The 144,179-nt window shown below is 39.4% G+C and overlaps 3 protein-coding genes and 2 long non-coding RNA genes across 11 annotated transcripts; all 5 read right to left on the reverse strand.

Moving 5' to 3' along the window:
• Window positions 1-8,897: 8,897 nt before the first annotated feature.
• Window positions 8,898-20,382, reverse strand: LOC123327139. 3 transcript variants are annotated; one of them, XM_044922706.1, is made up of 2 exons: window positions 17,726-20,382; window positions 8,898-17,649 (listed from the first exon to the last, which is right to left on the reverse strand). In XM_044922706.1, exon 2 carries the CDS (start codon window positions 11,574-11,576, stop codon window positions 10,671-10,673), a length of 906 nt encoding a protein of 301 aa, XP_044778641.1. In that variant the 5' UTR covers window positions 11,577-17,649; window positions 17,726-20,382; the 3' UTR covers window positions 8,898-10,670. The 3 variants fall into 3 exon arrangements, with proteins under 3 accessions (XP_044778641.1, XP_044778642.1, XP_044778640.1); XM_044922707.1 differs by having other exon boundaries at window positions 8,898-17,424; window positions 17,497-20,382; XM_044922705.1 differs by having other exon boundaries at window positions 8,898-16,792; window positions 16,862-20,382.
• Window positions 20,383-22,811: 2,429 nt separating this feature from the next.
• LOC27209144 (unextended protein) lies at window positions 22,812-75,500 on the reverse strand. Of its 5 annotated transcripts, XM_039292779.2 has the most exons (9): window positions 75,112-75,496; window positions 74,835-75,057; window positions 64,842-65,175; window positions 51,638-51,826; window positions 51,374-51,589; window positions 33,237-33,410; window positions 32,527-33,172; window positions 32,203-32,469; window positions 22,812-23,973 (listed from the first exon to the last, which is right to left on the reverse strand). In XM_039292779.2, exons 1-9 carry the CDS (start codon window positions 75,155-75,157, stop codon window positions 23,435-23,437), a joined length of 2,634 nt encoding a protein of 877 aa, XP_039148713.1. In that variant the 5' UTR covers window positions 75,158-75,496; the 3' UTR covers window positions 22,812-23,434. The 5 variants fall into 5 exon arrangements, with proteins under 5 accessions (XP_039148713.1, XP_039148712.1, XP_039148714.1 ...); XM_039292778.2 differs by having other exon boundaries at window positions 74,835-75,496; XM_039292780.2 differs by lacking the exons at window positions 64,842-65,175; window positions 74,835-75,057; window positions 75,112-75,496 and having other exon boundaries at window positions 51,520-51,589; window positions 51,638-51,696.
• LOC120284473 lies at window positions 70,577-74,272 on the reverse strand. Its single transcript, XR_005543748.2, has 2 exons — window positions 72,194-74,272; window positions 70,577-71,437 (listed from the first exon to the last, which is right to left on the reverse strand). It is a non-coding gene; the product is annotated as an uncharacterized LOC120284473 (long non-coding RNA).
• Window positions 75,501-78,140: 2,640 nt separating the features above from the next.
• LOC123327140 lies at window positions 78,141-79,062 on the reverse strand. The gene is made up of 2 exons (XR_006541634.1): window positions 78,887-79,062; window positions 78,141-78,795 (listed from the first exon to the last, which is right to left on the reverse strand). It is a non-coding gene; the product is annotated as an uncharacterized LOC123327140 (long non-coding RNA).
• Window positions 79,063-120,257: 41,195 nt separating this feature from the next.
• Window positions 120,258-120,742, reverse strand: LOC27206808 (60S ribosomal protein L38). The gene is made up of 2 exons (XM_016182608.3): window positions 120,585-120,742; window positions 120,258-120,526 (listed from the first exon to the last, which is right to left on the reverse strand). Exon 2 carries the CDS (start codon window positions 120,524-120,526, stop codon window positions 120,314-120,316), a length of 213 nt encoding a protein of 70 aa, XP_016025960.1. The 5' UTR covers window positions 120,585-120,742; the 3' UTR covers window positions 120,258-120,313.
• Window positions 120,743-144,179: the final 23,437 nt, after the last annotated feature.

Genomic DNA, 144,179 nt, shown 5'->3' on the forward strand with positions numbered 1-144,179 from the left:
CACAAAGTAACAGAAAACGGTCGTTATACTTGAAATGAAAAATAAATCTGCGACAAGTATATTGGGATAACCCTTGACTCCAAACATAGCTTCAAAACTCTTGTCGATAACGCTATTGATAAGTGCACCAGAGCACTTTTCACGTGTACAAACATTGCCGGTAAGTCGTGTGGAACCTCACCACGCATAATAATCTGTCGCTTCTGCTGCATGGAGGAGGAGAACTCTTCACATATTATATGTGATTGCATGGCGCTTGCCATCAAGAGGAACAGACTCCTGGGCATGTATGTAGTCCCACGGGAAACAATTGCAACCCTGAACCCCAATAAAATTCTGGCATTTAGACAGGGGGATCTTTGAGTCATGAAGGGGTAGTACAATAGATCCGATTGGGTCGCAGTACACATACAAACCCACTTAATAATAATAATAATTGTTACGCAGCAAAACTCGCCACTTAATCAGTTTTTCCGACAAAGGTATTATTTTAAAATTGCTCAAAGAAGTCGTGAACCCCGACGTCGTAAATGCGATACACTGCAACCTACCCACTCTGACAAGCTTCCAGCATGACCTAACTGCGCATTTCCCGGCTACTCAGTTTCGATATTGCAAAAAGCTTGTAACGGACGTTACTAATAAAAACGAACAGTTAGAAATTATCACGGCAGTTCACAATCGTGCACACAGAGTGGCTCAGGAAAAAACCAAGCCAGTCCTCCACGATTATTACTTTCCCAAAATGAGCAGCAAAAGAAGTGGTTGCAAATTGCAGACAATGCACCAAAGCCATATATGACAAGTTACACCGGCGAAATGTTGCACATTGACATCTTCTCAACCGATAGGAAGCAATTCCTAAGTTCTCGAAGTTTGCGGTGGTGCAACCAGTGCAGTACAGAACATAGTGGACATCACAGGGCCCTTGCTTCAACTCGTGAGTTTATTCCCTAAAGTCAAGACAATATATTCCGATAATGAGGCCGCCTTAAATTCTGAAACCATCACCTCCTTACTGAAAAACAGCTACCACATCGACATGGTCAGGTCAGGTGGAACGGTTCCACAGCACGTTGACGGAAATCGCCAGGTGTCTTAAGCTTGACAAAATAATCAACGATACTGTAGAACTAATCTTGAGGGAAACTTTAGAATATAACACTCGGTCACTCATGAGAAACCGGTCTAGATTCTTCACACGGGAACCGATGATCGCTGCCGAGACATTAAAGACAGGTTGATAAAAGCCCAGCAGAACAACATTGAAAGATGCAACACAGCTAGGAGAAACCGTGTCTTTGAGGTAGGAAAAGTGGTATTTGTCAAAAACAATGGAGGGTTAGGGAACAAGCTGACCCCATTATGTACGGAACAAAAAGTGCAGGCAGAACTGCGATCGTCTTTTCTCATTAAGGGGAGGGTGGTCCATAAGGACAGCCACAAGTAGGCCCCCTCACTTATAATTTGCAAGTAAGCCATATTTTTTAATAGTAAGCCAGATTTAAGTTAAAATATCCTGGCCTCACTCTACGTTTGGAGTGCAGGTTCGCCCTCACAACGCTCATCACCCTAGCAGTGACAAATGCACGGATCACTGACTTTTCTCACGCCAAATACATCTCAGTCGTAGACGGAGATGTACTTTTGTTTGCATTACTTAAGGCACGTGAGCAACCTTTTCGAATTCACTAGTATGGTAGATGGGACAGTAAAAGTGTCAGAGTCCGTTCCCAGTCGCATATTTGCAAGTTACTAGATGTCGATACAGATCATTTGAAAACCTTTTTTGTCCGTCCCTAAAATACACCATAGAATTGCAAGAAGATTAGATTTCTTGGGGACTGCCCTTAAAGTGGTTGCGGGAACTCTGAGGCCTCGGATTACAGGCATATTACCATAAATTCAGAAACCAAAAAACAGATAAACAAATTAAACCAAATCTGAAGTCACTCATTGAACAATATATTTCAATAGTTAGTTTATTAGAAGCCGCTAGAATTAAGGTCCTCTAATCCGATGACATAATCCAAATACTAATAGCTCCTAGAGTCAAAGTCATGTGTAAGAAGGTCTTCGTCTACCCGGTATCACACTATCAAGTAATCCTAAGGCTTGATGAGGACACTTTGGCGGAATGTGAAGAAGACACCTTTGCGGTCACCAAGTGCACGGAAACCACGCACGACATCTTCTGCGAGCGGTCTCGTCGCGAAACCTGTGCTTGTTAGCTCCATGCGGGAAACACGGCGCAATATTTTACTCAACCCAGCCACCTGAGGGCAATAATGCCCGTAGATGACATCGTCGATATCATCAACGTGGCGACAGCCCGCATCAACACCGACAGCGGCCCAGAGGTGCTCGTCAAAAAAACGGACCTGGTAACCTTCGAACGCTCAGCCCCCATCAATGGAACGGAGTTCGTAAATCTGCGAAAAACATTGGACAAGCAGCCTGTCATAGTACGATCACCGCTACTAAACATTGTCGGCCGTACCCAGTGCTGAGCATACCCTTGCTACACCGCATGAGCATCCACAATCTACGCTTTATCAAAGGTTTCAAGGACGAGCTTGACGCCGCGGGCTCCCCCAAACTTTGGTTCGTGTCCGGAGTGATCCTGAACATCGGTCTGATTGGTTCATTTATCCCTGTTTTGGCATTAAGGAGAAAACGTGCCTCCATCAAGATACAGCGATAATGAGAAGTTCAATACAACCGAGTACGGTCTTAAATCTGTGGAGGGGGGTAGTTAACAACTGAAAAGAACACTTGATACATCTGATTCGACAAATAAGTTGTTTTACATAAATAATACCCTAGCAACTAAGTAGATTGACACAAATAATGCTGACGCGCTCAAGATGAGTTCAGCACCCCGATATCCGGACAGCCGAATTGCAATACATGAAATGCTGAGTCGGCGTGCCGACCATGATTTTATGGCGTCCACTAGCCACTAGGCCGGTGATTAGAGAGGAAGTAAACTCTTCAACCTAATCTTCAACCTAATCTTCAACAGAAGACTGGCCCCCACAACTGCAGTACTACTGCAGAATTCATAGATAGCAGCTAACGTCGCTGGACTACACTTCAACCTGCCACGCCTCCTAAATCGACGCGGGACAGGATTAGATATTTTGTATGCGGTGTACTTGTAGTTGCAGTGCAACCAAATACCAAATCTGGATTCCTATTTATATTTGTTGGGAAAGAATTTATACTTCGTTTAGGATCGGTGAAAAGGTTCGTGTCTAACAATACGCACCTGACAAAGTGGATTAAGTGAAATTAGTTTTCGCGGTATTAAACTTATGGACAAGTCCAGAATACTGGCACACATAGCAAATAGTGACCCCCCATGTCACTAGCAGTGAAATAATAGTGAAACGAAAACATTTTCATTCAAAAATACAAAGTTAAGTTACTCGAACTGGGGCTCCGCTGCCCAGCTGCCACGCGATCGCACAAACAGCTGTTTGCGAGCTTAAAGCTTTCTATCCCAGGGTTTTGGCTAGAACCCTGGTTATTTGGTGCACACTTCAATATGAACTCTTTAAATGAAACCGCCGCGGCTAATGAATCGTTGGATACTGCGTTTCTCTCGAGCCCCCAATGTGCTGCCCCGCAGCGCTTTCAAAAAATAAAGCGAAAGTCTCGTGCTTCTCCGAAGACTAAAAGGAAAAAACCCAAATCAACCATCGGCAAACAAGGGGAAAACCCTTCGGCTACAGAACCTAGATATGGCGGCAATTCAAACCGATTTGGTTTACTTGCGCATCTCACAGCCGACAAACAAGTAGGCAATGAAATTGGCGATCTGTATGACCAGCCCAGTACCAGTCATCAAGCTGCAATTGCTGCCGCTAAGCGGGATGCAGCCTCCGCTGGTACCACTAGCTCAGTCAAAAAGGCGCAGTCCAAACCACCTCCTATAGTAATGGAGGAGTGGACGACGTATGCCTGATGATGCAGAGCATCGAAAATATAGTGGACCTAGAAAAGGTTGAGGCTAGGGCGTCAATGAGCGGTGTCCTAAGGCTTTACGCGGCTGACGCTAATACATTTCGCACCATAGAGAACTGGCTCGAGATCGAAGAGTATGAGTTCCACTGCTACCAGCTTAAAGAGGACAGGCCTTACAGGGTATGCGTGAAAGGCCTGCACCACAGTACGCTACATCACCAAATCAAGGATGAGCTGGAAAAGATCGGGCACAAGGTTCTCGATATTCAGACACCGCTTAGGCGAAACGAACCGGGTACCTCAAAAGCGTCGCCAGTCAATATGTTCTTCCTAAATATTGCTGCTGCGGCAAACAATAAGGAGATCCTGGCGGTAAAGGCACTATGTCATATGAGAGTAGTTATTGAGCCTCTCCGCAAGCGTAACGCTATTGTCCAGTGCCATCGTTGCCAGCAGTTTGGCCACACAGCCAAATACTGCCGTAAGGCCCACATTTGTGTGAAATGTGCCGGCGAACACCCAGCCAAGGACTGTACCAGGCCACGCATCGAGCTGTGCACTTGCTACAACTGTGGCGGTCAGCATCCTGCAAACTATAAAGGTTGCAGCAAGCTACAAGCGTTCCTGCAGCGATCCAGACCCAGAAGTGGAGTGGCTGGAAGAACAGAAGTAAGCGAGCGACCAACTCCACGGGGCTTAGCTGGAGGTAAGGAGATCCCCTCTTCTCGAGGCGGAATATCTTATGCAGATGTGGCTAGAGGGTCCATTCACCACAAGCAACCACTGAGCCTGACGCACCAACAACAGAAGCAACCGCAACAGTCCTATGATGGTAGCCCCAGTCGTCAAAGGAGCCGCAGCCGGACAAGGGCGTCTAGGGGTACACTTCAGAGCTCGACGGATGCTAGCAGCAGCATTGAAGCCATCCTGCAGGCGCTTAATGAAAACATTAATTCTTTGCGCTCGATTCAAGAGAAGCAAATGGAATTAATGATGATGATGATGAAGCAACAGCAACAACAATCACATCAGCAGGGGCAGATTATCAATCTGCTCACTGCTCTCCAAGCGCGTCAAGCGCCATAATGATGCCGCTGCGCATCCTAGTGTGGAACGCCGACGGCGTATCCACGAAGTTGCCTGCAGTATAGTGCTTCCTGCGTCGTCACGAAATCGATGTATTACTGCTCAGCGAGACACACTGCAAGGGGGCAGAGAAGCCTAAGCTATTCGGATTTGTAGCCTACACTGCCAATGATCTGAGTGGTGGCAACGCCAAAGGCGGAGCAGCTATCTTAATCAAAAATAGCCTTGCCCACTTTCCGCTAACACCAATAGCCACTGCCAAGGTGCAACTTGCGCCGGCGGTTATTGAAACGGCACTTTGTCCTATAAGCTTTGGAGCGGTCTACTGCCCACCGAGATTTGCATGGACTACGGACGAGTTTAAGGACATTTTGGAAGAGTTCCAGACGAAGTTCATTGTTGCAGGCGATTGGAACGCGTCCCACTGGCTCTGGGGTGCGGGAAGGAGCAACCAAAGAGGCATTGCATTAGCGAATCTCGTCCTAAATTCGGAGGTGGACTCGCTAGCAACAGGAGGACCAACAAGATACCCGTACGGCAGTAGAGGCTCACCAGGGTACATCGATTTTGCACTGACAAAGGGTGTGCTGGGCATCCACGCTAACATAAGTGCGGTTGTTGAGCTTAGCTCCGACCACCTGCCTCTGGTAATTACGCTGGATGCGGGGGCAATATCCTACCCTAAGATGGAGCGGCTTATCACTAGGCGTACTAACCTGGAGGTATTCCAATCGCAACTGGAGTCCACACTGCCCCTCAACACTGCCTTAAACTCTGGACAGGACGTTGATGATGCTATCGAACTGCTCACCAACAATATCAAGTCAGCAGCTAGACTGGCAACTCGCAGAATATCTCGGCAGCCCGCGGCAGATCGAATCCCAATACCCCGGGCAGATCTTGCTGCTTATAGCTGAGAAGAGACGCTTACGCACTAGGTGGATGAGGTCTCGGCACCCGTTGGACAAAACGGAATGGAATCGAGCGCTGAGCAGGCTCCGATGCGCGTTGGTGCTGCACAAAGCCGCATGGTTCGACGAAAGGCTTGCCAACACTGGAGTCGAAAGCGAAGCGACGCATTCGCTGTGGAAGGCCACGCGCGCAATCAAAAGGCGTTGCACGAGGAAGGCGCCTCTAGTAGATAGCAACGGGACATGGTGTCTGACCGACTTGGGACAAGCGGAGGTATTCGCTGCGCACCTCGCCGAGCGATTTCAACCATTCAAGCTTGCCAGCCTGCAACAGGTTGAAGAAACTCAGGACCAGCTGAACCAAGCGCTTCAAATGGGTATGCCAATCACGCCGTTTGAACCCTGCGAGGTAGCCGAAGTCATTGTGCGCCAGAGCAACAACAAAGCACCTGGACATGACGTCATCTGCAACGCCACATTGAAGGCCCTGCCCAGACAAGCGATCCTCTACATAACGTTGGTTTTCAACGCTATTGTGAGGTTGCAATACTTCCCTTATCAGTGGAAGCTCGGGATAATCTCCATGATCCACAAACCTGGAAAGCCGGAAAGGGAGCCCGCCTCCTACCGGCCGATCAGTCTCCTCCCTTCAATTTCGAAGGTGTTTGAGAGACTGATTGCTGTCCGGATTGTAAGGATTATGGAAGCCCAGGGGATTACCCCTGAGCATCAGTTCGGTTTCCGTGCTGGCCACTGTACTGTCGAGCAGCTCCATCGAGTCGTCGAGCAAATTCTGACTGCCTACGACAGTAAGGAATATTGTAACAGTCTCTTCTTGGACATTCGAGAAGAGTTTGATCGAGTGTGGCACATTGGACTCCAACTGAAAATCAAGCAGACGCTGCCTGCTCCATATTTTGGGTTGCTAAAATCGTACCTGGAAGGAAGGAGGTTCGCTGTGCGCTTTCATTCAGCAATTTCTACCGAGCACAACGTGGCAGCTGGTGTTCCACAAGGAAGTGTCCTCGGCCCCCTGCTCTACTGCCTGTATAGCCACGACATGCCGCAGCCAGATGTAAGCCTTTACGAGAAATCTATGTTGGCCACATTTGCCGATGACGTGTGCGTCACCTACAGGTCCCGATGCGAGCACGACGCAGCCGATGGTATCCAGGACTTTGCATACCGGTTCTCGGAATGGGCAAGACGTTGGAACATTGGCATCAATAGCAGTAAATCCAACAACGTCTGCTGCACTTTAAAGCGGAGAACGCCACCGCCCGTCTACATCGAGGAAGCCCCCGTACCACAGCCGAACGCAGCAAAGTACCTTGGAGTGCTTCTGGATCGTAGACTCACATTTTCCAAGCATGTGACCGACATCAGAACGCGCCTACGTGCTAAGGTGGCGAAGCACTACTGGCTACTTTCTTCGCGCAGTAAATTGTCGCTATCCAACAAGCTGACAATTTACAAACAGATCTTAGCACCAAACTGGAAGTATGGGTGCCAAATCTGGGGCTTAGCATACGACAGCCACATCAAAAGGATCCAGGCTATTCAAAATAAGGTAGCAAGACTCATCACCGGCTGCGAGTGGTTTGTTCGAAACACCACCCTGCACAGAGACCTGAAACTCGCAACGGTATTTGACGAAATAAACCAGCACTCGAGCAGATACCATGACAGGCTGGCGCGCCACAGAAATCGGCTGGCCAGCGCTCTAAACAGATCTCGCCCACCAAGGAGGCTCAATAGAAGGCATCCGAGGGATCTCATTACCCGATCTCCTTGGTACCTTGGTACATTCCTTGGTACCTATCAGTGCCTTATTCGGCACAAAAACGATGGAGACTTGTAGTTGATTATCGCCAAATAAACAAGAAATTGCTGGCAGATAAATTCCATCTTCCAAGAATGGAAGATATCAACTAGAACGAGAAATACAGTTCTGGTGCCTAGACCTGATGTCGGGATTGGATCAAATCAAATTGAAGAAAGGTCAATATAATAACAATCTCAACTGCAACAAGTGCATATCGCAAATTCCTTCCCAAGAATTATATATGGATGGTTAAGAAGTAATCAGTTGTTCTGAAAAGCATATGCTAAAGAACTTAACCGATGTATTCAAATTATGCAGACAGCATAACCTAAAACTACATCCAGAAAAATTTACTTTCTTTATGAAAGAGTTTACATATTTAGGTTACAAGTTAGAGATACTTCCTGATGATTCTTAATACGATGTAATCAAAAACTATTCCAAGAAAGTATATGAAGACCAAGCTAGACGATTCGTTGCATTTTGTAATTATTATAGAAGATCCATTCAAAATTTTTCTGAAAAATCATGCCACATAAGAGGCTTCGTAAAAAGAACATACCATTTGAATGGACGGACGAACGCGAAGAATCACTCGAGTATTTTAAAGGGAATGAATGAAACCTACACTTCTTGAGTACGAAGATTTCAGCAAAGAATTTTGCATAAGCACAGATGCTAGTAAACATGCATGTAGAGTGGAACTATCGCAAGACCATAACGGTCAACAGATACCTGTGGCATACGCTTCAAAATCCTTTACAAAGGGTGAAAGTAATAAGTCGACAACAGAGCAAGAACTAATAAATCATATCATATTCATATCATATTCATATCATATTCATATCATATTCATATCATATTCATACCATATATATATATATATATATATATATATATATATATATATGGTAGGAATTTTTTAGTTCAAAGTGACCACAGGCCTTTAACATACCTATTTTCAATGAGAAACAGAAGTTCCAAACTCAAGCGAATGCGATTGGACTTGGATAATATGAACTGCACATCATCACCCGACAGTTGGAGTATTTGAAAGAATCAATAGAACTATTAATTAATATATACGATCCTATCTATCTAAATGCATACATTTAGTATTTAATGTGCCCGAGTGCCCTCAATCGATGACAAATTACTTAACTACTTATCGATAGCCAACTTATCCGTTCCGCGACATCCCCTCCCCCGCGAAGGAACAGCATTCACCACATCCAGAACGGCTTAATTCGAAGCGGGACGCAGCACTAATTTGGCTCGGTCGCTAGTCCTCACCGAAGCCCGCCGTGGCACTCCATCTTTCCCGGTGAACACCTCTTCAACGACGCCTCTTTTCCACTCCCTGCGTGGTATGGCCGGATCGCAGATGTATACCAGGTCTCCTCGACGCATGGGCTCAACATGCTGGCACCATTTCTCTCTGCGAACAAGTGTGGGCAAGTACTCGTGCACCCATCGTTTCCAGAACCGATCTCTCATCATCTGAGAGATACGCCACTGTTTCCTTATTGTGCATCTCTCAGATGCCAATTCATCATCTCCAGGAATATTTGGCACGTCGGGCATTCCTTTCAACAGGTCGTTCGGTGTCAGTGGAGCCTCCTGGTCCACTGTGATCGGCAAATGCGTGAGCCGGTGGGAATTCACTATGTTCTCCGCCTCGATCAGTAAGTTCTCCAGCACGTGCTCCTTGGGTGCAAGTTCCTTCATCGTATGCGCCAAAACCTTCTTCACGCACTGGACCATCCTTTCCCAGACACCTCCCTCAGCTGGATTTGATGGGCAGTTGAAGATTCATTCGATTCCTTTAGATGACAACTCGCCCTGTATCTTCACTGGGTCAAATTCATCGCTGAATCGTCTGGCCTCTTTATCGGCTCCCACGAAGTTCTTGCCATTGTCGCTCCTTATACTAACCACCGGTCCACGGCGGCACATGAAGTTTCTCATAGCGATGATGCATGAATCCGTTGACAAATCATGAGCCATCTCCAAGTGGACGGCTCTCGTAGTTAGGCAGGTGAATAGCGCCACCCACCTCTTCTCTTTTCGGCGACCAATCGACACAAGCAATGGTCCGAAATAGTCCAGGCCAGTGAACTTAAATGGCCATCCATTTGCCTCAATCCGATCCTCCGGCAATGGGCCCATCTCCGGTTGTGTCGGTCGTGCCTTCCGCAACTTGCATACGTTACAGTTAGCCACCACCTTCCGTAGTAGCCTCCTCACGTTTGTTATCCAAAAGTTATGACGTAGTTATGACGAATCTCGCCGATGGTGGCCTCCGTAGCCGGCTGCCAGTACATTCCCAATACTTTTTTCTCAGATTCGCTCCATATAACTTTCGTGTGGGATCTTTGAGGGTTCAGAGCTTTGACCACATCTGCCGAACTGGAGGAAAACCTACAGGTTTACCATACCTTGCCGCCGTTGGTGTGGGTTATCCCCTACGGCTCTAGTCGTCGTGCATATCCCTTCTTGATGTAATCATCCATAATTCCTTTGTATGCCCGCGCGAAGACCTCGTCGCGCTTCATTTTGAACGAGTCTCTTGAGTGCCATGTTGTAGCTGTCTGGCAGTCTCACCTCGTCGTCTTTCCATAGCAGACCAGTCTGGTATCGTCGGCCTACACGGTTCGTCGTGTCCTCCAAAATTCTTAAGGCTCGCACATCGTCACCAGCTGCGACCGGCGGTGCGGTCTTTACTCCGAAATTCTCAGTTTCGAAGTAATCGATGACCATCTTCTCTAGAAGATTATCGTGTGACACGGCTAAAGGCATGATCTCGATACCGGTGGACTTGTACTCCCTTTTACCGGTCCGTACACCACACATCCAAGTTTGGTGGCGGCTGCAAATGGTCATCCTGCTCCAAAGCTTCTGGCCCTCAGTGGAATACCCAAATGTGCGTGATCTAAGCCGATCAAGATCCTTGGCGTTGCATCGAAGTATGATTTAACGGGTAGGCGTGCATTTTCCTTTCTTGCCTTAACATCCTCCCGACGCAAGCTTTGCATCGAAAGATTTAGATTCGATACAGCGAACACATTTCGTAGGTCATGGCGCATGGATTTGCCCGTGCCACTTATCTGCAGGCTAACTACCGTTGTGTGCTCTCTGGCGGATTTGCCACCAAACCGCTGCACGTTGAGCTGTCGACTCCCTCCCTTTACGTTCAGGCTCTGGATGATGTCGTCGTCAATAAGCGTTACGGACGATCCTTCATCGAGCAGCGCGTATTTGTCCACGGGCAAAATCCGCAATAGCAGGTGATCTCCATCCGGGTCAACGCAGCTAAGGTTTCGGTGTGGCGATTCCTGGCCATCCTTAGCTTGTCCCGCTTCTAGCGTTGCAGCCGTTGACGTAAAAGGATTACGTCGGCGATGGCTGGTGTCCCTTTGCAGCTCCTGATCTCGAGTGCTCCTATGCTCCTTCAAGCGGCCGCCGTTCGACTGTGGTAGCCTGGAATTCCCGATTCTATCGTGCAGCAGGTAGTGATGCCTTCTTTGGCACCCGTTGACACTGCATTTGGTGCCCTTCTTGCAGAACCGGGCCATGTGTCCACTCTCCAAGCACGCGAAGCAGATCCTATGCTTCCTTGCTAACTCGATTCTCGCTGTCGGAAGTGCGTGATTAAATTCCTCGCAGTACTTGATCCCATGCTGCCCCTCACATATTGGACAACATTTGTGAGTCAGTATCCTTTTCATCCTGATGACTTGTGCTTGCGTGCAATAGCCTTCGCTTCGGATCTTTACTTTCAGCATCCGTGACAATGCATATCAATTTAGCGGGCTCGTGTAGCCATTCGCTAAGATGCACCACTGCTGGATATGGTTCTATCATAGCCGCAAGCTTCGCCCAGTCCAACCTCTTGCTTATAGGCAACTTAGCTATCAGCTCCTGCATAAGGGTAGGATTTCCTAAATGCTGAATGCCGTTCTTCGTTGACTTCAAAAACGCAGCAAGGTTGCTCACCCTTATGGCAAACGGCACAATCCAATTGGCAGCACATCTCGCACACTCTCCAGTCGACTTCGAATCAGTTGCTCCGGTCGTCCATATCGAAATCGAAGCTGCTCCATAACTTCTTGCACATTGTTCGGGTGGATGAGCAACGCCTTTATTGCCACTCGTGCCTCACCCTTCAAAGCCATCACTAGCCTTTGATTGTTCCCAAGGCTGTACTTTAATATGCCTCCGTCGTCTCCGTAAACGCGTACTGGAATATTGGCCATTACTCGGGCTGGCCTCCGAACTCTGGAAGATCCGGCAATCTACCAGGCGTCCATACATTTGGTATACTCGCCGGTGCTGTCTCGTAGGACCCAGGCACAGTAACCACTAAGCTGCGTTGTGGCTCCCGTAGTGCATTAACATACCCTAGTTGGCTGCACCGTGACCGTATCGTAGCAAGGCGGAGATAGGCTCACTGTTGTACAGTTATTATTCCGTGTGACTTGTTGCCCACTAGTTCCACTCAATTGTGGCTGCAAATTTGAACTCAATTGTGCGAGCAACGGTTTATTCAAAGATGGCGTCACAAATTGTTCCCGTTGCAGATTTTCACTCAACATCTGCGTCGTCGCTTCACCCATAGCTGACGACGTTTCACTCATACTTAGCGGTGTATTCGCCGCACCGTTACCGTTACCGCTCAACCCGATTCCAACGGGATTCCTTGCGGTTTCTATTTGCCCTTCATTTGCCTTTGCCTTGGATAGTTCCTGACCGAAGTAATTCACTTTCTTTGGAACTTTGAGGCTGCTGTGTATCACTAGCCACACTCATAGATCTGGTCGGGGTGCCAGTTTGTGTGGTTGTGATCGTCGTGAACTGATCTAGTCTGGGCCTTCGCCTCAGCGCCGGCATGTTGAAAATCACAGGGTGCGAATTCTTTATTTTTATGCGAATAAAAGAAATGTCGAGCCGCCGACAATATCCAGGGAATGCCTTAAACGCTCATTGGCTTAGACAAATGAAGATCGTTTTATTCTATAGGAAAATAATACAGTTTGAAAGGCATTACAAATTTAACCTTATATCTATTCTGAATTTTACGTACCCCAGTTTCTCTTCCCTCACTCTTGGTATCGTCAGACGAACTGATCTGACGCGCCAAGTAGCTTAATTCTTATTTAAATCGATGTGACCACTTACATTAGCTATAAAAATGTATACATTTAGTATTTAATGTGCTCGAGTGCCCTCAATCGGTGACAAATTACTTAACTACTTATCGATAGCCAACTTATCCGGTCCGCGACACTATCAGTTGATTAAATTGATTGGGGCATTTAGCTTCAATACTTTGTATACTGCTTTAACGCTTCTACGACATTTAATTATTGGCCATACGAAGTAGTATTTGGTAGAACTAACAATTTACCAAAACATTTCCGTACAACCCTTAAATAGAACCATTTCATATTATTGATGAAAGAAACTAAATTCAGATTAGAAATTGCATATAAAAGATCAATGCAAAAGCTTGAAGATCATAAAATATAATAAGAAAAACCATGACTTGAAAACAAAAAATATAGAAATAACAATAGAAGATAAAGTTTTATTAAGTAATGAAGTAGCTCATAAATCATATGCAAAATATACGGGTCTCTATAAGATTGAAAGTATAAAGGACAGAAATAATATAATTATATCAGGTAAAACTCATATTCCTAGCTTCAAAGCGAACGGTCGTGTTTTTGTTTGCGCTCCAAATTATATTTCGTATTTGTAAAACCAGTCGAGGTTTTTAATAATTTTCTTTTACTATCATATATTGTAAACATAATTATTAAAGATCCGTTCGCGGGCGATTCCTTGTGCAGTAGCTTAAACAAATAAACTAACTCATTTGCATTTTTCGTCTTTGTGTTTTGTTTACTTTCCCTTTCGTGCGTTGTTCGCAGTGCTGTTTGGTGTTGTTTTTGTATGCACATAAACTGCACTGTGCACCTATTCTCTTGCTCTCACTCTTTTGCTCTCCCAAACAAAATCTAATGCCAATGATCTTTTTTCCGCGCTAAATTCACAGTTTAATGGCCCTAAGGTTTAAGAGAAATCTTCAAAGCGCAAAAAAGCCGCTGGTGGTAGGCTGCCTAAGGCGAACGCCCCGCAACCACGGGCAAATGATCAACAGGACTCCACAACTGATCAGCTATCAATCGCAGCAAATCCGCAAGTGTTGCTAAGATCGGAAGCTAAAAAAAAAGAGTCGGAGCAACCCTGGGATTGCTAAAGATTCCGAATAGTGTGCACTGGTTTCTCAACCAGTGATTCCACCTGTCCCGATTAGTTTAGCACCACAAGGAAACATTGAGCCCGGACTACCGGCACAAGTAGGCACTTCAGAAATGCAATATGCTGGGCCAAAATATATAGGTATGACCATCGTCGTCTTAATTGCGGTTAAATCTACCCTCGCGTCGGAGGAGTTTTGACGAGTCCCGTAGCTCAGAATTCAAATGCGTAAAGCTGTCATTTTCCGACACATCAGTTTATATTACGTGCTCGTATATTCCGCCATCTTCTGAATTCCCAGAATATCTGAATCATCTGTCCGCTATCCAATCCATCTCAAATAAACTGTCTGACAGGGACCAATTGGTAGTTCTAGGTGATTTTAATATACCTGGCAACGTCGCCCCAGAATCAAATCTCCTTCTCCCTTTAGCACAACATGACTTTATTGACGGCTTGCTCGACTTATCGTTGTCGAAACTATCTTGTTCGATTATTAGATGTATGTATTGTAATAATTCCTGAAAAAGTGTTTCTGTCCAGAGTAGCACCTCTTACTCAATTTGAAGATCCAGACTTCTTTCGAATTCATTGTTTTCACAAGGCAAAGTTTCTGATACTAAATAATTTTATAACTGGATTTAATTGGTCCCATCTTTACTCCTGCAACATAATGGCAGATGACATAAATATTTTTTATACCGCAATTAAATCATTTTTTAGCTTTAGTGTGGGAGTTGACACACCTAAAATATGTTAAGTCCAGGCTTTATACAAAATTTAAAAATACCGGTACTCAGTCTATCCTTTCTAAATATTTAAGTGCTCGTTTAAATTGCACGGTAATGCACAAGCTCTATTTAAGCCGTTGTGATTCCAGTTCGCACAGGATCCGAAATAGTTTTTAATTTCGTTAACACTCAGCGTAAAACAATTTCCTACCCTTTCTAGCTATTTTTTGAAAATAATACTATTGTACTACTATAACATCGGATCAGGCAACCGACCTATTTGCCAAGCTTTTTCAAACAACATACACAACTTCGTTTCCTCATTCCGAACCTGCTGTACGATCTTCAGCCTGTTAAGCCTGTCTATTCGCCAGGTCCCGACGGAATCGCTGGCTGCGACGGAATCATATTCTGTGCGGAAGCATTGTGCGAGCCTCTACTGAAACTGCATTAATGATTTGGTAAGGATTTTGGTAAGGAAATTTGAGGTATCAGGTTTCCCGATTGATCTTTTAAATTGAATTTTAAGTTATTTAAATGACGCAACGGGTTTTCTTTAAAAATTATCTTTCTTGTTTTCACCGAGTCATATCCGGCGCCCCACGAAAAATCCACTTTGTTCAGCTTCTGTGTAATGACCTTCCGTTAGTAATAAAACATTCGCGTGAGTTATCGGTGACGGCACAAGCATGCCTTCACCTCCCCCGAAGCACCAACGAGCAGTGACCCAGATATAAAAGACTCAACCCGGACACAGAGCAACAAGCTAGTGACGTCATAAACAAGCACCAGACCGACCAGCAGAGTCAGGATTGCGGAGTACTGCAGGGGATATCCGGGCAAAAGTGCCGACGCAGGGGTTTCGCAGCAGCCATAAATTGTACACTAAGTTAAGCTGAAAGATTTTGAGAAATTAAAAGTCGATCTGATTCAGTCAACCCATAAATTCCTCATTGACCTTATTCAGGAATAAAACTAAAAATGACAATGAATGTAAGCAGCCGGCCAATAGATTTGAGTGCAAGTGCTAGAAAAAATTCCAATCAAAATCAAATTAATAATCCGAAATATTAATTTCGTGCTGAAAAAATGGAATTCAGCCCGAAACTACAAATATACAAGTATACAAGAAAAACATAAAAAACTACGAAAAAAACGTCCTAACGGGGGACCAGGAACACTTGGACAGTTGATGTACTTAAGATTTGCACCACGCTCATCAATCATGCATTTATCAAAAGGGATGAACGTGTTTTGTGCACGTTCGGCCATTGATGCAATGGCCGCCACTTCTAGAGACCAGAGATTAAGGTATATTTCAGGAGTTCTTGGGGTCCATGAGGACGGCGGATTTGCAAACTTGGCAGCGTTGGGCGTCTCCTTGGTTGGATTTTCGATTAAATTGTCTATGTCGCTGAGTGTTGTGAGAAGAGGGTCAGGGGTTCAGGCAGAAAAGTATCCAGAACGTGAACTTAGAGGCATCCGTTTGTTTTCCGGTAAGTCTTCTTTGAGGGGTTTTTCAGAGAACCCGGATGTTGAGGAATAGGTTGACTACACACTGATCGGACAGAGAAGTAAATCTTTGCTTGACTAGTTTTTTTTTGAAACGGCGAAGTCCAGGATATCAGTTGGCTTGGGTGGATCTGTTGGCCAATGAGTGGGCTCGCCTGTAGAGTGGCAGTCCAGTGCGCTGCAGGAATCCATGGAGAGCTCTTCCTTTGGGGTTGTTAGTAGTGTTGGGTAATCCTAGTTCAATTTAAAGAATAAGTTCCTGCGTTCGTATAAAATCAATGAACTAGGTCGTTCATTTAGTTCAATCGTTAATTTTTTAAACTTACTTAAAGGTGCTTAAAAAAAAATGGTATCAATTGATTTCATACAATGCTGTCATTGAAAATTAATATTATTTATTCAATTTATGTAAAAAAAAACACATAATAATAATAAGAAATACTAAAGAGCTTACAAACAGATAATATAGTAATTTTAATGCTTAAATTTGATTTCTGAAAAGAGAATAGAGTAGTTTATTAGGGAACATTTTCAATAACATATGAAAAAAAATATGTTTATACCTGTGATCCATCTACATGTTGCTATGAAGGAATGAAGGAATGCTATGAAGGATGAAGGAACATTAGATTTTCCACATTATTAGGTTAGTAGCATCCGTCTTTATCGGATGATTTTCCCAGCACTTGAAAATAGGCGTTCGCAACGAACTGACCAAACGAACAAACCAAAGGGTCAGCAGTCCTCGGTATAAATTCCTCTCCTAGGTATTTTTCGATCTCATTCTCGGCAGAACCGGAAGTGTTTGCAGCCTTAGTCGTGTTCTTGAAATCACTGTCCAAATCACACCAAACCGAACTCTGATTGGCTGAATTAGTTTCAAACGCAGGTGATTCGAATTCATAATTTTTGCTGTTGAGACGACATGGAGTTACTTTTCTCTTAAGATTGCAAACAGCTTTTTCGTATTCTTCTTTTGACCTTTAAATCGAGGATCTAAAATGTTACTCTCTGCGTAGAGTTCGTTACTTTCCAGCTTGCAAAATAGTCGATTCATCTCAGCTATTAGAACTGCAACAAGTGCTTCAACGCATTTATCCTTAGGCGTTTTGTTATTCAAACAGTTCTGTAGCAAAATAGCAAGAACTATAATCTTTGAAAGGGTTACATTCTTTTCTGCTGATATTTCTTCTGTTACCTCCATGAATGGTTTTCAGGCTCCTCTACAATTCGCAATGCACGATGACCTTTTGCATCATACGAACTAGTTGCCTATCAATTTTTTCAGCTTTCCTGGCAGCCGGTGGTCGTTGAATGAGCAAGTTATTACTTGCTGTTGGGGTCCAATTATCTGAGTTGTTTATGTTAAAAGAAATCAAGAATTTAGTAAGCCAACTTAAATGAATAAATCAAAATATTATGTTTACATTTGTTTCCTGTCGGCTTTTATTGGTTTGGCGCTTTGTTTCCTCCAAAGCTGATGGGTGCTTATTTTTAAGGTGACGCGATAAGTTTCCTTGCGATCCACCAGCCACACTAAGCACAGTTTTGCAGTATTTGCATTTAGCACTCTTCTCATCCACTGAATCAAAGAAATTCCAAGCTTTGCTATGCTTTTGTTTTGAAGCCATAGATACGCACAAACTTGTAAACCGCAGTTTTAAATGTATTCGAAAATTAATCAGCTTATTCGATAAGCGAACTTTCGAACTAAATGAACTAAGACCAACCTATCGAACTAAGTGAACTCAGACCGACCTATCGAACGAACGATCAGGGTAAGAGATCAAAATGAACGACGTGAACTAAGTGAACTATATTGAACTAAATGAACTATATTAAACTAAGTGAACTAAATTAAACAAACGAACTATATTGAACTATAAAAAAAGACCTAGTTCGTTCGTTCAGTTTGGTAAATAGTTCAATTTAGTTCGTTCGTTCACGAACGACACAACACTAGTTGTTAGTGCGAGGACCCCATCAAGAGTGTTTAGCATTAAAGTCCCCTGCTGCTATGAACGGGCTTCAAAGGGATTAAAAGAACTCCCGTAAGTTCCTTTCTGATATTGAATGGGAGGGAGGTTGACTGATCCAATCGTTATATCTCCCTGCAGGCTGGAGACCCTGACTTTGGCACATTCCTCCTGGAACGCTGGAAGCTCCGTGTTTTGAATTCCGCACCCATTGCCTGATGGGTGGTTCGCTTTGATGAGGTCGTATCCGCTGGTGTTAAATTGGGATTTGGGGCAGAAGTGGGTTTCCGAGGAGAGAAATATGTCGACTTTATTCGTCTTGATGTGGTGCTCCACTTCGGCCTAACTCCTTCGCAGGCTGTTTGCATGCCATATGACAATTTGGAGCAGTATTTGCATAGCTTACTATTTAGGATGGCTACCAGATGTGTTACTTGAGAGAACATTTTCTATTTGAATAGGGGTTTGTTGGGAGGGTATGGGATAAGTCTTCAACTCCTGAGTTGCTTTTAGTTCGTCCCGTTGGTGTCGGTTGAGAATAGGATCGACGACAGTTTGTTGTTGCTCACAACAGGACTGGCTTTGGGAGCAGCTTGTCCCTTGGTCATAATAAAGACAGTGCATCCTCTGTATTACGGAGGGTGATCTTGGCAGTAAAGGCACCACGTTTTCTCATCACTCTTTGCGCACTCCTTCGAGTCCTGAACGCCTCCACATTTCACGAAAACCTCCTTGTTGTTGCTGACTGGTTCAAGGCTAGCAAAGATTTCCACGGGTTCCTTGGTTATTCTGCTTATGGGATTATGCAGGTCTCTCACAGTATAGCCTTGGGAATTGCATTTCAGTCTGCTGGTGGAGTCCCTTAATGACTATCCTGTAAGATTTCTCGTCCTTGGGTTGAAGAGTACGGTGCATTTTGTTCTGCGCCACTAGCTGATTACGTAGTGCTGAGTAAGACTCCTTATCGGCATCATAACTCGAACGTTGTTGCAGGGAGACGCTAGTGCTGGGTGTGCTGCCAGACTTCCTAATTTCTGCTTTGCGCGCGACTTTTACGATTGACCCAGTCTGGTTCAGAACCCGGATCGGAACTGCAGCTGTCGCTTCCACTCCTGCTGTCACTTGCATTTCCCTTCTTCACCTTAAGGGACTTCTTTCTTGATGTGCTGGCCAGCTTGGATGGCACGCGAGGGGCTTCTTCTTTTGGGTGGGGCAGTGGCTGCTGACTTGTACAAGAAATGCTTCAGCAAGAGCACGGTACAGATTAAACTGATAAAGCTGGTCGAATATATACTTTTCTCGGGACTGATTCCACTATTGTGTTGGCATGGTTGAACAAGCCATTATGTCAATGGACAATCTTCGGAGCAAATCGAGTGAGTAAAATTGCTCTGAGTAAAGATTCCAGCCATTAGTCTCATGTGCGTTCCGAGTACAATCCGGCGGATCTAGCCATGGCCTTGCGTGGCTAATTCAGTCACAAGTCTTCTCCTGCGTCTTACGAAGCGGTTTCGGACCTTGATCTCGAAAAATGATTTGTGCGATGACATTATGGAACCTCCTGGGACGGTCTTCCAATTTCAGTCGCATGCTGTGAGTTATGGCCTTTGTGGAGGAATTATCTTACTGACATGAGAAGTAAAAGTAATGTCAAGAGCTACTTAGGTCGCGCCAGTCGAGTTACCAAAAGATACGTGTGCGTCTTCGTGTGGTTAAGTTCGAAGGCCATTAATTTAGAGGTCACCTCTAAACCACGGAGAAATTTCTCGGAGCATTCTCAAGGCTCGCGGCCGTCTCTATTCCGCCAAAGGAAGGACCTTTGTGGGCGAGAAAAGGTCCCGAGACTTCCTCGCTACAATTGAGGCACATGTTACCTCATCGTTTATCCATCAAGGCCTATCCTGGCATTTCAACCTCCAAACGCTCCCGTTATGGAAGGTCTGTGGGAAGCAGGAGTCAAAAGTTTCAAGACTTACTTCTGCAAGACTACGGGTAACTTAAAATATAGCGTTAAATAGTTATTCACTCTACTGTGTCGTATAGAGGCATTTTTCAATTCCATTTTTCATTTTACGCGATGTCAGAGGATCCATCTGATCACCGCTCCTGTATTATTACACAAACACGGTTACGGCCTCGGTGTCATAATGGACTACAAGAGTCCCAACTAGGCGATGATTCCCTGAGGCAGCTTTGAGAGTTACGATGAAGTTGGCTAGGAACAGCTTTCCTTTGCCGACTGCTTCAAGCAATCGTCGATTATTTCTTTGATAGTAACAAGCAGCATGGCGTCCTTTCAGAAGGCGGGGAATGCATCCGTCTTCCAGCTTCAGCAACTCCTTATCCTGCCAAACCATTGCGTTGTCAGTAATCAGGCAACCGCCCAGTACTGCGTAAGTCTCACTTGTGGTGTTGCAGCATTACCTGTTTCCCTTCGTGGATTGTAGGATATTGCTGCATAAACCGATACGGTTTCTCCTCTAGCTTGGGCAACGTTTGTATATAAAATAGTAAGGTCCCATTCGTCATAATCGAGAGGCGGGAGAATTGTTTAGGATCTCCATCGATGACATTCACACTTGTGACAGTCTCGTTTATTCTCATAAGAAGTCTGGAGTTGATTCTCAGTTGTTGGTCGCTATTCTTTCAGGCCACCTCCTAGGTCGCATTTTAGTCAGATATGTCTGGAGAACCTACTCCCCTATTTTTTGTATTTCGTTTTATTTTTGTATCTTCTCCTTAGGTTTAATCTGCTTGCTGGCCTCGTAAACTTTCACGCCTGGATTGTAGATAAATTCAAATTCTTATTTGTTTAATTCTGCCTGCGTTCTATAAACCCTCTAACGTCCTATAACGTTTGCATTCCTAAGCCAACCAATTCCTGGTAGTTTACCCTACTAGATCTGTCGAAGAATATGCTGGCTATATCTAGAGTTCGCAAGTCCCTTTCGTTGTCCGAGGGGAGAAAAAAACATTGATGAATTTGCCTGTACAGCTTCAGTACACCTTTTTCTCCATCGTGAAAATATCAATGTGAAGTATTTTACATGGATATGTTAGGACAGGTATGAATTGTAACTCCGGTTTGTTTGGATGTCTGTAATATTTTAAGAGTTTGCAATATTCGCAAGAGGATTGTGTACGTCATCCTCGGAAAGTAGAACCTCTCGAGGAATTAAACGACATGATATTCCTTTTTATTTGCATAGCAGATTTTTTCGTCACCGAAAGAGTCTGCGTTAATCGTATTTTATATAACGTAAAATTCTGTAAGCAAGGATTTGCAAAGAAAAACCTGCAAATACAAATACTTCTGGGATTTTAACTTCATTGATGACTGCGGGTCTTTTAAATTTCAGCAAGGCGGACACACTATTGTTTCACTATTTATTTTTCGATGGTGGCATAATCCTCCGTAGCGCTTAATGACCGTAAAATATAGGCGATGGGACGCTTTCTCCCTTGATCAACTTGATAATGAACCGTGCCTAGTCCAGAATTCGAAGCATCTGTAGTTAAATGCAAAATTTTACAAAAATGAGTATCAGCCCACTGTAGTAGGCCTGTTCGGGCGCCAGTTAAGGCATTGCAATGCATTGGATGATACTACCGTGTAATAACTACCTGTACTAGGTATTGATGAAAAATGAATACTTCGACTTGCTAAAATTCCCACTTTGCTTTATTTCTATAATCAAGTACTGGCTTTTAATTTGATAATTAGTTCAGCTCAGGTGTCAAAATTCGACTGACTGGCTGGCGTTTTGCAGACCGCTTGTAAACTCAGCAAATCCTCACCAAATCCCTTTAAACGATAGCATGTTAACGTTAACATGTTAAAGATTTTTAGGGATAGAATTAATATGGAGAAACCTATGGTATGGTATAAAAAAATGGTAAGTGCGCAAATATTTGTTGAGTGTAAGTAATTGGTTTTAGGTGTTTTATACATGAAATTATGTTCTATTATTTTAATAACGGCACGTATATAAATGTGTCCTGCACTTTGTGTTTTGGGCCTACTTTTTTGATACATGTTATAAGATGTAAAGGTAACTATTTAATAATAGGGCTGTGTCAATTATACTGCTTCTTGCATATGGGCACATGCATGCATATGGATACGGTTTCCTCTATCTGTGACCTATTTTTTCCCTTTATTTCCTTTTACTCTAAAGGGTATAATATTACTTAAAGAATATTTACAAGTTTTAATTTTGAAGTGCCAATTTAATTCCAATTAATAAAATTAAAAAAAAAAAGTGCCAAATGTATTAATTACATAATTAAGATGATTATTTCATATACAAATTGGGAATGTTAAAATTTGAATCGAAGTGTAACATGTTCTAATATCTTGAACCTTTCTTTTAATCTGACTAATACAGATAATCACGCAATACAAGTTTTGTTCTCGTTATTATCTCTGAGTTTTGTTATTATAGTATGTTCCTACGTATGTATGATTATTTTTTCGCGCGTTTTTTTTTTTTTTGCGCGATGGTTCAACTAATCAATAAATTATACAACTGAAGAGTATTTTTTTATTTTTTTTATTTAATTCTCGACATGAAAACAAAATACACCAGATTGGCTGCGTTCACAAACACATTTAAGTTTAGTAATGAATATAGTTAAACAGGCAACATATTTCTTTAACATCGAGTTTAGCCCTTCCAAAACCTGTTCTAAGGAAGATTAACTAAAGAAAAGAAATAATTTAAGTACGTTGTTTACGAGGCAACATTAAAGGTACATGTATTTATGAATATAAGGCAATAAATTATATATTTATATATACGTATATATATATATATATATATATATATATATATATATATTTATAAGTACGTATATATATATATATATATAAATTCATACGCAGTTTTGGAAAAGCTATTCGTAGCCATCAATTCCCTTTAAACGATAGCATGTTAACGCATTGTCTCCAAACATTATAGGTACATTTTTCTACACGTTTTAAGATGTTAAGGAAAAAATTAATATGCGGAAACCTATGGTATATTATAATAAATGGTAAGTGTGCAAATATTTGTTGAACGTAATTAATTGGTTATAGCTTATTTATACATCAAATTATGTTTTATTATTTTATTAAGTGCACGGATATAAATGTAGCCTGCATTTTGTGTTTAGAGCTTACTTTGCCTGCTTTTTATCATCTAGCTTTGGCAAAAGGGGCATGGAAGCAGCTGTCGTATCTTGTTCTCCACTAGGAAGGTCCTCTAATTCAGGAGCAACTAAACTTATACTTGTTGACACATTGTCCGCAAGCTTTATTTTTTTTAATTTTGTGTCGTCTTGAATGGCTTCGTCGACACTGTTATATACCAAATCGGGAGACCTATTCATATTTGTTGGCGAGGAATTTATACTTCGGTTAGGTATAGATAGACGTCTAGTACTTTGATTTGACGTAAAACAAGAAGGCTTTTCGTTTTCTGTTATAGAGTGTAATAGACGTTCCACTTCGTCATCAAATGTTTCACTGGAAAATGTTCCAGATTTTCGACTTTTTTCCAACAATGTAGCTTTTTTTGCAGTAAGGTACAGAACCCTTTTAATTGTAATATAAATCACATCCGATATAGCACGAACTGAGTAATCAGGTACAAAGGATTGTCGTATTTTTGAGTCCATATTTAAGGACTGCAAAGAACCCATTTGTGTGGGAGAGTCTGAAAAGAAGTTAAAGATTAATAAGAATTGGCCTCTAATTTGTTATTAATAAAATAAGACATCGCTAAAGTCGAGTTTCACCACTCTTCCCGTTACTTTGCTAATCAAAGTACGAGAGCGTTGGGTTTATTAACACAAAATACGAATGCTTTAGCATGCAATCGGCTTACGGGCAATTATATAAATTATATTTTACTAAGCATTAATAAGCTTGACCAAATATTTGTTTAAAAACTGTAGATTTTTTAAGGGCGCCAGGCAGACCTTAAAGTTCAAGTCATTTGATTCGCTCAGTCAGTAATGATACTTTCGCGCAAAACAGAATTGGCTAAATGAATGCAGGTCGTATTTTGATTCAGCCCATTTGTAGCCTGTAATTCTTCCTAGAACGTGACACTTTTAAAAACAAACGACAAAACATGAATTTCGGATTTCCCGTAAAAATATCTATATTACGGAATATTTTTAATATTATTATACCCGTTACTCGTAGAGTAAAAGGTATACCGGATTCGTTGAAATGTATATAACAGGTAGAAGGAAGCATTATCGACCATATAAAGCATATATATTCTTATTCAAGATCAATAGCCGAGTCGAACAGGCCATGTCCGTCTATCCGTATGAACGCCTCGATCTCAGGAAATATAAAATCTAGAATGAGATTAAGCATGCAGCTTCCAGACACATAGAGGCACGAAAGTATGTTGACCCATAATGCCACGCCCACTTAAAAGCCCACAAACCGCACAAAACTGCCACGCCCACACTTTTGAAAAATATTTTGATATTATTTTATATTTTTATTAGTCTTGTAAATTTCTATCGATTTGGTCAAAAAAAAATTCCACGCCCACTCTAACGCCCTAAAAATTTTTTTCATAATTTTATTAGTCTTGTAAATTTCTATCGATTTCCAAAAAAACTTTTTGCTACGCCCTTTCTAACGCCCTACAACCGCCTAAAACTGCCACTCCTACATTCCTGAACCATTTTTCGATATTTTTTCAAAATTTTATTAGTCTTGTAAATTTCTATCGAATTGAAAATCACCTACCACGCCCACTTCAACGCCCACATGCCGATAAAACATGTTGTTTGAAGCAGATCACCAGCGGCTAGGCATGCGCGCATAGGTGTACCACTGAACATGCAGCGCTCTTCGAGTCTCTCTGTCTGCATCTCCGAATAAAACAGAGCACACACATATATTAATATTACTTATTTTTGCGTTCTTATTAATTATAATGGCATATTAGTCTTCCCCCGACTTGATCTCAGTTTTTATCGGAATATGCACTTCGGTTTTGTTATTGTTTAAAATCGTTTAAACAAAAAGCATCGCTGTCGCTTGCGCGCATTCGGTACCAAACACAAGAACATACATAAATATGTATGCAAACGCATACATTAGTGTGCAGCCGGCAGTTAAATTGTTCGTGCATTTCGCGCTGTGAAAACCCAAAACTGTCTTGTGCAAAACATTATTAGCATATATTTTACATTTAAGTAAACACATTCAACCAGCAGCAAAGAGAGGCCAATGCAAGCCCTGAAGCTCTCACGATAAGAGTCGAGCTTTTGGCTTGGGCTTAAGAAAGAAGGGCAGAGCAAATTGGATCATCGAACGCGTCGGTCGTCGCCACGCAGACATTGATTATTATTCAATAAACTTACAAGCTCAAATATAATCTAAATATAATTCGTAGGCCATAGCCACGACATCCATAAAACACAAATCTATTAACTTATACATATAATAAAGCATCTACGGTAATTTATTAAGAAAATAAACAATCTTTATTGAAATAAAATTACAAGTGTGAAAGCGGAGACAATTCACGTCTTATTTGTAGAACGAAAGTATTAAATCTGATTGTAAGTTGCAAAGCAAACGCTTAGCAAACCCTTGGCTGAGACTTATTTACTTCTTTATGTTGATAGTAAAGAGGCTCTCTTTTGTATTTATATGAATTGGGCGCTCTCTTGAGTGGATCGCGCATGGATACTGATCAGTCGAAAATTTGAGCTGCGTAAGCGGTTTTAGAAAGTCGCGAATGCGGCTACGGCTGTTTTCGTCTGCTTAGCAGTTTTGACCCTTTGGTGGGAATAACGAATTCAACAGAGGATGTTAATGTTTACATTAGGGCAAGCTGGATTTTTTATTGTCACCAAAATTGGGGTTCTTATGAAATACTTGAATTTATGATTCATTCTATAATTTGGTGTATGGCTGTTGCTATGTGGTGATGTATGTTTTTTTTAATTCCTTTATTAGACATTAAAAAACAAAATTAAAGAGAATAACAATGTAATAATATGGAGGGCAAATCCAGAACTCAGAAACCCCCGCGGTATGGCCGTGAAGCATTGGTTCGCAAGGACGATCAAGATTTGCTCACTCGTGGACCCTCCTGGCTCTCTCAGCTCTCCTGAGCTCTGTAGTTATCGCTGCGGCGAAGCTGTTGACCGCTTGCCATTCCACCCCCCCTGCAGAATGAATGGGACTAGATTACCCGCATTCAGCTGCTGCCAAGTTCCGTTTCCAGAGATCTCCGTTCGCTTGCATATTTTTCGCACGAGAAGAGAACGTGCTCTGGGGTTTCGCTCCGACCACTTCCGCACCATGGTCAATCATCCGCCTCCTCATGTCCAAAGCGTTTCAGATAGCTGCAAAGGCAACCCGCTGATCAGCTGCGTTAGATGGAACGTTATTCCGCCATGCGGGGACCACTTTGTTTTCCTGCGCTAATAGGTCTAGAGTTTGTCCACAACGGGACGGCAAATAGCGTAGTCGCGCGGGTGACGCTCGTCAGCAGCCGTCTCCTTGCCTGTTTTGGGCCTCGGGTGTTCAATATTATGGTTAATAACGCCCAATTTACTACTGCTGCTTTCGAGCTAGTGAAGGCTAGGTGTTCACGGAACGAAGCCTCCTGTCTATTATGACCCCCAGGTACACCGAGGTACTGCCAACTTCGACTCTCCACTGCCTTCGTGTAGCTAATCAGGACAGCCTTCGTCTGCTCCGGCGCCAGCACTAGCCCCATTGAGCTGAGGCATGATGTTTTTGTTACACGTTTCCTCAGCCGTGCCGGGATGCTCTACGATCTAGCTCCTCCCAACCAGCTGTAGGCGAAGTATCCCGTCATACATGGCGTTCCACAGAAGCGGGCCAAGAACCGAACCTTGCGGGACTCTACCGGTGACCTGGTTCCTTAAAACTCCTTCCGACGAGTCGCAGAGTAGGACCCGTCCCGAGAAGTAGCTGCGAACAATACGGTCTAATAGGCTGGCACCCCGAAGCCAATTAATGCTTCTAGGATCCGGTCCCACCTCGCTGTGTTGAAGGCGTTTGGCTGGAGGTAGAGAGCTATCCGAAGCGCCCTGTTGGGAATGACGTCCGGCCCGGGGCCTTGCCATCCTTCAGTAGCTTTGCTAACTCCGGGATCTCTTCGCTGATGACTAAACCTGCACGCTGATTAATATGCCTTATTGACCACAACTTTGTAGGCACTTCTCCATGAGTCGCTGTCAGGAACATCGCATAAGTCGAGGAAGGATTTCCGTTGGCTCTCCCGTATGGCTAGCTTGAGTGTTTTCCTGCGGGCTCGGCTCCTCGGCAATAACTGTAGAGCGTTGATAGCGACGTCCAGCGGAGAGGCATTCTCTCTCCAGTCTCTATCTCCTGGTTCCACCAGTAGACAGGGGCCCTTTGTCGGCTATGGATCTTGCTCGTTTGCATGCAGGCGTCGCACACGGCCTTCAGCTGCCTCATCAGCGCCACTGCCGTCAGCTCAGCTCCTTCCCTGCTCACCGTGGGAAAGATCTACTTTCGGAATAACTGCGTGTCCAGGGTGTCCGTCTTGTATTTCCTCCTGGCTCCAGGCAGGGCATCCCAAGTCGCAAATGTATGCCAAGTGGTCACTGCCAGTGTATTCCTCGCTGATTCTCCACCTCGCGAGCCTGAACGACGAGCCGTTAGTGAAGGCAAGGTCCACCACAGAGCCCACTCCGGCATGCCTGAATGTGTGTCGGTTTCCTTGGTTTAGTAGAGTTAGGTCTAACGTCGCGAATGCCTCAAGCACCATCCTGCCTCTCGCGTTTGTGGTTGAACTGCCCCAGCTCTCTGACCATGAATTGGATTCGCCAACTATGAGAACCTGGTGCGGCCTCTGGCATCCGCTGCCAGTCTATCCAATGCCCGACTGAATGCGATTAAGGTCGAGCTAGGAGCTAGGTATACGCTGTACACCCACCATATGCCCACCTTTGCCCTAACAAGCCCGATGTCCGAAAAAACATTGGTTAATTTTTGGGCTTCGCTGCTGCACCTCCAGATCGCTGCTTTCTTAGTGCGGTCGAAAGCCCAATCTGGGCTAGCCGCCGACCGGTAGGGCTCGGTAAGTAACGCAAGCTCCACTCTGCGTTCACGCACCGTCTGCACTGCGATTCAGGTTTAGGTAAATCAAACGCTTCATTGTGGTGCCTTTGGTGCTCCTTTGCCCGCCAATGGGCACTACCCGGTGTCTGCTTGGTGGTTGGTCGCTTGGCTTCCTCTGCTTGCGCACAGAAAGCACATAGCCTCGTTGGGGCACTCAGCGGCCTTGTGTCCCGGGAACCCGCATCTGAAGCAGCACTGGCTTCTGTCTACGGTGCTTTTACAGTGGGGCGCTATGTGGCCTTCCTCCAGACATTTGAAGCATCTTTGGCGTGGCTCCAGTTCCTTGATCAGACATTTGAACCATCCTACCCTCAGCTTGATCAGTGGATCCGCCAGATTGGCTGGAACTGCTATTACAGCAGTCTTCCCTCCATACTGCGTTTTTCGGAGGCTCTTGATTGCTACCACTACTCATGGGATCTCTGCCTGGGACTCCAGGGACCTCCTCAGCTCGTCTTCAGTAGGAAGCACGTCAAGGTCGCGAATCAAAAAAACTTTTGATTGTGTTACCGCGCGAAGGCTGGAGCGGTCTCCTAGCACCGCTCCCATGTCCACCTTGAGCTTCTGCGTCAAGTCTTGGGCAGAGGCACGTAGCAGTTCACCTTTGGCCGTCTTCTTTACCCTCGTGTCGTTTTCTCCTGAGCTTGGCGTCCTGGCCTCTTATGACTAGCGACAGCACTTCGCTGTACGGGAAGGCAGCTGATGGGGTGATAACTAGAACGTCAGGCCTCTCCCTCGGCGGTCTCTTCCTGCGCGGTCCGGGCGGTCGTTGCTGCAGTCTGGTTTGTGGCTTACTTCCCGCTATAGTGGCGTGGGGCGGAGCCGTACGTAAGCGCTGTGGTCACGCTGCCTTCTGGTGGTCGGATCGCTGGACTTTCTTCGCGGACAGCTCCGTCCGATCCTTTGGTATGGGACTATCCTTGCCCTTACTCGGTTCTTCGCAGCTGGAGGGGCGTTTGGGGGTGCTCGGTTCTTGCTGTGCGTACGACATGCGAGTTGTCCGCCTCCGGCAGCCTTGTGCGCAGCTTCATGGATCTCCTTCAATCTAACGAATGAGTTTTTTATTGCTAGGTTGATGCTCCTCACACCGTTGTAGGGTGAGCAGGGGAAAAGTTGCGACGGTGGGAGATATACCGCTGCAGCTCGGTCGCCAGAGCCCCGGATTTAAAGTGCGCCGCATACGCGGGGGGTTGGCTATTGGTCTGCTCCTTGTATGCTACGACCGGAGAACCGATCATTTGGCGATTTCTGTAGCTTTTAGCTCTTGTCAGTGAGTGTATCCACCGAGAAAAAAAGCGCCACCTGTGCTGTTGGACTCATGCATCCGACCAGCGCTGCGAGACCGGGGAGCTCTAGCCGTTTACCAGCACTGCTATCCCAGCTGGCGTGGCCGGCAAGTTTACATGGTGGCAGCCACGACACCAAGATAAAACAACAAAGAGACAGAAGAAAAAGTTTGTTGCTAAGTTCTGTCACCCTGACCTGCCCCATGACTCTGAGGATCGGCGCCGGCGGACACTTGGAGCTATGCTGCCTTCTGCTGGTGAGTACACGGAACAACACTGTGTCTTAGAGACAGCCGCTCCTGTCTCCATCAAGCCGCCGCGACCCGGAAATTTTTGAGATTTTCCAAGAGCGCCACTTGGAACTTTTCACCTCGTGTAGCAAGTGTGTGTGTTGTTTGTGTGTGTAAGTATATGTAGTCTGTGTTATACTGTGGTACATATGCTTATATACTGTGAGGAGCCTTAAAACTCCTAAAAATCCGGTCGCACGACCGGATATATAGATAAATATAGATATATAGATATATAGATATATAGATATATAGATATATAGATATATAGATATATAGATATATAGATATATAGATATATAGATATATAGATATATAGATATATAGATATATAGATATATAGATATATAGATATATAAAATAAATATATAGATATATAGATATATAATATATAGATAATAAAAAAAAAAAAAAAAAAAAAAAAAAAAAATATAGATATATAGATATATAGATATATAGATATATAGATATATAGATATATAGATATATAGATATATAGATATATAGATATATAGATATATAGATATATAGATATATAGATATATAGAAAAAATATAATATATAGATATATAGATATATAAAAAATAATAGATATATAGATATATAGATATATAGATATATAGATATATAAAAAAAAAAAAAAAAAAAAAAAAAAAAAAAAAAAAAAAAAAAAAAAAAAAAAAAAAAAAAAAAAAAAAAAATATAGATATATAGATATATAGATATATAGATATAAATAATAGATATATAGATATATAGATATATAGATATATAGATATATAGATATATAGATATATAGATATATAGATATATAGATATATAGAATAAATAATAGATATATAGATATATAGATATATAGATATATAGATATATAGATATATAGATATATAGATATATAGATATATAGATATATAGATATATAGATATATAGATATATAGATATATAGATATATAGATATATAGATATATAAAAAAAAAAAAAAAAAAAAAAAAAAAAAAAATAGATATATAGATATATAGATATATAGATATATAGATATATAGATATATAGATATATAGATATATAGATATATAGATATATAGATATATAGATATATAGATATATATAGATATATAGATATATAGATATATAGATATATAGATATATAGATATATAGATATATAGATATATAGATATATAGATATATAGATATATAGATATAAAAAAAAAAAAAAAAAAATAATATATAGATATATAGATAAAATATAAGATATATAGATATATAGATATATAAATAAAATATAGATATATAGATATATAGATATATAGATATATAGATATATAGATATATAGATATATAGATATATAGATATATAGATATATAGATATATAGATATATAGATATATAGATATATAGATATATAGATATATAGATATATAGATATATAGATATATAGATATATAGATATATAGATATATAGATATATAGATATATAGATATATAGATATATAGATATATAGATATATAGATATATAGATATATAGATATATAGATATATAGATATATAGATATATAGATATATAGATATATAGATATATAGATATATAATAATAGATATATAGATATATAGATATATAGATATATAGATATATAGATATATAGATATATAGATGTATACATGATACGGATCAGTAGACGAGTCGAACTGGCCATGTCCGTCTGAACGAGATCTCAGAAGGTTGAGATTAGGCATGCAGATTCTAGAGACTAAGACGCATCGCAAGATTGTTGATCCACTAGCCACGCACCCTCTAATGCCCTAAAAAAGTATTTTCATAATTTTATTAGGCTTGTAAATTTCTATAAATTTCCCAAAAAACTTTTCGCAAAGCCCACTCTCACTTTAACGCCCTTAAAAAGTATTTTCATAATTTTATTAGGTTTGTAAATTTCTATCGATTTCAGAAAAAAAATTTTGCCACGCTCACTCTAACGCCCTACATCCGCCGAACCGATCTAACGATATATTTGAAAACTTTAAATTTCGCGTTCGCATTCACACTAGCTGAATAACAGGTATCAGATAGTCGAGAAACTCGACTACAGCATTCTCTCTTGTGTTTTTCTCTTATTTTTCTCATATCTATCGATATCCCCAGAAAATTGTAAAATTAGACACTTGGATATAAGGAAAAATACAATTTTTATAAGTAACAATGTTTTTCTTACCGACAACTACATTGGGGACCAGCGCCTGGGTTCCAAAATAAGTAAAGGGCCCGCTTTCAAACATAAGCGCTTCCTTACCAATTGTGACTTCCACACGACCCTCCAATATAAGTACAAAAAAGTCGACAGCTTTTCCTTGAGTGAAAATATAAAGACTTGGATCATCTTTACTCTTTCCTTTTGTTTTGATGTTGTGAAACACATCTTGATTAAGTAACCTCCGTAAAATGAGTTCAGAAATAACATCTTTTTTAAATGCATCGACAGCTAAAAGATTCGTTGTTAAGTGAAATTATTATAGGATAAATTTAAAATATGCATTACCAGTGCTAAGGTACTGGAAAGTAGCCAGTGTTAATTGAGGGGATATCCGAACAGTTTGCACTTCACGACGTTCAGCGAATGCTGAAAAATCAGCTTTTTTGTATCTGTTTCTTCTCGTTTTTGTGCGGTTGTCAACAAAAACATCGGTTTCGTCAACAATTTCAGCTTGAATCAGTTCCTCAATTACATCTTCCAGAGTAACTAACCCGACCGTTTCATAAAAAGGATCACCATCTCCTTCATTATTCACGCGGTGCACAAAAGCAATGTGACCAATTGTTCCTTCTTTAAATTGATTAAACATAATATCCAAGGTATAATCTTCAAATACGAAATGAACAGGATTTTGGTAAAATTCACAAAGCGTTTTCAAAGGCGTGTTATCATCAGTATCAACAAAAGCCAAATCTTTAATATAAAGTAAAGTCACAATATTTTTTCTATCACCATCGTATACTGGAATACGAGAATAACCAGAATTCATAATTTCTGACACAGTTTCAAAATCAAGTAGGGCATCCAATGAAAGCATAAAGGCATCATTTATATGCGTCATAACGTCCGCAACAGTTTTCTTACGCAATTCTAGAGCTCCGGATATTATGTTTACTTCATTTTTGTCAAGATCATTTACATCGTTTGTTACCTACATTTCAAATAATTATAAATAATTAAAAAATATCGACAACTAAAACTAAATTTTTACTCACACGAACAAGTTCTTTTAAACGTTCTCGATTGTAAACATTACCAATTTCTTCGCCTAACAATTTATCGAGAATACGCGAAACTGGATAAGATAATGGTGCTGTTATAGCCATTACGGTTTTTGTTACTAAAATGGTTTTGGCTCCAATTGCCAATCCATGTCTTGAACACACTGCCTGTAATTAAAAAAAAAATAAATTTAGTAAATAAACTAAAGTTCTCCGACTATCAGATACCCGTCAGGCAGATAGTAAAAATACGAACGTGAAATTTACAAATTTATCTGGCACATAGATAGAAATTGTGTGAAAAAAAATTAAAAATAAAATTTTAATTTTTTCAAAGATGATAATACTTTTGAGCGGTTTGTGACCGTTAGAGTGACAGAAACAATACTAATAAGAAAATCAAAGAGTAACAAAACATTTTTCAATAGTGTAGGCGTTCAGATGGTTTGTTGGATGGAGCGTTGGAATTGGCGGCAACATTTGGAAGTAAACTTGCGATGCGTCATGTTTCTAGAACCATGATTACTAACTTTTTCATTCCTGAATTAATGCGTGATGTTTAGGAGTGGGAGTTCCAACAAGACGGCGCAACATGTCACTCAGCTCGTGCCGTAATCGATTTATTAAAAGACATTTAATTTATTAAAAGACAGTCGCCTTTTACACCATGCAACAGCGTACTGTCAAAGACACTAGAATAACAAGATGCGTAACGGCCATAACATTGGTTTTGCAGCCACTTTGAAAAGACGAATTGTATGTAATGATTTCAAAGGATATGTTTTTATTGGTTTTAGATGCAAAAGGTTATTGGTTGAAGATCTGCGTTTTATAAAACCGTGGTTGACATGGTGATATAATTGAACTCCAAAGGTGCTGCAAATGAGGAGTGATAATATTTTCAAAAAGCTTAGGGATAGCCGACCATTAAGAGATTCCTCTGTAAGAGGAATCACAAAGGTCTCCTTCCATATATGAGGGAACTGTGAAGATTCCCGGGATAAGGTAAACAGTTTCAGTAGAGTCTTGCACAAGGCTTCCGCACAGAATCTGAGCACACAGACAGGGATTCCGTCGGGACTTGCCGACGCAGGGGTTTCGCAGCAGCCACAAATTGTACACTAGGCTAAGCTGAAAGATTTAGAGAAAATAAAACTCGATCTGATTCAGTCAACCCATAAATTCCTCATCGACTTTATTCAAGAATAAAACTTAAAAGAATAATGCAAGTAAGCAGCCGGCCTAGAGATTTCAGTGCAAATGCTAGAAAAAATTAATAAACAAAATCAAAATAATAATACGAAATATTAATTTCGAGCGGAAAAAATGGAATTCAGTCCGAAACCACAAATACACAAGTATACAAGAAAAGCATAAAAACGACTAATAAAACGGTGTGTGGAAACAAATGGCAGTGGCATTGTGAACCCGAAATTATAGCTACAATTTGTAGGCTACAGATATATATATTTAAGCTCCAAATACCCCAATGAAAAACTGCCAAATACCACAATGACAAATTGCATATTACACAAAAAATTTAAATATGCTAACAGCCACCGACTATCTCTCTTCAAGCTCTTTTCCTTAATCGCGTACGCATACCAGTGGCATACTCCTCAGTGAACGAAGTCGTTACTATGACCCCTGGGCCCCCCAAGTTTGCGGACACCGCTATGCAAGCCTCAGCGTCAGCCCCAAAACCAAGAACAAACGTCCATACATTAGGTTTCCGGAGGAGTTCCCTGAACTCCCCGAAACCTACCAACAAAACCCGAGATTCTTAATTATTGCCTCCAAAAACTCAGTAAAGTCTATTACTGATTTTTCTTGCTTTGCAGTGCACCGTGTTCTGAAGACCGTTAGTAATGAGATAATCTCTATTTCGACTCTTCGCGAAGGCAAGTTACTATTGTTGGTTAAAACCAAAAAAGACGCTGAGAAATTTCTAAAGAAGAGTTATACTGATCACCTTCGATCTTTATAGTTTACCCAGAAAATTGGACGTTTCATGGCATCACGTCAAGGTAAGGTAATACATTCCCAACTCAATAATGTGCAAAACATGCCAACTGTTAGGGCACACAACAAAACATTGCATGTGTTGCCATGCAGTCGTACTTTCTGCGAAAATTGTAACGGCGATCATCCGGCCTCCTCTTCTCAATGTCCACAATACCTCTTAACCAGAAGGACCTCCTCGGAATAAGAACTACGGAGAAATCCAGTATGTGAGAAGCCCGCATAATACAAAAACAACAACCCAAAACTCCTATTAAATCCCCAACCTCTTATGCTGCTACAGCAGCAACAAACTCAAAAACAAACATGAACAGCGATACCAGATAGCCTCTCAAGTGCACGCCGATTCGGTCGGTGTTTCGCGCGGCAATTCTGCCAGCTCGATCTACCTAATACGAAAGAGCAATCACCGAAAGAACTCGTGCTGTCATATCAGAAAGAATTTCTACAATCTACCCTAGAACCAAACAACTTCCTTTACGACCCCAAATCATCACTACGTAACACAACCGACTACTCGGATACCTCAATGAATAAGCTTGACTCATAGTCGGATTCTTTACCATTGATAACCTCTTGCAATCTATAAAACAAATCCCTTTATACTTATAATGTCCATTAAAATTTTGCAATCATATTAACGAGTTTACTCTTTTTATCAAAGGCCCCTCGCCAGATGTGCTATGTCTTCAAGAAAATCACTTACATCACAGTTTTAAGAACTTTTTCATACACTGGCTACTTCTACAACCTGCCTCAAAACACGGCCAAGCAAGGCACCAGTGTGCTCATAGAACGTCACATCCCCCATAGCCACAATATTATTAACTCGAACATTCTCTGTTCCGCCTTACAGTTTTGTCTTGGTAGTATAGTTACCATTGTAAACACATACATTCCTTCATTATTAGGGAAATTATTGATATCCTCAACCAGATCCATGACCCCATTATAATGGTAGGGGACTTCAACTCATGCAGCCCGCTCTGGGGATCTCCCCACTCAAATTCTCGTGGTATTATCATGGAACACGCCATCGCGGAAAGAAGCATGCTACTACTCAACTACTCAACTCATGTCATTTCTACATCTCAACAGTATCCGCACAAATAGCCCACAACTGTAGCTGGGCTACATTAGATATTAGATTAATCTTAATGGGGGTGACTACTTCCCTATATCAATGTGCCTCTCTATGATTTAAAGCCCAGATTACAATCCTCCTCTACCAAAGTACGAGACTTCTAAAGCTAATTGGGATATTTTCAAACGGGAATTCGTGTATCTAGTTTCCCGGGTGACTAAATGCATACGTGCAGCCGCCAACTGTAGCATTCCTTAGACAAAAAGGATCGCACACAAAGCTAAAGTTCCGTGGAAGAACCACACCCTTCATCAGCATAGAAATGAAAAACAACGCCTCTTTCATGCAAACAAAACATACACTTAGTATCTGCGAATATAGCGCGTAAAGGAGATCATCAGTTTGATAGAAACTATCTTTAGCGACGCCAAAACCGCTGATCAGTGATTTCAAGCCAACTTTGGGTTGGCACCAGCGTCCTTAATGGTTTTTTTTTATTTAGTCTTTATGAATGCATACGAGGTAGCTGAAACCCCCTTTGTCACCTCGGTCGTTAATAATTCAGGCGCGCAGGCTAAAAAAAGTTAGCTGTAATTAAACAATAATACAAATATAACAATTAACAATATAACAAATTTGAGATCATCATCATCTCCTGGCTCTCGTCAAGGGGGACCGTATGATGAGGTCCTTCGGCTGTCTTCTGTAGAGCCTTCTTGGTGGGCGAGGTCTGGACAGTGCCTTGGCTAGGCGATTTCTGTGCCGCTCTAGCCTATCGTTGTACCGGCCGGAGAGCATGTTTATTGCATCGAAGACAGTGGCTAGCTTGAGGTCTTTATGCAGGGTTGTGCTCCTTACGTACCATTCGCAGCCGGTAATCATCGTGGCGATTTTGTTTTGGGCAGCCTGAATGCGACGAATTTGGCTGTCACAAGCCAAGCCCCAAATCTGACAACCATACCTCCATATTGGCGCTATAATTAGCACCATGTTGGAGAGTGACAATTTACTTCGCGAATTACTCCGGCTGCCACATTATGCTCATTTGACAGAGCCTAGTGGAGTCGTACTGCAAATCTTCTCTTTTCGAGATACGACCTCAGGAGGCAGAAGTATTGTGCAGGCAGCGTATTCTTAATTTTAAGCAGGATAACGGAGTGCCACACCCGATCGAACGCCTCACGTACATCCATGATGAGCGCGTTGCAGTTCTCCTTGTTTTCGAAAGCCGATAGGATTTGCTCGACCACTCGGCGTAGTTGTTCTACCGTACAGTGTCCAGCACGAAAACCAAACTGATGCTCGGGCAGGATACTTCGCTTCGCTTCCATAATCCTGACCATCCGGGCAGCAATCAGTCTCTCAAACACCTTCGAGATCGAAGGGAGGAGACTGATTGGCCGGTAGGACCCAGGGTTCTTTTCAGGCATTCCAGGTTTATGAATCATGGAGATAATACCGAGCTTCCACTGTGGAGGGATGTATTGCAGCCAACCAAAGCGTTGAATAACAACGTAATGTAGAGGATCGCACATCTCGGTAGTGCCTTTAGGGTGGAGTTGCAGATAGTATCATGCCCAGGAGCTTTTTTGGGGTTTTGTTTGGCGTTGACGTCAGCAATCTCGCTGGGGGTGATCGGTTGCATCGGCAGGTTCATTTGGAGCACTTGGGACAGCTGGTCGTAAGTCGCGTCAACATCCTGGGGACTGGCGATGTGGCTGGAATCGCTCCGCGAGGAGAACTGCATACATTTTGGCTTGCTCTAAATCAGTCCGGCCCCTTGCACCACTATTATCAGCCAATGCCGATTTCCTTGCACAACGCCTTTTGATAGCGCGCGGAGCATTCCATAGCGCGTGCGTTGCATCACATTCGATACCAGTGATTGCAAGCCTGGCATCGAACCAAGCTGATTTATGTTCGACCAGGGCGCAATGTAAAACACACTTTGATCTGTTCCTATCCGCTTTGCGGGTGGTGAGACCTCATCCATCTTTTGTGTAAACGCCTCTCAGCTATAAGGAGCAGAATTTCTGATCGGGATTTTAGCTGCTGTGGGCCTCTGCACCGTGCTAGGAGTTGCCAGTCTGGCTGCAGCCTTGATGTTATGGGTGAGAGTGTCAACAGCTTCTTCTAGGTCCCTTTTTGAGTTTATCGTCGTACTCAGGTTCATAGCGGACTCAAGATGCTCATGGAATCGTTTCAGGTCAGTGTGCCTACCGATTAGTCGCTCCATCTTGGGATAAGCTGTAGCTGTTGCATCTAGTGTGATTATAACTGTAGGTGGTCGGAGCTGAGCTCACCAACGGACCGTATCTCAGCATGCATGTCCAGTATGCCCCTGCTGACAGCAAAATCTATTAACCTGGGGTCAGTTGCTATTGGTGTAAGAGTTAAGTGGACTAAGCTGGATTTGACTAACATCGCTGCGCCCCCTTTGGCGTTGGCGTTGCTTGCTTGAAGATTGATGATCAGCCCCTGCTGCTGTGTCTGTTGTTTCATCATCAACATCATTAATCCCATCTGCTTCTCTTGAGCAAAGAATTAATATTTTCATTTAGAGTCTACAGAATGTCTTCATTGCTGCTGCTAGCATCCTTCGATTGCTTATGTGTATCCCTAGACGACCTTAGCCGGCTGCGGGTCCTTTGACGACTGAGGCTTCTGTTCTTGGACTGTTGCTGTTGATTATTTTATTGGTGCACCAGGCTCAGTGGTTGGTTGATTATGTCGAACGATCCCTTTAGCAAAATCTCGAGAAGAGGGTGAGCCCAGATAAGCCCTGTGTAGTTGGTCGCTCATTTACCCCCGTTCTTCCAGCCACTCCACTTCTGGGTCTAGATCGCTCCATGAACGCTAGTTGTTTTGTGCAGCCTTGATAATTTGCAGGATGCTGCCCACCACAGTTATAGCAAGTGCACAGTTCGATGCGTGGCCTAGTATGGCCTCACATTAGCGGCGTATGTATGTCGAGCACCTTGTGACGATTTGGCGAAGTCATTTTTGGCTGCTTAGGTTTTGTAACAAGGCGGCAATTTTTAGAAAGCAGACAACATTTGTATCCATATTTTTTTTTAATTCGGACCACTGTACAATAACACAAAATCAAAACTTGCAAGCGAGCTGTTAAAAGTTCCGTAAAAGAACAGTCTGTGCGCTTATAACTTTAGATTTTGTGTGGGTGAGCGAGAGAGCGGGTGCATAGTGTAGTTTATGTGCATACAAAAACAACACCAAACAGCACTGCGGACAACGCACAAAGAGAAAGTAAGCAAAACACGAAGACGGAAAAACAAAGGATTTAGTTAGTTTGTTTAAGCTAGTTCACAAATCAAATGAGATTCACTCGCGAAGCGAATGGAGTTTTGATAATTATGTTTACAAAATAAAATTATAATAGAAATTATTGAAAAATCTCTGCTGGTTGTACAAACACAACAGTAAAATCGGAGCGCAGAAAAAAAACACGACCGTTCGCTTAGAAGCTTGTCTTGTAAACTTCTATCGATCTGCCAACAAACTTTCTGCTGAGTCCACTCTTAAGCCCACAAACTGCTCAAAACTGCCACGCCCACACTTTTGCAAAATGTTTTAATAATTTTTCATATTTTTATTACCAGCCACGTGTTGGTTTATTTAGAGAATAATACACCTTAGCAATGTTGAACTGTGAACGTTTAATGATGAACTGAACTCCGTAAGAGTACATACATAAGAATATGAAGCGAAGCATATGAGAATACAATGTTGCCAGTTCGTTGGTATGAAGTTTACAAACAGAAGATATCCGATATTAAACTTTTTCTCTTAAACTACATACATTTAATTTAAATTAATCCAAGCATTTTAATTGATTCATAATGCTATTGCTTTCCTAATCCTTTTGTTAAGATATCAGTAACATTTTCATTAGTTGATACATATTTTAATTCTATTTCTTTACTTTCCACTTTCTCTCTTAAGAAGAGATACTTAATATCTATGTGTTTAATGCGCTTGTGATGTACAGGGTTTTTAGCGATATGCTGCGCACTAATATTGTCACCTAATAAGACAATTTTATCTTGATCTAAAGAGCAAACTTCTTTTAGCAGTCTGCGAAGATAAACGGCTTCTTTGGTAGCAGTTAACAAGGCGATATACCCAGCATCAGTGCGTTTTTGGATTCTATGCACTTCTTACAGGTTACAGGTCACCAACTCGCTAAACTTCCATTCAAAAAAAAAGTATTTTAGGGGCCCGCTATCATCTGTCTCGAACTTGTCAGCAATCTTCCTTTTGATTTTATTGATGTCTCTCTCCGTAGGACAAATGATAATTAAGTCGTCTACGTAGAGAGCAAGTACTTCCGCTCTGTCAACAAAGTGCTTCGGTTGCTTCATATAAACCGTTTCTTCCAAAGTACTGTTTAAGTATGCATTAGAGATGTCCAATTGATGCATACAAGCTCGTTCTCTGCGGCGATAGAGAATGTTTGGAGAGAGAATGTTTTCCAGTAATTGACTCCAAACTGCTGACCGCATCAATTGGCAAGTAGTCTAGACTTGAATCGTTCGATTTTGCCGTCTTTGTTTCGCTTTATACGAAAACCCCATTTTGATGCAATGGCCTTTTGCTTGGGAGGTCGGTCCACCAAGACCGATGTCTCGTTCTTTCTTAGAGCGTTTAATTCCGTTTGCATCGAATCTTGCCACTTACGAACATACTGACTGCTCAACGCTTCTGCAACGGATTTCGGTGTTTCAATGTCATCCCTACTATCCAGGTAACTTAGTAAATCGTACTGCTTTCGGGGCCTGCCGCGTTCGCCTGTCCGTACAATTCTTGGTCTTCCTGTTTTAATGGCTCTTCATCGTTGGCGCTGACAAGCTCTTCCCCTTCTTCGTCTAAGTCACAGTGCTTCGTGTGCTGCACCTCTTGATTTACTGGCTCCGGCTGTAATATTTCTACAGGAGGCTCGAGACAAATAATGTTTGTCGTAAAATCAATTGAGTTCTGTGCAGCTGACTTAAATAAAATAAGTCACGGCGTACCATTACTGACCGTTTTTCGGGATCGTAGAGACGATACGCTTTTGTATCAGGTGAACATCCAACGAACACATACTCACTTCCTTTTGCCTGAAACTTCCCCTTCTTCGGTTTATCCAGTGTAAAAACACGTGATCCAAAGGTGCGAAGATGCTTAACAAAGTTGCCTACGCCTATGCCCTTTCCATAACTCAAAGGGAATCCCTCCATTGAGAACTTTAGTTGGACATCTATTACGCAAATAAGCGGTTTGCACAGCTTCAGCACACAGAAATTCCAGTAAATTTGCGTGAATTAGGAAACTTTTTTGGCATTTCTATTAGTGTGCGATTTGCTCGCTCAGCAATACCATTTTACTGCGGCGTGTGAGTAGCCGTCAATTGCCTTTTAATTCCGAACTTTTTCAAAAAATCGTCAAATTGTTTTAACGAACTGATTCTTTCTTTTTGCTAGCTACGAATTGCAACGGCTAGCTCAGAGAGTTTGTGCGTTCGTCCCATCAAATTTATGATTTGTGTGATTGCCCGACAAGGAAAAGCGGAGGGTTCTTATTATATTCGATTTATTCTGCTGTTTTATGGCTGACTCCTCCGGTGATCTAGCTGCTCCTGTGGCGTTTCTCCTGCACGCCTTGCCTTCGTTGTCCTGGGTACTCCTTGACGGACGACGTGTCGGCCCGGCCGGGATAATGATGTTATGGGGCAGGGTTTATCGTCCACGGGCGAGGCAACGCTCGGCCTGGGACCACCTTTGCCGACCACTGACTCCACAGTCCCTTTTGGAGCACGCCAAGATGGCCTTAGCCCATTCCATAACTAAAAGGGAGTCCCTCCATTGAGATCTTTAGTTAGACATCTATTACGCAAATAATCGGTTTGCACAGCTTCAGCCCACAGAAATTCCGGTATATTTTCGTGAATTATGAGGCTTTATGCCATTTCTATTAATGTGCGATTTGCTCGCTCAGCAATACCATTTTGAGGCGGCGTGTAGGGAGCCGTCAATTGTCTTTTAATTCCGCACTTTTTCAAAAAATCGTTAAATTGTTTGTTTTTATTCTCGGTGCCGTTTTCCCTACGTAATACCTTTATTTTCTTATTTGTGTGACATTCAAAATTACTTTTGAATAGCATGAATTTTTCAAACACTTCACTCTTTGTGCACATTAAGTAAAAAAAGTTATTTCCTGTGTAATCGTCATATATCAATTTCCGGCGATTGAATTGACAATTATAGGCCCGCATATATCGCTATGAACTAGTTCAAGAACACTTTTTGTTATTCGTTCCGCCTTTTTTGGAAATGGCAAACTAAATATTTTTGCCTTATTGCAAGGTCACACTTTCTTTTGCATCTCGTCGCGTGTTTCTGTTCTATTGCAACTACAACACTTTCCCAAGAATCAGACAAACTAGACGAAAACATGATGACCTTCAACTCGTCTTCCAAATTTATGGCGAGCTCTGCCAATTTATCAGTTATGTTTACAAACGAATTAACGTACTGAGTTTTTGATACAACAGAGTTTTTCTAAGTGGCCCCGCCGGCATATGAATTCTGTACAATTTTTTCCATGCTTCTGCCGATGTTTTGCACGGCTTTATGTGCTTAACATTCAATATCAAACTAACTAAAGCATTTTGATCAATTGTTTCCCATTTTACTGGCTGCGTTGCTTCCTCGGGTTAGATTTGTTTTTCAAAAATCCGATGTAATTAATAAACTTCGCATGGACAACCGCCATTTGTCATAATTTCCGTCATCAAGTTTTTCTATTAGAATTGACATCCTCGTTACGAATTCTTTTCCAAACGTTTTTTTTTTCAGAATTCACGAGGGATCTGGGCCCATAACCTTTGTTTGTTTATTTAGAGAATAAAACACCCGCGTAATGTTGAACTGTAAACGTTTAATGAAAAACCAAACTCAGTAAGAGTACATACATAAGTATATGAAGCGAAGCATACGAGAAAGCAATGTTTCAGATCGTTGGTATGAAGTTTACAAACAAGAGATATTCGATGATCAAATTAATTTGTATTCAACACAACGGCCACTCTTACGCCCACAACCAGCCCAAAACTGCAACGGCCACACTTTTGAATAATTTTTAATTTTTTTCTAATTTTATTCACCAATAGCTATTGACATCCCAGTAAAATTTGAAATTCCGCATTCGTATTTCCACTAGCTGAGTAACGGGTATCTGATAGCCAGAAGTAAACTATATCATTCTCTCTTATTTTACTGTAGTATCAGATAATGAAATAGGTTTATGATGTCCCACAGTCCTTCAATATTTACGAACTCTAGGAATTAAACTTTACCATACACTAGAATCAGAAAAGCGACGTCAACAGTCAGGCTGAAAACTTCCATTGTACCTTCATGAAAATATAAAGCTCTACCGTGGAAGCGAGTATCACACCTTCCACATACGGGACGTGTAGATACATACACCTACTCTGTCCATTCGGCGAGAAACCTGTGGATATATCTTTGGTAATTAAACTAACCTAAACAGCAATCTACCACGGATTATTAAGCTTTAAACAGCAAAATCTAGAAGACATTCGAGGCAATATCGAGCATTAACAAACAACCACTAACGAAAAACTTAATAAAAATAGAAGCGAACATTTTCACTACAGGCAGGACATCAGCTTACATGTTACCAACAAACCAATACAAATCTAAGGGATCTTAAAGGATCTCCGCATAACTCTAACTCTAACACACCCAAACTCATTGGCGAGTGGTCTCGCCAGTTCTCTTCACATCCGACGTCTTAAGTGGAGTCACCCACTGGTCTCCCTACCCGTAATATTTCTTAACCGTTTAAATATTCCTAAACTACGTTTATATGTAATCTAGTTAAGGCTCTTTGTTCCATACATTAACTTTGTCCGGTTATGTTCAATAGGAAGAAAAATAAACAACGACGGTACTTCATAAGGCAAAAATTATATCCGACCAAGTCATCGAGATCATGCGGGCTGCCGACGAATTCATAATGAATTCGACATGATTCTGTGAGAAATTGACGTGGAATTATCTAATCCAACAATACTATCAAGCCGGACCGCCCTTCTGTATATCCTAGCAGACAGGTGACCTTTTTCAAGCGACTTGCTCTACTTACAACTTAGACGCCAGCAACGGCCTCAGGACAATCTCTTGACATGTGTCCTTTCTTGTTGGAACTGAAGGAACGGCAGACTTGCAATCCTTGCGGAAATGGTCTAATGATCTGCAATTGAAGCAGTGACTCTTCCTGTTGCTGAACACGGGCTGCTTCTTTAGGTTCGATGTCCACACTCCATCGTTCGGCTTGAACGGCCACGCGGTCGAACACCTCATTCTATCGAAATAAAACTAAAACAAAATACAAAATGAAACATCCTAAGATTGCCGCACCACAACTCGTAACAATGAAACAACCTATGTGAGCTGTGGAACGAAACCTAGATGGACAAGTAATAAGGTTATTGGGACTACCACTCATCGATGACTGGTACACCATGAGGTCAAGGTTAATTGTTGAATATAAACCCCAAACGCCAAATTACAAACTTCTGGAAAATTTCCGAGAGACACCATGCAAAGGAAATTTACGAACATTCTGCGAGGAAGCTGAAAGTCGGCATCAATTCAAAATATCTAAACTACATCTAGAAGGTAATAATGCTGACCTTATAATTTATTTGCAAGCAATTAGGGTTCCTATTCAGGCACTTATTCGAAAATTACCAACTAATTTGTTTTGTAAGAACTGATTTAAGAACCATAATTTACATAGCACAAAATGACGGGATTTATGAAGAACACGCAAATGCAAATGTTCAACAGACCACCCATGAGACCTGCAAAGACCGACAAAATCAATTCGGTGCAAATAGATTTGCAAACCCACAACTTAATTTTAATAGCAATCCATTTCGACAAACGCAACAAACTATAACTAACAACTCCAATTACAACATTAAACAAACTATAAACGTCCTAGACCAGTTGACAGCGATCAATTAAGAATCAATTAAGACTAACTTAGACTACAAGATGCACAAGAATATGGACCAACTGATCCAAACTGTAATCAACACTTTTATGAACAACCCAGGTAGACAGTAATCAACAAAATGAAAATATTTCTCAATTTAACGAGAATTTTCGGTTACCAGCCTCAGACAACACCAATACATCGAAATTAAACACAAAGATCATAAATACAAATGACTCATTAACACAGAATCGACCATTAACATGATGAGAGAAAATAACTTTGGTCTCCCAATTCAAAACACTGAATGCGAAGTTCTTACATCTTACGGTGCCAGTAACAATATTTTTAACAGGTGTGAACAATTTTATCTACATGATTTCTCAGAAGAATATGATTTATTAATTGGAAAAATTGCTCAGTGATGGACAGCCCATTATAAATTATAAAAATTCCACAGTTTCAATTTGTAATAAAGTATACCCATTAATTAATTCAGACCCAAAAAAAAATCATTCCTTCACATTCAAAAACAAAAAATAATAGTATCAGATGAGAAATTAATTCCGACTTTAAAAAAAAAAATAGATTTTAAATTGTTTCGACTAAATTATCTAAACGAGGACAAAAGTTCTATATTAAAAATATTTTTAAATAAATTCCAGAATCTTCAATATCAAAAGAATGAGATCCTTTAACATTCACTAAATAATAAAAAACGTTATAAACACAACACACATTCCTCTTATTTATTCAAAGCAAAATCGACTTGCCCATACGCATGAAATAGAAGTAGAAAAGCAGGTACAAGAAATGCTTAAGCAAGGATTAATTAGAGAAAGTAATTCACCACATAATAGCCCCACTTGGGGCTATACTTGGTAAACTAGGACAGTGTCAATATTTTCCAACAATAGATCTAGTGAAAGGCTTCCACCAAATAGAGATGGACCCATATTCAATAGCCTCAAGAAATAGAAATTGAACGAAGTCCGTTACGCCCCTTATTGTACCCAACAGCATCAGCTGACGCATAGGCTTCTCTTTAAGGGAAGGGAAGTAACGTAACTATGCCTTCATCATAATTCACTTATACAAAATATCGACCGCGGTGGTCCGCAGTATCGATTCCTCGTTAAATAAACAAACATTTCTCGAAATTGCGCATCCACTCAAGCTGTAACCAAAACCCAGCCACTAGGCAGGCATAGTACATAAGAATTATTTTTCCATATGTATGCAAATATGCATAAGCAAGAAGCGCTCTCGCGCAGATCAAGTAAACAACCCTCTAACCCAGTACATCTAAGATTTTCTCACACCAATTGTTTCAGCCGACATTCAATCTGCATGTTCCCACGTTCCAAGCCCAGACTCACAAGCTCGAAAACCGAAGATTTGAATCTCAATAAAAAAATCGTAAAAATCTAAGAACGCTTGTATACAAAATTTTGCGGGCTTGGATGAAGAAAAAGAAGATTTGATGGTATACATTATTAAAGGTCCAATTAAATTAAAGAAGATGATAAAATAAACTTTTTTGACGATATGTCCGTCCACATAAATTCTCCGATACCTATGATTTCCTGTTAGGCCGTAAATATCTCGAAGATACGAAAGCTAAGATAGATTATGAGAAGAAAACTGTAACTTTAGGTTCGCTAACCTTCAAGTTTTGATATAAAGAAAAGAAGGACGTGACCGTATCTATAAAATGCCTTGACCCAAAACAAATTTGCACCCATCGAGCAATACAACCAGAAACAGTAAGAGGTTAAGACCGCACTTGCAAAGTGTCTTCAACCAAAGTTTAAAGCAAAACTTAAACCAATGTCTAAACCAAATCAACAAAAGAGGAGACCTCAACAATAAAATGACCATGAAGATCCATTTCCTACAGAAAACCTTATAAATATCCCCAAAGCATTGATCAGGAGGTTAACAATCAAATTAAAGAAATTTTAGATCAAGGTATATTCGTAAATCGAAATCACCTTATTGTTCTCTTATTTGGGAAACAAAAATTTTGAATCGTAGTAGATTATAGGAATCTCAATTAAATAACAGTGAACGACAAGTTCCCCATTCTTAGAATGGAGGAAATATTGGATAAAATTGGACGATGCCAATATTTTACAATTGATTTAGGTTTTCACCAAATAAAAATTGAAGAGGATAAAAATTCCATTGCGAAAACAGCTTTTTAAACTAAACATGGGCATAGCGAATATACAAATTAAAATTGTTACTGTTTAACTTTTTTTTTAAATAATTTTTATTATATTATAATTTAATATTTTATTTTTTCACATATACTATTACAAGACACTTTTTTATTGCTTATCCTTGATTTGAAACTGTTCACGATCTCGTCCCGATCCAGACTGATCTGAATCTTAATCCTAATCCACTCAACCTCGGCCAGAAGCTTTTTTAGGATAAAAGCTTTATACTGAAATTATTTCACAACATTGTGAAATTCAAATTTGATGTCTGGTGTTTACTTTAAGTTTGGTTATTTATCGGGTGGCTAAGTGCTGGCGACAAAAACAAGGACAAAGGAAATTCTGCAGAGATTGGATTATGAAATTAGTTTATCAACTGGGTCAGAGTGCATATTTACGGGTTGGATAACTTACACGCATGCCTTTTGGTTTGAAAAATGCCCCTGCAACATTCCAAAGATCTATGAAAAATCTTTAATCTACAAAGATTAAATCTACAAAGAGTGACTAGTCTACTTAGACGAAATTATAATATACTCAACTTCGTTGGGGAACATATTCTGTCCCTTAGGAAGATCTTTACAAAACTCAGGGATTCTAATTTAAAGTCACAGCTAGACAAATGTGAGTTCGTCAAGAAGGAAACAGAATTCTTGGGATCCAAGACACCAGAACAAATAAAATCATTTTTGTGATTATGTGGGTTCTATCGCAAGTTCATTCCTAACTTTGCCAAGGTAGTTTAACCTATGACCCTTAAACTGAAGAAAGGCGCAAATGTAAAGCTTACGTTGAGTTGTTTGAAAGGGTAAAAGTTTTGATAACTTCGGATCCGATTTTGATCTATTCAGACTTCTCAAAACCATTCTCCTTGACAACTGGCCCAAGTAATTTAGATATTGGTGCTGTGTTATCTCAAAATCGTAAACCCGTCTGCCACTTGAGCAGAACGCTGAATGAACATGAGATAAATTATGCTAAAGAAAAGAATGAAAAAAGAATTGCTAACCATTGTCTGGGCTACGAAATATTTCAGGTCATACTTGTTTGGTAGACCATTTGAAATATTAAGTATCACAAACCTTTAGTATACCTAAATAATATTAAACTGCCAAATATGAAATTACAAAGGTGGAAAATCAAATTGAACGAATTTGATTATGAAATTAAATATCTTCCAAGCAAAATATACTATGTAGCGGATGCCCTTTCCCGCACAAAAATTTAAGAAGCCATGCTTGGTGAAATTACAGATGCAACAGTCCTTAGTGCGAGTGAAGATAATTTAAATGACGTACCAATAACCGAAAGACCACTCAATGCCTACTCTAGACAAATAGAGTTAAAAAAAGGATACATCCATTCAGCCAATGTGTGTCATTATTTTCAGAAGTTAAAAATCAAAATGACTTACAAAGAAATGGCAATTAAACTCGCTAAGAACATCATTAAGGAATACTTGTGCAAAAAGATTTTCCAGAGAGTCTATATTGAAGTCATAAGCCCTAAAAGTTTTACCAAATTATTAAGATGTACGGAAAAGTTAATCGATATTCTAACCAATGCCGAATTTAAGTATAGTACTAAAAAGCCATATAGATGATATACATATAGATAGATTTACATCCAGGAATAGAAAACACCATTAGCTGGTTTAAGGAAGACTACTATTTCCCAGACAGTCAAAAACTTATCCAGAATATCATTAATGAGTGTCAATTCTGTGATATAGCGGAAATTAAGAATTAGAAGATCAGTCTGAATCGGGACGATATCGTGAACAGCTTCAATCCAAATATAAGGTAGTAATAAAGTGTCTTGTAATAGTATAAGTGAAAAAGTCTATAACCGAATAAATATTAAATAATAAAAAAATTTTTTTTTTAATTAATTAATTAATTAAAATTAATTAAGTAGTAACAATTTTAATTTGCATAGCTTTGCAGAATTGGTTAGGGTTAGAAGGCGTAAACATATCTGTCACCACAAATAAAAACGGTGTGTCTGATGAAGAGAGATTCCAAAAGATTGTAATAAACGACTACATTAGTAGTAAACAAACTATAGAAAACAGATGTACAAGATTTGAAACAATCTTATATGGGTACAATCACAAAACAAAACATAACACAACCAAAAGATCTCTAGCGGATGTCTTGACATATGCAGGAAACCCAGACTTCAACGTTCAGCAAAACAAAATAGACAAAATCGACAAGCTTAATGAGAAACGAAATATAGGCAAACTCCACTTGTAAAGAGCAAAGTAACCAATCCATATAGGAAAACAGTAGAAATGGAACAGCTAGACGATAAGCACTTTGAAGAAACGAACCCCGGTAGAAAGATCATACACTATAAATCAAAATTTAAAAAACAAAAGTTTATAAGATTAAATATATATCTGCATGATTCCTCTTATCATAATATCATTATCATATCATATCATTATCATTATAAATCCACTCAGTGCAATGAACGGATACCTTATATTCCAAACAGGAACAATGGAAATTCCAAACTATGAATATCACTATTTAGATATAAATATGTTAACGTTTAAAAACCTAATAGAAGAAACGGAAGATTTACCCAGTGTACCTCAAATACAATTATAACAAATTATAACAAGAACTTAACGGTTTGAAAATTATCAGGCGATGTTAAAGAGATCTTGTAAACGAAGTAGGAAAAGTGTATAAGTATTATTTAATTGGCACTTTAGACCAAGACGATAAAAACGAACTGGAAGAAAAGATTAACACTATGTCAGAAAGTTCATGAAAAATCACGACTTAAACATGATTGTTGTTTTAGGTAATCAACAGTGGAATAGCTTAAAAACAAAAAAGATAGGAACCAACGAATGTCGATATTGATATTTAATTTGCAGTAAGTTACAGAATATATTGAAGATATTGAATTAGGTATGCAGTTAACTAGGCTAGGAATCTTTAATATAAAATTATTAAAACATTACTATTTAAAAAAACGTAAACTCAGATAAATTTTTAAAAATAAAATCGTCTACCTGTCTTAAAACAGATACGAATGAAATTTTAATTATTTCTCATGTTCCAAGCGTAGTCACTGCAGTTCAAAACTTTTAAGTAATTTCTTACCCAGGTAAACATAATTACATTATAACGGAGCAAATATTGGATAGGTTAGCGTAGCGCTGACAAAGTAGCATACGCTACGTGTGTGTGCACCGAAATGCCCTGACACCGTGAGAAAAACTTGTACTAGAAATAAAACCAACTAAAAGTTCGAAGCATTTTTTATATTCTAAAAACCTAAAGCATGCAGTAAGTTTTTCAAAGGTAGTATTATCGATTACCTTAACATATATTGATATAATATAATATGATATTTATATACATATATTTTATTACTCATTCATTATTAGTCATTCTGGCCATGTTAGTTTCTCCGCCTGGATCGTCTGATTTCAGATCTCAGGAACTATAAAAGCTAGAACATAAAAGCAGCGTAAGATTTGTTGACCCATGTTGACACGCACACTCTATCGCTCACAAACCACTGAAAACTGCAACGCCCTACTTTCAAAAATTTATTTCATTTAATTTTATTTTATTAATTTTTATGCCTATTTCTATCGATTTGAAAAACATATTGCGAATTTTGTAGTTCGAGATCCCATTTTCTGAGTAAAGGGTATCTGATAGTCGAAAAACTCGACTATAACGTTTTCTCGAGTTATATTTAAAATGACTTATTTTCCCGTTAGCATGTTTATAAAAACTTACCTGTGGAGTTATTTCACCGAAAAGTACGATTGCCAATGTGGAAAATATAACAGCAAAGAGTCCAGAAGTTAAACCATCCAGCAGAATGGTAAAAGTTGAGTTTACCAACACATTACCCAAGAGGATACTGCACAAAAGATAATTACCTTGATCTCGAACAGGTGCAATCTTTGACGCATATTTTTTTTCTTTTTCCGTACCAGTGTTCCGCAAGATCTAAAGTTTTCAAATATTAAAAGATTTAATTATATATTTTGATATTACCTTTAATTCTGTGCGGTCCATTGACATTAAACCCAAGTTAAGGCCTGAAAACAGAGCCGAAAAGCCCAGGCATGTTACGATGATGATTATGGCCAGCCACACAGGTATTAACGGTTCAAATGTTTTTATTTTTAAAAAATCGGAGTTTCCTTGATGTTCCAGAGGCGTCGTCGTTGCAGCTTTGCTGTGCTAAAAAATAAAAAGTTTTAATTCGGATTTTATTCTGTTTGCCAATACCAAACCGATGTGCAAAAATAGTTCGGTCACTCCCGCTACAACTCCCAAGAACGACTAATGCTTTCAGCAGTTCATGTGTACTAAACTCACACAAAAACTGTACAAAAAACTCATTATAATACAAATATTATAACTCTGTAAGCAATTACGTGGGGTTCGTGTTCACTCACGGAAACAGTTACGTTTCTCCCATCATTTCATTTAGAAGTGCGAGTATTTCTTGTTTATATATTGATTATTTCTAAATCAAGGATCTGTTTGTAAATGGCATAGTACATCATATTATTAAATTTATTTTATTTATTTTATTATTTATATACTATATTTGACATAATAAATTCTGTTTCCAAGACACATCGACGTCCTGCTAGGGAAGCGGAAGATCTTTCTGGCATCGCAACCTTTTTTTCTTTTTTCTTCCACTTTGAGAATATGAGAGTAAAGTGGAATTTTAACCTCAAAGCTATGTTTTCCGTTTTTTTCGTGTATTTATTTATCTATATCTATCGGAATACTAAAAGCATTTTGGGCACGACCAAAAACATCCCAACACTGTCACGCCAAAACTTCTAAAATATGGTTTGTTGGGTTTCTTTTTATAATTTTTATTGGAAATTTATATCCATTTGCAATACAACTTTTTTCTACGCCCACTCCAACGCCCACAAACCCCCCAAACTGCGACTAGCTGATCAACGGGTATCTGATAGCCAGACCAGTAGACTATAGCATTTTCTCTTATTTTACTGTAGTATCAGAAAATGAAAGAGGTTTATGATGTCCCACAGTCCTTCAATATTTACGAACTCTAGGAATTAAACTTTACCATACACTAGAATCAGAAAAGCGACGTCAACAGTCAGGCTAAAAACTTCCATTGTACCTTCATGAAAATATAAAGCTCTACCGTGGAAGCGAGTATCACACCTTCCACATACGGGACGTGTAGATACATACACCTACTCTGTCCATTCGGTGAGAAACCTGTGGATATATCTTTGGTAATTAAACTAACCTATACAGCAATCTACCACGGATTATTAAGCTTTAAACAGCAAAATCTAGAAGACATTCGAGGCAATATCGAGCATTAACAAACAACCACTAACGAAAAACTTAATAAAAATAGAAGCGAACATTTTCACTACAGGCAGGACATCAGCTTACATGTTACCAACAAACCAATACAAATCTAAGGGATCTTAAAGGATCTCCGCATAACTCTAACTCTAACACACCCAAACTCATTGGCGAGTGGTCTCGCCAGTTCTCTTCACATCCGACGTCTTAAGTGGAGTCACCCACTGGTCTCCCTACCCGTAATATTTCTTAACCGTTTAAATATTCCTAAACAACGTTTATATGTAATCTAGTTAAGGCTCTTTGTTCCATACATTAACTTTTCATCTTTGTCCGGTTATGTTCAATGTACTTCCTAAGGCAATAATTAATTATATCCGATCAAGTCATCGAGATCATGCGGGCTGCCAACTGGCAAAGACCGGCGAATTTATTGGATCGAAATGATTCTATGAGAAATTTACGTGGAATTTTCTAAGCCAACTGTTTGGTTATGCACCCAGCAGCAGCTTATCATAAATTTGAGTTATTTTATTTATCAGCTCTGTGCTGAAATATTTTTTTGATTTGGCATTCCCCTTTATGCTATGTTCCTCTCTCTCAATAGACAGCGAGCACAGCTGTCATAATCTTTATTCTGTGAAGCTTTCTCATTTGCCTTCTGCATAGCAAGTTTAGTTACAAATTAAGTGTTGATCGCACCGGTACTGCTGTGATACACTTTAACTCTTAATCCGTTCGGTACGGGCACTGCCACCGTTCGTGTTATACCCTACAGCACTGTGTGGCAAAATATATTGCAATAAAACTGAAATATTAATTTAAACCTTAACTTTACCGTGATTATAAATTGCCACACCATTTTTCAAAGTCAATAAAAAAGCTCATTGCCTAAACAGCAAGAATACTATTGTTGCAATAATAACAATACAATATTAAACCGGACCGCCCTTCTGAATATCCTAGCAGAAAGAAAAAACCGACTGATGTGCATTTACGCAACAATATCCGATGGAAAGCAAGTCGTACATAAATACAAGAAGCTGGCTATCGACAGAAATTTCTTATATTTGTCATAATTATACATAAAGTAAAAGATACTATCTGGCCGCCATGCCAGTAGGTATCACAAGGGGATCAACCACCGTGTGGTACTGTAATTGTGAAACACTACTGGAAGTGCAACTACACTATCCACGCGAGAGCGGCTGGAAACCGGCTCTTAGTTAGGTCATGCTAGGACATGTTAGGTCTCTGCTAAGAGTGCTGGCTAATCGTAGTTGGGCTGGAGCTGGTAACTCTCAAAAATTTCCACACCTCCGGGCCGGACTAAGGTGTCATTCGAACCGTGCCGAAAGTCTGCCAGGCTGGGGGCCAGTGTAATAACGTCCGCCTGGTCTAGTTAGCCTTACCCGGGTACTGCGGATCTCTGCCCGGGCGGACCTTTTATTTCTCTGCAACTCGTTGGTACTATGAGCAATAGACCACATCATTTTAAAATACCGCAGGCCTTGACTGCGGGAAATGTCGCAAGACATTACGAGGACCGTCTCCTTGACGGAGAGCGGCCTACTTCGGTGGTAACACCAAAAAATGTTCCTAAACGGAATGTGCCAACGGCACAAGTACGCCCAGCTGCGAGAGGTAAGAATCGGGCAGCCACACCGCGTCACTAGACTGTGGTCCAAGCCGGGCAAGCGGGACGGGCTAAAAACCCATTACCGCAACTTGGTCAGACTGCGGCCCGGGATGACCCTAACCGTAAGGGGCTGAGCGGGGCCAGAACGAAGTGGTATCTTCGTTACCTTCAGCAAGGCAAGTCACCAACGGAAGCTTTATCTCTGGCCAAGACACCGCAGCCGCTAGAGCAAAGGACCAACTCTGCTTCGAAGCGGTAAACGGCACCTTGACGCCTCCGACGGAAACGCCTAAGAGGCAGAAGGTGGAGAAGAGCAGGCCCCCGACTGCTCCTTTCGATGGCGCAAGCCATCATATGCGGCCGTAACTGGGACCATTAAAGTTGCGGTCGTACGAGACCCCAAGGTCGTCCTCAGTAGTGAGGACCTCTCACAGCCCGAGTACGCACTACTGGAGGAGATAAACCTGTCTGGTTGTGATTCTCCAATTAAGTTTGGAGGAATCCACTTCAGGGTGGGTCACCTGATAGTGGATTGCCGTAACGCAACCACTGCTGAGTGGCTGCAATTAGCAGTCCCCAGCCTCAGTAAGTGGAGCGGTGTCTCCCTGGAGGTAAAAATGGGTGACGACTTGTCATCGTCACACAACATTACCATCTTCTTCCCCAGGACAGGGGACAAAACAACAAAGTGGATCATGGAATTGATAAGGAAACAGAACGACTTGGACACTGAGATCTGGCGTCTCATTTTAAGGAAGAATGAGGGTGGTGGCTCGCTCCCCAGCCTTGGAATTGATGACAACTCATGTGCCAAGATTATTTATAGCGACCACAAGCTGAGCTTCAGGTTTGGAGACATCTCAGTTTGTAGTCTAAAGAAGGCCAAGGCGATCAAAGCCGGCACAAGACGGGTCGAGACTCCTCAAAATCCACTAGTCTCCGTGGAGAAGGAAAAGCCCAATAAGCTCTCCGGATCCAACAAGGATCTGGGTGCGACCGTCATCGAGATGGGGGATCAGACTCCGATATCCTCTCAGGAGCTAGGCATGGAACTAGACCTGTTGAGGGAGGAAGAAGCGGTACCGACGGATGGTGATCTGGGCATCTCCAGATCAGTAACGCCGATGATGGAGCCGATCATCTAATGGTCGGGAGTTAAGGGATAGCTTAGGTGAACATCCATCGCGCTAGCCCTGGTACAGAAACCCTGGTATAACCAGGGAATAAAAGGACTGTACGTGAAGAACGCCAAGGTAATTTGAATCAACGGGCTTCTAGCCCTAAAGCCTTTACCGTGAAATGTAGAAGTATTAATTATTATATACTTACAGAATTTCTCATGCCGGACTGTGTACCGATCGTGGTAAAATTTGTGGAACCATACCATAAGGAACCATATGTGCTTTCATAGACATACAGGGTGCTTTTAACAATACCTCCCATGAGGCTGTCAACGCATCCCTGGCAAGAAGATGCGACAACCAGCAGATGGATCAAGTCACTACTGGCATCTAGGCGTGCCATGGCCACTACAGGAGGACAGTCGTCCACAGTATCTACCATAAGGTAGATACATACACTATACATTTTATACTTTGCCAAGGCTATGCTGATGTAGAGGCAGAGGTAAATACTCTGCGATATCATTCAACTGCAAAACTGTTATTGTTCCTTTCACTAATAGGTACAAGCTACAGAGAATGAAGGCAATAACCCTGTCAGAATGTCACATAGAGGCCAGCAAAGAAGTTAGGTATCTTGGGATAACCCTTGACTCCAAACTTAGCTTCAAAACTCATGTCGATAACACAATTGATGAGTGCACCAGAGCACTTTTCACGTGTGGAAACATTGCTGGTAAGTCGTGGGGAACCTCACCACGCATAATAAGATGGCTGTACCTCATGGTAGTCAGACCCATACTAACCTATGGGGCAATAGCCTGGGGTGATAGATCACGCCATAGCACAACTAAGGCGAAACTCCATAAGCTGCAGAGAATGACCTGCGTATGCATGACAGGAGCAATGCGTACTGTCAGCAATGCGTACTGTACTGTCCCACTGCAGCCCTTGAAGTACTAATGGAGGTGACGCCGCTTCATATCGTCATTGAAATGAAACGGAAAGCCACCCTAATAAGAATTGAGGGAGTAGGAAATGACTGCAACCTCACAGTATGGATGCCGAAAGCCTAAAAAGGTATATACCTTTGCTAATGCAACCAAGGGATGAGATGCCAACTGAGCACAGGTTCGCTCAGAACTTCAGCACTCATCTCAGTAAAAAGAACAGTTGGACATCCCTGGGGAAAGTACACCCTATGAAACCACAAACCACACAGCCCTAGACAATCTAGGAGCTGTCAACAAACTCACAATAAGGTGGGTCCCGGGACACAACAACATCCCGGGAAATGAGATAGCGGACAACCTAGCCAGAAAACGGGCAGATAACCCACTAATTGGGCCCGAACCCTTCTGTGGTGTTAGTCACCACAGAATGCGGGGCTTACTGAAGTCACCAGAGGAAGAAAAGCGTGATCTTCTGGGAACACCTACCAGGACTTAGGCAGTCTAAGATTCTCCTCCGTGAATATAACCATAAAAGGCTCAAGACCTTAATGACACACTTGAAAAACACCGTGCACATTTTGACGGGGTATTGCCGACTTCACAGCCATTTGCACAAAATTGGCATTGCAGACAGTGAACTTTGTCACTTCTGCTGCATGGGAAGGAGAACTCTTCACATATTATATGTGATTGCATGGCGCTTGCTATCAAGAGGAACAGACTCCTGGGCATGTATGTAGTCCCACGGCACTGTGGTCCAGAATTCGATTTTTTCGGCATAAAGTCTAAAAATTGAAGTACAGACTTGAAACTTTGTACATTTTGTTGTTAAATCACAAATAGTTTGCGCACAAAATTTGGAGTCTGTGCGACCACGCCCTCTCTTGCCTCCCATATTAACTACTGGTATGACTCAGTCAACGAAATTTCATTGTTTTTTTTTTTTTTTAAGGTGTGTATATTGTTGTTTTAAAAATAATCGCCCTCTTCTTCTTTTAGTTCTACATTATAAATTTCCGAATCTGAACTCGAATCAGAATCAGAATGTGAATCCTATATTTTGTCTCATGGATCAGGTTTAAAATTAGACTGCATTTTCAAAAGACTTATACTGCCTTCGGAAGTGGTTTTTCCTATTTTTTCTCTCTCTTTTAAAAAAATTGTTGATAATAGTGGGTCCGAGGAATCAATCGCTCTGTGGAAAATATCACTCATCCTATTGATCCGACTATTTTTCCTTGCATGTGATAGTCGGTCCCTTTTGTAAAGTTTATTCCAGGCTTCACTCGCATTTTCAGTTTCCTTTTTAATCTTTCTCCTGCATTTTGGTAAGATAAGTATCGGCGTCCCATTTGCTGGGGTGTCTTGGAGTTTTCAAAATCACTAACAAGAATTGTTATCTTAGACGCCATCCACTTGGTATGTTTGGAAATAAATCGGTCTAGTTGTCTGTTACACTCGGGCAGTTTTTTTTTTAATAAATAATTCAAAATTTACTATTTTTTTTTTCAATCTCTTCTGTCCGTTTCGATTCCTGATTATTGTTGTTGATTGCTGAATAAACGTAATCTGAAACATAACTTATTTGCCTATTGTTACGCCTCCAAATGTCCAGGAGGTCGCTATGTCTGAACACGAACTTGCCTATATAAAATCAAATTTTTAAGAAAACGAGCAAAAATGGGCAAAAGATATTTCTTTACCGTCAAAGACAATAGTTAAAGGTACAAACTAAAATTGTCAGAAAATTAGTTATACTCCACGAAACACAGGGGACACGTTAGAATTTTCTGTTAAAATACACATAAATTGGATGTCACACAACATAAAAGCAGTACAACTACACATATATTACCTACATACGTTAAAAACATCATACCTTGGCATTTATTTTCCATATTTTACTATAATTTATGGATGCGCATTAACGATCGTACTACGTGCAAAAGTAAACAAATAATTTGGCGGGAATTGCATTCTCTCAATCAGCTGTTTAACACTTCACCTTTAAAAGCTCATAAAACGATTTAGTGAAGCTTTCGGTCAATTTTGTTTTTGGTTTTTTTTTTATATGATCAATTTTCTATTAGAAAATAATTGCTAAAGGACGATTTATTGCCATAAAAATTTAGACTTTATGCACGGCACTTTATGCAAAAAAAAAACGAATTCTGGACCATAGTGCACGGGAAACAATTGCAGCCCTGAACCCCAATAAAATTCTGGCATTTATACAGTGCATTGGACTTCAGGGGGATCTTTGAGTCATGAAGGGGTAGTACAATAGATCCGACTGGGTCGCAGTACACCTGCAATCCTACTTAATAATAACAATAAAAGATACTAGCTGCGCGCCTCGACTGCTGAAAGGGGAGCCAGGCCAAGTTGCTATAACTAATGAGAAGATAGTCGAACTCAACGAGGACGGTGTCATCTGACGAATTTTAACGGAACGGGTTAAACTAAAAAAAAAATCGCTTTCCGGAAGGTTCGTTATTTAAATAATAAGCAAATAATCTGTATCGGTGATGTGACAAGCATAGTCTTAACTTATACATATGTTAGATGTTATTATATATATCTATTTATATTATATAGTTTTATTATTATTAATATATATAATTAAAAATTTGCAATACGCATATGTGAAAAATATATAATTTTATTTCACTGAATGATTACAATATTTTTTAGTTGAGAAGAACACCGAGAATAATTAGCAGAGTTCAGTTTAAGACCGGTGTTAAACTGAACTCTGCTAATTATTCTGATTTGATTGATGTTCAAGCCTCGGTATCGAGCTTTTCTGATATGGACTTTAGACTTTAGGGTTCTGATCAAATGAAGACAGAATGCTTTTGAGTTGCTGACTTTAATTGTCTTTTCGTTTCTCTTGGATTCAAGTGCATTCGCTCTTGCATAAAAGTGCTCTTAGATTCTTTTATAATTTGTTTATTAAAATTGATTCTTTTGTTTTTCGGGATTGCGAGTTTTCCACTCAATCCTGTATTGAGGATCATATGACAATCTTATTCTTATCTGATATCTGTTAGGTACATCCGGAGTAGTGTATTTGGGTGTACATGTTGTATGTGTATTAGTGTGTAATCATGTGCTTAAGTCTTAGGGATTTATGGATATGTCACTACATATATATTTGGGTGGTCCAAACCGGCCACTTCAATTATTTCAAAGAAAACAGTAATGCACTTTAGTGATTTTCCATAATGTATCCCAGCTGCGCACCATCCGTTTCTAATAAAGAATTCTTTGGCAGCGGCACTCAGCCGTTCTTGTAAACATCCTAAAGCCTGACTTTTACTGCTCTCTTTAAACACTTCCTAATCTTAAGAACCCAATAGCGAGGCTCTTCCGAAATACAAATAATGTTCAAATACTGAGGCTTCTCCTCAATCCAATATGCATTTGCATTTTTACTCTTAAGCTGATATCTGAATAAAGAAGTTCAACAAAAACCTTCGTTAAATAATTCTTCTCGGCGTTGTCCTTAGTCAACTGACGGGACACTTATTCGACTCAAATAAATAATATTACAACCAATTTTACTATATATATTATATAGTTTTATTATTGATACCAACAGCGTTGAGCGTAGTTGCCGACCACGTAAAATAACTCAAAAAGAGGATGGTTATATTTTACGGAAGTTTAAGCAGCATGTTCTACAAACTCCCCGATCGGTTACCAAAGAACTAAAAAAAGGAGCAGAAATCGATATCAGTGAAAGAACAGTTCGCAGACGTCTTAAAGAAGCCGCTTTTGGAACATATGCTAGCAGAGTTATACCGCTAATAACTCTACGAAATAAGTTAAAGCAGCTCGACTTTGCAAAAAAAAAATGTTGGTCAGCCTGCATTATTCTTGTAAATTGTTTTGTGCAGCGATAAAAGCTTTTTTGAGTTTCACTGCACAAAAAAAAAAATTTTGTTTGATTACCGAAACAATATCGGAAAAAGTGGCAGCTGTATGTCAGAGAATAAGTCATTCAGGAGGGTCTGTTTTGTTTTGGGGATTCGTAGCCTTCACTGGCTTGGGAGATTTAGTTCCCGTTCATAGAACCATGAATCAAAGAAAATATTTGGATGTCCTTAATAATCATGCATTCCACATACCCCAGCAGGATAATGTCACCTCTCATAAGGCCAAACTGATTACGCAGGTTCTAAAAGATGTTGGCGTAAACGCCCCTGGTCATATATAAAAAAAAGGCATGCAAACTTATCTAGAAGTCGCGAATAAACGATTTTGAAAATTCAGGATATTTATTCAGGATAGATATTTCAATAGATTATATCCACAGCTTGGTACAGTCTGACGCTAGACGCTAAGGGAGGGTATATTTTTTATTAATTTGTTATAATTTTTTAGTTGACTTCTTTTTAAATTTATGACATTTAAATAATTTGTATGTGCGAGGGAAACTAATAGAATAGAATATGCCCGCAAAATGGACATTCCAACGGGATAATGATCCGAAACACACAACCAAATCGGCTAAGAATTGATTCACCCAAAATAGAATAGATGTAATGCCGTGGCCAGCACCATCTTCCGATTTAAGCCCGATTAAAAACCTTTGGGGGGACATTAAACATTATGTGTCGAAGAACTCCCCGACGTCTAAGGCTCAGATTTGGCAAGTTGTGCAGGATGCATGGTCAAAAATACCCACCAAACGTTGCCAGGACCTAGTGGACTCCATGCCGCGTGGGTGTAATTCTGTGCTGGGTAACAAAGCCTATTCAACCAAGTATTAGTCCCCAATTAACACATTAAAAAGAACAACTAAGATCGTTTTGAGTCAAGTTGAATTTTGTTACTCTTATTTCATATCACTGCTATTTTAGTGAACACCAGAATTTCTGCCTATTATGATGTTTTAATCTATATTTTCGAAACTATTGAAAAAATAAAATAAAAACATTGTTTGAAATGAAATTCCTAAAGATATTATAAAAAAAAATTGACCATTAAAACTGTAAATCATAGAAATTTTGTATCTTAAACTCGCAGGTCCCAAGCACTGCTATGAACACAGCTTTACTTATGGCACTGCTAATTTGTAAAAAAGTCATTTTCTTCTCATTTGTCTCTTCTTAAATCAACAATGAAGTTATCAATATGTTAATATTACTTAATTTAACTACGATAGTCTACCTATTTTTACTAAAATTATTAAACAATTTTCCTTTAAGTAAACAATAAGTTACAAACAAATATATTGAATATATTATATATACTTATGCCCACTTGTGGGCATAATGGCATAATGGCATAAGCATATGCATACATAACATGCCTTCCTTGGTACATCCAAAAAACCTATACAAAAGTAATATATACAACACAGCCGCTCTGCTGCTATCCTCAGCAGCAGCGCAGCCCTTTGAATTACAAAATATTGACAGTAAAACGCTATCTTTAAAATAAAGAAATAAAACAATAAACGATATATACAACCGTTAAAAATACACTTTTAGCACTAAACGCAGAAAATTGGAAAATAAATTCTAAGATTATAACGAAGGGAATGACGTACAAAAGAATACAAAATAGCCTTCAATGTTCTGGTATTTAATAACATTAAATAGAAATGGATTGTCCTGATTGGTATCTAACTCAAGCTACAGATATAGAGAGTAATCATTTTGCATCCTTTAAGAAGAAAATTTCAGCTGAACTTGGGAATCAAATTTTAAGTGAACAAGAACTTAAATCATATCATTGGACATATATATTTGAGGCTTTTAAAAACTACTAAAATTGGGCAGATTCAGTATGAAGTGAAATTATCTGCACTGATTGCTCAAACGTCACACGGCCGTTGACGACCGTTCAAGCATGTTGGCTTTAAAATCCTGGTATTAATGACCCATTAGTAAATATGTATGTAAATATACTTACTAATGCATTTCTGTCATAGTCTGAATGAAATGGACACTGGCCATCGCAACTAATCTAACGAAGACGAGGAGAAACTAACGACGCGGTAAGCCTGGAAAAACGAGAAGCGAGGACAACAAGGAAGGAAGACTTGCAAAAAAAGAGTTTTTAGTGGGATTGTGTGAACCTTTTTGAAGGCTTACCATACCTTATATATATGACATAGACTTATAATTCTCTTCTTTTTTGCTTTATATTGTCTTTTGATCTGTGCAGTGAGTCCCCTCTTTCTACCTTTTTCTTATTTTTCTTGGCGCGTGTTATTCTTGTATAACATAACATAACATATATCTACAACATATACTTTATATATTCTTTTACAGAGCAACAATAGAACATAGAAGAATGTCTTAGCACATAAGATAAACAATTATTAGAACCCCAGCGTACAGATTCTAGAGACAAACACGCAGCGCAAGTTTGTCGCCACGACCACAAACCGCACAAAACTGCTACGCCCATGCTTTTGAAGAATGTGTTAATATTTTTTTATATTTTTATTAGTCTCGTAAATTTCTTATCCATTTGAATAAGAAAAAATTTTCCACGCCCACTCGAACACCCTAAAACACCTAAAACTTGCCACGACCACATTTTTGAACGATATCGATATCTTTTCAAAATTTAATTAGTCTTGTAAATTTGTATCGATTTGTCAAAAAAATTTGGCTACTCTTGCGCCCTAAAGTCGCCAAACCGGTAACGCCCACACTTTTAAACAATTAAAAAATATTTTTTATTCACCAATATCTTTCGATATCCCACAAAAGTCGGAGAGCTCGACTATAGCCTTCTCTCTTGTTTTTATATTGTATTGTAGATCCTTTATGAAATTTTTACAGATCATGACCTAATTTGTGTTTGTCAGAAGCTCATCTCTAAAACAAGAATTTGTGGATTTAAAAAAAAAAAATGTCTTTCTCTATTTCTCCTTTTGTCTGTTCCTAATACAGTATTTGAGCATCCGGAAATTATTTTATTGGTTTATTGAAAAAGACAGATAAAACAATAGAAAGCAGATAGCACTTGAGCTCCCAGTTTAGTATAGCAATAGTTTTAATTGCTATATTGACTCGGATGCTGATACAATCCAGAATATTTATATCGTCCGTTACTACGTTTCAAAAATCTGATTACTCTCTATATTCCCTCTTTCCCTTTGGGTATTCTTCAAAGCTTAATTTACTTCGCCTATTGCTTCTTAGCCCTTGAAGTCAGAGATCTGCGCTTTAAAACATAGACCATTTATAGAAATTTCGGATAGCAAAGTATTCTTCACATAAAAAAAAAATATAAACTGAGTCTGAATTCCATTCAGTTAAGTCTTAAATTGCTTAAAATGGTCAAAAGAAACTACTCAAAACAAGAGAAAATGCTATAGTCGAGTTTTCCAAATATCAGATACCTGTACACAGCCGTAAGTGTGAACAAGAAATTTCAATATTTTTTGTATATTGGTAGAAACAAAATAAGCGTTTTTCCAAATCGATCTTTGGCTAATCTTATTTATTAGCTATTTTTGAGCAATAACGACAGAGAATGCTATAGTCGAGTTCCCCGACCATAAGCTAGTGGGAATGCGAACGTAAAATTTCATAATTTTTCGGGGATATCGATAAATTTTGGGGAGTATAACGAGAAAAAATTTAAAAATTGTTTAAAAGTGTTAGCGTTACCGTCGTATTGTAGTTGAATGGAGGGGCGTGGCCACAGTTTAGTTGACAAATAAAAATTTGCAAGACAAACAGTAAGACGAAGAAAAATGTAAACATTCTTCAAAAAGGTGGGCGTGGCAGCAAAGAAACGGTCAACAAACTTGAGCTGCGTCTACGTCTCTAGAATCTGTATGTTTAATCTCAACCTTATAGCTTTTATTGTTACTAAGATCGAGATGTTCATACGGACAGACGGATATGGCCAGATTGACTCTGCTTTTGATCCTGATCAAAGATATAAATATATTTATATGGTCGGAAAAGCTGATACATACTTTAAAAGGAATCTTGTATACCCTTTTCCTCCACAAGTAACGGTTATAATTAGTATATTTGAATTAATATGAAATCAAATCATAGTTTTCTTGTCTGGTTCTTTATCGGTATTTTTTATTGTTTTAATTTTTTAATAAAGCCGTGTGTTTAAGCAATAATTAATTATAAGGCAATAGGAGTTCAACACCACCTTATAGAAAAATAAACTTTAAAACTTACATTTGTCGTTTTCTCAGCTGTTTTGGCACAAATAAAAAATTCATTTATAAATGATGGAAACTTTACTGAGTAAAGTGCTGAAAATCCATCGCTGGATACTTCTATCGGTGTAAAAAGATCAGTAGCTGGCTTTAGACATGGACCGCCATAATCGTTTTTTTCATTTGTAAACGTTATAGCTGTATTTTGTTCTAATCCGCTACCAAACACTCGAAATTGTTGTTCCTTGTCTACTAACACAATTGGTATTCCGTCTTTAGTTTCTACTGTATCGTCTTCCAAACGAATTCCAACTATACGAAAAGAATTCTCACTGGTTCGCCGTGTCCGTGAACTGAAATAATAAATATATATATTTTGAGTTGTTAATGATTATGTGCTTACTAGTATTGTTAAAATTATTAGAATTATTACTCGTAGAGTATATACTCGTATACTATATTCGGTGAAAAGTTTGTAACAGGCAGAAGGAAGCGTTTCCGACTATATAAAGTATACAAGTAAACTAAAGTTAACGTCCACAGACGGCGAAATAAAATAAGCGACAGTAACGGAATTCTGCTAAGTAAGCATTATGCTAAACGTCGCTGCATAGGCGGCAAACACAGCATATTTGTAAGTGGGACTTTCTACTTAAACTGTGTTTTAAGTTTGCAATAATCTAAACATAACTAAAGATAATTGAACGCGTAGTTTTGCAAGAATCGCCAAAAAGAAAATATAAAAAGTTTATACAAGTATAGTGGCTTGAGAGCTAGGTTGACATAAGAGTGTTATTTGTTGACTACGCATTACGAGCGACGCATGAAATGCATGTGGGCATAACTTTTTTTCCGTTTGCCTTTGTTTCGTTCGTTTTGGACCATCTCTCAGTATAACACAATCCGTTCAATTTTGCAACATAGTTGCCTCGCCCTTCAAGAGGCTCGCTTGAAATTGCTTTGGCTACGTAGAAACCCATGTCTTCACCCTTCACTCCGATTGTGATAGTCGCATCCGTGTCCCAGCCCCAAGGCATACAAATTCGTCTCCCCCATCACCATCCGAACAACTGGTGCCGTTTGTACGGCTGTTACTGCTACCTTTGCAGAACAAGCCAAAGCATACCAGCACTTGGTTGACAAAGTCGAATTGCTATTACAGCGATTACACGCGTAACAAGCGATGCTGGGTGTAACGAGCCATTAGATGCCGTCAAGAGCTTACCTGAATTCGCAGGGGTACAAGAGAAATTGGCTTGATGGCAACGGGCAGCCCACATGGATTATCGCTTCTTCAGACCGCACTATGGCACCGCGCGCCATTACGAGGCTGTTATAATCATAAAAAGCAAGGTCACAGGGACCGCAGATGATGAACTAGCTTCATTTGACACAACGCCGATGCAATCATAAGTCGTCTCGATTTCCCTTACAGCCATAAGCGGCCGATTCACGTTATTGAACAAGAGTTGCCCACGCTCAGACAGAATGGCACACCTCTGCTGAAATATTATGATGAGGTGGGCAAGAAACAACCGCTGTTGACTAATAAAGTCAACATGTCATATGAGCCAGCCTTAGCAAAGGAACTTTGCGAAAAATTCGTGTCAGGTTTAAAGCGCAGCCTCACAGACGTTCTCATTGCAGCTAAACCGAGGGATCTGCCTCTGGCTCTGGCACTCGCTCAAGGGGTCGAATCGAAACATGACAGGTATGCTTTCGCGGCCAGCTTCGCGAAAGGCATGGAAGAGAGAGAGCAGAGGGCTAATGCCAATCAGCGAGCTAGACCAAATCAGCAGGCCGATCGCAATCAAGCGGGTCATAGAACCCGCACTTTAGCACTCAGCACAAACAGCAAGGCCAGCCCGGTCAGCGCAGTGCTGAGCAACAAAGTCGCGGTAGCGCACATCAATTTTTTAAGGGTGAATCCTTGCTACCCGTCATCAGACGAAGAGTAGCGGGGCAGGACATGAGTTTCCTTATCGACACCGGCGCGTCAAAAAATGTTATCAGGCCACATAACGTCTGGGCCTACGTGGCGTCCGTCCGGTTAGCACACCATTGAGGGTGCATTCGATACATGGCTCAACTAATGTCATCCAAAAGTGCTTTGTCGCGCTATTCAACGAAAAAGCAAGTTTTCTCGACTTGCTAGGCTGGGGCATCGATTTGCCGGCCTCCGGCCAGCTTAAATTGGGCACGGAAGTTGGGAAAATTTCCTTCCACACATGCGCCGACGTAAACTTCACGGACATAGACTGCCCACACTCGACCGCTTCGCTGCGGAGCACTTTTTTAAAAATGTTTAGAACCAGAAAGATGGCCTTTTAAGTCCCAACGGGGCACTCCCGTACAACACTTCAGTGGTTGCGAGAAGTGGTAAGCGAGAAGCTTATCTACGCCAAGCTTTACCCCTATCCCATGGGGGTAGCTGATTTCGTTAATAAGCAGATACATGATCTCCTTGAGATGGGATTAGAGATTTAAGATGGATTAGATATTTCGCTGCCATAGCAAGGCCCATCTCAGAAATACTGAAGGGCGGAAATGGAACGGTCAGCACGCATAGGTCGAGTAGCATCCAGGTGCGCTTTTCCGAAGCCTAGCATAAACTGCGTAACATTTTGTCGTCGATAGACTTTATGCTTTACATGACGCCATTTGATCTATCGTCAGTGGCTTCAACGTTCCGTATAGGAGCGGACCTATCTCAAGACAGGCCGCCCTAGCGATGATTTTAGAAACGTTAAAGGACAGCGAAGACAACTACGCAACTAACGAACGGGAGTTGCTGGCCATAGTATGGGGCCTAGCTAGGCTGCGGCATTGCTTGTATGGGGTCAAAGATATAAACATCTTTACTGACAATCAACCTCTAAACTTACCATCACACACAGGGGAAATGCTGGTATAGACATTTTCTCCACTGACAAAAAATTTTTCCTCACTGGCATCGACAAGTTTTCCAAATTTGCCGTCGTACAGCCAATTAGCTCGAGAACCATTGAGGACCTGAAACCAGCGCTGCTTCAGCACATGAACTTCTTTCCAAGGGTCAAGATGATTACTACGACAACGAACCATCGTTAAATTACACACAATTACATCTATGCTTTCCAACAACTATGGTGTTAGGATCGCGAATGCACCACCATTGCACAGCGCTTCCATAGCACACTACTGGAACACGCCAGGTGCATGAAAATAGACGACACGATAGAGTTAATCATGTTGGCCCAATACAATAAGTCGATTCACTCGGTTGTCTACCGACTGACATCGTCTAAGCGCACCCCGATGAGCCACAGGAGAAGGTGTTGGTCAAATCCAACCGAAGACTCGGCAACAAACTTACGCCTTTGTGCGAAGAAAGAGTTGTCGAAGCGGACATGGGGATCACAGTCCTCATTAAGGGGAGGGTGGTCCATAAGTACAACCTCAAGTGGCTCACCCATATTCAGTGCCACTCATAGTAATTAAGTAAGTTTTTGGTGGTGGGTTTCATCCGCATAAGATACAAAAATATCAATAAAATTTTCACACACAGGACCGGATTTATACTTCTCCTATCTATGTACCTGGTCTCGGCGCACATAACCGATTACACGCGCGCCAATTACATCCCCATTGTCGATGGACAGATCTTGGTATGGGAGGAGTTTGCCTACGTAAGGCACACCGCAAACCTGTCGGAATAGGCGCGCGTGGTGGAGGAAATGATTGCCTTAACGGAAAAATTCCCACAGTCACACATGAATGTGGATTGGGTGCACGTCCGTGATCTGTTCGATGCATTCGGCACAAAACCACGGGGTGGCCAGGAGCCTAGACTTTCTGGCAGATAGAAATCAACACTAAAGTTCAGAACCAGATTAATCAACTAACCTCCACAATCGACTTAATTCTCAAAACGACAAAAAGGGTCACAAATTGACACCAGCCATTTGTATGTGACGCTGTTAGCGAGAAACTGAATGCTCATGATGGAGCTGCAAAATTTAATGTTGGCTGTGACACTTGCAAAACTTAGCCCAAACATTCTCGACCATGCTGACTTAAAATCAGTTGGGCTTGAGGAGCCCACCAACACCCCCATAGGGGACCTTATGTCTGCGTCGTCTGTGAAAGTCCCACAGTCCAGTGGGATTGGGATCATTGCACTTCTTAATTACATTTCCTAAAATTAGTTTACTTGCAAAAAAGTTACTATCTTCCCCATTAGCCACCAAGGAGCCATGCCTCGAATCACCGACAACATTGTCGCAGAGTGTGATAACGAAGTCCACACTGTCAAGAATTGCACCGCATCTACCAGCACCGCCTTTTACGGATTGTCATCGAGTAGCTCATGTGCCAAAAATATCCACACTGGCGGCGTGGCGCACTGCGAAATGCAACCCAGGAGCCTAGACCAAAAAACCTACGTGGATGACAGGATTGTCATCCCCAACGACAAAGCCGCCAAGGTGCAAGTAGACAACATCACTGAGATCTGGGTACACGGGACGCACCTCATAACCTTCGCCCAGCACGCTACGATAAATGAGACCTCGTTCAGCAATCGAAATAGCGTTCAGACCCGAGTTCCGGGAGTAGAAAAATTCCCCCTGTCGAACGTTACCTCTAACCAGAATGTGCTAAGTCTCCCGTACCTTCATCGTCTTAATAAACGTAACCTGGAGACAATTCGGATGTTCAAGGAGGAAATTGACGCTGATCGCCGTCTTCGAGTAGTAGCCGTTTTGGTGTCAATATGTTGTCTGCTCATTTGTGTCGGCGTCGTGTATCCAGAAGATCTGCAAGGCAGTTGAATGTGGCCATTGCTGAAATCAGGGAGGCCTCCATCTTGAAGGGGGAGTAGTTAACTAAAGCTAACGTCCACGGACGGCCAAATAAAATAAGCGATAGTAACGGCATTCTGCTAAGTAAGCATTATGCTAAACGTCGCTGCATAGTCGGCAAACACAGCATATTTGCGTGGCCGCTACGATATGTGTAGCGGTTTCACTTGTAGCTTCAGTCTAAATTTGGCATTCGAAAGCTGCAGAACTCGCTCCTTAAATAAATAATAACAAAAATAATAACTCCGTCTTTTCATTGGGTCGTTAAACGTCAAGCATTATTACCTAATCATTATAGTTACTAGAGTGATTAACTAATTTACATATTCTTGATCAGGATCAATAACAAGTCGATCTAGCCATGTCCACCTGTCCGTTTGTCCGTATGAACGTAAACGTTTAAAGACAAAGACGCAGCGCAAGTTTGTTGACCCATGTTTTTAAAATACGTGTTGATATTCTTTCACATATGTTAATTATTATTATATATTGTTTTTCCTATTTTCGTAAATTAAATCTCTTTAATGCAGCCGGATATTTTGGCAGATAGTAGAATTCATCTTCCAACACTGGAAACTCTTAAAAAAGCACTTATCAAACAGCTTATGTATGGAAAGCAGATCGATAGAATTGGAGGTAGATTGACTAAGAGAATAAGAACAGTACATAGTGCAAATAAACAACGGTAAGTTACGTGACAGACAGCGAGTTATGAAATTTCTTGAACATTCCTTTTAGGTCCAGGGGGGTAGCTGTCCACCTCCCCCTGCCATACCCTGGCGACGCCCTTGGGTTATACCAAACAAAGATATTGTTTTCTCGAAATAAACTTTCTAAAGCTAAAAAAAATTGTATATCTTCAGTAATTTGCTCCGATCTCCACCTTGCCATAAAATAATAGATTCCATTCAAATGTGTTTTAATTTTTTGTGTTATGGTGTACTATTTTATTTATTGGTTTATTTTTAACAAAGCACTTTTAAGCATTGACTCACTTAATATTTGTGCAGTAGGTTTCGTCTTATTTGTATGGAGAAAAAAATCTAAAATTAAAGGTCTCATGGTCACAAATTGTTCGTTTTGGTGTAAAACTTAAATTTGTAAAATTTTAGCCCGATCGGATAATGCTTTCTTAACCAAAAGTTTGATATAGGCATTTTTTGGCTAAAATGCTGTATTTTTTGCTTAAAATTCTTTATTTAGTTTTATATTATAAAATATATTTAAAATATATAATGATTTATTATTAATTAATTGTTAAGCGATTTCTTACTGCTAAATGGGTACTTCTTTGTATACTCTTTGACAACTTGTAATAATTTTTAATATTCGAGCTCTTTAGTTGTTAATTTCTTGTTATAATCTTGCATTAGATCTTCGAAAGTGACAACAGTGATGTTTTGTCTGCTGTTAAAGAAGATGTGGACTAGTTCAGATTTAGAATTATCCTCTTAAAAAAGAGGCAGTAACATTCCGAGTTTTTTCATCGTTGGTCAAATGGCAGATTTGTCATAATTTTTAATATTCGAGCTCTTTAGTTGTTAATTTCTTGTTATAATCTTGCATTAGATCTTCGAAAGTGACAACAGTGATGTTTTGTCTGCTGTTAAAGAAGATGTGGACTAGTTCAGATTTAGAATTATCCTCTAAAAAAAGAGGCAGTAACATGCCGAGTTCTTTCATCGTTGGTCAAATGGCAGATTTCCAATAAGGCATTTATGTATTTGATTTCTGCGGTTGTTGATACGCATTCAATACCAGAACTTTGCAGCGGCTGCGAGAAGATAATAGGAAAAAAAATTGGTAATTACCTTGCAACTCTTTGAATGTTCACATAATTTTGGAAAAAGTTGAATTTGACAGTGGTACATTGAGATGGAAAAATGCTCCCAGAATTGACTGGTCGAGACAAAGTCGAAAGAATACCAATTATAATATCATATTCATATATATAGATGGTGAACAACTTTGGAAGTACCAAAACAAGTTGCATCCACTGGCGATGAAATATCTCGTGCAACCTTCAACATGCTAACAGAGTGGGGAATTTTGGAAAAAATCGTTGTTTTGATGTCTTGATACAACTGCATTCAATTCCGGAAGATTTAATGGTTCGGCAGTTTTGTTAGAACAGTTATTGGAACGCAGTTTGCTTTATCTTCCAAGCAGTCATCATATATGTGAATTATATTTACGAGCTGCTTTTGAATCAAGTGCTGGATCTTCATGCGTTAGTGTCCCTCTTTTTGAACGATTTCAAATAGCATGTGCCAAAATTGATCAAAAACTCTTTAAATTTGGTATACTAAATGATTATGTCGGCACACGTATAAACAAAGAAAAGAATCAGATTATTGATTTCTGTCGATGTCAATTGAAAAAAGATAATGCACGTAATGACTACCGCGAACTATTCGAGATAACAATTCTCTTTTTGGGAATAGTTCCGAAATGCCATAATTTCCGACCACCTGGCCCTATGCATCATGCTCGCTGGATGTCTAAGGCAATTTATACACTGAAGCTATACCTTTTTCGAGAAGTCTTCCGTTTAACTAAACACGAAGAAAAGTATTTGCGTGATGTGTCTGTTTTTATAGTGAAATTTTATATACAATTGTGGTTTGGATCCCCGTTGGCCGTTGAAGCTCCTAATAGAGACTTTCAATTTATTCGGGCTATGTACAACTACAGAGAAGTGGACGAGAGGATTTTAATGGAAGTGCTCAAAAAGACATGTAATTATTTATAGTACCTGGAAGACGAAAATATCACATTGGCCCTATTCGATGATAACGTTACTGTCGCAGAAAAACGAGAAATGGCACAGCTGAACATTCCGTTAAGAGCATTAATTTAAAAGTACGAGATTTGTAAATTTTTGTTTAAAAAAAATTATGATTTAAAATAAAAATGTTCTATAAGAAACTTATGCCCAACCTTTGAAAATAAACGTTAAAAACTAATTTTAAAGGATGGGCAACCGAAAAAAACTTATTTTAAAGGATGGACAAACGAGATTATTCGTCTTTAAGAGTGGGCAAACGAGATTATTCGTTTTTAAGAGTGGGCAAACGAAAAAAAATAATTTTAAAGGACGGGAAAACGTTTAAATCTAATTTTCTAATCTAATCTAAGGGTGGGCAAACGAAATTTTTTAGTATTAAGAGGTGGGCTAATGGAATTTGTTATTTTTAAAGTGTGGGCTAACAAAAAAAAAATTTTAAAGGTATTCTTAAGGGTGGGCAAACGATTAAAACTAATAATAATGGTTGGGCAAACATTGTTAATTGATAATATTTTGTTTTAATAGATGGTCAAACGCTTTATTCTCTCAGTAGACCGAGGTAAATTTGAATGTCTTATATTTTCTAAAGTATACATTTTTTCAAAATTCTAAAGGGTGGGCAAACAATGTTATTTCGATTTAAAAAAAAAAATTGAAAAAAGTGAAATTTACGATCTTCCAAAATTTTCGAACTTTTTCAAAAATTCATATCTCAAAAACTGGACGTGAGCAAAAAAAAACTAATTGGTGGGCAAACATTCCAGCTTTTAAATTTCAAAAATTCGATATTTCCAAACCCAGCTTCTTTGAGCTTGTGCTTGTGTTGAAATAAATTTAATGTAGGCATTATAAGAATGTATATTGTTCATCCTAATTTTCTATCTCTTATGGTAACCGAGTTCTTCATGTTCATACGGACGGACAGACATGGCTAGCTGCACTCGGGTAATGATCTGGATCAAAAATATATACTTAAGGTCAGAAACGCTATACCTTATTACGTACTTTTCAAAAATCTTGTATACCCTCGACGGGTATTCAGTGCCGCTCAACTAAATAGGTTTGACTTTTTTCAATTTTCGAAACGTATCTCCATTCAGGAACTTTAAGCGAAATAAATTTTATTGTATAAATAAAACAATCATTTTTGAAATAGCATAGCAAAATAAAAAACAAGAGAGAATGCTATAGTCGAGTCCTCAACTATTAGACTCCTAACTCAGCTAGTGCAAGCGCGAGCGCGAAATTTAATGTTTTTATTTGAATATCAATGGGGATTAAAATTATAAAAAAATTAAAAATTGTTCAATAGTGTGGGCGTGGCAGTTTTCTGCGGTTTCTCATGGTTAGATTGGGAAAAAGTATTTTGGCAAATAAATGACAACATTTCAAAACATTTTGCATAGTTGTGGGCGAGGCAGTTATGGGCAGTTTTTGTGCGTGGCCGTGGCAAAAAGTTTGTTGTCAAATTGATAAAAATTTTGTAAATTTCTAATAGAAGTATGAACAAATTTTAAAACATTTTGCATAACTGTGGAAGGGGCAGTTTTATCCGGTTTGTGTACGTGGCAACATTTGGAGGCAAGCTTGCGCTGCGTGATTGTGTCTCGAAGCTGCATGCTGAATCTCAACCTTCTAGCTTTTATTGTTCCTGAGATCGAGACAGAAGGACATGGCTAGATCGACTCGGCTATTGATCCTGATCAATGGTCGGAAACGCTTCCTTCTGCCAGTAATACACTTTTCAACAAATCTAGTATACCCTTATACTCTACGAGTAACGGTTATTATAATGGCTTTTGCAGATTACAGGCCTCTCTGTTATACCTGTTGCACGTACGTCTTTGCTTGTTTGTTTGCAGCGTCTTCCAAATTTCTATTGAAAATTATATATTACTGACAGTAAAGAAACCAATAAGTAATATACAACTTATGTAATCCATTTAGCATTTCAAGCAATTGTAGGCATGCCTAACTGGTCTAGAAATAAGCGGTTCACAACCAGATATATCTGGCTAGTTAAGAATACATAAATATGTATGTAGGTCTTCGCTTTTCTTTGCAGCCTTTTCCAAATTTGTATTGAAAATTATTTACAACTGACAGTGTAGCAAACGAAAAATATTAAACCACTTATGTAATCGATTTATAAAAACATTGGCGACTGTATGTATGCTTCTCAGGTTTAGGTAAAAGCAGTTTCCAACCAGATATAACTGGATAGTTATTAGAACATAATAAATGTATACATATGAAATCAATTGACTGCTTCTTGAAATATGTGATGTAGCAGTATATGTAATAAATATATTTTAATATTATTTTAAAGAAATTATATGATCTTATAATAGAATAAGTACATTTTTTTAATGCGAAAACTTGCCTTGATAAGTTTTGTGATAACGCAGGCGATATTAAGTTGAAGTCATTCGCTTTCTGCAGCAATAATTTATTACTTGTATCCACAGAAGTTCCATTTATACCGTTAGCGAAAATAATTATTGTAATAAATGATATCAAATATGTGTTCATTTTAAGCGAATAGAGCAATATATACACTCTGTCTATTATGTTTATATTATTCAACCGTGTTGGGCTGTAATCTTCTAGGATTAAGAAAACAATAAGTCTTAAACACTTTTTAAGGAAACTAATTTTACCGGTGTGTTTTAAGAGTTCAGCCCATTTAGTCTGTATTTTACACATGTGTATGCACTGTTTACGATTTTGTATACTTCTCTCTTGGGAGTATTTTATTGGAATATGTCACTACCACTTTTATGTTCACTGGAAATATTGTCTATTTGAATGAGAGATATGTTGTTTTTAATAAATATTGTTAGAAGACAGATTCCAAGAACAATTAATTAATTGCATTTTGAAAGTTCCTTAAATATCTTCTATCCACTCGCTTATAATACTCTGTAACCTTTTCCGTTTCTCTTAAGTGTACTAGTTGCTGGTATCTTAAAAGTTCTGCATATTCATCGACTCTACTATCGATTGTACTTTTATGAAGAACTATCGTGCAGAGCGAGCCTGCAATGAAGGTATAAGGTCGACTACCAACGAATACAGAACTATTAAGATATATTTTATTTATCGGCCCTGTTCCAAATGTCAATTTCAAATGATTCCCACCGTTTTCTTCTCAATAATTAATGTTTGGAAATTTGTATAGAACAGTGGAAACAAACGGTAAATCATTACGTTAAGATTTTTTTAAATAAATAGAAAAGAACAGGAAAAAAGGGACTGCATACTTAAAATAAGGAGAAAAAACTGTGAGCGTTAAAAAGGAAAAAAATTTTGCCTGGTGGAAGTTAACATCACTCACAAAAGATATTACAAAATACTAATTAAGAGTACATTTATATTGACACATCATTTTGCAAAATCCGAAGGTCCACTTAAAAGAGATTTCAAGGAATTGAAAAACGTTTTTAAAATCTTGAAAAATATATTTTCTCGCAAAACAGATTGACATTGGAAACATTTGTTTTAACACGTTTTGAAAAATCTAACTTCTGTTGCTTAAGAATTGTGCTACTTTTGATTTTACTGTTTTGGTATTTGTCTTGGCAATATCTATAAATATACTAAAAAAAATATTTTGACCACGTTATAATATTCCTATCGAGTAAAGTAAAATTTTTCCTTTACACTACTACTCTAGCGTTCTCTATTGTTTTTTTTTTTTTTTTACTTTAGCTATAAGACCAAGATCTCGTATACTTCAACACACCATGTGTTAATGGAAAAGAAAAAAACTAATACTGTTTTAGTATTTTCTTCAGCTGAAGCTACAACATAAATTCCATCAGCTACAGCCAACTGTCAACTTTCAATTGGCTACATGCACTGCTTCATATGTTGGTTATACATATGTATGCAGGCAGAAGGGAGCGTTTTCGACTATATAGAGTATATATATTCTTGATCAGGATCAATGGCCGAGTCGATCTAGCCATATACGTCTCTCCATATGAACGTTGAGATCTCAGGAACTATAAAACCTAGAAGGTTGACATTTAGTATGCCGATTCCAGAGACAAAGGACTCAGCGCAAGTTTGTTGACTCATGTAGCCACGCCCACAAACCGCACAAAACTGCCACGCTTACAGTTTTGAAAAATTGTATATTTTTTTCATAATTTTATTAGTCGTTTAAATTTCTATCGATTTTTGCCAATCCTACTTTAACGTCTTAAAGTTGTCAATCCGGTCACGACAAACTTTTCTACAATTTTTTTTATTTTATTTCCCAATATCTATCGATATCCCAGAAAAATTATCGAATTTCGGGTTCGCATTCACACTAGTTGAGTAACGGGTATCTGATGGACTGGGAACTTGACTATAGCATTCTCTCGTGTTTCTATTTCATTTACTAGGTTTTTTTTCGTGCAATCTTTCGATATCACGACTGATTCTTATCAACGAGAAATGTGATAACTGAATTAAAATACGGTACTCCGAGCATTTTCGTAGAGTTTCTTAGCAGTGTTATCCGCAACAATGCCGTCTGCATGTAACCGGGCCCAATGGCATTATTTTAGCCACCAGTGTAGCCGCGATTATGCCGCCTGCGAGTACTCCGGACATTTTCGCATAGTTATCTGCATCCATAAGCATCCTTACAGATTGGCGCCCGAACAGAAACTAGTTGTGGGAAATTTTGGGAAAATTCCAACCACTTAAAGAACCATTTTTTCCCTCCATTTGGTATTTGGAAATTTTGTAATGAAAGTCATATAGAAATACATAAGCATTGTAAGGAATCGTCCGGCCACCACAAATAAAATAATAGCTATAAAAATAATATAATATAACATATAAAATACCTTAAAAAACCTTACCTTAAAAATAAATTATCTCGTTTGCCACTCTTAAAAATGAATTATTTCGTTTGTTCATCCTTTAAAATTAGTTTTTTTTCGTTTACCCATCCTTTAAAATTAGTTTTTAACGTTTACTTTCAAAGGTTGGGCATAAGTTTTTCATTGAACATTTTTATTTTAAATCAGGGGACTAATGGAACTTGTTATTTTCTTAAGTGAGGGCAATCGGAAAAAATTTGTGTTAAAAGTTTTTTAAGGGTGCGCAAACGATTAAAACTAATAATAATGGTTGGGCAAACGTTTTTATTGATAATATTTCGTTTTAAGAGATGGCATTTGTAAAAACACAGTAGAGTAAAGTGAAAAACAGAACCTCCAGAGTGAACAGACGTGTTTTCATCGAGCTCCGTATAAAATCACTTGATTTAGTGAAGTAAATAGTTAATAACATAAAATATATAAATAAATCGAAAGCGAAAGAGACGCTTTTGGCAATGTTGCTATATTATAAAATTTTCTGTGTGGAATAAAAAAGTAAAACTAAAAAACAAATAGACAACGAACAAATCGATCGTTATAAAATGAGCCAACGCGAATTGCGTGCTCAGCGGCAAAAAGAGCAAGACGAGCGCCGACTCTCTTTGCACCGGAACAATGCATACTTCACCGTCGTGTCTGACGCCCGCGAGTGCCAAATCATCCACCCGGTCAATGACCTAGCACCTGCAGAATGCAAACGATCGCGGTCTTGCTCACCAATGCTTATGACTGCACAAAATGAACCCAAAGGCACTGAGAGCGTATCTCTCAAGCTCTCCCCATTCCAAACAATGCACTGTGGTTTTTTATGCGTTTTTTTTGGCAGAAATTCGAAATGATGACCTATCTTCACCAAATTTGGTTTGTGTTACTCTTTACTTCCCCCAAGATGATTCACAAAGTTTCAAGTGATTTGGTCAACTTTCATATAGCTGCCATATAAACGATCTGGCCGATATGCCATAAAAATATTTACATTACCAAAAAAAAAAAAATTTGTATCTATTTTTAATTATATTATATTATGATATTATATACAGAAAATCAAATAAAATAAAATCATATTAAGATGTATATGATGGTCCAAAACAGTTTGTCATGAAATTTAAAAATAAATTTATCATATGTCATTGTTATGCTATTATACTTACAACCTATAATCTATTGCAACCTGGCAAATGTTATTTGACCAATTTTTCTGACCAATTTTTTTAAATATATGCTGCCTAACTGCATCCTCAGAGCGACTATTGTTGCTCCAAATGTCAAGCAGCTCTGCATGCCCAAACAAGTATTCATCTACAAAAACGTAATTTTTTCAAAAAGGAACAAAAAGGTGCATATGAAACTAGTTGTATAATATTATACACATGTTAGTTAATAACTTGCCGTTAAAATTCTTTTGAAGTGGTTTGCCATACAAAAGTTATATTCCACGAAACACAGCTACAATTGTTAAGTTGACTGTAAAAAAGGTACATAAACAAAACACGATACAACTACACAAAAACATATAACATACACAAAAATTTTACTGAACTACAAATCTACATACCTGGCCTACTGTTTTCCATGACACCAGCTTAAACTTTTTAATTCTCTGAGGAAATATTAACCACAAATGTTGCACAATGATTTGCCGCCAATTTTGTCTTACGCATGTTATCGACAATCAGCTCTCTTTGAGAGGTGGGCAATAAGCCAGTGTTGCATAAAAAAGTAAAAATCGACTTTTTTATATCTAATTAGACTATCCTAAATATAAAGAAACTAAAAATTTTTTTATTCCGTTAAAAAATTTTTTTGACTTTCTGCCAAAAAAAACACATAAAAAACCAATGTGCAATGTCAAGTTCTTTAGCTACCAGTACAGCAATCACGATATCTACTGCAACTGCATCTTTAGTAACAACAACTGCAACAACAACTGAAACAGCACCAACATCAACTCTATGCTCAAAACCAACAGCGGTGTACAATTACGCTGTACTAACAACAACGAAAGCAAGAGCACTCACACCGACTCTTGAAAGCGAAAGCGGACAAGAGCCAAAACAAATCAAAAAACTTTGTCAAACAGGGCTGGATCGCTACATCCAAATAAAGCAAGTGCTAAGCCCACAACACAAGCAGGCTGGTAATCAGCCGAAAATAAATCACGCCAACGCCTCCAATGACTCAAGATCAAATAGGTTTGCACTATTGGATGACTGCGAAGTGCAGGAGCAGGGGCAGAAGAAGATAAAGCCGCCACCAATATATATACGTGAGAAAACATCAGATGCGCTGGTTAACAAACTAGCTGCAATTATCGGAGAAAACAAGTTCCATGTTATACCTCTTACTAAGGGCAACATACAAGAAACGAAAGTGCAGACTCAGGATGAGTCTAGCCACCGATCAGTGACCAAGTACCTGGACGAAGCTGGGAAGAGTTACTATACCTACCAGCTGAAAAGTGCCAAAGGATTGCAGGTTGTCATTAAAGGAATAGTCATCATTGACAGCATCCGAAATTATCGCGGCACTAAAGGAGAAGAACTTCAACGCCAAAACGGTGATCAACATTCTCAACAGGACCAAAGTACCGCAGCCACCCTTTAAAGTCTAACTGGAGCCATCGAGTCAGAAAAACAACAAAAATGAAGTACATCCTATATATAAGCTACAGTATCTACTGCACCGAAGAATAACCGTAGAAGAGCCACACAAGCGCAGGCAACCTGTGCAATGCACCAACTGCCAAGAATATGGCCACACCAAAGCGTACTGCACCCTAAAATCCATCTGCGTCGTTTGCAGCGATGCCCACAGTAATGTAAACTGTCCTAAGAATAAAAACGATAGCTCAATTAAGTTACGCAGCAACTGTGGCAAAAAACACACAGCCAACTGGCGAGGATACATTGTTTACAAGGAACTCAAGAGTAAACAAACGAGTGGATTCAGTTCGAGATCGTATCACACCAAAAACTCACAAAGTAATGGAACCGACTACAACTAACATTCCTTCGTCTGCCAGCCACCGAACAATGCTAAAGTCTTCCTTTGCAAGAGTACTAAAATCAGGGATCCAAGTACCGACAGCTGTCACCTCCAGCATCCAGCATAAAATTCACGAAATAAACGCAAATAAACAAGTAAACACACAGAACATGCAACAGCAGCCTATTGGCGTTGAAGCGATTATGCTCTCGATGCAGCAAAGCATGAAAGACTTCATGATCTTCATGCAAGAAACTATGCAAGAGCTTATGAGGAACCAAAACATCATTATTCCAATGCTCGTTTCTTTTAAAACAGGATAATGACTCCCTTAATAATAGCTTACTGGAACGCTAATGGCGTTTCGCGGCACAAGCTAGAACTTGCTCAGTTCTCAGCCGACAGAAACATTGACGTTATACTACTCTCAGAGACTCACCTTACCGAAAAGTACAACTTCCAAATACCAGCATATAAATTTTACTTTACGAATCACCCGGATGGCCCATGGAGGCACTGGGATACTAATACGATTGCGAATTAAGCACCACTTTCTTGGTAATTGGCAAGAAGACTGCTTACAATGTACCTCTATAAACCTCCAATGCCATAACGGTGCTCTCACTCTGGCTGCTGTCTATTGCCCACCTCGCTTCACAATCTCTGAGGAAAAATTCACTACACGCTTTGACTCGTTTGGTGAAAGGTTTGTTGCAGCTGGCGATTGGAATGCCAAGCACATGTACTGGGGATCTCGGATAGCGAACCCTTAAGGAAAACAGCTGTACAACGCAAACATCAAACCGCAACACAAACTTAACTATGTTTCCCCGGGAGCGCCTACATACTGGCCACCAGATCTCATGAAGCTTCCAGATTTGATTGACTTTGCCATCACAAAAAGGATATCCCAATCAATGATTACAGATGAAGCACTTTCAGAACTCTCATCTGATCACTGACCGGTGCTCTTTCATCTTTCAGCTGCAACACCTCGAGCGACCGTGTTGGCTTACAAGCAATGGGACCAACTGGGCAAGGTACATAAAAGATTTTTGTTCCCATACCAGTTTTTCTAGCCCCCTGGAAGCCGAGCAAGACATTGATCAGTTTGCTGGTGATATATAAATCAATACTTCAAGCAGCAGCAAAAGCGTCAACTCCACAAGACAATAATTTATGCAGTATAAAGTTTAACAAGACGACATTGAAGGAAGTGGCAGGAGCACAGATCACCAAACGCCAAGAGTAAATTAAAAGCAGCTTCTCGCAGGCTTATCAAAGCGCTTAAGAAAGAGGAAGCGGACGCACAACTAAGGTATATCGAGAATCTCACACCCACAGGCACAAAGAACTCGTTGTGGAAAGACCACAGGAACCAACAGAAACGGTTGTACCTCTCCGTAACTCTAGCGGAAACTGGTCTCGCAGTGACACGGACAGAGCAAGAGTCTTCGCTGATCATCTTAAAAAAGTATTTCAACCAAATCCAGCCACTAACTCATTTACTCTCCCGCCTTTAACTGCATCTGACTTAGCACCACAAGATCCTGTAAAATTTCGTCCAAGCGAGATAACGAAAGTCGTTAAAGAGCAACTTAAAAATGGAAAATCGCCTGGCTACGACTTAATAACCCCAAAAATGATCATCGAGCTCCCAATGTGTGCAGTTCCACGAATCTGCTTGCTCTTCAACGCAATTACTAAAATTGGATACTTCCCTCAAAAGTGGAAGAAATCAATTATAATTTTGATCCCTAACCCTGGGAAAGACAAAACACAGCCAACATCATACAGGCCAATAATCTTCCTTACTTGTCTATCCAAGCTACCTCAAAACACACAACACACTCCCATCGCACCAATTTGGTTTTCGGGCAAGACATGGAGCCATTGAACAGGTTAACCGCATTACAACAGAAATTCGCACTGCCTTGGAACACCGTGAATACTGCACAGCTCTCTTCTTAGACGTTGCACAAGCATTCGATAGAGTATGGCTGGACTTATGTTTAATATAATCAAACTGCTGCCTTAAAACATACATAAGCTTCTAAAGTCTTACCTATATAAAAGAGTGTTCGCGGTCAGATGGAGTTCAAGCGATTGTACTATAGAAGCCGGAGTGCCTCAAGGAAGCGTTCTGGACCCAATACTATACACCCTATACACGGAGGTCATCCCAACAAACTACCAGCTAACGATATCCACATTCATTGATGACACTGCAATAGTAAGTCGATCCAGATGCCCAGTAAAAGCTACGATGCAACTAGCACGCCATCTAACTTGTGTAGAACAATGGCTTGTAAATTGGCGCATACGAGTAAACGAAGAAAAGTGCAAACAGGTAACATTTACCCTAAACAAACAAAGCTGCCCGCCCTTGGTAATGAACCACACGCGCATCCCACAAGCCGATAACGTAACATACTTAGGTATTTATCTGGACAAGCGGCTCACCCTCAAACTTTTCATTAGGACAATAGCAGAGAAAAAAGAAAAATACAATGAAAAACTAGTCCCACATCCAAATCCTCTTGCAACAAAACTTATTCGAGTATGCTGCCAAAGCCGACTGCACCGAAACGACCAACCAGCCCAGCGTTAAATTTGTTAGGCCACACAGTACGAATCATTTCATAAAATGATATTTAGTTAGTTTAGAATAAGATTTGAAAACTTATTGTTAGTCTCTTAAGTAAGAGGGAATATTCAATAAATAAGCAAAACATGGAAAAAAAGGACGGTAAAACGCTTTAGTCACTCAGTAGACCGAGGTAAATTTGAATGTCTTATATTTTCTAAAGTATACATTTTTTCAAAATTCTAAAGGGTGGGCAAACGATGTTATTACGATTTAAAAAAAAAATTTGAAGTAGTTGATTTTCGAACTTTTTCGAAGATTCATATCTCAAAAACGTGGGCCAAAAAAACGAGAGCCCTTCGATTAAGCTCAGCTGTTATTTACACACACGCCCCGAAAATCGTCTTCTAGCACAACACGCACACATATACGCGTTCTCGTCTCTTGTTTTTACTCGCACAAGCAAGCAAATTCTATTTTTAGATTTCTTACGCTCTCAGCTTAAGCGAGCGGACAGAGAGCAATTTTGGCCTTCAGCAAAAAAGCAAACCAATGTATGGCCGTTACGCATCTTGGTATTCTAGTGTCTTTGGTAGCGGTGAGGTGTCGCCTTTTCGACCGTGACTAGGGCGCGGATACAGTTATGATCTAATAGATCGCAGTCGTTAGTTTCTCTCGGCTTTCGTTGGGGTCCTTAGGAGGTTCCCGGATGCTCTGGGCCCGTCTCGTCTCATAACTCATAATTTTTTCCATCGTTTTTCATTGAAAAGATCCAAGTAACAAGACCTTCATTCTTTGAGTTTTTGTAGGAAACAGGTATTACATGTCTTCGGTTAAAAGGTGACATAAGAATAGCATTTTAAAGTAAATGGCCTACCTAGAGGCCTTAGTATCGAGGAGTGATGTGGTGTGCACTTAGATTACATATTTTCGGCACTGCACCCTCGTCGCCTATAAATGTATAAAATTTAAATTTATGACTCTCGGTTCATTTACACAAATATGAACGGAAATAAGAACACAAAATTGTATGTCGTTGAATATTTGTGTTCGTATGAACAATGAGAACTTGCTGAAAGTCATAATTTGAATTTAATTAGCCATACGATACTCAACACACCCGTAGTTGTTGAAATAAGTTAGGATACTGAAAGATCTTTACGATCTTTCAATCCTGGCGGTAATGGCGTTACCAGAGTTGTTAGAGGAGAAAAGCCCAAATTTCAATACAGACATGAAAAGACATGATAATTGAGAAAGAAAGAACAATTATCGGTATAATAAGTGTATTAAAAGCATCATATAAAGACGAATCGCGCGGCAAAACTGCTGCGCCATATACCAGGGAAATCGAAAACCTACGTTGGTCGCTTGAATCAGCCTATATATGGTCTAGATCTTAGCGATACAGAGAAATTTGCTACAAAGGAACCGATCTCGGCAAGGACAAAGAATTGTGATTACGATAAGCTCAAGACCATACTTTTGCTCAAGTGCAAAATATATACACTGCTGTACCAAAACGACTGGCAACTCGAATAGTGTATTATATCAATATATACGAGGTATACGATAACAATAGAAGATACGAGGAAATAATAATCGAGTAAACTCCAAAACAGAGGTTGTGGCTAAGGTTATTAAAACAACTATAATAATAATATTAATTACAAAAGCCGAGGCTGTTACCGCGGAGGCAACAGAGAAAAAGTCGAAAACTTTACGAAAAGTTTCCCAAGGCAAAAAGACCAGGAGTTTAGGAGAAGAAGCCAAGGAATGAAGTCAAATTTGTGAATAAAAGTGCCACAATTCCGCAGACGGAAATTTACTGAGATATAAGACCGTCATGTGACGCCTTATCCAGATCAGCCGAGGCCAGGAGAAACAAAATAAGGACGAATCGGAGAAGACACCCACAACTCCCCAACTACACACACTATTGTAAACAATCACACACACACACATTATTGTCAAAGTACGATCACACACACACATTAATGTCTAAGTAGAAACTATAATCAAAGATCGAAAGTCCTTCGATTAGGCTCTGCTTGTATTTACGCACCCACTGCATGTTCCAAAGTCTAGGCGAGCCAACTGAAATAACAAAAACTTTCGCCCACACAATCGTCTCAGGATTCTCCAATTACTCCTGTTTTTCACGAGCTCCTCTCTTAACGGGAGAATAAACACCTCTCTTTTCGGGAGAATAGACGTTGATAACTTTATTCTTTATATCAATCATGATAACCCTGCTAAGCCCACTTCAACTTCGAAGTCCATTACCCAATCTAGTGATAATCCAATGGATCTAGTTTTTCCTTTATTGGAAATAATAAAAAAGTTTAATAATACATCAAAAATCCAACTGTGTTCTTTTTTTTATTAAACTCTCGGTCTGAATTCGTAAATATATATGTTAAATAAGTTAACCGTACCGATCGTCCACTCACCAGCAACGTTCAAATTGCTGACAGAAGCTCGCACATAGCCGGCAAAAGCTCTGCACATCGACAGAGGTTTTTTCTATGTTAGCTTTTAAGTCAGTTCGCTTTGGGGAATCCAATAATAGAGAGCACAAGTTCATAAGACCAACTCCGGCAATCTATCATTATCATTATAAACTATCATAGCTATCTGTGTCCCTAGGCCAGATGCCAAAAGGAAGTCAGTCATCTTCCCAACATAATCATCCTAACTCTTCAGTTGAATTAACATCGCACTAGCCGTGCGTGGACAGCAACGTGGAAGACTTACACGAGGAACGAGTCGCCTCTCACAGACTGCTGCGAGGGATTCTACATATTTACATTTAGGGAGAGAGAAAATGTCATATATGAGAATCTGAAGCTGATATAAATTATTAATATTATTGATAACAATTAGAAATCACACGGTTATTACAACGTTTATATTTTTCTTTAACAACTTTTGGCTTTACTCCACACATGCGGGTTTCTCTGCTGAATTCCACACTCGGAATGCCGCCTTCTCTGTTCATTCTTGTCTCTCAACTTTTATTCTGCTGTCGCATCTCCTGCTATACTACTGTCGGTTCTCATGCTGTTCTGCTGTCGCCTCTCCTGCTTTTACAGACGCTTCTCTTGTCGAGCTCTTGCTCGGAACAATACTTTTTTACGTACATATAACGAGAAAACTGAGATACATTTAGAAACAGGCGGGAGAACTTCTACAAAGTATACCCAAATCGAGGCGGAGAACTTTTTAGCAAGTATAACCAGGAGCAAGAAAATATATATATATACAAATATATGCAAGAAAAAAATATTTATGCACAGAAAATATTTTTTGTCCGCAAGGCGGGAACATAACCTAAAAACGCGCGGTTATCCGTTTTAAAACCACGCATTCTGCCCACGTGAGACACATATACTTAAGAAAATAATTTAAAAAAAAAATGAAAAAGAGAAAGAGAAAGAGCGGGATCTTCTATAGGTGAGTCAGGGAGAAGCTAACTTATTCTCCCCAAAGCAAAGCCATTTTCGGTTTCACTCTCATCGTCGTCTCTCTCACACCCTCTGTAGAAAACTATCTAGTTCCACCACAGTCAACAAAATGTCGGGGAGTTTGCGTACAACCGTCGTCGAGTCAACAAGTACAGTCGATACCAAGTCAGATATCGTATCATCGTTGTTTCATCGGTTTGATTGGGCATTTAAAACCCGTTAACGAAATAAACATTGAATTTCGCTGCGTCGAAATATTTTTCCCTCGTTTTCGATAAGGTAAAAATTGTATCAAACATGGGTGCACGGTGGATTTCATATCTCCGAAAGCGAGAAATGGAGGCGATTTGGAATGTCCAGACTGGAAGCGTCTATGACCCCGTTTTGGAAATCGCCGGGCGACTCCAGGAATGTGAAGCCGAAATCTTAGCAGTTATCAGTGAGAGAAAAAAACGACCATCAAGAGTTACCGCAGATGTTGGGGGAGACATGGAGACCAATTCGGCAAGGCGGGATATCTTTGCAGGAAATCAGAGATGTCAGCAGCCACCCTGGCGGAAAAGTTGCGGAATTGGTAAATAAACTTTGACGAAGCGACGGACCCGATTACATTTATCCAGAAACTCAAGGAACGATCCACCGCTTATGAAGCCAACGCGGATAGGACGACGCAAGCTATACCTGGACTGTTGACAGACACGGCGGAACATTGGTTTAGGAACAGCCAACTATTAGGGGAGTCATGGGCAAATTTCAAGAAGAAGTTTCTTGATTTCTTTTTGCCGCCGAGGTATTTTCAAAGGCTCGATGGTGACATTCGCACCAGATATCAGCGACAAGGGGAAACGTTTAAACAATACCTGGTGAATATTCGATTGTTGACGCACAGAGCGGGTTACACCCTGAACAGGAATTAGACCGGATTTATGAGAAGCTCCAGTCGGATTACCAGCTTTTCACCAGGAGACACGAGTTTTCGACACTGGAACAATTTCCTGGCCCGAAAATGCTGCAAATGAAATAATCCGGTAAACGATAGGATTCTTCGCCGGGGAGCGGCCGGAGACTGCCAGGAGAAATCCCTGGAACTAGGTGGAATATTGCAGGTCCAAAGGAGCAGAGTCATCGCGTGCGTGTAGATTGAGGGTCAGATTTTCAATGCAACACTAAATACAGGAGCCAGCAGGAGTTTTGGGAGCGAAAGAGTAGTTCAGCGCGTAGGCACACATGATAACGCACGGACGGTACGTACCCAAGCTAGGCTGGCAGAGGGTCCACGGAAGGAAATCTTCAAGTCACTGGTAGCAAAATTCCATGACCAACGTTGGGTCAGATTTCCACTCCTTATCCAGTATACGACTCCCTATACACCGCAGGGTCAATCGCACCATTAAAACTATGGTCGCCCAGTACATCAAGGATAAGCAGACGACATGGGATGAATTTTTACCGGAACTCAACTTAGCAACAAACAACAGCGTTTCGAATTGCACCGGTCCGGCCTTCGTCATTCAAGGCAGAAAGCCAAGACTACCAGGGGCCTTGTATCACAAAGTCACTCCGGCACCAAGCGAAGTTCTCCGAGCACCTGTCGCGTAAGCGGAAATGCTTCGAGACGTGTTCAAAGTGGTCCAGGAAAATAAAAGAATAATTCTCAAATGTTAACTGTAATTATGCTGCCTCCGAGTACTTCAGTCATTTCCATAGAGTTTCTCAGCAGTGTTAGACGCCACAACGCCGTCTGCGTAACCGGTTCCGTTCGCATTATTTAAGCCATCATTATAGCTGTAATTATGCCGTCTGCGAGTATTCCGGTCATTGTCGCAGAGTTTTCTCATCAGTGTTAACTACGATTGTGCCGCCTGGTTATACTCCGGGCATTTTCGTAGAATGTCTCAGCAGTGTAGCCACAGGTATAGCAGCGATTATGCTGCCTGCCTGATTTGCTAACAGGGTACCGAGGCTTGGAGACCCGAACAAGAATTTACCAAATATAACATTATCATACCCCCCCAACTGTCACCATGACTGAGACGGCGATCCCAGCAAAAGCATCCTTACGGTGTTATTCATAAAACATATTTAAACATTCTTCGGGATAAACACTTACAAAATCAAATTACACCCATTAATGGCTGGATTGGCCTATTGAATCCTAGGTGCCATATTTGGCTATGTTCCCTATAGTGAGATTCCGGACTGATGTGGGTCTCTATTACCATGTAAATGTTTGTGATCGTTTTACTAATTATTTGATAAACGTTTTTTTTAGGACTACATTCTCTTTGTAACAATCAGCATGCGAATTGGAAAACGCCGCCCCACCCCTTAAAAGTGATGCGTACAAAACAAGCGCCTGACTGAACTTATTGAGGTTATCACGAGCATACAGATTTACTCGCGTTTAATTTGAATCACCCACAAAATCTTTCATCTAGAACAATGTCGTAATAAATATCCTAATTCCTAGTATTAGTTGTCAACATTTTTTTAATATTTAAAAATGTAACTTGAAAAGCATTTAAAATGGTTAAAGTTATGTCTATTACGATAGTATTACTAATTCCTACTACTTAAACAAATAATTGTTTATAAGAAGGTATAAGTACAATAATTAAATTCTACATGTATCCAAATTTTTCACATACAAAAAAAAACGGATAATTTTGATTACCATTCTGCTGATTGAATTAGAGGGGGAATAATTAGCATCGCGTCTTTATTTGATTCGCGTGCTAGGACACGATCTTCACAAAAGAACGGGATAAGGGTCGGATGACAGCAGGACTAAGGATAAACAAGAACATATCAAATACGACATATCAACCTACATGTATGCTACATTTGACATACACATAGAACCTCTGACAACGCATGACTTCGCTGATGACAATTACTCGGACTTACAAATCATTGTAAACTTTTTTGTTAAACATAAACTAAACTCAAAAATTTGATAGTTTCATGAGTTCTCATCACACTTTTTAGTTTAGTGTCAGTTTAGTTTTAAAACAATACATATCCATTAAATTACTAAAAGCTTGACTTAGTCCAAAATGTATAATGTTTTTTACTTATTTAGCCGCTCTCTACAACTGCTCCGGTAAATTTCTTCTCCGTATTACCGTTTTTTGAACACGCAGGCAAGTCAAAAATTGGCCGGACCTCGCATTAAATCGGAAAGAGAAGAGAATGCTTAAAGAAAGAAATGGGAAGGAAAAGAAGATTGCCTTATTTCATTATTTGGCTATTAAATATTATCTTAATCTTAACTCCCGTGGCCGTAACGATAGGTTTTAGTGGCGCCCCTTTGGGAATACTGTTATCTGGCTAGGGATTACCAGGGATTACTCTGAAATGACCGCGGTTATGTCCAATGGCCCAAGCCGGGAGAGGATTTGGAATATGGCTCGGAGCTCGAAAAAAGGCAGTCAAAGCTCAATCATAGCCATACCAACGAGCCATCAAGTTGCAGCTAAGGCAAATTAAAGTTATTTATGTGAAAAAAAGATATAGTGACTTAGAAGATTTAGATCGGTAAATTTATTTCCGAGTCGTTTGTTTTGCTTATAAAGACAGGGTCCCTGGAAAAGTTCTGGCACATCTTGATTTATTAATTCTTCTTAATTGTACTTCTTTTTCTTTGTCAAATTTTTCTGAGATTTCCTTTGCAAATTCTGGGGCCATTGCATGAACTATGTAGATCGGCTTTTTATTAGTGACTGAATAATTCCGTCTTTTACCCCGTCTTGGGGTATGGATAAACTCTTGAGTATACCGGTTGGTCATCTTCCGTTTGTATGGTAACAATAATATTGGTGTCTTCTTCTGGGTCTGCAAAGACACCCAATCGGTCTTCTAACATTGTGTGGAATTAGTCGGCTATCTGGTTTGGTACTATGATGTCTTTTATATCAGAGAAATTAACCCTATTACATTACAAATATAATTGGTTCGACTGAGTTTTCGATTTTTAATATTTTATTTTTCAAGTCCTATGTTGCATTCATCTGCGTTAGTGTGTCAAATCCTAATATAACGTCAAGGCTTGAGGTGTCCGATAGATAGAGAAGGGAACAGTTTTGTTGAAAAGTTCACCAATGCACTTATATAAACGGTAGCAAGGACCTGTGGCTAACAAATTAACATTGTCATAATTTGTAAGTTCGTGGTCGATATCCTCAACAGCTGCTGTTGCCCCGTGTTCATAATTATTTTTATCTGACTCCTCTAGATATTTTTTTTTGGCTAAATGGTTTACTATTTGATGTTTCGATCCTGTAAACCTGGCAGTGCCACTATTTGGTCTTTTTGTTATATGTTTTGAAGTTGGGGTAAGTTACACTGGTTCAAAATTGGTGCTTGCCTAAGTTGGTTTGATCGAATGGTTTGCATAGATACGTTAGTATCAAACAGCTGAGTCGGTGCCTAGACTGGTTTTGACCTGCTGTCCTGTTTGCTGAAATATGGGTTTCTGTCTTGCATATTAGTGCAAGAACTTGGAACTCGGAACTCGGAACTTGGACCTGAAAGATGTTTGAATAGTTCAGAGCGAATTGATAACACTCGTGATTTGACTCAACGTCCTGTTCTAGAGCAAGGGCTGTTGGTAAGTCCTTGGCTCCTTTGGCAAACAGGATATCACTCAATGACTTCTGAGTTTCTGTTATAAATACACGTAACGCGTCTGCCCTATACTCTTCATTACTGATTACTCTTCATACTCTTCATCGCATGTCATTATAGTCTTATTTGTAAGCAGTCAATTTTTTCTTGACCTCATCATAAAATTCGGTGAGTGCCATATCAACCTGTCTCAAATTCGACAACTCTTGCTGAATTAGGTAGATGGGCTTTTTGTCAGCGTATGTGAAGCCAAGGCGATTAATTATTAATTAATGAATTATTGCCTTAAAATTCAACTAGGTGCAGAACGAAGCTTGCACGTTGTTTGCTGAGTTTTTAATTCTGTTTCGGATAATACCAAGGGCTTGATAATAATTTGAACTCCATTCGGATGATTCATTAACTTTAAACGCGAAGTGAGCCGCTTTTCACCACGACACATAGGTTTCGCCTTCTAGCGTTCTAGGGTTTTTTATTATTTTTTTTATTGTAATCTCCGTTTGAGTAGGTGTGCTCCAGCTGATGTGTAGCTTTTAATATCGTGCGTTATTTATTTGTCTACTCTTGATATCGTAGGTTCTAGCTTTACTTGGCCGCCAATTTCGGTAAAGGTTATAGACAATAATTATTTCTGTGGATATACAACTTATAATAGAATTTATGCGGCTTGCACTTAATGAGGCGAATTTGTATGTTTGTGCGTGGCGATGACCGATGCTTCTTATCTCCAAATATCTTCAGCAAAGCTCAGCTCTTCTCTCGAAAGCTCCGATACTCTTACATTAAGACGGGCATAAGCAATATGTAAGATGATACAATATGCTATTTCCAGATTCTTAAAGTGGTTAGTGTACACATCCACTCAAGTATTCTGTTTTCTAAATTGGTGTATGAATGTTATTAAATATGACCCGTCTAAATAAAAACTGTTTACAATATTATTCACATTTATTAAATTGGCACCTTCTTGAATGATATCTATGTAATATTAATGTAATATTTATTTATTATATCAAAGTTAAGTTTAAGAGTATTTACAAATGTGTAATATTTAACCGACTGAACTTCACGCAACACTACTACTATTGACTAATCGTTTCTGAAAAACCGACCGACTTACTTTAATATTTGAGTACTTTATTAGAACTAAAGTAGCAGGTTACACTATGAAAGCATAAGAGATAAAATATAAGAGAGTCCCGCTTCAGTGTGACTTAAAATTAAAAAGTTGATCTTATGCTAGGAGTTTTTTTCGTTGATTTACGATTGCCTTGCTACATAAATAAATACATAAATTTAACACTCCTTCTCAACGCAATATGTCAACCTCTACATGGCAAAATGCCTGTTTAATATTACATTTAATATTCATTTGAAAAAATCAATCTCTGATCAATACAACAATCAATACAATCCCATCATTATTATACATCTCTCATGCTTAACTCTATTCAAATTCTTTGTTAATACATCTGATATCATGTTCTCTGTTGGCACATACTTAATTTCAATTATCCTTTCCTTATATAATTCTCTTACATAATGATACTTAATGGTAAGTGTAATTTTTTACTAAACATTGTGCGCTTTGATTATCGCCATAAATCTGCACTTGGAGATTTCTAAAGCCCATCTCATCTATCAGCTTTCGCACATAGGCAGTCTCCCTCGCCGCAGTCGAGAGCGCCACATACTCCGCTTCTGTGCTACTTTGAGCAACCATCCATTCTACGGACAGTAAATCGTTCACCGGTTGGGTATTGATTGCTGCTGGAGCTGTAAAAACAGGTGTAAAAACAGCTCCAGCAGCAATCAATATCAGCAGCAATCAATATCAAAATCAGTTGTACCTCTTAGATATCTCAGCACCCGCTTCGGGTCTGCGTTCTCCTGTGCCAGTGTAGTCACAGAATGCATTATATCAGGACGAGTAGTTATTGCCCAATACATTAGGGATCCGATTAAAAGACTGATAGGCAACTTTATCCACCCTCTGGCAATCGACTCTGTCACATTTTACTTGGAATCCAGTTTCTAGGGGTGTAACGTTTGGCTTGCTCCTGCTTGTAGTTATTAAGGAGCCTCTCTATGTACTGGTTATGACCAATCTCTATGCCTCCAGTATCGCCGTCACGTTCGATTTCAATTCCCAAGAAATGCTTCAATTCACCGCCGTCTACAACTATAAATTCTTTTGAAATTAGACGCTTTATTTCATCCTTGCTCAAACTGGCTATAATAGGGTCATCTACATATACAACAATTATATTTGTCCTCGTTCAGGTATATTGCATATAGATACAAGGTTCGCTAGGACACGGTACAAATCCAATTTTGAGCAGCACCGCATCTAACCGCTCATTCCATTCTCGGCCGCTCTGCTTCAACCCGTATAAAGATTTGTGTAGCTTCAGCACTCGCTTCGGGTATTGCTCATCGATAAATCCTTGTGGTTCGCGCATGTAAACAGCATTCACTGTTCAAGTAGGCAGACGATACGTCCATTTGGTGCATATACAAACCATTCTTAACTGCCAGAGCAATGACGTGCTTGATAGACGAATAACGTGCCATAGAAGAGAACGTCTCCGCAAAATTAACGCCATATCGCTGAGCGCATGCCTTTGCAACTAGTCGAGATTTTAGCCGCTCTACTTGGCCCGTCTTGTCACGCTTCACTGCAAACACCCATTTCGATCCGATAGCTTTCTGACCCTCTGAGAGATCCACCAACGTCCAGGTCGCATTGGCTTGAAGACTCTCCATCTCCTTCTGCATAAAAGCTCTCCATTCAGCAGAATTATGCATACTCATTGCCTCGTTCACACTCGTAGGGACGGGAACTTCTTCAGCATACGTTGTATTGACCATATTGTACTGCTTACGTGGTCGTCCGGGTAAGCCAGTGTACACTTTCTTTGCTCGCCCACGACTTCTCCATTCAGCTGGTTCGTTAGGAAGCTCATCAGAAGAAAGCTCTCCTCCTTCTTCATCAAGGTTCTCGCCGACATCATCGTCTTGGTCATTAGACAAGTTCGGGATTTCGTAAAACACGTCAACTGGAACGGCTTTAAGCTTCTCAAGTTGAACGTTAGAAGTACCAGAATCCTGTTCGATCCGAGCACAGTCATCATGGTCTAGGATTATACAAACGATAAGCTTTTGAAATTTCAGAGTATCTTACCAAAACATGCTCCTGGCCTCTTGGATCAAACTTCTTTTTCTGGATTTTGTCCAGCACGACAGTTTTAGACCTTAAAACCTTCAAGTGTAACACAGTTGGCTTCTTCCCTGTCCATGATTCAATTGGAGTCATTCCTGGTAAAGTAGACATCTCGGATCGATTGCGTAGATAGGCAGCAGTGTTAATAGCCTCTGCCCATAGCCAAACACCAACAGCAGCCTGCAGCATCATACTTCTAGCCATTTCTACCAGAGTTCGGTTAGCACGTTCCGCCACACAATTTTGCTGAGGGATGTGTGGAACCGTCAACTGCTTGATGCTATTTTCTGTCAAGAAAGACTGAAACGCATTACTTAAATACTTACGCCCGTTGTCGTTTCTCACGGCTTTAATCTTCTTGTTGGTCTGATTCTCCGCAAATGCCTTAAATTCTTTAAATTTAGCCAGAATTTCATTTCTCGTCTTTAGGAAACAGACGTATACATATCGAGATTTGTCATCAATGAATGTAGCAAAATGGTGTGCAACTCCGATGGAAACAGTTTGCATAGTTCCACATATATCGGTATGTACCAATTCCAGTACTTATGTTGCACGACTTCCACTTGCTTTCGGAAACTGCTTCACGCATATTTTACTTTAAGCACACTTGACACATTTAAATTTTTTTGGATCACTCAATTCTTGTTTCTTTAGACCATATACCATTTTTTTATTAATCATATTATTTAAACTCCCTAAATGTAGATGTCCATATCTTTGATGCCATAGAATAGAATAGAATAGGGTACACACTACACACTTGTGCGTACACTTATTGAGTTCAATTCGGGTGTTTGAATCTAACTGACTCGCTGCTGCGAGGGCTTCGCCTTTTATTCATTCTTACATAGGTTCTTACCATCTAATTATATAATGCAGCGCTTGTAAGACGCCGCAGTCTGCGTTGGTAAATGCAGCTGAGTTTTATTCTTAAGTCTATGTTTGAGGCCTCCCGCGTGGTCATGTCACTTGACACTCCGGCAATAGGCCGCTGCAATCGTACTCATCTGTAGTTTCCACTTATGCTGTCCCGTGACATGTTAATTGCAGCCCATAAATAGACCATATGTATAGTTTGCCTACTTATGTCTAAACACATATTTAGACATTCTCCGGGGGGAAAAGTGTACGGCCAGTAGTCGTCTCTCATTTCTGCGTTGACTCCGTTATAGACGGCGTTGCAGCTCCAGATGGTTTTGCTTCGCTAACAGGAAGTTGACAGATCTTGTTTAGCGATCTTTTTACTTCTCCATCGTTTGTTTTAACCGTGACTACCCGGACTTTATCGTCTTGTCCTTTAGTCGTTCTTCCCATTGGCCATCTTGTAGGGTGAGTGTTCTCATGTTTTATAAGACCCAGCTGTCCCTTCTTCAGATTTGGCTTTTCTTGACGCCATTTGGTTCGCTGTTGCAATGACACCAGATACTCCTCTTTCCATTTCTTCCAAAAATCACCTCTGATACGTTGAATAAGCTTCCATCTATCCAATTCCCAAAAGCGTTCCAGGTCCTTTAGATTTATTGTTGTAGTGGCACTTATTATTTTTTGCTTTGCTGCTCGAGGTATATTTCCGGACACAATCCATCCAAATCTGGGTTTTTGTCCCAAGATTCCATTCACGGTTTTTATTTTCTCCATCATAATCAGGGGAAATAGGTCCACACTTATCACCATGTCAATTCTGCTTGGCTCGTTGAATCGTGGATCTGCTAGCCTGTAGCCCTTCCACTCTTTGTTGATATCAATATCAAACTTTTTGCTGGGAAGGGCTCTATGGAGTGTTGGTAAAACCAATGCTTCCGTTGATGTCTTGAAGCTGCTTGGAATTTTTAGTTTGATCGTCAGGTGGACGCTATTTATGGATAATTGAGTAGTCTGGGAGATACCTTCGAACTCTATAGTACTCCTTATTCTGGGAATCCTTAATATTTGTGCTGCTTCCTCTGAAATCAGCGTCTTCTGGGATCCACCGTCAATAAGCGCCCTCAACTCGTTGTAACCTCCAGCTTTGTTTTTCACTAAAACAACAGCTGTAGCCAATAGTGTCTTGGCCTTGCTTGAGGCTATTGCTGTTGATACTGCGTTTGTGTCTTCATGAAGAAGGCTGTTGTGTCCTTTGGAGTACGATTGCATGTAATTTCCTTTCTGCAGTCGATAGCATTATGCTTTCAAAAGCATCTAAAGCACATGCTGTTCTTTTGAACGAATTATTTCCTTTTTTCACTCGATTGTGCTCTGAATTTGAGACACTGTATCATATCGTGGCCATCCTTAGAGCAAAAGGCACACGATCTTACTTGCACTTTTCTTGTAGCAAGCTGAGCGGTATTTTTGGTAATGGCATTTACTGAGTTGTATTGTTGCTCAATAAACTCCAGTACGTCTTGCAAGGACTGTATAGCTCTTGCCTTTATTACATGCTGTTCATACAGCTGTAAGGCTTCTCGCGAAAATTTCCGCAGTAGAATTTCTGCTAAAATTACGTCAGCAGAGCTTTCTAATTTTCCTTTTTCCTTTATGATGAATATGCTCTCAGTCGCAGTATCCAAAAACTTCCTTAAGTTTTTCTCATCATGGGGCAGCAAGCACTCCAGTTCCATTAATTTGTTGAAGTGTTGGGAGAATATTTTTCTGCTATTCTCATAGCGTTTGCAGATAAGCTCCCACGCTGCTGTATAGCTAGCCGCTGATCCCGTTATCAAATGGCTAACCATCATTTGAGCTTCTTCTTTTAAGCAGGCTCTTAAATATCCCAGCTTCCTTGTGTTGCTGAGATCCTTCCTGCTGTCTATTAGCTCAGAGAACAGCTCGTAAAATGTTGGCCATTCCTTCGCATTTCCATTGAACGTTGGAAGGTCCACTTTTGGGAGTTCTGGCACGTCGTAGTTGGAATTTTTGAACTGTTCCAACTTCATTTGAAGTACCATCTCTAAGGCGGCCACTTCAGCTTGCAGAATGTCGGCCTCATCTTGATCAAAGGCAGTTCTGTCATACTTGTTTTCAAGCAGTTTCAGTGTGTCCGTCACGTTGGACCAATGACTTTTCATCATTGCCAGCTGCTTTACTAGTTCAATCTCACTAGGGTTTCGTAGATTAGGCTCATCTGTTGCCTCACCCTGTCCGCTTTTCTATCCACCAGTTGAACCAGATTATCAACTGGACTGGCGCTCCGAGCTGATGCGGTATCAGATAATTTTGATCCGCTTGGTATATTTATTTCTTCAAGTGTCTCTACCTTTAATAGTGACTCCTTGTAGGCCTTGATTGTATCCATAGTTTTCAAAAATATTTTATCATTAAAATATTGATGATCGCCAACTCCCAATTTTACCAGCGCATTGTTATTAGTAGTAAATCGGACTACCAATACATCTATTGCTGATATAGATGCCTTTTCCTTGCTGGCTTGCAGTATTTTGTTCTGCAGCTCTGTTCTTGCATCAATTTCACACATCTTTCTGACAACATCTTGGGAAAACAATCACTGTGACTTTTTGTGCTTTCTGCTTTTGGATTGGAAAAAAGAAAATGCAATAACACAATGTTTCACCTTATAGTCCTAGTACTTTAAGGCGTGGTCTTTTATTCTGTGTTTCTTACCACTGGTGGGGGAAACAACAGAATCACTTGAATAACCTTGCTCTTTTTACTTTGAATCGCTGGTTTTTTCATCTGTGTTTCTTATCACTGGTGGGGGAAACAACAGAATCCGGCTCGAAGGACCAAAATGTACACACTACACACTTGTGCGTACACTTATTGAGTTCAATTCGGGTGTTTGAATCTAACTGACTCGCTGCTGCGAGGGCTTCGCCTTTTATTCATTCTTACATAGGTTCTTATCATCTAATTATATAATGCAGCGCTTGTAAGACGCCGCAGTCGGCGTTGGTAAATGCAGCTGAGTTTTATTCTTAAGTCTATGTTTGAGGCCTCCCGCGTGGTCATGTCATTTGACACTCCGGCAATAGACCGCTGCAATCGTACTCATCTGTAGTTTCCACTTATGCTGTCCCGTGGCATGTTAATTGCAGCCCATAAATAGACCATAAGTATAGTTTGCCTACTTATGTCTAAACACATATTTAGACAATAGAATTCCAAAAAAATGGAATTGGTTTAGCAAGACACAATTGGTTAGCACCATTTGCTTAATTTTAAATAAAAATAATTCACTTTGCAATTGAGCAACCAAAATAATTTGGTTCTCTTTGTTTTTTATAACCGCACTTTTATTTTCAAATTTCAATTGAAAGCCATGTTCAATTGCTCGTGTTACTGACATAAAATTGCATTGCAATTCATATGTGCTCCCACTGTGCCCGTTTCACATTTTAATTTGTAACAACTGCTTTAATAAGCAAATGCGACGCGCAAATACGGCGGTGTGTGTATTTCATGCAGTTTTTGCCATGCTTCTTCAGCGGTTTCACAATGCTTATGTGGTTGACTTGCGATGTCTTTACACACAACATTATACTGGTAATGGCTTTTTCGTCTTTTTCACTATTTTTTTTTTTTTTTGCCGAGTCGTCCACTGTACACTTTTCATCTGCACAGCCCACGCACTGTAATTATCATCATCCAATTTGTCTATCATATGTATTTACGATTACGAACTCATTTGGTCAATCATCAATTTCCACGATGACAATATCAAAAAGTACAGAATATTCTACAAAATCACAAATTGTTTAAGCTTAATATTGGCTTTGTGAATAAGTCTGTTTCTGCAATTGATTTTTTTGTTAGGTAAGTTTTCCTTAACAACCTGTTCCTTGCATCTTGTTTTTAGCTTATTTCTTTCTCCATGTTTTTTTTTCATAAACCACTTGCCCTACATGATATTCGTTTTCCTTACGACTTCCATTATATGTTTCTAACATTTTCTCTTGAGTGTTAAGAACGATTTCCACCTACGACTCATTTCGGTTGGAAGCTTATCGTCCCAGGCTTAGTCTTGCAACCAAATCTCCTGCATGAACATTTTGGAACGGATTATGAACGGAGCGAACCAGCCGGTAGGATCCAATAACTTAGCGATTTGGGTCAAAACTTCTCGCGTTGTATAGAAAGGTTCCAAAGCTATTCCAGGAGAGACGAAATAGAACTCTTCGGACTTTGCCCTTCCGCGATGTCATCAATGTCGAGGAACTCGCTATAAAGGAGGTGCTCGCCCGGGACGTCTTTCAGTACACCCTTTTGGTTTAATGTCCACTTTCTCAACGGAAGTCCGGAGGAACCTTAGAGCTGCTTGCAACTCCCGATAAAAACTTTGGGCTTCGTTCACGGAATTTGCCGCCGCCTGGACGTACATGTGCTCCTTAATGATGCGGCTGGCTTTTGCAAATGGCCGAAGATAACTGTTTGCAATAACTGTTTGAAAGTCTCGGATATTAACTTCCTTGTTTCAGACCAAAATTCTTTAGAAGTGCCGGAAGCAAAATGGGTTTGCACCGCTGAAGTGCTTGACGATGCATTTCTGCTAGGGGGTCTCGAAGGACGAGATTGCTCTGTAGGGAGCGAGGACGTTGAGGAACTCGCATTCTTGGAATTTATGGGGCTGCGATGCAGCAACGTATGATGCCTCCCGTTACAGGTAAACAACTGAGTATCCTCGTGCAGTCACGTAGCAGTTGGACTCCCGCGAAGCAATTTAGACAGAGCTTCTTTATTTTGATTGAGCCGGAACGCTCAAGAGGAGAAAGCGTGGGACAATCTTACCGTATGGGACTCCTTAATTCACACCCGTTATATTTAGAGCTGACCTTTGTCTCGAAGGATTAAAGTTTTTTCTGAACTGCCTTAGTCGGTTTCATATACTCTATGTCCGACAATGTCCGATGCCTTGTAACGTGTTACGAAATAAATTAATGGAAGGCAAGGGAACCTGTACTGGCGGATGCACGCTTAAGAATCCGGCTCTAGCTCGTTGGCGTTGGGTGTGGTGGTTCTTCTTGTACAGATACTTTTTCGCTACAGACAATAATGAATAAGATCGAGAATTGAGCGTTCTTGCGACAAAAGAAGTAGTATACAAAATCAGCGGAAGTTCTAGAAGAGGAGGAAAAGCAAGAGAAAATTGCTAGCGAAACACCGGTGTAATCGTGTTCGCGGATGGCCACCTCTGACCACTTTCCTTAAGAGCATGGCTCTAATGGCCCCTTAGAGAGAATGGCCCACCCTATGTCCGGAGAAACATCAGCCGAGTTCAGTGTTTAAATTTTTAGAGATTCATTTTTGTATTCATGTTGGTGACTAATAATTAATAACAATATTTATATTAGCTAATAATAAGTACATAATACATTTTATTACATTGAGTTTTCTAGGGTAGAGTGTTAAACATAAACTAATGTAAGTAAAGGAATTTGTTCTTTTTTTGTAAATTCAAAACAAAATTTTAAAGTTATATAAGGATGTTATAATTAAATAGCTGCTAAGAGCACTAGTTGCTAAATATATTCTAAAGTAGGAACAAATAATTTATTTAAATGTTCCCATATATTAGTTTTTTCCAGTGTAGTTCTTTTCACTATGTTCTTGTTTCATAAATTATTATTATTTTTTTTTTTCAAAGTCAGTTTCTTTAATCAGGAATAAAATAAAATATGTGAAATTTTTTTTATTTTAGGAGATGTCGGCTATTTGTTGTTGTAATTCTTCTCGATCTAAAGTACCGAATAGGTATTTGTAAATTGTTCCGTTAAAGTTAACAAGACCGCGTTTACTACGTTTTACAATTCTTATACCGTTCATTTCTCTGTTAAGTTTTTCTACTAGATACTGTATTTGTGGTAAGTTATTAAGGTCAAGAAAAATAACATCATCCTCAACTTCAAAAGCTTTGTATCGCTACACGCTATTACCTTTTAAAAAGTGCCAGTTTCGGTTTTAGGGCGTTAGATTTGGCGAGGCAAAAAGTTATAGCTTTTTTACGGACAGGCGGACATGGCCAAATCGTTTTGGCTATTGATTCTGATCCAGAAGATATATAGTGACGTATTTGGGTGGTCCAAGCCAGTCACTTCAATTGCAGATTTGCCTGCTCTCTTTGAATCTTTTCGTAATCTTAAAAATCCAAGAGCAGTGCTCTCCCGAAATACAAATATTGTTAAAGCACTGAGGCTTCTCCTCAATCCAATTTACATTTGATTTTTAGTCATAAGGTGAGATCGAAAGAATAAAGACGTGAAAACTTTTTCTCCGATAATTTTTTATTTCTTAGCGTTGACCTTAGTCAACTGAAGGGACATTAGTTCGACTCAACAATATAACAACTATTTTACTATATATTATATATTGTCGGAAACGCTTCCTTCTGTCTGTTAAATACTTTTCAACTAATCTAGTTTACCCGCTCACTCTATGAGTATCGGGTATAAAAAGTACACACTAGAATTATTTACATATTTAAGTGCAGGGTGGTAAGTATGTTTCACCGGCACGGTCAGAAAGCTAGCTGATTCTCAAAATTTTTGAGGCTATCACTTGTTTTTTGTTATTTTTGTTTTGTGGGTATTTGCATTGGTTCACTTCCAAAGTATTGATTACATTGGCCTCATTGTCAGAGGCCCTAGACGGCCCGGTATCTTTCCAGCCCGAAATTTGTACAGGATTGGAATGACTATTGACTATATGACTATTGGGATTGGAATCTGGGCTCTTGATCAAGAGATCGAGATTTTTCTTCTTGGACTATAGACTCTAGCTCATAGGAAGTTCTCCTCAGCGGTATGTCCCCTTCAGGATATCGAGAACGTCGCCTTCTGAGAATTGTCACACCTCAAACAACCCCTTCTAAAAACTTCCTCTTTTAAGGGTGTCTCCCTTCGAGACTGTTCTTTCTTCTAGTGGGCTGAGGTCTTTTTATATCGGCTTAGAGCTTTCTCTGGTGTATTTCCATAATCGGTTCAATAGGCCAAGTGTTCCCGCTACGTAATATTTCACTATTTCCCCTAGTTTGGGAGTTTGCTGATGAACTGTGCCTATTACTGGAGTAGAATTTCCATGAACTTGTAGGTTCTTGAGTCTTAATTTACAGATTAGTCTATATTTCATGATAACTTATTCGGACATGGAGGCTGGTTCTTTCTCCCACTCAGACATTCTCGTTGTCTTTTTATCATCCCATTACTATTCACATCATTTGATGTTGAAGGTTGAAAATTGAGAGGTGTGGTAGGCACACCCATCGGGTATTATCTGTACCTATTGTGAGGAGTCTTAAAACTCCCCAACAAATCTGGGTGCAGGGGAGCGGACTAGAAATAGCGAAGACGGCTGCGATGCAGAAAGAGTCAAGGGCGGTCAGGTAAAACTGTACCGCGCTGGAGCTTAGACCCCGGCAAAGCTGAGAGACCGTGAACTAACGGTACTGCGCTGGACCAGAGACTCGAGCCGGGCAAGGGCACGGAGGTCGAACGGTAACGGTGCAGACTTTGGACATGCACAAAGAGGACGCACCGTGAACTAACGGTACATGACTTGGACCTTGTACCCGAGCGGGCCGTTCGCAAAAGGGGAAATAAACGGAATCCCTGCGGCCTATAAAGGGGCGGCGCAAGTGCAGCCCGGGGCAGTCAGTCACAACACGCAGACCGCACGTAAAAGGAATTAGTTAGACGGAGTGTTGAAAAAAGGAGTTCGGAAGTGAGAAGTTCGATAAGTCGGGAAAGAATAACCAGTGGAAGCGGCAGGCAGCATGAGGCCCGCAGGAAGTGAAGGACGAGCACTGCAAGTGAAGAGTGATCCTGGGAGTGGAGGAAAAGGACTTGGCGTGTCTGAAAGGGTTGCCTCGACTGTGGACGATACACCCTGCCCCATAACATCCTAAGCACATAACGACCGGCAGGTGGTCCTCCGGGGGAGACGACAAGTTTTTGTCTTTTACTAAAACGACATCATCGATTTGAACGTCTTTCTTCTGTGCTCGCCATTTGGAACGTTGCTGCAGAAGCGTTAGATATTCACGTCTCCGTCGGCTCCAGAATATTAGCTGGTAGTAGGTGATTCGCTGCGATTCAATCGATTGAGATTTAATTTTGTTAGATCAGGCTCAGTAAACAAGGCGAGGGAGGACGTGGCTAAGAAGTGCGCTGGCGTTAGTACAAGGAAAGAGGAACTAACGGTCTTGAATTAATTATTGCTGCAATGTGACAAATGACCGTGCGCATGTCATCAGCGGGCAAAGCGGCAGGGCCAACAGCTCGGTAAAAATGATGCTTTGCTGTTTTGACATATGCCTCCCAGAGTCCACCAAAATGAGGCGATCGAGGAGGGATGAATCGCAATGCTATCAGTCAAGCAGATTTCATATACTGCAGTTTGATGTGATGTGTTCAGGAACAAACGCTTAAGATCCTCCAGCTCATTCCGAGCGTCGACAAAATTGGTGGCGTTGTCTGACAATAATCGTGCAGGCTTTCCACGAGACAGTATAAATCGACGCAATGCATTAAGAAATGCAGAAGTGGAGAGATCCTGAACCAGCTCAAGGTGAACAGCCTTTGTAGAAAAGCAGATAAAGATGCATTGTTCCGAATAGGATTTTTGTAATAAAATGCGCCGCAAAAGTCCAGACCAGTGACCTTGAAGGCATGTGAAGCTGTTACGCGGCCGGGGTGCCTGATACGATAACGAAATTCGAAGATGTATCCAAAAACATGCTTCAAATTTTGCCAGGAGTTGCCAAATTTACAACTGGTTGGGATGTCGGTGTCAGGGGTCTTGAGAGTGATGAGGGCCTTCTTCTCAAGGAGAAGCTTTGGAGCGAGACAAGATTCTGGCCAGTGCGATTTGTCTTCTTGAAGATAGTCAGGACCATGAGAACAAAGACTGCACTCGATCAGCTCACTAGTAAGTGCCCCTCTGGAATGTATGTCCGATGGATTGCAGGCTGTAGGAACATAATGCCATTATATGGAATTTGACAGCTCCTGGATTAATGAGATGCGATTAGAAACAAAAGTTTGAAAGCGTCATCTTGAATCCAGGACAGCACCACAGCAGAATCTGACCAGCAATATACAGGGCATGAAAATAGGCCAAGCTGCAGGACTTCCCGCATTAGTTGAGTCAGTAATATTGCCGCGCATAATTCCAATTTGGGAACCGTGTGGGTCTTCAATGGGGCAACCATTTTCTTTTTTACTTCGTTGTAGAAATATGTAATGCTTAAGCGTCCCTGTCTAAGGATGCTTAATTCTGATTCGGGAATATGGATTGGTCTTTTATAGTTACAAATAAAATCTAATTTGAAAAGAATTGCTTGAAAGCTTAAAACTGTACCATGTTTGCTGCTCCCATAATTATATTACGTAGAATTGTTAAATTGTTTATATTTAACTTATTATCGTTAATATTTTTTTTAGAACTTTTGAAGTACACCACCCCACGTTGGGCGGCAATTACAATTGTTATTATTTGATTATTTAAAAAAATAATTTTTATGTTAATAAAATTTTATATTTTTTGGTGATAGACTTTTTCACTTATACTATTACAAGACACTCTTTTTTTTCACGGGTCCTACGGCTACACCTCCCGCCCAACCGACTGAGGGGCGCTGCCGTGTATCGTACGGCTCGATTCGCGTGAAGATATAGACGCGATATAAAAAAGAGAACAGGAACGAGAAAATGAATATAATGTGAAATAACTATGTTAAATATTAGTGTTAGTAGGATCTAATTATGTAATAGAAAAGATAAAATCGATTGCTTTAATAGCGGCAGAGAGTCAAGATTACAGATAATAGGATAAAGTCTATTATAGTCAGAACATAAAACTCTGTAAGGATCATGTAACTCATAATTAGATCTACAATGATTTAAGATAAGGGGTATATAGTTTCTAGTGACTCTACTTGGAACCGAGAAGTTAAGCCGACTAATCAAGTCGGGACTCTCAACATCCCCACGAATAAGCTTACAAGTAAAAACTGTTCCAAGCATAGTTAGCTAGGGATGGTAAATTAATTAAAAGTAGTCTACTGGAATAAGGAGGTAATATATGGTTTGCATCCCAATTTAGGCGCCGCAAGGCAAAAAGTAAAAAGTTTTTTTGGACCGATTCAATGCGGTCCGAGTGGACTGCGTATTGTGGACTCCAAACAGGTGATCCGTACTCGAAAATCGGACGGACTAACGAAATAAATAAGGTTTTAGTCAAGTAAGGATCATCAAATTCCTTCGACCACCTTATTATAAAACCAAGCAGATCCCTGGCTTTATTGACAATAGTCGATATATGGTCAGAAAACCAAGATCATCAACCCGTGTTATTCTGTCCAAAGGGCACCTACTTCGAGTGTAAATCGTGCGTATTGGGTTGACACGACAAAAGGACATAACTTTACACTTGGAGCCATTTAAGTCTAATATGTTATCACGGCACCATATTTGAAATCGGTCTAGATCGGATTGTAAGTCCAAATGGCAAGAAGTGTCCTTGTGCTGGAGGCATAATTTAACATCGTCTGCGTACATAAGTACACGCGAATGTTTTATTATTAAGGGGAGGTCGTTAATGAATAAGGTAAAAAGAAGCGGACCAAGATGGCTCCCTTGTGGGACACCGGATGTGACTCGGAGAATAGAAGATAAAGAATTTTTAAAGAGGACTTGTTGTGTCCTGCCATTCAGATAGCTTGAAATCCAATTTAGAAGATCAACAGGGAAACCTAATAGATCAAGTTTCCTTACTAGAAGGTAATGATTAACAGAGTCAAATGCTTTACTAAAATCAGTGTAGATGACATCTGTTTGAAGATTATTTTTGAAACCCTGTATTACGAAAGAAGTTAGCTCCAAGAGGTTAGTGGTTGTAAATCTGTGTTTCATAAAACCGTGTTGACACGGTGATATGATTGATCTACAAAGGTGCTGCAAATGAGGAGTGATAACATTTTCGAAAAGTTTTGGGATAGAGATTTAGAGATTCCTCTGTAATTGCTTGCATCCAGTTTGCTACCTTTTTTGTAAAGAGGAATCACAAAGGACTCCTTCCATATATGAGGGAATTGTGAAGATTCCAAAGATAAGGTAAACAGTTTCAGTAGAGGCTTGCACAAGGCTTCCGCACAGAATCTGAGCACACAGCCAGGGATTCCATCGGGACCTGGCGAATAGACCGGTTTAACACGCTGAAGATCGTTAAGCAGTGAGCTTTCGTTATAGTGGGGCAAAATATTAGACTCGACTTAGATACCGCATAAGAGTATGGCTGTTCGGAATGAGGTAAAGTTGAATATGTTGTTTGAAAAAACTTGGCGAATAGATCGGCTATTGCCTGATCCGATGTAACCGTAGTGTTTTCAAAAAATAGCGAGGAAGGGTAAGAACTTGTTTTTCGCTTAGTGCTAACGAAATTATAAAATTGTTTCGGATCCTGTGCAAACTGGAACTTACAACGGTTTAAATAATTTTTGTAGCACTGAGCATTAGGCACGGTAAAGTTTAACCGAGCACTTAAGTATTTAGATAGGATGACTGGGATCCGGTATTTTTAAATTTTATATAGAGTCTGGACTTTACATTTCTTAGGTGTGTCAACTCTTTAATAAACCAAGGAGGTTTAGAGATTGACGGATAGTACATCGGAACACAAGAGTCAAAAAATTATTTAATTGCGGTATATAACATATTAATCGCATCCGCCATTATGTTGCAGGAGTAAAGATCGGACCAATTAAAGCCAGCTATAAAATTGTTTAGCCTCCGAAAATTTGACTTGCGAAAACAGGGAATTCGCTTTGTTGAATTCTCTGAATTTACTTTTAATACCGTACCTAAGTCGATTTAAACCTCGAAAGTAGGATGATATTGATCTTCAGGTTGAGTAAGAGGTACTACCCTGGACAGAAACACATTTTCAGGACTTGTTACAAAACATAGATCCAAAAGTCGACCAAGAGAATTTGGAATATAATTAACTTGCGACAGCGATAAGTCGAGCAAGCCGTCAATAAAGTCATGTTGTGCTAAAAGGAGAAGGATATTCGATTGTTTTTCTGGGGACCAAATTGTGCCAGGTATATTAAAATCACCTAGAACTACCAATTGGTCCCTGTCAGACAGTTTATTCAAGATGGACTGGATAGCGGACAGATGATTCTGATATTCTGGGAATTCAGAAGATGGCGGAATATAGGAGCACGTAATATAAACTGATCTGTCGGAAAAAGACAGCTTTACACATACGAATTCCGAGTTACGGGAATCGTCCAAAAGTAACTCCTCCGACGCGAGGGTAGATCTAACCGCAATTAAAACTCCACCACCCCGTCTGGAGGGACGGTCAAACCTATATATAGTGTACATACCTGGGAAGACTTCGGAGTTAAGTAACTCCGGCTTTAACCAAGTCTCTGTGAGCACTATAATATGGGATGCAAATGAAAGACTATTTATTGCTTATATTTAATTTGAAACTGTTCACGATCTTGTCCCGAATCAAACTGATCTTATTCTTAATCCTAATCCTATCAGCCTAGGCTAGAAGCTTTTCTTTACAAATTTTTTGAACTTTATGCTGAAATTATTTCACTGCATTGTGAAATTGATATTTGATGACTGTTTTCTTTTTTTGTTTTTAACGAAATTATTTTATTTAATTGACTAGCGTACTATTACCCTTCCTGGACAACTTAATCTAATCGGTATCAATTTTAACGAAAGAATATATTAAAGAAATGGAATGTTTAGGCAGTAATATTTATAAGATTTGAATTAAGTAGGACTTATGTCAAGTTCCGGTCAGTCAGGTCCGGTCAGGAGGGTGGTAGCAAAGACAATAGAATAACAAGATGCGTAACGCCGATTTTTTGGCACACGATTTTTTCGCCGTGGCTCTAGAGGTGGCTCCAGGCTCTCTCGAATTTTTGTTCCAGGGCGAGAGAGCGGAGAGCGCTACAGCGAACAGCTCTTTTCTACGCATACAGTGATGGCAGACAACTGTATGTGTGCACACGTATGCTCATGCATTGTAAATTTGACAAAATATGCCCTTCCCTTTAGAAGTTCTTAGACTTTAAATCTATATTATATTTGATCAATTGGCACCATGCGGTTCAATTCTTGTTTTGCATTGCCTTAACGTTATTATTATTTATATAAATTTTAGAAACAGTAATAGCCGGAATAATAATATCACGAAAACAAATTTCAAAAATTACTTTATATTAGAATATTTGTCATTAGAGTATTCAGCTTACGACGTGTGAAAAATTAATAAGCAATGATTGTTGAGTGCTTGTGTCCGCACTTCGTTCCTCAAGATATGACTTTTGGAATAAACAGTTTTCATATTTTTATTTATTTTATTTTCTACTACGTATTATTTTTATGAAATATTAATTTCTCAATGTAATGTCTTATTTCTGGAAAATTTATCTTTTAAATAACAGTAGTTATAATATTTTCCTTTGTATTTGCTTTAATTATTTAGTATATTTATTAAGTTATTTGACTTAATATGACGTACGTAAATGAACAATTTTTATTATTTACAATGCACATTAGATTCAGTTCTTTTTTAGTTTTTTTTTATATTCCAATTTGATATTTTTAAAAAGCGCGCAATTTCATCATATTGCTACGAAATTGGCCAAAACTCCCCAAATATGTAAATTCGTTTCTTCGATCAGAATTGATTGCTTCCCTAAATCGTCCCGAAACTGCTCCCTTGGTCGAGCCAAGAGTGAAAACGATGCTCCATGGTGGAACGACCTATTGGAGAAGTTACGGAAAGCGACCAGGCGTCTCTTGAACAAAGCAAAAAGAGAAGGGAACTGGGATGCCTGCCGGAATAAACTGACTATGTACAACCATGAGATCAGGAACGCCAAACGAAGGAACTATAGAACCTTCTGTGAGGCAATAGTAAACACATGTGAAGGCGCAAGACTTCACAGAGCAATCTCTAAAGGAGTTCCAGAATCAAATCAGGCACTACGTACGGAGGATAACTTCTATACTATAGGAAGTAAGGAGAAACTTGTGCTACTACAGGCAACTTACTTTCCGGGAAGCACGCTTCAAACGCATGGGAATACCCCGGTAACGGCGCAAAGTAGACCGTGTGCTACTGATTGGGCCAAAGCAAAATCAATAGTAACAACGGAGAGATTAAGATGGGCAATAGGTACATTCCAGCCCTACAAATCTCTTGGTCCAGATGGCATTCAGCCAATCCTGCTACAACGAGCGCTAAGTCAGCTCGCAGTGCCGATCAGGAAAATACTGATCAGCAGTTAAGCTTTAGGACACATACCTACTGCCTGGAGTATAGCGAAAGTGGTCTTCATTCCAAAAGCTGGAAAGAAAGACATCACTGATCCGAAGTCGTTCAGACCCATCAGCTTGACATCGTTTTTGCTAAAAACGTTGGAAAAGCTAGTGGATATCAGAATTAGAAGCACTTTGCTTGTAGAGCATTCGTTCCAACGGACGCAGCATGCCTACAGGGCGGGCAGATCAACTGATACTGCCCTATATCACCTGAAAAGCCTTATTGAGGATTCACTTACTCATAAGGAAGTGGCGCTATGTGCCTTCTTAGACATACAGGGTGCATTCGACAATACCTCTCATGAGGCGGTCAACGCATCCCTGGCAAGAAGAGGACTAGATGCAACAACCAGCAGATGGATCAAATCACTACTGGCATCTAGGCGAGCCATGGCCACTATAGGTGGACAGTCGTCCACAGTATCTACCACAAGGGGATGCCCCCAAGGGGGTGTCCTCTCGCCTCTCTTGTGGAGCTTGCTGGTAGACTTGCTGGTAGACGAGTTGCTGGACAGACTGACCCGCAGAGGTATACTTTGCCAAGGCTATGCTGACGATATTGTCATTATAGCCAGAGGTAAATATGAGGAAACACTCTGTGATATCATTCAACTGGGCCTCAACGTGACCAGCGAATGGTGCAAGGAAGTAGGCCTGAGCCTAAATCCTAGCAAAACTGTTATTGTTCCTTTCACTAATAGGTACAAGCTACAGAGAATGAAGGCAATAACCCTGTCAGAATGTCACATAGAGGCCAGCAAAGAAGTTAGGTATCTTGGGATAACCCTCGACTCCAAACTTAGCTTCAAAACTCATGTCGATAACACAATTGATAAGTGCACCAGAGCACTTTTCACGTGTAGGAAAATTGCTGGAAAATCGTGGGAAACCTCACCACGCTTAATAAGATGGCTGTACCTCATGGTAGTCAGACCCATACTAACCTATGGAGTAATAGCCCGGGGTGATAGGGCACGCCTTAGCACCACTAAGGTGAAACTTCTTAAGCTCCAAAGAATGGCCTGCATATGCATGACAGGAGCAATGCGCACCTGCCCCACTGCAGCCCTAGAAGTAATAATGGAGGTAACGCCGCTTCATATCGTCATTGAAATGAAACGGAAAGCCACCCTAATAAGAATTGAGGGAGCAGGAAGTGACTGCAACCTCACAAGAAAGGATGCTGAAAGCCTAAAAAGGGATAACCCTTTGCTGATGCAACCAAGGGATGAGATGCCAGCTGAGCACAGGTTTGCTCAGAACTTCAGCACTCATTTCAGTAATAAAAACAGTTGGATAACCCTGGGGAAAGTACACCCTATGAAACCATAACCAATAAAGTGGTATACAGACGGATCCCTCACCGTCGAGGGAAGTGGACGGGGGGTTGTAGGCCCCATGTTAAAATACCACAAATCAATGGGCAGATACACAAGCATTTTTCAAGCTGAAGTCTGTGCTATTAGACGCTATGCGGAGTTTTAATCTGCAAAGGAACTATCGTGGCATGGACATTGCTATACTGCTATACTAAGATAACATCTAAGCTAGTAAATGAAGTGAGAACAGCCCTAGACAATCTAGGAGCTGTCAACAAACTCACAATAAGGTGGGTCCCGGGACACAACAACATCCCGGGAAATGAGCTAGCGGACAACCTAGCCAGGAAAGGGGCAGAGAACCCTCTAATTGGGCCCGAACCATTCTGTGGTGTTAGTCACCACAGAGTACTGGGCTTACTTAAGTCAATAGAGGAAGAAAAACGTCTGTCCTTCTGGGAACACCTACCAGGACTTAGGCAGTCTAAGATTCTCCTCCGTGAATATAACCATAAGAGATTCAAGACCTTAATGACACACGGGAAAACACCATTTTAACTGGCCTTCTTACGGGGCACTGCCGACTTCGCAGTCATTTGCATAAGATTGACATTGCAGACAGTGAACTCTGTCGCTTCTGCTGCATGGAGGACGAGAGCTCTGTACATATTATATGTGACTGCATGGCGCTTTCCATCAGGAGGAACAGACTCCTGGGCATGTATGTAGTCCCACGGGAAACAATTGCAGCCCTGAACCCCAATAAAATTCTGGCATTTATACAGTGCATAGGACTTCAGGGAGATCTTTGAGTCATGGAGGGGTAGTACAATAGATGAGAATGGGTCGCAGTACACATTGAAACCCACTTAATAATAATAACTTACATATATCGCCAAATTAATCGCTTACGGGCCTATTATACACTAGTGGGCATAAGTATTTAGACACCATTAGCTTCCAACTGCCGGGCTATGCTTTTCAAAGTACAGTCAAATAAATAATAAACTATTGATAATAAAACAAAGGGTGCAATTACAGTTACACGCGAAAGGTATGTTTTGTCGTTCACCTTTTCAATTATACATCTGCTGATAAGAAAGCTAGACAGACAACGATTTGGGCGATTGCAAAAGTATTTAGACATCACATATAATTAGTTCGCATTGATTGTTGTTCGAAGAATATCAAATTTTTGACTTTTTCAGATCAATTGAACATTTGTTCTTGATAACGTGTTACTACTTACTTTTATTTCATTCATTAATTTTTTAAACATGGGGAAAACAAGGGAACTGAGCGAATTTATAAAAAAGGAAATAATAATTAAGTATAACTCTGGTATTTCGGTACAAAATATCATTGATTTATACAAAATTCCACGGGAAACTATGTATTACCAAATAAAAAAAGATAAAAATAACACACACAACCAATAACGTTGCGCTTAGTGGCCGACCAAGTAAAACAACTCAAAAGGACGATGGTTATATTTTACGGAAGTTTAAGCAGAATGTTCTACAAACTCCCCGATCGGTTGGTTACCAAAGAACTAAAAGAAGGAGCAGAAATCAATATCAGTGAAAGAACGGTTCGCAGACGTCTTAAGGAAGCCGCTTTTGGAACATATGCTAGCCACTAATAACTCCACGAAATAAGTTAGGCGCCTCGACTTTGCAAAAAAATATGTTGGTCAGCCTGCATCATTCGGGAAAAATGTTTTCTGTAGCGATAAAAGCTATTTGAGTTTCACTGCCCAAAAAAAAAATTTTTGTTTGATTACTGAAACAATATCGGAAAAAAGTGGCAGCTGTATGTCAGAGAATAAGTCATTTAGGAGGGCCTGTTTTGTTTTGGGGATGCGTAGCCTTCACTGTCTTGGGAGATTTAGTGAAGGGGAACTAAATTTAGTTTAGGGAACTAAATATTTGGATGTCCTTAATAATCATGCATTCCACATACCCCAGCAGAAAAATGTCACCTGTCATAAGGCCAAACTGATTACGCAGTTTCTAAAAGATGTTGGCTTAATATCCTCTGGTCATATATAAAAAAGGCATGCAAATTTATCTAGAAGTCGCGAAGAAACGATTTTGGAAATTCAAGTCTTACGGAAGGATATTGTAATAATAATAATAATAACAGTCTGACGCTAGACGCTAAGGGAGGGTATATTTTTTATTAATTTGATATAATTTTTTAGTAGACTTATTTTCTTTTAAATTTATGTCATTTAAATAATTTGTATATATACTTCTGTGTTCATAAAAATAATAGTGCGAGGGAAACTAAATAATACAAAGCTATTTTTCCATATCCCGTTTATGAATCGACTTTTTATTCCAATTATTTTTGTAAAATGGAATGTGTAGATAGGAAAAAAAGATAATCCCGTTAGTTTTTCATGTTATCCTTTTTTATTTACATTCTTGAGCAAATTCGCAACTTTTGGGCTGTTCATAAGAATAGCGTATGATATTATAGACCAAAACGCATACTTAGTGATGTCTAAGTGTGAGTGATGTCTTAGTGATGTAAGTGATGTCTTAGTGATGTAAGTGATGTCTTAGTGATGATGATGGGTTGGAAAAGATATCATTGATCTTTGTCAAATTGCGTAAATGCCCATTTGTAGTATCGGCGGATATTCAAAAATGTCCCGGAAAATAAACATTGATGAAGATGATCAACAATATTTGCACATTTTGTTGAGAGGTTCTCCAAATATTAAAAAAAAATTAAAAAGAGCACCCTACTTATCCTACACCTACTTATCACCCCAGTTATCGAAAAGAGAGACTGAGAGACGAACGAGCTGATAACCTGGAGAACGATGCTGGATTCGTAGCACTCACCACAAGGCAGTGGTTTTCCATACGACCAACTGGAGTCTTAGAGAGAAAACAACTGCATCAACGACGCAAACTCAGATGGCAAAGTCAACCCCAGTTCGCAAGAATACGGCAGTTCGGACGACGAAAATTATTAGACCAAGACAATGCCGGCATAAAAAATGATCACAGCGTTGACGAGTACACTGTATACAGGCAACAGCCACTCGGATTTCCAGGCAAAGATAATGCGGACATCGTGATTTTGCTTTGATTTTTGTTTGCATGCTAACTATGGAAACACAGTTCAACCTTAGCTGTGCAGCAATATAATAGTTATCTATGCAAATCAGCTGCGCGAGCATCTAAGCTCTCTCCTCTCTCGCTCTTTTTTTTTACTCTCTCTGGCACCTACATTAAGCGTTCTGCTGTTCACTGCAATTAGGTCACTCATGCAGAATTCCAAATCACATGCGACAAAAAGAGATGCAAAAGAGTCGACGAGCAGACATATCAAGCGGCCGTAAACTCATGTGGTTAGCGATATCATCAATTCCAGACATTTTACATTCAGTGTCTAAATTGGCGCAGCGTAACAAGGATCCGCACAGTGTGCTCTGGACAGGAGTAAAACATCAGAATTATAAAAATATCAATGAGGCTCTATCGGTTACTTCGAATCTGACTGAGAAGGTGACAAAACTGATAGAAAATAGTACACAGGATACCTGTTCTATCTGACTGAAGGACCGATTTCATAGAAATCTGAAAATCAACGCATCGTATCTGCGGAATACATGACAATATCATCCACATGCAAGGAGGCCATTTCATTTAGAAGAAAATGAAATATCGACAATAATAAATACTGACAATTTAGAGCTCAGCAGTTGACAAGGAATCCTGTGCAGCATTCAAGGACGAAACATATTTATATGGGGTATCACATGTTAAGGAAGGGCAGATTGTTTTAAAGTATATCCAACTAAACAGATGGTTGCAGATATATTAACGAAGAACTTTCAGAAGCAAAAGAATTGTAAGGTTACAAAGAAGTAAAGTTTGTATTGAAAAAAATTATGTGAGTTTGTTTATCGAGTAAGGCTACTAAAACTGGGGAAGCACTATAGCTGGCCAGCTAATATATAAAAAGTTTAAGCAGCTTATGTAAATTAAACAATTATTAAGTTATTTAAAATAATAATTATTCTTCTTTATTAGGTGCATCAGAATACGACTGATCCCTTTTGAGCTCTGTCTAAAACTAAAGTACAATTTCATATTCAAATATTTATAACGTCACTTCTGCCGCTATTTCTGCCAACGTTGCGCCTCGTGACTTCTCACACCACCACGTCCAGAATGCTAACGCTGCGCCTGTGGGGACTTGTGGGTGTCCGTTTACAGTAACCGCAAATTCCGTTGATTTATCGCAATAGATTCGGACCGGAATGACTTAGCATTCAGTTCAGTATCATTGACCTTGCTTATGATATCTTGTACATGCTGCTGCCCGTATTCATAAGTCCACTTGTCCACACAAAATAGAATAAAACTGTTAATTCAGTCTCAAACTGATATTGGAATAAAACGGTTCAACAGAAATTCCTTTCGTGTTTTCTTTTTATCAGATTGGTTCAGAGGCGGGACTGCACCTTAATTCGACTCTGTAGGCGCGACGTGAAATCGGAAGTATTGTTCCAATACTTAAACTGTCGCAGTCGGTAGAATAACGTAAAGAATAATGGATGCGAAAAACTAAATTTTCTAATTCCTGTAATCCGCCAAAGAACTTACGTAGTGATACTATGAAAGTTAACTGCTTCTACACATACACTAAAAGAATAGTTCAACTCACGACTGTTTAAGCAACAGACAATTTCCAGAATTTACCGCTGTTATAAATCCAAAATTTCCTTGGTTACTCTAAACAAATTGAAGCAAATGAAGAGAAAAAAAAATTTGAATAAACCTTAAACTAAATATATTAACAAGTGAACAATAATTTAATTTATAATAATATCAATACCAATATCAATACCACTAAAAAATGCATGTATATGACGAACTATTGAACAAGTGCATATAAAACAAGCCGGAGATATAACGTGAAAATTTTTTTACTGTTGAATAAATTTAAAATAAACTAAAACAAGAGAGCAGAGAGCGAATATCAGATAACCGTTACTCAGATAGTGTGAATGCGAACGCGAAAATTAATAATTTTGTTGGGATATCGATAGATATTGGGGAACAAATTGGCAAAAAGTTTTTTTGGGAAATCGATAGAAATGCACAAGACTAATAAAAATATTGAAAAATATTAACACATTTTTCAAAAGTGTGGGTCTGGCAGTTTTGTGCGGTTTGTGGGTGTGGCAGTTTTGTCCGACTTGTGGGCGTTAGTATGGGCGTGGCAACATTGGTCAACAAACTTGCACTGCGTATGCTGTATGCTGAACCTTCTAGCTTTTATAGTTCGGGGTGGCGGACATGGCTAGCTCGATTCGGCTATTGATCCTGATCAAGAACATATATACTTTATATGGTCGGAAACTCTTCCTTCTGCTTTCATACTTTTCAACGAATCTAGTATACCCTTTTACCAAAGACACTGGAATAACAAGATTCGTAACGGCCATACATTGGTTTGGCACTATGCAGCCACTTTTTTGGTGAAGGCCAAATTTGCTCTGTTTCCGCTCGCTTACGCTGAGAGCGTAAGAAATCTAAAAATAGAATTTGCTTGCTTGTGTGAGTAAAAACAAGAGTCAAGAACGCGTATATGTGTGCGTGTTGTGCTAGAAGACGATTTTCGGGCCGAAATCAATTCTGATCGAAGAAACGAATTTACATATTTGGAGTTGTGGCCAATTTCGTAGCAATATGATGAACTAAAATAATAATTAATATAGAAAAAAAAGCTGAATATAATGCGCATTTTAAATAATAAAAATGGTTCATTTACATACATCATATTAAGTCAAATGACTTAATAAGTATACTAAATAAACATAAATTTTCCAAAAAGAAGACATTACATTGAGAAATAAATATTTCATAAAAATAATAATTATTTTTTAATTTCATAAAAAATAATAATTTTATTAATAAATAATACAAAAAATAATATATCATAATAATAATTCATAAAAAATAATAATACGTAGTAGAAAATAAAAATTAAGAAAATAAATAAAAATATTAAAACTGTTTAGTGTGAAAGTCATACTGGAGTCAACTGGAGGCACGAAGTTCGGACACAAGCACTCAACAATCACTGCCTTATTAATTTTTCTCACGTCGCAAGCTGAATACCCTAATGACAAGTATTCTAATATAAAGTCTTTTTCGAAATTTATTTTGTGATGTACATAGATTCGGCTCTTACTATTTCTGAGCCATATTTAAATAATAATAACGTTAGGGCAATAGAAAACAATAATTTTTTACATGGTCAATTGATCGAAAATAATATAGATTTAAAGTCTAAGAACTTCTAAGGTGAAGGGCATATTTTGTCAAATTTGCAATGCATGAGCAAACGTGTGCACACATACAGTTGTCTGCTATCACTGTATGCGTAGAAAAGAGCTGTTTGCTGTAGCGCTCTTCGCTCTTTCTCTCTCGAACAAAAACTCGAGAGAGCCTGGAGCCACCTCTAGAGCCACGGCCAAAAAATCGCGTGCCAAAAAATTGTATGGCGTTACGCATCTTGTTATTCTAGTGTCTTTGCTTTTACTCTACAATTAACGGGTATTACTATCAAAAAAAAAAAAAAAAAATTGTAATCTGTAACCATCTTTATAAGTTTTTTTTATTTTTTGACATGAAATGCCCTGCGCAGGGAGCTGATAGCGGTTTTTGAATAAAAAGTGACGGCGTGGGACGTGATTAAACAACTAAAAGAAAGACAAATATCGCCTGATTAAGGCACACTTCATTATTAAATCGATATGTTTGGCATTTCAAAGCAAACAATTTAACTGATTCTGATGTAATACGTTCAGTTGGCATGGGTCAGGCAGCAGACCCTCGAGAAAAGCCAATGGGAACTCCAAATTAATTGGTAACAGAAGCTGTAACGGCCTCCAGCCTCGGATCAAGCAAATTTAATTGAATTGAATTTAAATTGCCCAATAGATACCGGTTCAGCGGAACATATGGCCACTAAGATTTTTTTTCAAATTACCCATTCAAGAGAGAGTAAGGACAATACGATTTTTTAATACACACTTTTTAAACTAAATACGACTTGCTTTTAGGTCGCCAACTACTTGGCGATTGAACCTCATCAGTAAATTACGGACCCCGTACCGTTACAATATACGGACAGGTGCACGAAATTATCGATGCTTTCCTACCCTCAAAAGACATACATGCTCAAGATACGCAGAGTAACTCTTTAAGAATAGACCATTTAAACTTCAAAGTGAAATCTAGAAAGAGAAATTAGTCCTCAATATACAAAGAGAGACCCACTCGCATTCACTAATAACGTAAACACACACTAATAATGTACTATAACCTAATGTACTAGAAAATCTTAAGGCTACGGTCCCTGGATAGATACAGACGTATAAAGTAAAAAAAAAAAAGTTTAGATCAGGGAATGAGCCGCGAAAGCAGTTCCCCTATTTTAGCCCCATTGTAGTAGTTTCTAAGAAAGCAGTCGCCTCCGGACATAAGAAATATAAAATATCCGTAAACTCAATGATAGCAGAAATATACCTAATACCGAATATGGAGGAAATCTTAAGCAAGTTGGGAGGATGAATTTATTTTTCTACAATTGTCTTAATTAAAGGGTTTCACAACTAAGACAGGGCACTACGAATATACTCGTATGCCATAGGCTGAAAAACGACCCAGCTACCTTTCAGGGATGTAAAAACGACGTACTTCGTCCCCTTTTAAATAACATCTGTATGATATACTTAGACGACATTATCGCAGAAGCCTAAAGACTCCAATAGACTAGACTAGAAGACTTCAATTATGTTATAATTTCAATGTTCGAATGAAAAGCTTCTGGCCGCGATTGATTGGATCAGGATTAAGAATCAGTCTGAATCGGAATGAGATCGTGAACAGCCTCAAATCAAAGATAAGCTAGTAATAAAGTGTCTTGTAATAGTATAATTGAGAATGTCTATCACCAAATAAATATTAAATAATAAAAAATAAAAATTATTTTTTTAAATAATTAAAACGTAACAATTTTAATTTACACAGATACCTAAAAATGAAAATAGTAACCGAAGTAATAACTGAGAAGAAAATGGAATACCTAGAAAAGCTGACCACCCATCCGAATCCCCTCGCAAGAAAACTAATCCCAGTATGCTGTCAAAGCCGGCTGCACCGCAACGACCAACCAGCCCAGCAAAAAACTTATTAGGACATTAATCACGAACAATATCACTAACTGAATGTTAACTAAGCTAGATTAAGATTTGAGTACTTGTTATTAGTCTCTTAAAACAAATGGAAAAAAATTAATAAATAATAAATAAATTTCGCGTTCGAATTCAAACTAGCTGAGTAACGGGTATCTGATAGTCGGGGAACGCGACTATATCACTCTCTCTTGTTATAACCGTTACTCGTAGAGTAAAAGGGTATACTAGAATCGTTGAAAAGTGTGTAACAGGCAAAAGGAACCGTTTCCGACGATATAAAGTATATGTATTATTGATCAGTCAGTCCGTATGAACGTCGAGATCTCAGGAACTATATTAGATAGACGGTTGATAAACGCAGCGCAAGTTTTGGCCACGCCCACAAACCGCACATAACTGCCACGCCCACGCTTTTTAAAAATGTGTGGATATCTTTTCATAATTTCTATCGATTTGCAATAAAAACTTTTTTGCAAAAAAAATTTAGAAAATTGTCCTGAGCCAGAAAGGATGACAGAAAATAAAATGTGTTAAATGAACGAACTCCACGATATAAGCTGCGACACGGAAAAGGTTTCATTTAGTTTTTGTTCAACAATTGTTTCGTTTTTAAATAAGCTGTGAGCCACTTTAAGTAATGAAATGCATTATTAGCTCTCCTATTAACTGAGCGACGGGAACCATAGAGATTTGTCGGTGTCAATATTTTTCCAATATAAGTTACAGATATGATATTTTACAAATTAAAACCAAGAAATGGAATTATGAAAAACGAACGATTTTCCATTTATTTTTCGGGAACTACGCCAGCTTAATTATATAGTAGTCTGATCCGAACCAGTCCTCCAATAAAATATAAGGCTTTTGGTAATTGCATTATAACTGAGATACTAAGACGTGGATCTGATTGATACTGTGTATATATACATTACACAGTAATAGAAACTCCTTTACTCTTACTCTCTTACTAAAATCAATATATCCCATACAAGGGTATAACAAGAGAAGCGAGTCATCAAGTATTTACAATGCACGTGTGCCAACTCGACTATTCCGTATGCGCTCAATGTAAAGCTGCCAAGTGCTGACCCAAAGCTTAAAGGCTACATATATCGACTGAACCTGATCGATTTATATATACGTTTTTCCTGTACGTCAATTTTAGTTATAAAATAATTAAGACTAAATGTATATTAGGTGTTATTAATTCATTTTATTATTCAGACAAATTTATCGCGAATCAAAATGATTATTTCACCTCCTTTACTTGAAGTCCTGGCGGTAAAGACTGCTTAATTTTGTCAGCCTTTTCTTTATCCTGTACGACAAGGGTGTAAAGGAACCTCGAACAACGGATCTTAAATTTGGTGTTAGAGGGATTTTTTTTTATTTTTACAGCACGCGCATCAGAACGGCGTGCCTTATTGAGAAAATCTTTTACTTCTTTAATTTCCCGCGGCATCTGTTTCAAAATATATATAAACAGTGAAACAATACATTATTTTAATAGAATAACTTACATTAAACCAATTTTAAAAATATTAATCCACAAAACTTTTAAATTGATCGTTGTTGTTCAAGTAGATAGAAGGAAAAGAAAGTGTCTTAACTTCCTGTTGACGATTTGTATATAAAGGGTTGCATTTTGCTAAATCGAAATCGATTGAGACCTGTTTTATCTTCGGCACTAAAGTTCCGCTGAGGTAACGTTTACACTAGACACCATCTTGCTTTTATAGGGCTGGCATAATAATACTTGACTGTTGAGCAAATGGAATTCTCGGTTTCTACATATTAGTTATTGCTATTCATAATGATACGTTTAATTTTTCATTACCATCCTAGCCATTTCCCACCAAAATAAGCATATGAAAATTATAATAAAATCATACTTAATTATCGACAGCTTAAACTATATGAGGCATCGATAATCGAATTCCTCAGAATTTTACGATATTTGTTTGAAATCGCAAAATCTGTGCTCCTGTTTTCGAATTCGAAAAATATTTTCGACATGTAGAACGATCACTTTTGTCTGGACGAAACCTTATATTAAATCAGTTCTTACATACTAGGTAATAAATTGTTGACTCAGTGGTGCATTGATGTTTATTCCACATCACCAAAAGGTAATTCCGCCACTTAGGTATTTTCTAAAAAACTTATTTCTGACCCCACCTCAGATTTGACATGAAAGATTTTGCCGTCGGCAACAAAAATATTTGATTTGGCAAGGGCTTGATAGGTTCGTCGTCAAAAGTTATCGCGAAGTTTGCCATACTGATGATGGAACGAAGCAAAGGTTTCCGCTCTTATTTCTAGAAAACAGCTTAATAAGCTCATTACGAAACATTTTGATAGCGTAATGATAGCAATAATTTTGCGAAAACCAGAGCACCTAAGAAAGAAGTCAAATGATTTTGCTTAAATCGAAATCGAACTATGTTATCGAAGCGGAACTTATTCCCACATTCCTTAAAAACTGTGTTTTAGAGTTCGAGTTTTCAAATTTTCCTAGTGGGGTATGGTGTCTATTAAATCGACAAATTCATTGAATGATTAGACTATTTAGAAGTAGAAGTCATTTTTTACATTTATATATTCCCCTTTCTCACGTTTTTATTGCTCTTTATTCAATGAACGATATATGTCGCAACAGGATGTGTGAACGGGCAGCAATAAAAATTCGCTGTATCGAGTTTTGTTGGAAAGATGAGTATGACGCTTTGAAAATTTTCGATTGTCTTGTATACTTGTATCCTTAACCTAAAAGACAGAAAAAAAATTTAAACTATAATTATTAGTCCAAATAATAATTAGTCCAAATCTTCGGTTATTTATCCCTTAGGCGGAGAGAGTGATTTAATCAATGCATGTTTTTCCATGAGTTGTTGTATAATTTTCTATGCCAACGATAGGGCTGAAATCTGGGTGCATTGTACGCACCTTGTTACCTTCGACCGACCTGCCGTCATCAACGGAACCCGGTACGCCAACCAGAACGGGGTCCAAAATAGAATACTGGGGTTAAGAAAATTCCCCCTGCTGAACGTCACCGCCCACCAAAGCGTGCTCAGTCTCCCGTACCTTCATCGCCAGAATGAACGTAACTTAGAGACAATCCGACGGTTCAGAGAAGAGGTCAACACCGAACACCCCAAGCGAGTGGCAATAATCTTGGCAGCATCATGTTGCCTTCTGTTGTGTGTTTTCATTGTGGACTGGCGTGCCCAGAAGGCCAGAAGAGCCGCCAGACGATTGGACGTGGAGTTAAAGTCGGCCGAAGGCGGCCATCATCTGCAGTGGGTGGTGTGTGCAGTTAACTTAAGTTAACGCCGCTACGGCGAGCATGTGAAATACGGCAACAACGGTATTCTACAATGAAAGCATTAGAGCGGAGGTCGTTACGTAGCCGGCAAACACTACTTAATTGCGGGGCCGCTACGAATATGAAACCGCAACAATGTCTTTCGTTTTCGTTTTAGCTCTTAAATTGAATTCTTGCATTTGTGTATTCAGTTCTTTTCTACCCTCGTAAGCAGCAGCACTTGCTCTGCTCAATAAAGAGTTTTTTATAAGTTACTCCGTCGTGTATTTATTGTGAAGCCACCGGCATGCGGAAACCGTCGTGAAATATTATAAACATAACATACCAGGAATCTGGTTAATTTGTACATTGCGGGGGATTCGCCACTCTGCATATTCTTTTTTGTTTGTGATTATGTTTGTGATTATGTGAATATGTCACTTATGGCCCATTTCTTTATATTATTACGGGAGCGAGATCGCCGGCTTGGTATATTGATTGTGTACAATGTGTGGATGTGGATTGTGTGGTTTGTGTGGACAGTGCTAATTATGTGAATACACGTCACTTCCCTCCCCTTAAAAAGGATGCAACTGCTTGGGCTGGTATTAATGGGTAATGTAGAAACTGTTTTTGTACGGGTTTTATTTCTTGTTGTAGTTCTAGATTATTTTATTTCTAGTTTTTTTTAAATTTGATTTATAAGAAGATTGGTGTAAAAAAATTTTAATAGGACAAGAAAAATTATAATAACAATAATTACAATTAATATTGTTATAAAAAATGGAGTATTCTTTTCTGAAATTAATTTAAAAACGTCATTATTTTCTATCATTTTTATCTTAGTTACATGAATCGGTAAATACAATGGAGTTAAATCAAATTCTGGACTTAAGGAATTTTCGCTTAAAATAACATTTCCAATCTGAATTTTTTTTTTGAATTGTAATTTTGCTTCCATTTATTTTTATATCGCCATTTAGTTTTTGAAAATTTTGAGAGATTTTAGTTTCAGTTATATTATATGGTAACTTATGTAGTTACCGCTTTATTTAATTACTAAGTACAATATATTATTGTTTTATGCCGTAAGCTTGTTACGCGGCGGAGCTGAAGTTCAAGTGTGTCCAGTCTGACGATATTAGAAGGTCCAGGAAAGGTCTTGGCTTTAGTACCTGTTTTCGCCGTGATGCCAGACCGGGCTTCAGTCTGGGCGGCACATCTACTCCCCCTCCAGTGACTTCGCCAGGTGGTGAAGGTAACGGTATAAATTCTGGAGCTGCAGGTGCAGGGCTCGGTGGTGTAGGTGGTTGCGAAATCTGTTGGTCAGGCGGTGGATCCTCGTGGTGGTCTTCGCAAGCGTCAGCTTCAGCTAAGAAGGCAGGCTTGAGGAGATCGACTGATATGGCCTTCTCTTGCCCATGAATGGTGATGATGTAGAACTTGTCATCAACCCGGCGTATTACCCGATGAGGTCCCGTGTAAGGCGGCTCGAGTGGTTTCTTAACAGATGCCACTCGCTTGAAGACGTGCGTACAAGTTCTCAGGTCCTTACAAATGAAAACAGGTGGTTTAGCGTGATGCGCTGCAGGAGTAGGTCGGGCTGCCCTGATATGTTGACGTATTTGCTCGGTTAGTCGGTGATCCTTGCTGAAGGCGGTTGGAGTGTGCGATTCAAAAAATTCGTTGGCGATACGAATAGTGGTGCCAAAAAGCATTTCGGCTGGCGATGACTGGAGGTCCGCCTTAAACGGCGAGCGCAGCCCCAACAGAACTGTAGGCAGGAGATCCGGCCATGCTATGTGAGACTTACACATCAGGGCGGCCTTGAGGGTTCGGTGCCATCTCTCCACGATGCCATTTGACTGAGGGTGATATGCGGTTGTACGAATCCTTTTGGCTCCAATTAGTTTAGCAAGCTCAGCAAACAATGAGGATTCAAATTGAGTTCCCTGGTCCGTTGTTATAGTGAGTGGGCAGCCAAACATGCAGATCCACTGTGTATACAGAGCTGTCGCGACAGTCTCCGCGGTGATATTGGATAGTGGAATAGCTGCAGGCCATCTGCTGAAGCGGTCGATGATGGTAAGACAGTAGCGTAAGTTACGGATTGTGGGAAGTTCAATCAGATCGACGTGAATGTGCTCGAAACGATTGTCAGGAACATCGATCTTCTCCACCGGGCTGCGTGTGTGGCGATGGATTTTGGCCCGCTGGCAAGGAACGCATTGTCGAAACCAGAGGGTGGCATCACGGTTAATTGCTGGCCAGACAAACCGATGTTTAAGTAATTTTGCAGTTGTACGGCCGCTGGGATGCGCCAATCCATGTACTGCATCAAAAGCTTGGCGTCTCAGAATTTTGGGTAGATATGGCCGCTCGCGTCCACCCGAGATGTCACACCAGATGTCTAGGTTGTCGATGTTCCTAACTTGTAGAACCAGGGACGTGGTTTGAGAGAGCTCAGCCATTTCATCGTCGGTTTGTTGGGCCTCGAATATCGCTTGAGCACTGAAGCTAGACGGCATACTTATGGTGTTGATGCGTGAGAGGGCGTCTGCCACTGCGTTGTTTTCCCCGGGATTGTTCACTATCTCCGTTGAGAATTGGGAGATAAAATCCAATTGGCGGAGTTGTCGAGGCGATGCTTTGCTTGCTTTCTGCCTGAAAGCGTATTGTAATGGTTTATGGTCGGTTTGGATGATGAATGGACGACCCTCTAGAATGTGCTTGAAATGGATGATACCAGCGAAAATAGCCAGGAGCTCGCGATCATACGTGCTGTAGCCTTGCTCTGCCGGAGATAGTTTCCGCGAGAAAAACCCGATGGGACGTCAAACGTTGCCGACTAGTTGTTCGAGAGCAGCACCGATCGCTGTATCGGAGGCGTCCGTTTTCAGGGCGAGGTGAGCCGATGGGGAAAGGAACGAAGAGCACGTGGCACGTAAAATTCCTTGCTTGCAGGCCTGGAATGCACTCTCCGCAGGGCCGGTCCAGGCTATTTCGCGCTTGTCATTTTTGGTTGCGCCTTTTAGGTAGTCTGTGAGCGGGATTTGAGCCTGAGCTGCGTTTGGGATGAGGTGTCGGTAATAGTTGACCATTCCCAAAAACCGCCGCAATTCCATGATAGTTTGAGGCTTGGGAAAATTGTTGATTGCTTGCGTGCGCTCAACAGGGGGCTTGAATCCGCTCGCGTTGACTTGGAACCCTAAGAAAATAACCTCACTTTTACCAAATTGGCACTTTTTAGGGTTAATTTGGAGGTGGTTCCTCTGCAAAATCTCAAAGATTGTCTGGAGGTGCTTCAAATGCTCCTCATGCGTTGTGGAGAACACGATGATGTCGTCCATATAGCATCCTACGAATGGAATGCCACAAAGCAGGTTGTCCATGTGGCGCTGGAAGGTTTGCGCTGCATTGCGGAGTCCAGGTGGCATGCCGACAAACTCGAAAAGGCCGAACGGTGTAGTGACGGCTGTTTTCGGAAAATCATCTGGAGCGACTGGGATCTGGTGGTAGGCACGCACCAAATCGATTGTGGAGAAAACCGAGCATCCATGCAGACGTTGAAGAATGTCTTCCCCATGGGGAATCGGATAGCGATCTGGAATAGTGGACGCATTAAGTTTGCGATAATCCCCAGTAGTACGCCATTCGTTGCTCCCCTTGAGGACCAAATGAATAGGACTGGCCCATTGACTGCTGGAGGGACGAATCACTCCTTGCTGGAGTAAGAGATCGAAATCTCGGCGTGCCGCTTTTAATTTTTCGCCTGTAAGCCGTCTTGGCTTGTCGAAAACAGGTGGGCCAGTTGTTTGAATGCAATGCGCAACCTCGTTATGAATGGGGGTTGCTAAAGGCACATTAGGACGTGTGATCTGCACAAAGCGACTAAGAAGATCTATTCCACTTGAACTTTGCACGTTGATTGTAGAAACGTTGTAGAGTTTTGCTTCTGCAACTTCCCCTTTGGTCGAAACAGCTTTTGAGGGATCCATAAGGCGTTTACCCTTGAGGTCGAGGATGAGGCCGTAATGCGTGAGGAAATCTGCTCCGATGATTGCTGATTGGACGTTCGCAACGACGAACGACCAGGTAAAGTTACGCCGTAGGTTGAGACCAAAAGTTAGATTTAGCGTGCCGTAGGTATCAATTATAGACGTGTTGGCCGCGTAGAGTTTGAAGTCGTCTGTGCGACGATGCAATCCCTTGATTATCGAAACAGGTATAAGTGAGATGACTGATCCGGAGTCGATAAGGAATTTTATGTGGGTATTACGATCGATTATGTGAAGTCGGTACTCCTTTGAGAGGCGAGTGCTTGGAGGTCTGCTGTCACCAGTCGCCTGAACAGGTGACAGCTTCTTCAGTTTCCCTGCTGTGGCACCCAAGCACAGGGCGAGGAGCATTTTCGTGCATTAGGTCCGAATTTGGCATGATAAAAGCAGACACGTGGTGCACGGAGTTGCTGCTGGTTGCGATCGGCTGAGCGAGAATGGGTGGTAGGCTGCATGTTCTGCAGAAGAGTTAAAGAGGCCTTGATGGCAGCGATGTCGCGTTTCAAGTCGTCCACGACACTTGTGCCAGCAGCCGGCGCGTATTCGCGGGTGTTACCTCTGAATTGTGCCGAGGAGGACCCAGCAGCCATGACAAAAGAACCCGATTCCTCTTCCATGAGATCGTCAGCGAGTGCAGTTTGCTCTTCCAAAGTTGCTGAGCGTAGGAGCTTCAAGCCCCGTTGTACGTGCTGCGGTAGCTGAGAGAGCCAGCGGACTCGCAAGGCGCAGACGCGCGACCATCAGCAAGCTTCTTGTCCCCAAGGTCAAGCTCCAGTAAAGCGCGCTGCAACTGTCTGTCCGGCGATTCCGTAAATCGCTTGATAATAATCTCCTTCAGGTGCTCGTATTTGTTTACTTCCGAGGGTTGCGCCAGAACATCAGATACTTCAGTCATTATATCAGCATCCAAAGCACTGATTAAATGGTAGTAGCGCGTGTTATCTGAAGAAATGCGGCTGCATTGAAATTGCGCTTCGATCTGCACAAACCATAACCGCACATTTTGCTTCCAAAATGGCGGTAGCTTGATGGTGGCAACCGACTCGACGACAGGAATAACGGTGCCTGCGCTGTTGCCGCGTTGAATTTCACCAGAGTCAGGCGAAGTTGGCGGTGCAGGCAAACAATCTCCGGTGTTCTGCATTTTGCTTATTGCGGGGTCACCAATATGGTAACTTATGTAGTTACCGCTTTATTTAATTACTAAGTACAATATATTATTGTTTTATGCCGTAAGCTTGTTGCGCGGCGGAGCTGAAGTTCAAGTGTGTCCAGTCTAACGATATCAGAAGATATCGTCCTCCAGGAAAGGTCTTGGCGTTAGTACCTGTTTTCGCCGTGATGCCAGACCGGGCTTCAGTCTGGGCGCCACAATTCCATGTAAGTAATATATTTTGTTCAACGTATTGGATAATTTTCTTTTTGGGAGTCGGCATAAAATTACAAATTTCATTTTAACGCTTAATTATATTTTTCATGCATTCATTATTAACTTCCTTTTTGTCATGATTATAAATTTTATTCTCATCTTCAAAATATGTTTGTTGATCTGAATATTCTGACTGATACCCATTATGGTCAGGAGAGGGAAATATTTTAATATCTTTGATGGTTTTTTTGTTTAATAGGGAAATGTGAAATAAGTAATAATTCGTATTTTTGTGGTCAATCCAAGTTGATGCTTTCATGAAAAGTATATTTGGGTTGCTAATGCTTTCTAACTTGTCGTAATTGAGTAATTTCGGATAAAAAAAATCCAAGACGGGAAAATTTCATGTCCATTTCTATGCCATCTATGTATTCAATAAATTGCATAAGTTCATAAACGAGTGTGTCAATAGTAAGTAGTTACTTACTTAGTAAGTAAGCTTCCGCAGTCCTTCATTCACAAAACTTACGACTTCATTTAGTTTATGAAGTTGAATTGAATTTTCTTCATTTATATTTTTTTGTTGTTAATTTTTGTATTATCACTTTCATCAAGCGTGCCAAAAAGAATGTTAAAAGATGAACGTATTATGTCAAATAGACCAAGTTTCTGCCTGTTTTCCTGATGAATAGTTAAGCCATTTAATTCTTTTAGTAGTTTATTGTATAAGTATTTCATTCTCGGCGAGTCTATGATTTTGTTAGTATAAGAATTAGTGATGACATTGATATCCGTTAAATTAATACTCAGATAGTAAAGTTCATATACTACTGATATTTAAATTTGATTGCTTGAGAAGAGTAGAGTAGGCAAAGTCGAAATCTGTTTTGGTTACTTGAATTTGTTGAATGTGTCCCGTGGTGAATAATAGAAACAACATTATTGTACGCAAGGTTCCTTTGGAGTTGTGTGTTTGATTCAGTACGTGTTTTTGTAATTTATAACTAATTGTGCTTTTTTAACAAGTTTAAACCAATTAGCATATGGTAATTATTAGAAAACTGTGTACATAAAATGGTTTGTTTGTTTTTAAAATACTAGTTCTGGGTAACATAATCAAGGTGTTTAAAGTAATACGGCCATTTGATGCTAAAATTGTACATGTAATATTTTTAATAGGAAGACCAAATATGTTTTTATTGGTCATATTTATTGTGGATCCTGTGTCGATAAGGCATTTTTGTAAGTCCAGCCTTTGTATGCTATTTCTACGTATTCGTGTTGACCGAAAATGTTCGTTTGGGTCAGAGTTATTTTGATTTTATTCGGCATTAATTTTGGCGGATTGGAACTGTTGTTGCTCTTCATTAACCCATGATTTTGATATGGATTGCATTTATTGTGGTTATAATACTGTTGTTCATAATAAGTACGCTGAAATTGTTCGAATTCATGCGCGTCTTGAAGTCTCATTTCGTCAATACACATTTTATTTTGGTCACTGTCCGATGGTCTTAGTCGTTTGGTAATCGGAAACTTAGTATTTTTAGATGTAGAGGGTTGTGGCAGTTGAGGATTGTATTTCCTTTAAAATGTGCCGTTTGGTGATTTTCGGTTTTGTTGGGATGTTGTGGGAAAGGATTTTTTTTAATAATTGGTTATGAGTTCATGTGTTGGTTTGGTCTGAAATAATTAGGTGCGTGCCACATAGGTTGGTCGTTAGTCATCTGCTGTGTGTAGCCAAAGACACTAGAATAACAAGATGCGTAACACCATACGATTTTTTGGCACACGATTTTTTCGCCGTGTCTCTAGAGGTGGCTCCAGGCTCTCTCGACTTTTTGTTCGAGAGCGAGAGAACGGAGAACGCTACAGCGAACAGTTTTTTTGTACGCATATCTGGCCACGTTTCACTCACCCGGTATAGTTCTGTGACTTTCTTGTTTTTTTCTGTGTTTGTATGTTTTGTGTTGTGACTTCTTTCTCTTATGTGTATATTTGTTGTGTGTTTGTAATCCACTGCCCAGGTAAGAAACTCTGATGGGATGAAAATAAACAATTTGAGTACAGTTGAAAATAATTTGGTTAATTTGCACGGGTTTTTTCATTTTTTTAAATGTGTTCAATATTTTAAAATTTTTTTGAATATTTCAATATTGGTTTTTGGTTCGTATTGATTTGTCATATGTACTTAATATTATTCTAAGTTCGTGCAATGTGTGTTGTGCTGATGATGCCATTATATCACGTCTTTGTGCTCACTCATTATTTTATTATTAAGTGGGACTAATATTCAGCACTGGGCACGGTGTAGCGTAGCGTAGCACGTAGCGATCCGAAGGACTACCTGAGAGAAAGTTCCACTAGAATATCCAGAAGGTTTGGTTTAAATAACTTTATTGTTTCGTTGTAGTGAGAATGAAATAGCTTTATTTAAATAATATTTGGTTGTACAAGTTGGTTGCTTGCTGGTCCCAAGTTGGACTGCATTACTTCGTTGTTGATCCCAAGTAGACTCCGTCGATCATGCGACGGCCTCATGTGCGGCCGTCTCATATTGCAGCGACGATTCCGCTGACTCCGGTACTCCGTATTGCAGAAGTTCAACATTTTTTTACAAAGTTTCTGCATACGCTGCTGAAGGGCCGATCGTGGGACTAATTCTGGATGATGACCCACTTAAGGCTCAATGACTGACCACTGATTAGACCTGTCCCGATTAGTTTACCACCATAAGGGAACATTGAGTCCGGACTACCGGCACAAGGTGGCACTTCAGAAATACAAGCTGCAGGGCTAAAACCCCACGCGGTGGTTCTACTAAAGAAACAAATTTTAGTTTCTCGGCTTTCCCCTAATGAAACTTCCCTCACGCGGCCAGACCACTGCACAATCCGCCTCTTCCTCTTCTTAAAAAAACTAACATCGAATCTTACTATTTCCTATTAAAATGCTAGAACCTTACGAAGCAAACTAACCAAATTGTATTGTAATAGCCTTTCCTTTAAATCCCATATAATAGTGTTCGCAGAGACTTGGTTAAAGCCGGATACTTAACTCCGAAGTTTTCCCAGTTATGTACCCAATATATAGGTATAACCGTCCCTCCAGACGGGGAGGTGGAGTCTTAATTGCGGTTAGATCTTCCCTCGCGTCGGAGCAGTTACTTTTTGACGAGTCCCGTAACTCAGAATTCATTATATTATTATTATTATATTATATCTGTTCAAAATTTTACGTACCGCAGTTTCTCTTCCCTCACTCTTGCATATCGTTAAATCGACGTGGCCAATTACAATAACGATAAAAATGCATACATTAAAATAATAAATTCGAGTGCCCTCTATCGGTGAGAAATTACTTAACAACATATCGATAGCCAACTTATCTGTTCCGCGACACAACCTGAAGATCAATATCATCCTACTTTCGAGGCGAAAAAAAATGTCTTACCCTTCTTCGCTATTTTTTGAAAACACGGTAACATCTGGTCAGGGAATAGCCGGTCTATTCGCCAAAATTTTTCAAAGAACAAATTTTACGTTACCTCATACCGAACAGCCATACTCTTATGCGGTATCTAAGTCGAATCTAATATTTTGCCCCACTATAACGAAAGCTCACTGCTTAACGATCTTCAGCGTGTTAAACCTGTCTATACGCCAGGTCCCGACGGAATCACTGGCTTTGTGCTCAGATTCTGTGCGGAAGCCTTGTGCAATCCTCTACTGAAACTATTTACATTATCTCTTGAATCTTCACAGTTCCCTCATATATGGAATGAGTCGCCTGTGATTCCTCTTTATAAAAAAGGTAGCAAACTGGATGCAAGCAATTACCGAGGAATCTCTAAATTGTCGGCTATCCCAAAACTTTTCGAAAGTGTTATCACTCCTCATTTGCAGCACCTTTGTAGATCAATCATATCACCATGTCAGCACGGTTTTATTAAACGCAGATCACCAACCACTAACCTTTTGGAGCTAACTTCTTTCGTAATACAGGGCTTCAAAAATAATATTCAAACAGATGTCATCTACACTGACTTTAGTAAAGCATTTGACTCTGTTAATCATTACCTCCTAGTAAGGAAACTTGATTTATTAGGTTTCCCTGTTGATCTTCTAATTTGGATTTCAAGCTATCGGAATGGCAGGACGCAAAAAGTCCTCTTTAAAAATTCTCTGTCTTGTATTCTCCGAGTCACATCCGGCGTCCCACAAGGGAGCCACCTTGGTCCGCTTCCTTTTACCTTATTCGTTAACGACCTCCCCTGAGTACTTAAACTTATACTTATGTATGCAGACGATGTTATCCTATTATCTGTAATCTTGACTCTCTGCCGCTCTTAAAGCAATCAATTTTAAGTTTTTAATACATATTAATATCCTACTAACACTAATTTTTATTAAAATTATTTTACATTATATTCTCTTCCTCGTTTCTGTTCTCTTTTCTATGTCGCGTCTATCTTATCGCGAATCCATTGGGCGGGAGGTGTGGCTGTGGCACCCGTGCGAAAAAAAATGCATATATATATATTCTTATATTACTTAATCTAACCTAATCTTATTATTTTCCCAAGATGAATACATTTTCAGTTTTAATTTTCGGGTTAAATTTGGAAAAAAGTCTATTTAAAGTCGTTTGATTTAAACTTAGAGTGAAAGCATCTGTGATTTGTATATTTTCAAAGTATTCGTGGTAAAATGCCACGTTTTCATTTCAGCTCATCTGCGCCGAGAGATCGATCTTTCGCAGAGGATTCAGAAATTTTGAGTGAGTTTTATTTTACGTAAAAAAAATTAAATTGGAAATGACAAAAGACTTGCACTGAGAGAAATTACTAAGAGAAATCAACCTAATAGCAAACGAAATTTTATTTTCCAATTATACACCGGGAAAAATCATGGAAGCTTAATAGCAAAAGTAAATAAATAAATAAATTTTTTTTTTGATAATTTTGATGAATTTGATAAATTGATCCGTAATGATATTGCGGAAGTAAACAATTACAATCTAACCGAATTTAATCGCAACCTACTTTCTTACATTTAATTTGTTTTCTTTTTTAATAATTCATGAAACAAGAATTTACTGAAAAAAATCAAACTGGGAAAAAAATGAATTATTGTAAAAATTAAATAAATTAATTTTTTTCAGCATTTAATGAGTGTAACTTTTTTGTATAACTTTAATAGTTTTTTTTTTTTAATTTAAAACAAAAAAAAAAAACATTTCCTTACCTTATTTTAGCTTTGTATTTATTTATGTACTTATTATTAGTTATTATAAATATTGTTATAAATTATTAGTCACCAAATTGAATACAAAATTGAATTTCTAAAAATTTAAATATTGAACTCGGGCTAATGTATCTCCGGACATAGACATTTCCCATTTTGTATACTAGCTCCTATATTAATTTGTCGCAAGCACGCTTAATTCTTGTTCTTATTCATTAATGTCTGTAGCGATAAGGTATCTGTACAAAGTATGGGTTCAGTAAAGGTTCCCTTGCCTTCCATCAATTTATTTTGATAAATTACACTTATATTTCAAATAATATTTTTGGTTTATTTTAGTTTTTTTGACAGCGAAAGGGTGAAAACAGGGCGAAAACCTTTGTATGCGGGCGGCGTATATAGGCACTGTACAAAGATGAGCGTAAAGATAAGAACGTATGCAACTGTTTGCTTTGATAAATAATTAAATAAATGAGCAAGGGGAAAGCAATGTTTGATTAACGTCAATCTTAACTATTACAATTGGTCTTGTTTAATGCTGCCGACTGCGTGGCCCGACAAAAGTATATAAAAAATAATAACCTAAATCAAAATAAGTATCTTGTGTACATTTCCTACTATATGGTTTTTAAATTAAGTATATCAAGAAACGACGATGCAGGCTGTATTAGTAATCTCCAAAGGTAAAGAGGTAATATTCTGCATACAAATTAAAATTTGTATCAGTCCACTGACATTATTACCAATATTATTATTGCTATGAACCTATTTAAAAATTATAAGTATTTCACCAGTTGGGTGTGGCAGAACTGTGAAGCATATATGTACCAAAATATTTTGATGCTTAGCTCCGCATTTTAAACTTATACTTATATACCAACAGATCGATTACAATATTCCACGGAATACAATTCTTACACAAAGGCTCTGGACAGCGCCCTAAGCATTCCATATTTAAAGTACATCTGCAATTTAATGGTTATATAAGTTATAAACAAGATCGAACGCGTTAATCATTGTATGGCAATTGAAAGAACTATGTTCTATTTAAAAATCTATAAAAATTTTTTTTAGCGAAAGACAAGAGGGAAAGGTCTAAAATTCGCAACATTGGTTTAGTCCTGATTCTATTCTGGTTTTTCTCCTTTTTTTTCTGGTTTCTGGTTCATTCTCCTTTTAAAATAAAATATTCGATTGTTTAATTAGAATTACCATTACAACATTTCAAAAAGGTATGAGATCTCTACAGTTTTTGTCACGGTTAAAATGTGACGCTGTTATATACCACATTTTTCGCAATAAGATTTACCTGCTACTGTTTTGTATGACAACGGGTAAAGTTCTGACGTAGCGTAAAGACACCAAAAAGACAATACGACCAGAATAACAAGACGAGTTACGGCCATACATTTCGCTTCACTATTAATTAAATTTTTTTTTTGTAAATTAATCGTTAATACATGTTTTCCGATAATTGTGTATTGTTGTTAAATTGTCCAATGTATTTCTTGTGAGTAATTTCAATGGTTTACTAACAAACGTTCTAGTGTTCTGTGGAATATTACTTTTGTATGGCACAATGAAGCACCTAGGTTAAAGTTGTATGTTTTTAACAAATATATGTGAAGTCAAATGGTATTAATGTTTTTGGCCCCTTTTTGCGAAACATTTTATGTTGTAGGTGTGTATGAGTTTAGTCATGCAGTGCTGCTGGATGTTTGGAGCAACAACAAAGGCGATGCAGTGACTGGTAAAAGTTATATTTTGGAATATTAAAGAGAAAAAGATTACAATTTCAAAGAAAGTGAACCAATTTATTGGTTATGTGAACAAGCACTTAAGGAAATGCAATCGAATGTTGAAGCGATTCAAACGAAATCATTCATTGTGGCTTGCGTCTAAAATTGTTGTTATTGATAAGCCAGAAATGACACTATGCAAACCTGGTCGAAAACAGTTAACATATGAAGATGCAGGGCCTCCTCCTTGAAAATAAAATGAAAAATGTATTTATATACAAATGAAAGCGGTTTTAAAGGGAGATGGATGGGTGGCGAAGGAGGTGTGGATGTTATAAGTCTGTGGTTTATCCGGTGGATCCTGAGTTGTATTCCCTGGGGGATTGGCGTGGGAGCGAAGTGAGGACACAAGATGGGAAAACCATTATTATGAGATAAAAGTCAATACATTTTTTTATATTTTATTAAGTTTATTGCTATTGTTTAATTTCCGTCTCTAAAAATATATTAAGACAATTGAATGATAACTTGATTCATAAAGTTCTGCATCCGGATATTGAAGAATATCGATTACTTCGTTTGGGAGGAGTTTCTTTTTTCCAAACTTCCTTCGATCTCTTAAACAAAGACTTAAAAGCAAAGATCAGATGAATCATTGCTCTATTGAAAACGTCTGTAATGTTTGCTAGTTGGTTACATTTTCTAGCGTGAGATTTTCTATCGCTCTTGTAAAGTTTGTTGCGCGCTTCTGACGCGTTTTCGCCAAGGACTCCAACAGGAACAATAAATTGGTTTATAATTTGATATCCATTTACCAATATTTTATGGACAGTTGGTAAAATTGGGTACCAAGAAAATTGTTCTATGTATTAACTAAAAGTAGAATGGCATAGAGATTTACATTTTTCCGCATCAATTATGTGCCCACAAGAAATTAAAATCAAAATTATATAAAACAACACTCAGGCCCAATTCGGTCGACAACTTTTCTTGGATAAACTTTTTACTGAACGACAGGCTGAGCTTTTCATCTCCGGAGACGCGCCATTTTTTCAACTAAATTCTACAAGATATTTTTAATACAAATTCTAAAAATCGAATCCAAGCATGAAGTGGGCTTACTCTATATTTCAGATTCTATGATTTTACATTAAAAGAGGGCGAATTGAAGTCTGTTGTTTGAAACAACATAGTTGGCTTTGCTCCACATAACGGATATGGTTGGCATGAATTGGTTCCGGTTATAACGTTAAAAACTTTACCATCTATTAATGTCATATAAGGTTCGTATTTAACTGCTATTATTTGGTTTTTGAAAGTGTAGGAATGTGGTCTAAGGTTTTTTATAGCCACATCCAAATTTATTTTTTCTTTCAATATAAAAGCAGTTTATAAACTCAATTTTCAAATGCCGATAAAATCTCACCGATTGTGGAGAGGAATTTATCCAAGTAACTCGATTGTTGATTTCATCTATTAGTTTTAACAGTTAATTGTAGTGACAAAAATGGATTGAAATACGGCGATACATTCGTTTGATAGAAAGCGTTGTTTGTACGTGCTTTGGGCCCATAGATTAATCGAATCCATAGCTCACAATTAATGTACAATTCGTTGTGTCTGAGCAAACATCTAAAACTTCCTCTTGCATTACAAGTATGCGGCCAGCTGTATTATCTAGCAATATATCACTGCTTATGCTTTTTATTAATACAGAGGCCGTTTCTGCTTGCTTCGTTTTTTTTGGGGAAATGAAAGCAGCATGTACGATAAGTGGTCTTGAATGCCCTTGTTCTGAGCCAGCATATTTGGTAATATTATTTTAAGTGGAGACCCTGCATCTTCATATGCTAACTGTTTTCGACCAGGTTTGCATAGTGCAAGGTCGTCGCCAGGGTAGCCTATCACGTAACTTCCCGTTGTTTATTTGCACTATGTACTGCTCTTATTCTCTTAGTCAATCTGCCTCCAATTCTATCGATATGCTTCCCATACATAAGCTGTTTGATAAGTGCTTTTTTAAGAGTTTCCAATGTTGGAAGATGAATTCTACTATCAGCATACCCTTGATGCCCTTAATAATGTTCAACACAGCTCTGCTATCTTCCTAGACGTGAAAGAATCCTCCTTCCAGCTGCGATATTTCTCCTCCTAAAGTCTTATCTGAGAGGTGAAAGATCAGCCATCAGGTACAGTCGAGCCTGAGTTCCGCAAGGTAGCGTGTTCGGTCCTGTTTTATACACACTTTACACCTCTGACCTGCCATATCCCAGAAAAGGTACCCTTCCTGGCAACGTATGCTGATGACGCAGCTTCTATCGCAAACTCGTCATCCCGATTCGATAAGAGCACTAGTTGCTAAATATATTCTAAAGAAGGAACAAATAATTTATTTAAATGTTCCCATATATTTTTTTTCCCCATATTAGTTTTTTCCAGTGTAGTTCTTTTCACTATATTCTTGCTTCATAAATTATTATATTTTTTTTTTTCAAAATCAGTTTCTTTAATCAGGAAAAAAATAAAATATGTGAAATTTTTTGTATTTTAGGAGATGTCGGCCATTTGTTGTTGTAATTCTTCTTTATCTTCTTGATCTAAAGTACCGAATAGGTATTTGTAAATTGTTCCGATAAAGTTAACAAGACCGCGTTTACTACGTGTTACAATTCTTATACCGTTCATTTCTCTGTTAAGTTTTTCTACTAGATACTGTATTTGTGGTAAGTTATTAAAAGGTTGAGTTTGTTTAATAAGTTCTTTATAAGTATTTTCGGGTTTAGTTAAGTTAAAAGATAGGTAATGATATTCGTGGGTTATCGGTAAATCTATTGATCTGGTTTGAAAGATTAGGTTTTTGGCCTGGATAGGGGTTACTTCTAGGTATTGTGTGTTAATTGTCGATAGGAGAAATAATATGAATATCATGCTCGTGAGTAGGCCTGGTATTATCGTTATTAGATTTACTTTTACTAATTTCCTTTTTTTATTTTAAACTTAGATTTATAGTGTATTATCTTTCTACCTCTATTTGTTTCTTCGGAATGTTTATGATCTATTTGTCTTACATTTCCTGTCTTTTTGAATGAATGTCAATACATGATAGGAATTGTTTATTGTTTATTAAGTAAAAATCTATGACATACGTGAGCCCTAAAAAACTTCAAAGCTCTCTAATAGTTTGTGGAATCATAATTGTGGAAATTTTTTCAGAATCTGTTTCAATTACAAAGTGAAAAATAATATATCCAAGAAATCCTGTTTCTAATTTAATAAATTAAAATTTTTCAAGAGAGATTTTTATAAATGCTTGTTTTCAAATTGTTGAGGCAATAATCTTTTTCATTGACTTGGAGAAGTGGTGTGGCAATTTATAAACACGGTAAAGTTAATGTTTCAATTAATATTTCAGTTTTATTTCAATATATTTTGCCACACCGGAAAAATGCCTGTACCGAGCCGATTAAGAGTTAAAGTGCATCACAGCAGTACCGGTGTGATGAACATATAATTTGTAACTGACTTTGCTATGCAGAAGGAAATGAGCAAGTTTCACTGAATAAAGATTAGAACAGCTGCGCTCGCTCTCTATTGAGAGAGAGGAACATATCATAAAGGGGAATGCAAAATCTATTGCTGCACAGCGCAATGTATAAGAGTGATAAATAAAATAACTAAAATGAATGATGAGCTGCTGCTGGCTGCGGGCTGCATAACCCAACATCCTCCCCTTGTTGGAAGACACGGGCTGAAACATCATCCTGTTTGGGTAGAACGCAATGTTTAGCGGCGGATGTATTGAAGATTCTAGTGGCAGTTTTGAGAACAGAAACACGTGCGACGCTATCGGGTCCAGGGATCAGATTGATTACTCGAGCTAGTGACCATTTGAGAGGTGGCAGGTTTTTGTCTTTTTCTAAAACGACATCATCGATATGAACGTCTGTCTTCTGTGCTCGCCATTTGGAACGTTGCTGAAGAAGTGTTAGATATTCACTTCTCCGCCGGCTCCAGAATATTAGCTGGTAGTAGATTCGCTGCCTGCGATCCAATCCGTTGAGATTTAATTTTGTTAGATCAGGCTCAGCAAACAAGGCGAGGGAGGCCGTGGCTAAGAAATGCGCTGGCGTTAGTACTTAAAGAGGAAAGAGGAACTAACGGTCTTGAATTAATTATTGCTGCAATGTGGCAAATGACCGTGCGCATGTCATCAGGGGGCAAAACGGCAGGGCCAACAGCTCGGTAAAAATGATGCTCTGCTGTTTTGACATATGCCTCCCAGAGTCCACCAAAATGAGGCGATCGAGGAGGGATGAATCGCAATGCTATCAGTCAAGCAGATTTCATATACTGCAGTTTGATGTGATGTGTTCAGGAACAAACGCTTAAGATCCTCCAGCTCATTCCGAGCGTCGACAAAATTGGTGGCGTTGTATGACAATAATCGTGCAGGCTTTCCACGAGACAGTATAAATCGACGCAATGCATTAAGAAATGCAGAAGTGGAGAGATCCTGAACCAGCTCAAGGTGAACAGCCTTTGTAGAAAAGCAGATAAAGATGCATTGTTCCGAATAGGATTTTTGTAATAAAATGCGCCGCAAAAGTCCAGACCAGTGACCTTGAAGGCATGTGAAGCTGTTACGCGGCCGGGGTGCCTGATACGATAACGAAATTCGAAGATGTATCCAAAAACATGCTTCAAATTTTGCCAGGAGTTGCCAAATTTACAACTGGTTGGGATGTCGGTGTCAGGGGTCTTGAGAGTGATGAGGGCCTTCTTCTCAGGGAGAAGCTTTGGAGCGAGACAAGACATACTTATTCTCTGGGATTAAAGGTTTCTGGTGTTGTTTCATAGGTTAATTTTGTGTTTATATGTTCAGTCTTAGCGATGTTACAGATTTCACATTCAGTTATGATGTTTTGGATAAGTTTTTGATAATCAGGCTTAAGTAAAGTTCTTTAAACTGAAGTGTGAGTTTTTCCATAGCAGGGTGTAATAATTCTTTATGTGTTTTGATTTCTTTGAATTGGGCGTATGTTTGAATGTCTTATTAGTTTATTATGTAAAACCTAGTCAAGCTGCCACATAGGTAGCAGTAAACTTGTTTAATTCCAATTAATAAAATTTACAAAAAAAAAAAAAATTAGTTTACTACTGGTTATCATAGTTTTAGTGAAACTGTCGGGACTTATCAAATTCCTCATCTACACCTCACGCCCAACCGACCGAAGGGCGCTGCCGTGTATCGTACGGCTCGATTCGCGAGAAGACGCCATATAGAAAAGGGACAAGAAACGAAGAAATTAATATAATGTACAATATCTCTAATAAGTATTAGTGTTAGGATCTAATTATGTATTAAGAAGTTAAAATTCATTGCTTTAAGAGGGGCAGAGAGCCAAGTTTACAGATAATAGGATAAAGTCTATTATAGTCAGAACATAATACTCTGTAAAGGTCATGCAACTCATAGTTATTTCTACAATGATTTAAGATAAGGGGTATATAGTTTCTAGTAAATCTACTTGAAAGAGAGAAGTAAAGCCGACCAACCAAGCCGGGACTCTCAACTTCTCCACAAATAAGCTTACACATAACGGACGGACTAGAGAAATAAATAAGTTTTTAGTCATGTAAGGATCATCAAATTCCTTAGACCACCTTTTTATAAAACCAAGCACTTCCCTGGCCTGGACAATAGTCGAAATATAGTCAGAAAATTTTAGTTCCGGGTCCAGAAGAAAACCAATATCATTAACCCAGGTTATTCTGTCGAAAGGGCACCCACTTAGAGTGTAAGTCGTGCGTATTGGGTTGACACGACAAAAGGTCATAACTTTACACTTGGAGCCATTTAGGTTTAATACGTTATCACGGCACCATATTTGAAAGCTGTCTAGATCGGATTGTAAGTCCGTAAATCTGCTGACTTTGGACATGCAGAAAGAGGACGCACCGTGAAATAACGGTACACGACTTCGACCGTGTACCAGAGCGTGCCGTGCGCAAAAGGGGAAATAACGGGATCCATGCGGCATATGAAGGGACGGCGCAAGTGCAGCTCGGGGCAATCAGTCACAATATGCGAGCCACACGTACGCAAGAAACTTTTAGATGACAAATTCCCTGTTCCAAGAAGAGAAGATATACTTGATCAGTTAGGACGAGCTAAATATTTCTCGTGCCTAAACCTAATGTCAGGATTTCATCAATTTGAACTAGACGAAAGGTCAAGAAAAATAACATCATCCTCAACTTCAAAAGCTTTGTATCGCTACACGCTATTACCTTTTAAAAAAATATCATTACATTGACGGGCTTACACCTTCGCAAGCGTTTCTGTATTTGGAATGGTATATTTAGTGGTAGTCGGTTTTTCGGAAAAGTCTATGCTTAAGAATTTAACCGATATCTTCAAATTATATAGACAACATAATTTAAAATAAGAGAGAATGCTATAGTCGAGTTCCCCAACTATTCAACTATTAGCTACTCGTTACTCAGCTAGTGCAAAATTTCAATTTAGAGTGGACGTAAAATTTCTTTTTTTTTATCGATAGAATCTCACATGACTAATAAAGTAAAGAGACGTGCGCAAATGGGGAAATAACAGGATCCCTTCGGCCTATAAAGCGGCAAATACAGCTCGGGGCAGTCAACACGAGAGGAGCCGTACGTACGCAAGAACAGTCGAGGAGAGGACAGACGCGAGTTGCGCGGTCAGGACGCGCCCGCTCAGTCGGAATGGAATCTGAAGGCGAAGGAGTAGATAATTACTGAACCAGACCGCGCGTGGAAGGAGGAGTTGAGACGGAACGTGCAAAGAGGGAGTTTGTGAGTGAAAACGCGCAGAGAAGTCGGTGAAGAACAAACGGTGGAAGCGTCGGGCAGCAAGAGGCCCGCAGGACACGAAAGGACGAGCAGTGCAAGTGGAGAGTGATCCTTGGAGTGGAGGGGCAAGGACCTGGCGTGTTCGAAAGGGTCAATGGTCGGTAAGGGTGGTCCCAGGCCGAGCGTTGCCTCAAGCCGTGGACGATATGTCCTGCCCCATAACATCCTAGTCCCGGGCGGGCCGGCACGTCGCCCGCCGTCAGGGAAGCACTGGATAACGAAGGAAAGGCGTCGCAGAAGAGACGCAGCAGGAGCAACACGATCAACCGGAGGATTCAGCCGTGAAGACTGTAGAATAAATCGACTATAATTGCAACCTCTGCTTTTCCTTGGCCGGGCAATAACACAAATCATAATTTTGGTGGAGCGAACGCACAATCTCTCTGAGCCAGCCGTTGCAATTCTTAGCGAGCAGAAATAGGTTTCAAGGTACTGTGTCTGGGGTCTGCGAAATGTAGAGTTAAACCACAGCTTTGTGCAAAGGATTTAAAATGAGCAGAACTTGGTTCATTATCACTCATAATTAATAAAGTAATTCCATTACTTTATTCTCGATGTATAGTTTATTTTTGAATTTCTTTTTCTACTAGGACTTTTGAATTTTAATTGGATGCCCGTCATATTTATTTTCGTTGCAAATTGTACAATTTTTTATGTATTCCTTTAATTTGATAAATAAATTTGGCCAATAATATAATCTATTGATTTGTTTGTAGTTTTCGTCTAGTCCTCTATGAGCTCGAGTGTGTTTCTTCTATTATAATAGCTTTATCTTTATTATTCTCTACGTCTTGCAAAAATATTTTAGTAAAATATTTAGTTATTTTAGTAAATAATTTGTTATTAAAATTATTTTTTAAGGGTAATTCAATATGATAAAGATCTTCTAATGTGGATTGAATTACTACCGATATGTTTGCTGGTAGATATTCCCTTAATATTCCTATTAAATTTTCTGGTGTATCATATTCGATTATATGTCGTGTCTTATCAAAAACTCTAAATGTCTCTAAAATAATAAAAAAAATATCTGTATTGTATACCTAACCGTTGTTAAAAAAGAGTTGTTGCTGAAACTAATTTAAAACTGATTTTGCTGTTTGTAATATTTTTTTTTTTTTTCGAGACAATGCGTCAGTTACGACATTTGTTGTTCCTGGTTTATATATTATTTTTGTATGAAACTTTCTATGAAAGAATGCCATAATTTCATTTCTACATTTGGGTTTTTATCTGAGATTGTAAAAGATAAAAATTGATAGTCTGTTTTTGTTTCTATATAAATAATTTCTTAGGTTTTTAAGAGCCCAAACTATGGATAACAATTCTTCTTTATTTGTGGCGTAAAGTTGTACGGTTTTATTTAAGGCTTTAGATAATATAGGTTTTAGTATATACTAAAAGTAATTGGTTTTTTATCCTGTGATAAAACCGCGCAGATGCGATCTGATCAGATCCGATCTGATGCGTCTGTTCTGACAGTGAATTTTTTGTTATAATCTGGTTGAACTAATTCAACGTGTGCTATTAAATTATCTTTAAGTTCGTTAAAAGCTTTTACAGCTGAGTCATCTAACTGTATCGTTATTTTTGTGGACATTCTGCTACAAATTTTACCATTATCTCCTCCTAAGTATTTGGTTAAAGGTTTGACAATTTTTGCGTAATTTCGGACAAATTTCCGGTAATATCCAGTGAGTGCTAATAAACTTTGAAGCTCTCTAATGTTTTGTGGAGTCCGGATACTTCATAGTCGAGGAAATATTTTCTGGATCTGTTTTAATGACATTGTAAGAAACAATATAACCAAGAAATGCTGTTTTTTATTTAAAAAATTTAGATTTTTCAGGAGAGATTTTTATATTAGCTTGTTATAGAATATTAATTATTTGAATTAGATCGGTATAATGTTGTTCAGTTGCATTTGAAAAGATTATTATATCAACCATATAAACATGGCAAGTTTTTCCGACTTGTTTTTTTAATATATCATCTATTGTTCTTTGAAGTATTCTATTTTCTATTCTATTCTGCTGTTTTTTCAATATCTGACTCTTTCATTAAGATTTGGTGAAATCCTGATTGCAAATTAATTGTTGAGAAATATTTTGACTTTCCTAAGTTAGATAATATTACAGATGGATCTTGTCTCGGGTATCTGTCCGGTATTGTGTTTTCGTTTAATTTTTTATAGTCAGTCGATGTTTTAGAGTTCCATCTTCGTTTTGACCCTTTTTAGTTACTACTAGGACTGATGAAATATATGGGCTTCTAATTGGTCTTATAATTTGCTCTTTTAGCATTCTATCGATCTGAAACTGACATAGCATTAGGATACTGTTTGCTATAAATTGCCCTATCATTGTCAGTATTTATTTCTCCTCAATTATCTGTTCGAAAAGGAAGTTGCATATTTATTATAGAATGCTCCTTTTCAATTTTATTTGAAGTCTTATTTTTGAAATCTTTTATTTGATTTGAAATTATTATAGAATATGAATT

The sequence above is a fragment of the Drosophila simulans genome, chromosome 2R (genome assembly GCF_016746395.2).
Source record: "Drosophila simulans strain w501 chromosome 2R, Prin_Dsim_3.1, whole genome shotgun sequence".
NCBI classification, from domain to species: Eukaryota; Metazoa; Arthropoda; class Insecta; order Diptera; family Drosophilidae; genus Drosophila; species Drosophila simulans.

Coding starts and splice junctions, on each gene's coding strand:
- LOC27209144 (XM_039292778.2), bottom strand. CDS start 75,157: ATGTGTAAAATACAGACTAAATGGGCTGAACTCTTAAAACACACCGGT. Junction 65,176..74,834: donor TTATCACAAAACTTATCAAG/GCAAGTTTTCGC, acceptor TTATTATTTCAG/TTCACGGACACGGCGAACCA. Junction 33,173..33,236: donor GTTTAAAAGAACTTGTTCGT/GTGAGTAAAAAT, acceptor TTTGAAATGTAG/GTAACAAACGATGTAAATGA.
- LOC27206808 (XM_016182608.3), bottom strand. CDS start 120,526: ATGCCGCGGGAAATTAAAGAAGTAAAAGATTTTCTCAATAAGGCACGC.
- LOC123327139 (XM_044922706.1), bottom strand. CDS start 11,576: ATGCTGAAAGTAAAGATCCGAAGCGAAGGCTATTGCACGCAAGCACAA.